The sequence below is a fragment of the Mastigoproctus giganteus genome, chromosome 6, assembly GCF_048544385.1.
Source record: "Mastigoproctus giganteus isolate SK-2022 chromosome 6, ASM4854438v1, whole genome shotgun sequence".
In the NCBI taxonomy this organism is placed as follows: Eukaryota; Metazoa; Arthropoda; class Arachnida; order Uropygi; family Thelyphonidae; genus Mastigoproctus; species Mastigoproctus giganteus.
In genome coordinates, this window is record NC_143580.1 from 60,304,900 (window position 1) to 60,449,078 (window position 144,179).

The 144,179-nt window shown below is 37.4% G+C and overlaps 1 protein-coding gene and 1 long non-coding RNA gene across 2 annotated transcripts; both read right to left on the reverse strand.

Moving 5' to 3' along the window:
* Nucleotides 1-18,158: 18,158 nt before the first annotated feature.
* On the reverse strand, nucleotides 18,159-77,096 carry LOC150084333 (ras-related protein Rap-2c-like). Its single transcript, XM_090375178.1, has 3 exons — nucleotides 76,959-77,096; nucleotides 73,581-74,158; nucleotides 18,159-18,534 (listed from the first exon to the last, which is right to left on the reverse strand). Exon 2 carries the CDS (start codon nucleotides 74,129-74,131, stop codon nucleotides 73,586-73,588), a length of 546 nt encoding a protein of 181 aa, XP_090231304.1. The 5' UTR covers nucleotides 74,132-74,158; nucleotides 76,959-77,096; the 3' UTR covers nucleotides 18,159-18,534; nucleotides 73,581-73,585.
* Nucleotides 77,097-108,193: 31,097 nt separating this feature from the next.
* LOC150084334 (uncharacterized) lies at nucleotides 108,194-118,745 on the reverse strand. Its single transcript, XR_016547059.1, has 3 exons — nucleotides 118,658-118,745; nucleotides 114,325-114,420; nucleotides 108,194-108,252 (listed from the first exon to the last, which is right to left on the reverse strand). It is a non-coding gene; the product is annotated as an uncharacterized LOC150084334 (long non-coding RNA).
* Nucleotides 118,746-144,179: the final 25,434 nt, after the last annotated feature.

The window sequence follows — 144,179 nt, forward strand, 5'->3', positions numbered from 1 at the left end:
TGCAATTTTGGCCATTTGTTATCAAAGATGTATCAGAATGTTCAGCTGTGTTCTATGGCTGTGGCTATTATTTCCACAAATGTAATGTAATTCATCATCATCAGCCATTTTCAATCCACTGCAGGATGACGACCTCTCCAGCAACTTTCCAGTTCCTCCTGTTTTGCGCAATGGCCAACTGTTTACTACCCACAAACTTGTGAATTTCATCTATCCATCTCAGTCTTCCAGATTCTCTTCTAGCTCCTCTTGGGTACAATTCTGTTATTTTCTTAGTCCAACTGTCATCATGTCTTCGAGTTATGTGTCCTGCCAAGATCATTTTAGTTCTTTAGTTTTGATAAGAATGTCCTTTACTTGAGTTTGCTACCTAATCCATGTGTTTCTCTTCTTATCAAAACAGTCTGATTTCCAATATAATTCATTCCATTCTTCACTGTGTTCTCAGCTTCTCTTCCATTCTTTTGATGAGTGCCCAAGTTTCACTTCCATAAGTCATGGTGGGGAGTATACATTAGTTCATTATTTTACATTTCAGACAAATTGGGATATTGCTCCTCAGTATGCGACTATATTTCCTGAATGCTATCCATAAGAAATTTATTCTTCTCTCGACTTCCAGCCATTTATCTTTGTTACAGCTAATGACTTGTTCATCATTACTTTTGTTTTAGCCATATTCATCTTTAGTCCAAAATCCTCACTAACTCTGCATAACTGATTAAGATTTTCCTCTAATTCTTTGGGATCGTGGCTCATGACCACAATGTCATCTGCAAATCGTAAATGGTTTAGGTACTCTCCATTCACATTGACTCCTTTCTGCGACCAGTTTAATCTTTTGAAAGCTTCCTCAAGGGCAGCAGTAAACAACTTCGGAGATATTGTGTCTCCTTGTCGAACTTTTCACAATTTTAAAATTTATTACTGTCTTTGTCTAGTCTAATAAAAGAGGTAGCATTCTCATATATTTTCTTCAAAATATGGGGTGTCTATGCCTTGTCTTTCCAGTGCTCCCGAAACATTGCCTTATGCTGTATGGAGTCAAATGCCTTTTCATAATCCACAAATGCCAGGCATAATGGTGTTTTATATTCATTTGCCTTCTCCATTACCTGTGACATTACGTGAAGGTGATCCATTTCTTTCCTGTCCTAAAGACAGCTTGCTCTTTCAGTTGATTCTCATCAAGTATTCTTTCTAATCTGTTAGTACTGACCCTTGTGAACAACTTGTAGATGTGGGATAACAAGCTAATTGGTCTATAATTTCCAATTTCTGATTTATCTCCTTTCTTATGCAGCAAAACTATGATTGCATTATTCCACTCCTTAGGTACCACACACCTTTTCTAATGTATTTTGTGAAGAGTCTTGCCAGTTTTTGTGTCATGTCTCTTCCTCCCAATTTTAACAACTCTACAGTAATTTCATCTTCCCCTGGAGCTTTCTGATTCTTCATTTTCTTCAACGCGTGTTCTACCTCATCAGGAAGGATATCAGGTACGTTGTATGCATTACTAATTTGCGATGCATCTTCCCCACTGCTGGCATCATTCCCTAGCTTATCGTATAACTCTTTATAGTAGTCTTCTGCTATTTGAATTATGCTTTCTCTACTATTCATAAGTACACCATCGCTGTTCTTCAGTTTCAGTATCATTTGTCTTTCTGTATTACTGCTGATTTAAATCCTTTGTTTTCCCTTAATGCTTGTTCTACTTTTCTTGTGTTCTCTCCGAGTCTCTTTCTAATGACTTTGCATAACTTAGTATACTCCTTGTCAGTGTTTATCTTGCTCTTCATTTGTTGTCTTCGGTTCATCATGACAAGTTTCTTGACTAATTTTTTCTTCTTTGGATTTCTTTTTACCTATAGGTTTCTTGGGCTTTATCACTTTCAGAAAGTTGTAATATTCCTTGTCGATATCTTGGTCCCGAGCAGTCTGCAGAAGCTCAAACTTGTTCTTAAGTTTCAGTACATACTGCTTTTTCTCCTCTTCTGTTATCTCAAAGACCTTCGTATTATTTACTCAAGTCAATTTTTTCCTTTCTTTTCTTACATCTAAATCAAGTGTGCATCTTGCCATTCTGTGATCACTTCCAACATTTACCTTGTTCAGGACAGTAACATCATTCATGATATATCTTCTGTTAGTGAGAATGAAGTCGATTTTTAGTTGTTAATCCATTTGGGCTCTTCCATGTCCACTTTATGTTCACCCTTTCCTTGAAAAAAGTGTTCATTACTGACATTGCTCGAGATTCTGCAAATTCTACAAGTCTTTTACCAATTCCAAAATTTCCTATAGTTTCCCTTTCTGTGCTGTTTTATCCAGCTGTAATATCCTGTCTTTGCCAACGCGCGATCTTATGCTGTAACAGGCCAAGTTCAGTTTCCGTGCATGGCAGCCTGGTCGTACCCAGAGATTCTTAGCATCCTCTGCTTCCACTCTGATCCTCTCACTGCCATAAGAGGGGAGGAGAGAAAGCCGCTGAGGACTGGGGCCATTTGTTTCATCTTGCTGTCATGTGCTGGAGGGTTTGGTCCTTTCCTCTTCATGCTGATCAGGCACCTTGAAGAGAACCACTGTACACGTTCATTGCCACCTAAGTGACATAGCAGGGCTTACCATCGAGAAGGTGTGCACGGGTGGATTTTAGGGAGGCAGGCCAACCAGGCTTCCTCTAAATCTTCTGAAATTGAAAGATATTGGATCCATTAGTGTTTTAGACTGATTGTCTGATAACACACAGAATGCCTGCTCCCCTGTAAGCCCCCTTTGTAATGTAATTAATAACACGTAACTAATAACAATAATGGCAAATTCAAATAATTTTAATCTTATCACAAAAAGCAGATACACACAAATAACTTGCAACATTCCACACTGTTTATAGAAAGAATGGCACAACAAATAATACTTTAAGTGATACATGCAGTTTAGTTTTGAAAGAAACTATAAACTGAAAAGCCATCATATCTGATTTTAATGAGTGGGTTATCAGTTTTAATGTCCCGTGAACTACCACAGTCTTGCTGGTTCGGTGGGAATGACAAATACCTTGCAATACAGAATTTTTTGTAAATACAGACACAAACTGACCATTAAATTGGTGCAGCAAAATCCAGAACAGGCACTGGTGTGGCAGAAGCGTATCACATTATTGGCTGAGCTTACATGAGCTGAACAAAGAACAGAGCGAAATTCATAAGTACAACTTCTTGGTTTATTTGCACATATGTTTGTAAAATCATGTGAAATGCTTTCCAAAAATGATTTATGCAAGTTGGTATTACTGTATGGAGAATGCGGTGAAATGCTGGAGCAACATCATTAATTTTCTGAGTGACATTCTCAGACAGCAAACATATATCATAATTATGTGTGCTGTGAATCACTTTATGCCAATTGGAAGCAAGATGCATAAAAAAAAGATACAAATGTATACAGAATTTAGAACATCTTTTTGAAGATGTTGTTGCCTTCCTGTCATATCCAACTAGCAATGTCCAGAAAACTTCCATATGCGAGATCAAGCATACACAGATTTGGACAATCCTTCAAAGAGAACCCATTTTGTCCCTATTGTTTGTTATTACGACAAGATTTGCATGATACAAAAACACTTGGAGTTTTGTAATTTGTTAACCAAGGTAATCCCAGTTTCCTCATCAATGTCATGTGGGGTGCGATGAGGCTACACTCATTCAAGAGGATTCAAACAGGCACAATTCCTGCTACTGGGCTCCTATTTGTTAAAATCCATACTGTTGTAGAAATACTATCTATCAAGTGAGATGGTCTGTCAATGTGTGCTGCAGAATATATGGTGATGAAGTTGTCAGCCCAGTGTTTCTTGATTGGAGGGAAATATTATGAATTAATTTGCAGTAATTGGAAAAATACTTAAATATGTATTTTCCATACACATTGAAGCCCAACAGCATCTTTGATTCCAGCAAAATGGCAGTCCACTGCAGAAAACTGTAGCAATACCACTGCAAACAGTGGGTATGATGGATATTTAAAGACCACTGGCCACCACATTCTCCTGATTTCACACAGACTTTCTTTTGGGGTTTCAAGTGTTAAAAACATCCACTGACAATTCAATCTCATAAAGAGAGAATACATAATGCATGTGCTGAAATTCAGTGTTATTCTAAAGGATGTTTATGATTTATTACATAGGTTAGAGCTTCTATTGTGGCAAGGCTAGAATCACATTGAGTTTATGAATACCATTTAATGAGCATGTTGGCTCTCTTCTGATATTGCTGCATACAGTTTCTCATATAAATAACATGAGAAATGTAAATTATTTGCATGAGGTGTATCCAATGTATTTGAATCTGCCATTGTTTTTAGTTATTGTCACCTTTCATTTGTGGAAATAATAGCAGCAGCCTTACAATGTTGTTGAATGACAGTGATAACTGATCTGGGTAACAAATGACCAAAACTTCTATTTCTTGAAATTGCTGCTTTCCACACCATATTTTTTTTTAAAATAATAACTTTGAATGTTCTGTCATTATTTGCAAGAGGAGATGGACACAATTGCCCTTGTACAACTAGCTGTTCAACACAGCTAAATATGCTTTTTAAAAAGCAACCATCACATACAACATTGTGATGTTTTGTTTTTTTTTCTTCAAATAAAATTGACTTCCATTATTTCAGAAGCACACCAATGATATTATTAGATTAAACCAGTGTTTCTAAATTTAATTTGGCCATGGAATCCTCTCATAATCTTTAAAAAATTATGGAACCCTGCAATCAACATCCTTCACAGTATAGATTGCCCATTTATGGCATACTGACAAAGGACACGCAATCGGTACAGCATACTATGGCACTGCCAAAGGTCTGTATCTTCTCTTATTTAAACAATATTATGTTTATCATTTCAAATTACAGCCACTCCCCGATTAACGCAACTGTTGCATTCTGCAGAACTCCACGCAAGTCAGAATTTCCCCAATGCTTGTGCAGCACTCGCAACTGTGCTCACTGAATTGATTGAATCAAAAAAGAAATGTTCAATGAACATGTGAATAGAATTATTTATTGTATTTGTTCAATTTTTATCTTATGCGCAGGAAAAATTACAAAAACGTGCAATTTAAAAATTATAAAAAAAGAGAGGAGACAGGCATAATGTCAATAAGTTCTACCTCTCGAGCACTGTTGCTAGAATCGACATCTTCAGCTGATAAGTACGCCAGTACGGAGGGTGGGAGCTGTGGAGATTTAGAAGGGGTCGGCCACTCAACCTTACGAAAGAAGTGGACAGTGGCTTTTTTCTGGATGAGTGGACAGTGGCTTTTTTCTTTTCATCGTAGATTTCTTTGTGGTAAGCAAGCATACCATTCACCACTCTGTTAACTTTTAAGAATCATTCGCTGTCAGGATAAAACTTCTCAACCCTAGCCAATGCTGATGCAATTTCACGAAATGACATTGCCACCTCTCTGGTGATGAAGCGTCTCAGCTCCTCATTTGGTTCATCTTGAGCTTCGTCAACATTTTCTTCTTTCACTACTGCTGCCTATAAATCAATAAGATCTTCATTAGATAATTCCTTCTCTTTTTCCCCTATTAACTTCTCCACATCTTTGGCAACAGTTTCCAACTGAAGTAGCTCTGCAACCTTTACAATCTTTTCTTCATACGATTCTTCTTTTTCAAATCCTTCAAAGTCTTTTATGTGCCTTGGGCATATTTTCTTCCATGCACCATTTCAACAAATTTTAGTAATTTCCACCCAGGCCTTATTAATGTTTAAGATGGCGTGGTAAATACTAAGATTTCCAAAAATCTCTTAACGTAAAATTTTTCTCACCATCTACTGCAAACAATGCCTGAGCAAATGTTGTGCATAAATAGTATGCTTTTAAATTCGAAATAACACCCTGATCCATAAGTTAGATGAGTGAAGTTGTGTTTGACGGTAGAAATATGACTTGTGTTCGAATTGAAATCATCTAGATGCGTAGGATGTCCAGGAGCATTATCTAATAGAAGCAAAATCTTGAAAGGAACGTCGTCATCTTTACAATATTTTCAACCTTGGGAATGAAGCAGCATTTAAACCAATCCTTAGAGAGATACTGTTATCCATGCTCTCTGGTTCGATTGGAAATGCACGAGTAGGGTGGCTTTATTGATACCCTTAAATGCACGAGGATTTCAAGAATGGTACACATGCAGTAGTATTAATCTGTAATTTCCCGCTGCATTAGCCCCAAGCAAGAGCGTGGCCCTATCTTTTGAAACCTGGCATTGTTTTTTTCCTCTTTGGCAATGTATATTCAATCTGGCATATTTTTCAAATACAGAGCAGTCTCGTCAACTTTAAAAATTTGCTGCATTGAATAGCTGCCTTCATCAATAATTTTTTTTCCACACATCACAAAATTTCTCTGCAGCTGCAGAATTGGCACTGGCGACTTCACAGCATACTTGAATGGCCATTGGACTCGGGGAGGGGGGGGGGGGTACTTGCTTCTGAATCTGATTTTCCATCTGTATTATTAATAGCTGTTTCATCTTTGATATAGCACCTGAACACTGTTTTGTGATCACTGTTGATATTAAGTGCGTTGATCCTTTGATATGTTCTTTTATACATGCACTGTCCCTTAAAATAGTATTCACTGTTGAAGCATGAGACCTAATTCCCTTGCAATAGATGACAAACTTTGTCCTGCATCGTACTTTTTAATCATTTTCATCTTCATTTCTAAAATAATTTTGTTTCGTTTCCTGGTACTGCCAACACTTGCACTTTCCATTGGTCCTCTTTCCCTTCATCACTGTATGTAACAAGTAAATAGGAATGAAGAGAAGTTTTCAGTGAAAGGGAACATTTCAGCATAATATTGTAACATAAAAACCTACAGAATTCCAGTTATCGATATTATCACAAATGCAATAAGATAGAGTTTACCAGCCGTTTATAATAGACTGCGGTAAAAGAAAATCCCAATAAACCAGAAAGTGCAAATTGTTTTTATTGTTTTTTGGTCGTGACCTCCAGAAATGTGTTTTAGAAAAATATCACAAAGGCATTCAAAATTAATTCTTATAATGGGAACATATGATAATGACATAAAAATTACCTTTTAGAGAGATGACTAGCTTAGTAATATAGCGAAATTTTCAACTTCCAAGGACTTGGAAAGAATTACAAAAAAAAAAACCACAATATGTTATTGGGTTCACATTACGATATTTTCACAATACCTCTATTTATCCCCACAGATGCAAAATATGTTTCCATATTTTTTTCAGTTTGCGCCGGCCAGCAAAAACATACATAGTTAAATTTGCGTAAGTCGAGTATTACTTAAGTTCGGGAGTTCCTGTACATACATATAATTCATTTAACATATGAAGGCTGTGATTTCTTAAATTAAAATTATTATAAAAAATATTTAATTATTATAATTTTTTTAAGCATTGAATGTTATTCTGATATTCACTCCCCTCACCCAACACCCAATTTTCTGGCAGAACCTGCACTTTCACTTCATGGAACCGCAGGATTCTGTGGAACACTGTTTAAGAACCACTGGCCTAAACCAAGGATGGGGTACAACTTTCCCATTTCCCATAAAATCTAAATGGTAATACTTGGTCCAATTTAAACATCAAATTCAAAAATTTCAGCCCAGGTATCACAAAAAAGGTGCAGCGGACAAAAGCTGAAACTTAAAAATAAGTGAGACAGACCCAAGTGTTTTAATTGAAATATCCTATACCAGTGCTACTCAAAGTGTGGTCCAAGGACTGGTGCCGGCCGCAAACTGTTTGTTACCAGTCCATGACAAGTATAGAAATTGAGAATAATTCGTTTTTATTGTATTTTACAAAAGTATCAGTCCACGACAGGTTGGAAATAAAAGAAGCTGGTCCTTCACTACAGACAGTTTGAGAAACACTGCCCTATACCACAAAGTACTCTTGGCCTATATTCTAAAGTAGGAACTAAACAAATTTCTAAATCTGTACTTCATGGAATTTAAATTAGTAAAAGCAACAAGAATTTGCTGCTGCTTGTTTTTGTTTCCAGTTTCAAAGGGAAGGTAAACCCCTAAACCTTCTTTCATCCTGGTTCTAGAGATAATTTACATTTTATAAAATGAGAATATTAGATTTCAATAAATTCTGCATATTCCCATTGTCCAAATTCAATCTCATTCTTCCTTTTTATATATACAATATGATTAAGTACCTGTTAAAAAAAAAAAAAAGAATTTCTGGAGAATAAAGGGAGGAGGTTTAGCACCTTGCATCTACAACAGTGGACTTGAACTGGTGCATTGCCTTGGTGTAAAAGGACATCACAATGAGCTTCTCTGACTGCTTCAATATTTATGGTTTACACATATTGTGTACAATAATGCCCTCTAACTCCTTACTGAAGATAATCAACAAACACCACTTCCTAAGCAAATCAAGAAAAGACAGGCCATCACCTTGCCTGCTGGCTAAGCAACACAATTTCTTAAGTAGTGGAGATAGGTTTCAGATCATGTTAAGATGACCAAAATCATCCATAGTTATGAACTGGAAAAGAAAGTCTAAATATTTGCAAAAGATGCTTTGCATAATAGGCTTTCTTTTTGGGTTGTTAACATTTATGGAACTCGTCATACAGAAACCTTGCTTCAAGTAATTAATCAATTTGCAATGCACACACTGTCTTAGATATTTCAACAGACTCTGCAATATGTTTAAGACATTCAGTGATCCTTCATCAACATTTATTCTGCTATTTCTGAATTAACATATGATGAACAACTTAAATGCCACTCTTCTTCACACAACCCTTTTGAAAGAGTAAATTTTATATACTAATTGGCTATAGTGGAATACACTGAAGCAGAGTTCCCTAGAATTTATGCCAGCATAAGAATCTCCCTTGCCCTCACAGTCACCAAATCTTGGTCCCATAGAGCATCCATGGAATGTTGTTGGAGTCAACAACATACCTGCCAAACTACAGGACTGAAAAATGCCAGTACAAATTGATACTTTGTGTTATGAGCAATTACAGCAGAAATAGAGTGGCATCTTACAGAGTGTTAGATGGGCTTACCTAATTAAAGCAGTCACTGAGTGTACATGTAAATAGACATTTTCTGTTTAGTGTGGGACCCCTTAGAATCATGGTCCTTTGGGTATGAGTTTGAACATAGCGTTAAATCACCTGTGTACTGTTTTAACAGCTGACCAGAGTTTCTATCAGAAAAGGAATGTTTATGTAGAATTTCATGTAAAGTTGTACTCCTTGGCTGCCTACTTCTCTCAATGAAAGAACCAGTTTCAGAATTACTTTTCAATACCCACACAGCACTTGTACAGCAATCTAATACATGTATAATCTTGATTCTTTAAAATGATTATGGCATTAACTGCTGAGTCAAAAATGAAGACTATCATGATTTATCCTATTCAACAATAGGCTTTGATGAATGAGCATCCTGGTCAGTTAACTATCACTACAGCTCTGATATTTATAATTCATTTATTATTTCTTTATAAATGAATGCAAAACATCTAGGGATAAACTACATTGTAAAATTATATGCATTAAAAAAAAAAAAAAAAGGCACTTTTCCCATCAAAATTAGTTTATTGTTCTTTTTATTTAAAAGGATTTATATTACTTTTTTACACTCTGGAAAGTTATAAAATATTGCAAATCTGCTATAAGGCATTAAAATATCTATCTGTAAACCCTCCAAAGACTTATATTACAGTCTATCCTTATACACATTTAGAATATGGGATATAAAGATTGGCAGTTCTGTGCTGCTCCTTACTGTGCAGCTGTTTGTTCTTTTCAAAATACTGCCATAATTCATATAAATGTCAGCAGTCTATGACCTTGTCTAGATTTAAAATTGCACTATAACTAAAGGCTACACAGGCTTAGTATGAAAAAGTTAAAATATCAAAGTAATGGAACATATGCATATTTTGGGCTTTGCACAAAAATGGGTATTTGTACTAATACAACTATAAAATTGGGAAAGTTAGTTGCAAAAAAGCTTCATTTGGCTAATCAAATGAATTGTAGAAAACTTTAAAACTCGATTAGTATAAAAACTCCATTTTTTTTTTTTTTTCTATTGTGAAAAAGGCTATTTAGCTTATTAAAAGCAAAGTTCATTATATACATATACATTATAGTTGCAGTCCAAATGAATGCCGACAACTGAACATTGGAGAAAAATTCTCTACACAATTTTGGCAACTCTCATACTATAAATTGACCTGATAAATCAGTTTTGAAATTCACATGCTCTTGTATTTTGAAGATTTTTAGGGAAGAAAGTTAAAACATTTTCACTTTAAACAAAACATTCATCAACATTAAACATATTCAATACAGTGTGTATATTATATGAATAATCCATTTATACCTCAAAGAAAAAAAATATATATCAAACTCTTAATCTCTTCAATCCTGATACCATTAACGATAGGACAAAATGACATTTTGAAAGTTATACCAATTTGGTATTTCTAAAAGTTGAAAGTACAGGGCTTTTATACACAGAATTGAGACCTTGAGATTGCATCTTTCTCAATACACAAAATGGATATATTGCAATCTCATGGAAAAATTTTTCAAAATTGCATGTTTTTTTTTTTTTTGTTTTTGTTTTTTTTTTAAATACAGGCTTTGTCCATTCACTACACAATGATTCTCCTGTACAAAACAGAATACAACACCTACACATAAGTACAAATATTGTTAGTAACAAAATTGTGCTGTTTTCAGTTTGATTTTACATTTTGCATTTAGTTTCCAAACCACAAATACATTTCACATTTCTTTTGAACTTTTCAGATATGTAGATAAAATGTAGCGTATTTTAAAACCTGAGAAAAATGCCAAACATCAGATACAAACTACTCTTAATTTTAAATTCGAGATGCATTTATATGATGTTGAAATTTTGCATTTAATGTAAGTAATAGAATGTTTCCACTTCACTTTTAAAATCCTGTTCCATTAAGGAGAAGGTTCCATTGTAAGTCAATTCCTTATAAAATAAATTTAAACTGTAACTTTGGAAGATGTGAAATTCTATAAACTGGCATGGTTATTGTTTCTGAAAATGCATACCCCTCCAGACGTGCACTTCAAAACTGAAATGTTTTATTCTGCAAAAGAGAGTAAGTACATTTATAATTTACCAATTAACTATTTGGCCTCATTCAGATTATTGGAAGTGTGGATATAACTGATGGTTCAAATACTCGAACATTGAGAATTTTACTACTCAATTTTAATACTTAAAAAAAAGTAACAAAAGCATACCATCCTTAAAACAGCCACATTATAAGACTTGTTCATCTTAGTTATAAATGCATACTGCCACTGGAGCTCATGGTATAACTATTTCCTTATATGAAAAAAGATAGAGAAATATAAAACCACTTAAATGTTTTACCGATTTAAAAAGTGAAATGTTTATAGCATTATCCCTTGATTGAATAAATTTCAAAGTAGTTTATTTTTGTTTTTCCGATGGTATTAAAAATTTTTGTTAACAGCAAATTATGGTGTTCATCTCATTAATTCATATTTTAAGGGTTTATGCATGGAAATTAGTGAAGCAAACCACTCAACTAAAGTTGCCGTATGACTTTACATTTCGTAATTATAACTATGGTAACAGCAAAAATAATACTACAAAAATAGTGCCTTTTACCTTTATAGTCTTTTGGTCTTGAATTTAATTTTACACAAAACCAATATTTTAATTTAAAATTGATTTACTTGTAATGGGGTTTTGGAGGGATTATTTTAATGTTTAAAAAAAAAAAAAAAAAAGGCTTGTTAAAAAGTGAGTGAGCAAGGATTTTTTTCATAAATAGACTGCAACAAGCCCCCCTGAGAGAAGAACAAAAAAGTATAAAACTAATGAGACTTGAGTTTCACAGTGCTTAAGAAAATTCAAATACTTTGATATTTGTGACTAGTTAAATATCACATTATAAGTATATAGAATAAGGTCATTTTATAGGGGCATTCTCTGAATACTCAACATTAATCTATTAAATCTATTCACTACATACAAATAAAATATACATATCATTATCAAGTGATCTGTTTGACTTTTTTATTTATTTATTTCTTTAATTAGTATAGATAAATTTAGATTATAGTTCATGCTGGTAGCTGCCAAGACTTAAAATTTAGGCAGAATGCATAATATTTTGTGCAATTGCTAATTCAAACTGTATGGAGCTACTATAAGCTACTTAAAATATTTAAATATGTATGACATATATTACATTATTAACAGAGAAAAATCAGTGGATTCTTAATATATGACAAATGTTTTGCTTAATAGATAGACCTATCTAAATTATATTTAAACTACTGCAGATTAATTTTAGAGGAAAAGTACACAAAAGGAATAAGGAATACTTTGTGCAGTATAATTTAAATACCCCTTTTTTCTAAATGACGTACATTTCATAATTGTTATGCTACATTTCTTAATATTTATAGGAAAAAAAATTTTTTCCCTACAAAAAAAAAAAGTTCTCTGTAAGCAGAGCAGCATTAAAAAAAGTACTCAATGTATGTAGAATGTTTTTATGTTGAATATGATTAAAGCACATGACAACTAAGAAAAGTTATACACCAATGTTACACAAGTAATACCTACCATGCTGCTACAGCTTCCAACCAATGTTAACTGAGGTGGAAGTTATACAGAATGAGATAAATATTTGAAGATTTAAATAAACAGAGTAATCTTGCTATTTATTTTACAAACACTGATTTTCTGAGTTAATGTGATGGAATCTGATGCCTGGTAATAAGCATTGGATAAAACAGAGACAATGCCCATGTATTCTAAGTACAATGTAGTAAGAAGTAAGGTATACATTGGAACAATACTGAAGCAAGATCTAGAAATGATGCACAGGAGGTATGCTTTTTTTTTTAGTTGTCTCAGTCAAACTAATTATTAGTCCCACTTTTAATCTAGGTTGCCACTATATTTTGGGCATATACTCTCCTTATTAATCTATAATAGACTAAAGGAAGAATTTTCTATTGAAACAGGACCCTTAAAAAAGAGCAAGACTAATATCTTATGTGAAAGACCAGTAATGTCCTCTGCAAGAATTCATGCTAATATGCATAATACTTAAAGTTGACTCTCCCCTCCACCTTGCAGTTTTACTGGATTACAACCAGAATCACATTGGAACCATGTGTAATGGGTGTTGAGAAGTCTTAGATAACCCAGCTGATGACGCAGATAAATTGAACAAGTGCTTTGCATTGATATTTACATGTGAAAAACCCTTCACAGTGTGGAGAAACTGTGATTGAAACTAGTGATGGTGAAATTTTCAGATTTATGAGAAAAACTTTCGAGCTTAAAAGCAAGTAAGGCTCCCGGAATGGCACATATCAAATAATTTTAAGGGAGACAACAAGAGAATGGACTGAACTTAGGGTTAATTATGAAGAACTCATTGGAAATCAGGAGAGATTTTCTTGGATCAGAGTAATGTGAATGTATCACCGATACATTCACATTACTCCAATAGATAAAGCTGGTTCTAAGAGTGAAGTAGACTTCTCTCTTAGAACCAGTTTTATGTATCGGTGATACATTCAGTCTGACTTCAATGGTAGGGAAAATCATGGAAGCAATGATTAAGGGTTCAGTCTTTTTTTTTTTTTTTTTCTTGTTAGTTGTTGGCACATCAGCTTCTATGGCCATAATGCACCTCCCAAAGTTTTTGCATTTTACAGTGATCCATGCCAGAGGCAGGATTCGAACCCACGACCTTCGGGTTGCCAGGCAGGCACTTTACCCACCTGGCTAGCCCAGTCGGCTAAGGGTTCAGTAAAAGATCATTTATGTAGAAATGGAAATCTGAATTAAAACATCATAGTTTTGACAGTCACTTGTAAGTTGGATGAAGGAAATAATTTTTAACTTTGTTTATTTTGATTTAAGTTAAGCACTTGACTCAGTCCTGCAGGAGAGGTTGCTGTATGAGATGGAACATATTGGGATAACAGTGAAAATTATTAGGTGGATTGCAGGGTAGGAGGCAGAGATTTGTGATTAACAGTTACTTCTCAGATCGTGCTAATGTAAGAAGTGGGGTTACCAAAGGGACCACTGTTGTGATTGATTTTCTTAAACGACATTGATGAAAGGATAAAGAGCATGATGTTAAGTTTGGTCGAGTAGTTTGTTCAGCGCTAAGCTGAGATTGAGGATAACTCAGATAGAACTTAACTGATGGCCAGAAAAGTGGCAGCTATGTTTTTTCAAGCAGAAAAATGAACGGTTTTAAACATGGAGAACAACAACCTTAAAATAACTTATATATGTGGTAGGGTTGAATTAAAAACGGTACAAGAAGAAGTGGATTTTAGAGACTGTGCCTAAAAAAGACACCAACCTTCTTGAAAGGGTCCAGAGATGAGCAATGCATATAGTAAGATTGGCAAATGGATGCCAATATGAGAAGACTCAAATATGTGGGTACAGAGCTTGGTAACTAGGCACCCTAGAGATCTAATTGAGGAGTTGTATAAGGCTCTGAGAAGAGAAAGTAAAATGAATGATGGTGAAATTTTCACTGTTATGATTCCAGAAGTAGGGATGATAAATTCAAATTGTGGGAGTAAGATTTAGACTAGACTGTAGGAAGTTCTCCTTTAGCAAGTGTGAGGCCGGCAGCTTGGGGAAATTCAGAGATGAACTGGATAGGTACCAATGTGAGAAGTCAAATAGGTATTTTATTCTGCTTATTATTTTTTTTATTAATTAATTAATTTTATTTTGGCTGGTATAGCAAAAGCCTTGGGCTTTCTTGTAACCATATGACTAATACTAAAAACTACAAATAAATTTGATTCATATATGAACGGGTATTGTTTAAGAAGAAGACTGGCATCCTTGCTTGGATTCTTACTGGAAAAGAGATAAGGAAGAACCAAAGAAAAAGCAAGCAATAATTATTATCTGAAAAACATAATAGCCTTCCACCAGTACCTTATAGCCAATCCTAACAATGATAGCCATTGTGATCATTACTGCCAGTAGAGGTAAATACTGAATTGTGGAGTAATCCTGCAATTAGCATTATCCATCAAACAGTTAATTATGAAATTACTTATAAATTATTATATCAAAATATGAAATATATTTTCATAATAATTCATGAAAAATTACTTATGAAAAATTAAGTTTTCAAAATGGATTTTCTAAAGAGACCTGAAGTCAATAAAAATAACAAAATATTCACAAATCTGAAATTTGCACATATCTCTGAATTCCATTTTTTGAATGCAGAATGCATAATTAAATGCTAAAATAAACAATTTATGTTGTAGTTCTTGTAATCCAGTAAAATTTGAAATGTGGAGAGGAGTAGCCCTTAGGCATCATGAAGATTGGTACTAATTCTTGCGAAGGGCGTTTCTGGTTTTTCTCGTATATGAGTCTTGCTCTTTAAGGGTCATGTTCCAATATAAATAGTTTAATAATACTTGCACTGAAATATAACCCTGCATCCTTTACTGTTAATCCAAAAATATGCTGCCGTAGTTTTAATATTTTACTTTTTTTTTTTTTTTTTTAAACACAGTACATAAATATTCATTCAGGATTATGTATATAGAATGTATGCCTCAGAAACTAAATTACATTTATAAAGTTACTCAAGAGTAGTTACAGGAAGTCTACACTGACTATACTATTGCATAGTAAAAAAGTATAGAGCACCAAGATATGAGGATAATTTTCAAAAAAATATATACATTTAGATTTATTATATATAAAAACCACAATACAGATACATACAAGAAATCTGAAGAAATAGCTTGAAATGCAGTAGAAATGCTTTTTTGTTATTATTAAGTTAATATGATTATCAGTATATAGTTCAAATATGCCAATGTACTTTTGACTATAACCTTTGACTATAAAATGCATAAACTTTTGCCACAAGTGATATGTCTGTAAACAAAATATTTAACTAATTAAATTTCAGTATTTCTTGATAAACAAGCACTGTTTATTATATATCAGTGTTAACCATAAGTTGGAAATCATTAAAATATCAGTTAAGATAAATAACAAATGAAAGGCTGTATACGTAGAAGGTTCAATATCAAAAAGTTTACCTCCTCTATCTTTAATTTTAAAACTGAAAATATAATAAAAAAATTGCTAATATTGCTTTAAAATCAAATACAGCTTTTACGTTTTTGTGAAGGAATCTAATTCAAAATGATTAATTAGGTTACAGAAACTTAATGCGTAAATCCAGCCCACGACCAATTTAGAATGGGTCTAGCTTCACACATTTCTTTGGCACTTGAAGAAAAAGCTAAAAATATTGAAATACAGCCTTCATTTGTGAAAGTTGGATAAGACCAATTTAGTATACAAATCATGATGAATTTTTATATCCTACACATGATGCTAATATAGATAAAAATTTATTGCAATCACATCCACCACCATCCCTTTAGCTTCATAGGTTTATGAAACAATTTTTGATATTAAAAGCTTCTTAAATGAAATTGAAACTGACATGGCATAAAATTTATATTCTGTAGACATACACAGTTAAGCAGCATGATTTTGCATACACGTGAATAATAAAATGCATCATTCAAAAATAATTAATCCTATAAAAACATTTAATTCAAATTATAAATTGATATTTTGTCTCCTGATCTCTTAACCTATAAAATGACGACTCTTATTTATCTCAATGCTTGCTAATTTGTTTTCTAAAGTACATGGGAGGGGGACTAACTTAAAAGAATGAAAAGAAGAGAAAAGAAATCTATGAATAATACAAAATTAAAAACAAGGTATTACTAATTTTATATTTGAAATGCCTTTGAAATTTAAAAGTAGTAAGATATACAAATAAAAATTGATTAGTTTTGTGAATGTTACTTCAAATGCCCATTCAAATTTCTATTTAGTGATATAAAATACAGTCCACTCTCAAATTATCAGTGGGTACATCATTTGATTTTCAAATAATTAAAGGTAATAGTTATTCTGAGATTGTTATGGCAAGTATTTGAAGGGTTTATACACTAAACTGTTTATAATTCCTAGATTTCAGTTTTTGGACAAAATAAATAGATGATTTTTAACAATTAATGCATTTCTTAAATTCATAGTGTGAATATTTAGTATAAATTAATATGGATAAATGAAAACTGACTACATGAATATGTATACTAAGTCATACTTGCAAATATTGTAATAAATAAAGATTTAACTATTCTTACTAATGACATTTATGTGCACCTTCACTTCAATTTCCATCCAAATTTTAATTTAAAATTAAAACTAATCTTCTGAGTTTAGAAATTTTACTTCATTGCTTAAAATCAGTCAAGTTCAAATAGGAAATAGCATGAATACTGCGTTCAATAAAATTATTCTCTACAGTCATATAAATCAACTGCATTATTGCTTTATAAACAGGGTTCTTTCAACTTTAATGACTTTCCTTGATTTAACTTTGATCTCTTATGTGCAAGTTTTTAATTCTCTTTATGAATTAAATGAATGATTTCAAAGACTGAATTCATTTAATATATGATTACATCTCTCTAAAAATATATAAAACTATTAATAGATAAAATACCTCTAGAAATTCTAGGCACAGTGACAAAAAGTTGTCTTGTAGCAGTTACCTTTTTTGTCCCTAAAAAATTATCAAGAGCTATACACAGGAAGACGTGACTTTATCAAAAAGTCTCATCACAACACATCACACACTCATTCCAAAGGATGCTCAAACAGACTTCTATATGGCACTATAAGAAATACCCCACCTCAGGAAGTAGGGACATAAATATACTGAATTATACACGTTATAAAACTTTGACTTCGGAGTTTTCTTGAAAATTACATATATTATACAGCTTAGGAAATAGATCTTGAAACCAGTAAGGTGCAAGTAAAGTAAAGTAAATGAAAGGCTAAGGTTGATGAGAAAAACAGAATAGAAACTGCCAAGTGATGGGAAAGAACTAAAGAATATTATTATATAATATCAAAATAAACAAGGTTCCTTAGAAAAAATTAATAGCTATATCACTCTTGACAATTCTTAAAAACAATGTAATGAAGAGGTTATCTGGCAAGTCAATCATTTAGAAAACATGCACCAAACAATTCCATCTTCATAGCAGTGCTTTCGATTTCTTTAACAGTTATCACATGACTGTTCAGAGGAAAGTTTAAGAAAGGATAAAAGGATTTCCGTCCACAAGGTTCACCACTGAAAGAGAGATGACATTACCTTTTCTGCATCAACACAGCTATTGCACATTCACAGCAGAACCATGGTGATGTTGCTCACTAGTGCTGCTACTTGTAGTTCTGTTCAGGATATCAGACAATAAAAGAACCAATCACAGTCCTAAAGTGGTCCTTAATTTTTACCACCTTAGTTTTTCCTTAAGATGCCAGTGAAATGCTGAAAAGGGTAAAGAAAATATACTTGTTATTTCAAATTGGAAAAGGTTTTTATACATAAATACAAAATTAAAGTGCAGTCTGTATGAAGTGTCAATTTGGGTAAGTAATCTATTAAACGTTATGAAAGCTTACAGAACGTTTGTTTACGATTTTATCCTTTACTTTTGCATCTACAAAGAGAAATTTTAGTTTATAATATTAAAACAGAATTAATTTTTAACCCAGCAGTGGGAACTTGATTGACCTAAAGCAACAAAAAAAAAAAAATAAATAAATAAAAAAAAAAAATATATATATATATATATATATATAAATATAAACTAAACACAGGATGGCAAATTCAAATTTGAACAAAGGCAAATTATCCAGAATCAAAGGAAAATTCATGGAAGTAAGAGTTGAGACAGGTTCATTTAGACAGAAATGTACTAAAAATACAGCATGAAGGATAACATTATCACCACTTCTTTTTTTTTAATTTTAAGGACCATTCAATAAAAGAATGCAAGTGGTTAGTGGGAGAGAGATGTAAAAATTGTATCATTATTATGTGAAGATAATATTTTGCTGTTGAATAGTAACTCACAAGATCTTCAAGAATCTCTGAATAAATAAAGGTAGTAAAAAATTTGGCATGATAATTGGTTACATAAAAATAAAAGTTATGAAAGTTGGGAGAGATAAAATTTAGTGATACTAAATAATCAAAAACTGGAACAGGTCAGTAATTTTGAGTACACAGAAACAATTTTAATGAAGATAGAAAATTAGGAATGCAAATAAACAATATAATAAAGCATGAAGCCAGTTAAATTTCTTTGGAGCAAAAGAAATTAGCAATTTTAAGCAATGCTAAAATTGAGAGCTAGCTAAAAATATAAAGAGACTGATCAAAATTAGAATCTTCAAAAATGTAAATTTTGTGAAAAACAAATGGATCTAACACATGGAAGCAATGGTAAGACCTTCTTATAAATAATGTAATAAGAAAAAAATCTTAAGGTAACTAATATCCAATGAACAGCGAGTGAAGAAAACTTATGTTAGTCTGGGCAGATAAAAAGGATGAGGCAAGGGAGATTAGCTAAATGGATATCTGAATAAAAAATGAATGATAAAGCCTAGAGGCAGGTAGTTTTTTTTTTAGGCAACTTTGGCTATATTGCATCATATTTAATGTATGTAAATTGCTTCTATTCTGTGGTTGATTTGTTGCTTGTTGGATGAAAAACCCAAGTTTCCATGAGGGAAAAAAACATAAAACACTTGCCTGAGAAGACTAACCTAGCCACTGCAAAAACAGACCCATAAAAATTCTTCCTGTCACTGATGGTATTGGAACTTTGGTCTTTTCCACTCTGTGTGAGGACTTACTCTAGCTTAGACTAAAAACCACACAGAAACAGGGTAGTGGAGGAGTAGCGAATAGATTGTCAATAGTTCGGGACTGTTTTAACTATCAGAGAGGCAACAAGGGAGAGATATATTCTTGGTCTGATTATTAGCAGTGATTCTTCATGCATTAAGAAACTGCAGATAAAATAACCACTAGGTGGCAGTGATCAGTGTATTGATGTGGGATTTAATTAAAGATGTAACTACCATTAAATCAAGAAAAAGGTTTCTGCTTTCATAAAGGAGACTACAATGGTTTCAGTTTTTATATTCTATACAATTTGAACTAATGATGTCACCAACAAATTCTAAATGGGAAGCATTCAGGGAAATAATCATGGAAGCTACTAGGCTTTTCATACTAACTAAAAAAAACGTTCAAGGAAGCCTATGATAGATATAAACCTACTCTGCAATTAAGTCACAAAGGAGGTTATTATATAAGGCAATGGTCAGGCTGCATCTGGTACCGCATACAGGTCTGGAGGCCTTATTTTAGGAATGACATAGAGATGGCTAGAATGAGTGTAGAGAAAGGCAACAAAGAGTGCTCTTACCAAGAACAGCTTCAGTTTTGCAAATATCAGCATCTAGTGACTAGGCACCTGTGAGGATCTGACTGAGGTGTTTTAAGGCAAGGCTTGAGCAAACTTAGTGCTGATGGGATTTTTCCTCTCGGTCAGACTATATAAATCCAAACTGAGGAAGTGATCGCTGTAAGACAGATGTACGGAGGTTTGCTTCCAGCCAGTGAGCAGTTTGAATAAATTCAAGGAAAAATTACAGAAATTATTGGAGGGATGGATAGAATAAATGGATTTTTGTTTGCTGATGCTGTATAAGCTTGCTTTTTTTGCTTCATGTGTCACTACTTATACTAATAATGGTCTTTTACACCCAGTGGGTATAGCATATTTTGGACGATGACAATCCTTAAACAAGTGTTGCAATATTACACTTATTTATAACAACTAAAATTTTAATTAATGATTCACTCTGCATAAAATTTGTTATTTATTTGTTCCAACAAATCTTATTACATCATATAATGATGTAATAAGATTTATAACCTCCTTATACAATAACCTTTATTCTCTGGTTGCATACATCATATGCAACCAGAGAATAAAGACTTACCCTAGCTCACTGAATAAAGATGAATAAGGATAATAAAAGTTTGAACACTTTTTTGTGACTACTATAAAAACTGAAATAATTACCAATGAGATACTTTAAAATGTTTACATTTTGAAAAGAATTGTTACTAACTTTATAATGGAAGTGAAAGAAATTCATAACCTCAAAAAGGTTTCCTAAAATTTGTTCATAATAGCTTCCAAAATTTAAAAAGTAGGTAATTAAAAAAAAAATTCTTCAAGATAAATTTTTATAACTGACTGAAGTTAGATTATATAATACATTTCAACCTTTATGGTTAAGCAACCTATATGGAAAAAAAAAAAAAAAGTTTTATTAAACGGCAACTGCTCTAAGATTAAGCACCACCTAATTATATTTAATATTAATACATATGTGCATAGAGATAGGAAGTGTTATTACTTCAGATCTGACCTTGACATAACAAGGAAAGACTAGATTGGGACACTTCCTATTGATTAAAACCTTACAGGAACTATTTATTTAGTTTTTCCACTTGCCACGCCCGTAGCCATTAGTCAACCGAGAGTGATAAACTTACCTTTTTAGTATGTTATCAGGATAATAAGCAAAAATTTTTTTTATTAAAACATTCTAAAATCAAAAACTACTTTTTTTCTATTAACAATAATTACTACATTAAACAGTACCACAAAAATTGCACAGAATATTGCTATGCTAATAATGTGCTGTATATGTCTGCCATGACAAAGATGTACACCAAACACTTCAAAATGATCCATATTTATGTTGTTTCTAATTTGCTGGCACTAACTTAAAAAAAAAAAGAAAAGAAAAAAGTTGCTAATTTTGAAGAAAGTACATACTGATATTTCTAATGACTGTTTCCCACTATATAACAATAGCATTAGTGTACTAAACTAAAGGTTCTCTTAATGACTAATCCCATAAAAGTGCTTAATATAAAAACAGTTCCTTCTAAATCATAAGTAAGACTATCACTGCAAAATTATTCGGTATTCTGTATTTATCTGTGCCACTATATATATATATATATATATTTTTTATTTATTTATTTTTTTTGTTCTTAATGGTAATACCAAGCACAAAAGGCTGTTGAACATACAGTAAAAAGTAAAAGAAATGTCACAAAGTAAAAAAGGATAATAAAAAAAAATCTACTAGGTCTATAAAGGTCATATTTCAGAATTTCAATGCATATAATATTAACCAGGTCAGAAAAAATGAAAGAAAAAAAAATATTCACATGCAGTTTTTATAAGCTTTTAACACTGGGATGTATTACACACCCTTAGTGACCTCTAAAGACAAAGATTAGTGCCCGAAAAAGGGTTTAAAATAATAAAATTACAAACCATTCCATGCAATGATTTCTAGTCAAATAAATTTCAAGTAAACAGCAGATTAGATATCTGCAATTCTTGGATAAACAGTTACAGTTTGAAAATAACTAAACTACAATTAGTCACACTGTACACAATCCAAAATTTCAAGAAAAATGTGAGGACGAGTGGGTACTGACGAGTGGCAAGTTTATATAATATAGTTAACTAGGGGGGATACATTTTTGAATAGCTGCCTCAGGCACAGAAGGTGCATTTTTCAAGAGCTGCTTCTGGTGCAGAAATGCCATATCCTGGCTCAGTTCAAGAAAACTGCTTAATCAAATGAAACAGAAATTGAATTAAGCTGTATAATGATAACTGATTTAAAAAAATTATAAAATTAAATGTTAAAGAGATATCATGGTTTATAAATTTGTTTACACAAGAAATATCAGCTGTTCATTTTATTCAGCTAGGGCACAGAATACTGTATATGAAAATAAATTATATCCTAACCTGAACAAGAGAGAATAAAAAAATCTAGTATATCAATTCATAATGTCATCTATTTGAATTGTAACACAACTGCCTATTCACCTAACTGCAGAGCAATTAACTCTTTTAAATTTCTTTTTAATTAAAAAAGATATATTAAAATTATCAGAACATATTACATCATTTTTTTTACTTATAGGAAGCACAAAATTCATATTAAATAATCCCTATAGATAGTAGGGTAATATATAATTCCAGTTCTAATAGACAAAGGAAAATTAACATAATGCCATTTGTCAAGGGATGCATATTTTTTGCTATGAAAGATAAAATTAATATATTTTTCATAAAATAAGAGTGCAAAACTTTTGTCCTTAAAAAATCAGCTAATAACATGATGGTGCAATCAGTTATTTTTTCATCAGACGAGCACAGAAATAATTAATAAATAATAACAATGGAAGAATTTAATGAAGTTATCAAAAATACACTCAAGATATGCATAAATAGTGAATGACAGTCTTCATGTAGTAAAAGTTGCAAAAAATAACATTAACGATTAAAATACAGAATATGCTGGGTAACTAAGCAAGTACACTGAGTTTTCTAAAAAAATGAAATTATAAACTCCTTAACCCATATATTAAAATTTAAAAGAAAATAATTCTTTCTAAATATCATTTATTCATGTTTCATAATTGAAAAACCTTATTGTTAACAGCAATAGCTGGTAGAAACAACAGTTAACACAGGGCAAACAAACTTTATTTATGACCAGAAATAGGAGGAAGGCACTTAAAGATAAGTAAATTTATAATGCTTCTCAACTTGTAGCATCAAAGTTCCTGTACACCACCAGTGTGAAAGATTATCACAAGACAGTGTGACCCTTGAGCAAATTCACAAGGGTCAAATTTCTTACTCTCTCTAAGAATGTCTAGCATGAGTCAGTGACCCACTTTTCAGGTTCATTAACTTGAGACTTCATTCAGTTAAATAATTAAGATAAACTACCAGAGGTTGTATGTCTTTATAACACATTAAGGAACTATCAAGTCTAATTTCACTATAGTTTTGTAAGCACCATAAACAATTTTAAAAGTTGGTTAGAATTATAACAGTAATAAATTTTGGGCATAAAAACTATATTTACTGCAAATATAACACGAGAATGTATACATACAAAGAATAAACAAAATAAATAAATAAAAAATAACGGTGGAAGAAGAAGAATTAATGATATTTAAAACATGCTCCATATGTGTGAAATAAACAGTGAATGATATGTGACAACATGTAGAATATCACACAAAATTACTGGTCAAATAACATTAGGCCTTAAATAAAACATTTAACTGGGAATTGAAGACAATTCAGTTCTCTAACAGAAAAGAATTTATTAAGTTAATAGTTACTGGAAAACATATTTTATGAAAATACCTGTAGATCATACAGGAAGTTCTCTGAGCAGTGCAGATAGCTAATGGGGTTTGTCAATGGTGTACAGAAGTTTTCCAGCAGCATCTCCCCCATCTCCTTCAACCCATCCATGATAACTAAGTAAATAGGTTTTGATACCTTTCGTGTTTGAGGTTTTTATAAAAAAAAAAAAAAAAAATGCACAAGGGAGTGATTATCCTACTATATAAAGGCAATGGTTAGGCCACATCTTGAATACTGCATACAGGTCTGGAAATCTCATTTTAGGAAGGACATTGATTTGCTGGAATAGTTGAAAAGACGGGCAATAACACTAAAAAAGAGAAGTTATATCTCATATTGTGAATCATTTTAAGTTATATCTCATATTGTGAATGCCTTCACAACGAGTTGCCATGATATTGCACTACTTCGAATAAGTAACGCTTCACCTAAGGAGAAGACTAATGTTACTTATTGTCAGGTAGGTACCACCACCCAGACGGCACCGTTTCAGGGCTATCTGGCTCTTTTTCGGTGGGTGGGTAGGTACTCAAGTGATGCAATGATGGCAAAACAGTTATGAAGTATAACTCCTCAAGCAACGAGCAAATTTAGAATATATACACAGTCTAAATTTGCTTGTTGAGGTTTTAGCTCTAAATGCATCTTAGTCTAAACACATCATACACCATCAGGCATCTCTCATATTGTGGAGTTATACTTCATAACTGTTTTGCCATCATTGCATCACTTGGGTTCCCACCCACCCACCCACCCACCCACCGAAGAAGGGCCAAATAGCTCTGAAACGGTGCCATCTGGGTGGTGGTACCTACCTGAGAATAAGTAACATTAGTCTTCTCCTTAGGTGAGGTGTTACTTATTCAAAGTAGTGCAATATCATGGCAACTCGTAAAGGTATTCACAATATGAGATAACTTAAAACAATCATCATCATCATCAGCAGCCATTTTCAATCCACTGCAGGATGAAGGCCTCTCCAGCAACTTTCCAGTTCCTTCTGTTTTGAGCACTGGCCATCCATTTACTGCTCAAAAACTCATGAATTTCATCTATCCATCTCCGCCTTTGTCTTCCAGGTTTTCTTCTAGCTCCTCTTGGGTACCATTCTGTTATTTTCTTAGTCCATCTGTCATCATGTCTTCGAGCTATGTGTCCTGCCCAAGACCATTTTAGTTCTTTAGTTTTGATAAGAACGTCCTTTACTTGAGTTTGCTGCCTAATCCATGTGTTTCTCTTCTTATCTAACATTCTAATTCCCAATATAATTCGTTCCATTCTTCGCTGTGTAGTTCTTAGCTTCTCTTCCATTCTTTTGGTGAGTGCCCAAGTTTCACTTCCATAAGTCATGGTGGGGAGTATACATTGATTCATTATTTTACGTTTCAGACAAACTGGGATATTGCTCTTCAGTATGTGACTATATTTCCTGAATGCTATCCATCCAAAATTTATTCTTCTCTTGACTTCCAGCCATTTATCATTATTACAGCTAATAACTTGTCCCAGATAAGTATATGACTCCACCTTTTCAATTACTGCTCCTTCAATCATTATTTCCCTTTCCGTGGCATACTTGTTCATCATTACTTTTGTTTTAGCCATATTCATCTTTAGTCCAAAATCCTTACTAACTGCACATAACTGATTAAGATTTTCCTCTAATTCTTTGGGATCGTGGCTTATGACCACAATGTCATCTGCAAATCGTAAATGGTTTAGGTACTCTCCGTTCACATTGATTCCTTTCTGCGACCAGTCTTATCTTCTGAAAGCTTCCTCAAGGGCAGCAGTAAACAGCTTCGGAGATATTGTGTCTCCTTGTCGAACTCCTTTCTCGATTTTAAATTTGCTACTGTCTTTGTCTAGTCTAATAAAGGATGTAGCACTCTCATATATTTTCTTCAAAATCATAATATATGGAGTATCTATGCCTTGTCTTTCCAGTGCCCGAAACATTGCCTTATGCTGTATGGAGTCAAATGCCTTTTCATAATCCACAAATGCCAGGCATAATGGTGTTTTATATTCATTTGCTTTCTCCATTAGCTGTGATATTACGTGAAGGTGATCCATAGTTGAGAATCCTGTCCTAAAGCCAGCTTGCTCTTTCGGTTGATTCTCATCAAGTATTCTTTCTAATCTGTTAGTAATGACCCTTGTGAACAACTTGTAGATATGGGATAACAAGCTAATTGGTCTATAATTTCCAATTTCTGATTTATCTCCTTTCTTATGCAGCAAAACTATGATTGCATTATTCCACTGCTTAGGCATCACACCTTTTCTAATGCACTTTGTGAACAGCCTTGCCAGTTTTTGTGTTATGTCTCTTCCTCCCAATTTTAACAACTCTACAGTAACTTCATCTTCCCCCGGGGCTTTCCGATTCTTCATTTTCTTCAATGCATGTTCTACCTCATCAGGAAGAATATCGGGTATGTCGTATGTGTTGCTACTTTGCAATCCATCTTCCCCACTGCTGATATCATTCCCTCGCTCCTTGTATAATTCTCTATAGTAGTCTTCTGCTATTTGAATTACGCCTTCTCTGCTGTTTATAAGTACACCATTGCTATTCTTCAGTTTCAGTATCATTTGTCTTTCTGTATTATCATGGCTGCTGATTTAAATCCTTTGTTTTCCCTTAATGCTTGTTCTACTTTTCTTGTGTTAAATCTTCTTATGTCCTCTCTGAGTCTCTTTCTAATGGCTTTGCATAACTCAGTATACTCAATTTTCTCCCTGTTAGTGTTTTTCTTGCTCTTCATTTGTCGTCTTTGGTTCATCATGACAAGTGTTTCTTGACTAATTTTTTCTTCTTTGGATTTCTGTTTCCCTATAGGTTTCTTGGGCTTTATCACTTTCAGAAAGTTGTAATATTCCTCGTCGATATCTTGGTCCTGAGCAGTCTGCAGAAGCTCAAACTTGTTCTTAAGTTCCAGTACATACTGCTTTTTCTCCTCCTCTGTTATTTCAAAGACTTTTGTATTATTTACTCGAGTCAGTTTTTTCCTTTCCTTTCCTATGTCTATATCAAGTGTACATCTTACCATTCTGTGATCACTTCCAACATTTACCTTATTCAGGACGGTAACATCATTCACAATATATCTTCTGTTAGTGAGGATGAAGTCGATTTCATTAGTTGTTAATCCATTTGGACTCTTCCATGTCCACTTTCTGTTCACCCTTTTCTTGAAAAAAGTGTTCATTACTGACATTCCTTGAGATTCTGCAAATTCCACAAGTCTTTCACCTCTTTTATTTCTTTCACCAATTCCAAAATTTCCTATAGTTCCTCTTTCTGCACTGTTTTGCCTTTTTCCAACCTTAGCATTGAAGTCCCCCATAATAATAGTGTAGTGGGTTTTCTGCTCATCTAGAAGACTCTCAATTTCAGTGTACATGTCTTCAACCTCTTCATCATCATGGCTCGATGTTGGTGCATAAATCATTACAATCTTTAGCTTGTACCTCTTAGAAATCTTGAGTATTAGTCTTGACACCCTTGGTGATGTACTTTTGAATTCCAAAATGTTGTTTTTAAAATCTTTATGGACCAGAAACCCAACTCCACCTTCACTCTTTTCACTGTTTCCATTGGTGTACAGCAGATTTCCACTTGATAAACTTATAAGTGATTCATTTCTTCTTCTTGTTTCAGCCAAACCGATGATATTCCAATTCACATTTTCTAATTCCTTTTCCAGCTCTAATATCCTGTCTTCCCCGATGAGTGATCGTACGTTATAACAGGCCAAGTTCAATTTCCGTGCATGGCAGCCTGGTCGTACCCAGAGATTCTTAGCACCCTCTGCTTCCACTCTGATCCTCTCGCTGCCGTAAGAGGGAGAGTGAAAGCTGCTGGGGACTGAGGGCCATTTGTATTGTTGTGCTCTCATTGCTGGAGGGATTGGTCTTTTCCTCTTCACGCTGACCAGGCGTCTTGAAGAGAACCACTCTGCATGTTCGTTGCCACCTAAGTGACGTAACAGGGCTCACCATAGAGAAGGTGTGCATGAGTGGATTTTAGGGAGGCAGGCCAACCGGACTTCTCCTAAATCTTCTGTAATAGAGAGATATTGGATCCATCAGTGTTTTAGGCTGAGTGTCTGATAACACACAGGATACCTGTTCCCCTCTAAGCCCCCTTAAAACAATGCCGCCTTATAAATATTCTGTTTATTCAGAAATGGCTGTGTATTAATGATGTGTATTGCATTTAATATATACATAGTTTAAGGTTCCTACCCACAGAAGGAACTGAAGTAGTTTCTGATTATATATTTTACAAATTCTAAATTAATAAACTGTGTTCACTTTTTGTAGAACTGTGGCAATTATTTCATAATTCAATTTCATTATCACATAAATTCAAGTTACGCGGGGAAATGTTTAGATTGGACTGCAGGAAGTTTTATTTTAGCCAGCGAGTTATAAATTACTGGAATAAGTTGCCTTCATGGGTGGTAGAGGCCGACAGTTTGGGGAAATTCAAAGGTCATCTGGATAGTACCTTCGGGTAAGGGAAGCGCATAGGATGATAGGATTAATTTCCTTTTTATTTAATTTTTAATTTCATTTTATTATTTTTATTTATTTATTAATTATTATTATTTATTTATTTAATTTTTGTTTTTATCATTGTTTTGTTCGGATTTTTTTTTTTTTTTTTTTGGCTGGTGCAGCATAAGCCATAGGCTTTCTTGCACCATACGGCCGTTACTAATACTAAATACTAATACTAATTAGTGGTATCTTTCACAATAAAAGGTTTGTGGTGGCAGCTCATCTGTAGAACCTTCTTGATACAACACTGCATACAATATGTGCACTGGCAATTGTTACTGTAAATCTTGATCATTTTAAATGATTATTACAAGCTTCATTTTGTAAAATGCCCTTTTAACCATTATACTAAAATTAACTATCACAGTGTTTTCATTACTTGGTTTTTAATTCATTGCAATGTCTTCTCACAAAAACCAGGGACACAAAAGTAGAAATCACAGGGAATAAAAAATAGACTATACCACATTAAATTTACCTTTGGGCAGCATGCTGTAGATAATTGGAATAAACTGCCTCCCAAGATGGCTAAGGTGGAGAGTTTACAATATTCATGGGAGAAGATTGGGTGGGCACTTTCTGGCATTGGGAATTATATAAATGATTGAGGAATTTGTATTTTTATTTTATTCTGGCTGATGCAGAATAACTTCCCTTCTTTGCATCATTTGGCCATTGTAATACCAATACTAAAATACATGATTGGCTGGTAGTAATTTAAAAACTTTTCATGCAGACTAAAGAGGAGCAAAGGCTGCCCACCCCTGGTATGGATAAGTGAAGGAAGGGCGAATTAAAATATCAAAAGATTGTTTACTGGTGTTCATTGTTTGCAGGAGGAAATTGAATAAACATGATTGATAAAAATTTTAATTCATACACCACTGGCTACAATTTGTGTGTGGGGAGGTGGGTATTTTATGAAATGCTCATATATTATAATGCATGTTAACAGGAGAGACTGCTCCTACAGAGATGATATACACTTAAATAGAAAAGGTGCAAGAATATTTGCTGATGCTATACAGGGAGTGTTAGGTGGGTCAGAAAACTGCTAGCTTGGGAGGGTTGTTATGTTGTTTGTTATTTTGGTTTTTCTAGGAGCATTAGCAACTAAGGCCATATTGCTCTGGGGATATGCGGTGGTCATTTCCTGACCTTTCTGCATCCTCCGTATTTGGTGGTCACGGGCTCGAACCCCGGTCTAATCAAGAAGCATGTGCTACACACTGCTGCTCCTGCCCACCTGGCTACGAAGGCACCCTTTGGGGGGGTGGGGGAGGAGAGTGTACAAGGACTAATAGATTAACAGTAGCCACTGGCAGAGGTGAAAGTGATACTTGCACTTAGCATTAGCAGAGGCATATGATGCAAGAAAGCAAGCTTATTCAGCATCAGCCAAAAAAAAAAAAAAAAAACCACTCCCATTTCACCCCTCCGTTCGTTCGAAATACCTGTCCAGTTGAGCTTTAAATTTGTTTAGGCTATCAACTTCAACAACAAGTGATGGAAGTCGGTTCCACCAACCAACCACCCGCTGGCCAAAGGCAAATTTCCGCACATCTATCCGACATCCGTCCTTCCTCAATTTGAATTTATGCCCTCTGAGGTGATTATTCTGAGAAAGATGAAGAATCCCATTGGCATTGAGCATGCTCAAACCATTCAAAGCCTTATACACCTCTATCAGATCACCTCGCCGGTGCCTAGTCTCCAGACTCTGTAATTTGCAAAACTTAAGCCTTTCTTCGTAAGAGCAACCCTCTGTTCCATTTACTAATCTTGTTGGCCTTCTCTGTACCCGTTCCAGCAGCTCTACATCCTTCTTGAAATGAGGCCTCCAGACCTGTATACAGTACTCAAGATGTGGCCTTAACATTGCCTTATACAAGGGAATAATCACCTCCTTATCCCTGCTAGAAATATTCCTGTATATCATTAACAAGACACCATGAGCTACTCTTGCGCTCGTCTGCACTGCTCAGAGAACTTCATATCTGCCTGCACAATTAACCCCAGGTCCTTTTCATTCTCCACCACTGTCAGTGTAATACCGCAGAGTTGATACGTTGCTCTGGTGTTACTGTTTCCCATATGCAGCACTTTACATTTGTCGATGTTAAAGCTCATTTGCCACCTCTCAGCCCATCTGCTCAACCTTTCCAGATCCTGTTGCAGCAGCATAGCGTCAGTATTGTCCTTAACGACCCTGCCAACCTTTGTATCATCTGCAAACTTGGACATTAAACTTGATATCCCATCATCAATATCATTCATAAACACCGAAAACAACAACGGACCCAACACTGAACCTTGAGGAACTCCACTAATAACATTAGTCCACGTTGAGCAGTGTCCATTGATTACCACTCTGTCTTCTGCCACTCAACCATCCCCTTATCCATAGCAGCAATTTGCCTCCAATGCCACACTGCTCCAATTTGTGCAGCAGTCTTCCATGTGCAACAGTATCAAAAGCCTTTCTAAGATCCAAATATATAATATCAAAGTTATTCCCTGCATCCAGTTCTTTTGTGACTACATCATAGTATCCAATCAAATTGGTCAGGCAAGACCTGCCCTTAACAAAACCATGCTGCGTCTGAGCTATAACTGAATTCTTGTCTAGATGATCCTGCAGTGCTTCTTTAACCAGTGCCTCCATTAATTTACCTGGAACAGAAGTTAAACTAACAGGTCTATAATTACTTGTGTCAGCCTTTGATCCTCCTTTGTGAATTGGGGTTACATTTGCACATCTCCAGTCTATGGGTACCTCCCCTGAGTCCAAAGAAGCTCTCATAATTATGGCTAGGGGTTTGCATACTTCCTTTGCTGCCTCCTTTAATATAACTGGATAGATCCCATCCACCCCAGGTGCCTTTTTTATGTTTATCCTCAACAATCTCTCCTCCACTTTCCTCTCAGTTATTACAAAATCATCCAGCTCACTGCCAATGTTTACTTTACCTACATCATTCTCCTTCCTGAATAACTCCTCATGCGTGAATGTAGATGCAAAATACTCGTTTAGATTGTTAGCCACCTGAGCAGGATCCTCAACTGTTGAACCATCAATATCCAGTGGACCAATCTGATTCATCCCTTTCCTTTTCGAGTTCAAGTATGTAAAGAACTCTTTTCTGTTTTTCTTTGCATCCTTTGCCAAGGATTTTTCATAGTCTGCCTTTGCCTGCCTAATCTCCTTTGTGACTTGGTTACAGACCAACTTATATCTATCATAGGCTTCCATGTCACCCATTAATTTGTATGTATCCCATGCATTTTTCTTCTCTGCCACATGTCTCATTAGTTCATCTGACAACCATTTAGGCCTAAACCTTGAACAATATTTCTTAGTTGGTATGTAAAGCCTGGTAGCCTCCAAGATTAGTTCCTTGAATGCTTCCCATTTTGAGTTTGCTGTTGGTAACATCATCAGTTGGTCCCACTGTATAGAATTTAAATACTGTCTCAGACCATCATAGTCGCCTTTACGAAAACAAAAACCCTTCCCTTTACCTCTGATGGTAGTTACCTCCTTGAGTAAATCCCACTTCAACACACTGTGATCACTGCCACCTAGTGGTTCATTTATCTGCAGGTTCTTAATGCATGAAGAATCACTACTGATAATCAGATCAAGAGTATTGCTCCCTCTTGTTGCCTCACGAACATGCTGATGTAGAAAACAATCATCCAATAAATCCACAAAAGCCTTGCTAGTGTGCGAGTGACCAACCCACAAATTCCAGTCAATATCTGGGAAATTAAAGTCCCCCATTATAAGACTCTCTGATTTACTGGCCCACTCTATTTCCCTGTACAATATCTTATTATACTCATCAGAGTCATTAGGCCTATAGCACACTCCTACTCTCAATTTTGATTTCCCTATGCTTATGTCACACCAAACTGACTCGACGCTGCCCTGTCCATCGATGTCGACTGGCTTCACTTCCTTGGACTTTATGTGTTTCTTAATTAATAGCATAACCCCTCCTCCCCTCCTGTCCTGTCTATCCTTTCTATACACATTGTATTCCCCAAATTCCAGTTCCGCATTACTTATATCTGTGTGACACCACGTCTCTGATATCCCAACAATATCTGCCTTTGATGTTTTGAGCAATACCTCAAATTCATCAAATTTATTTACCAAACTCCTAGCATTGGTGTACACGCAGGTATACATGCACCTGTTTCTATTCTTAGCTACCCTAACACAACCCATGTGTTTACTTGTACCGCAATGACTACCAGCAGTCTCTGAAATATCCTGCATCTTGTTTTTCAGACTTCTGCTCATTTCAATAGAAGCAGTGCAAGAATCACTTCCACCTCTGCCACTGGCTACTGTTAATCTATTAGTCCTTGTATCCCCCCCCAACTAGCAGTTTTCCGACCCACCTAACACTGCCTCGACAGCATCAGCAAAAATTCTTGCACCCTTTCTATTTAAGTGTATCCCATCCCTGTAGAAGCAATCTCTCCTGTTAACAAGTACAGTCCAGGCTGAAAAAAATTCTACCCCTTGGGCCTTACACAATCCCTCCAGGGCCGAATTGATCGACAAGGCTCTCATCATATACTCCCTCCTATCGTGTCTGGGCAGAATTGCAGACACTTTCAAGTTCAACCCTAATTCACAGCTTTTTTTCAACAGTGACCTGTACTTGCTAAGTAATTCCGCCGGTCTCCTACTCTTAATATCATTAGTGCCAACGTGTACAACTATATCACCTTTTGTGCCCTTAAAAGATGATATCCGCTCTACAACGTCATCAACCTTTGCCCCTGGCAGACATACCCTGGTCCTATTCCACCTATCTTTTTACAAAGGATGTTCCCCGTTTCCCTGACAATAGAGTCACCAACAACTACTAGTTCCATTGGAATTAGTGGAATGAGCAGCAGCCTGGAAAACAAGATGCAGGGTATTTCAAATACTGCTGGGAGTCATTGCAGTACAAGGAAACACATGGGTTGTGTTAGGGTAGCTAAGAACAGGAATAAATAAATTTGATGAATTTTAGGTATTTCTCAAAACGTCAAAGGCAGATATTGTTGGGCTATCAGAGACATGGACTCACACAGATATAAGGAATGCAGAAATGGAATTTGGGGAGTACAATTTGTACAGGAAGGGAGGAGGGGTTATGCTGTTAGTTAAGAAACACATAAAATCCAAGGAAGTGAAGCCAGGCGACATCGCTGGCGAGTCAGTTTGGTGTGACATAAGCATAGGGAGATCAAAATTGAGAGTAGGAGTGTGTTATAGGCCTAATGACTCTGATGAGTATAATAAGTAACTGTACAGGGGAATAGAGTGGGCCAGTAAATCAGAGAGTCTTATAATGGGAGATTTTAATTTCTCAGATATTGACTGGAATTTGTGGGTTGGTCACTCACACACTAGCAAGGCTTTTGTGGATTTATTGGATGATTGTTTTCTACATCAGCATGTTCGGGAGGCAACTAGAGGGAGTAATGTTCTTGATCTGATTATCAGTAGCGATTCTTCATGCATTAAGAATCTGCAGATAAAAGGAACCACTAGGTGGCAGTGATCACAGTGTGCTGAAGTAGGATTTACTCGAAATAGTAACTACCATGAGGGGTAAAAGGAAGGATTTTTGCTTTTGTAAAGGCGACTATGGTGGTCTGAGACAGTATTTTAATTCTATATGGTGGGGACCAACTGATGATGTTACCAACAGCAAATTCAAAAAATGGGAAGCATTCAAAGAATTAACCTTGGAAGCTACTAGGCTTTACATACCAAGAAATATTATTCAAGGTTTAGGCATAAATGGAGGTCAGATGAACTAATGAAGCATATGGCAAAGAAGAAAAATGGATGGGATACATATAAATTAATGGGTGACATGGAAGCTTAGATATAAGCTGGTCTGTAACCAAGTCACAAAGGAGATTAGGCAGGCAAAGGCAGATGAGAAATCTTTGGAAAAGGATGCAAAGAAAAACAACAAAGAGTTCTTTACCTATGTAAACTCTACAAGGAAAGGGATGAATCAGATTGGTCCACTGGATATTGATGGTTCAACTGTTGATGATCCTGCTCAAGTGGCTAACAAACTAAATGAATATTTTTCATCTACATTCACACATGAGGAGTTATTTAGGGAGGGGAATGCCAGAGGTGAAATTGCTGAAGATAAACATAAAAATGGCACCTGGGGTGGATGGGATCTATCCAGTTATATTAAAGGAGGCAGCAAAGGAAGTAAGCAAACCCTCAGCCATAATTATGAGAGCTTCCTTGGACTCAGGGGAGGTACCCATGGACTAGAGATGTGCAAATGTGACCCCAATTCACAAAGGAGGATCAAAGGGCGACACAAGTAATTATAGACTTGTTAGTTTAACTTCTGTTCCAGAAAATTAATGGAGGCACTAGTAAAAGAAGCACTGCAGGATCATCTAGACAAGACTTCAGTTATAGCTCCGACACAGCATGGTTTTCTTAAGGGAAAGTTATGCCTGACCAATTTGATTGGATACTATGATGTGGTCACAAAGGAACTGGATGCAGGGAATAACTTTGATATCATATATTTGGATCTTAGAAAGGCTTTTGATACTGTTGCACATGGAAGACTGCTGAACAAATTGGAGTGGTGTGGCATTGGAGGCAAATTGCTGCTATGGATAAAGGGATGGTTGAGTGGGAGAAGACAGAGTGGTAATCAATGGTCACTGCTCATTGTGGAGTAATATTATTAATGGAGTCCCTCAGGGTTCAGTGTTGGGTCCATTCTTGTTTTCTGTATTTATAAATGATATTGATCATGGTATATCAAGCTTAATGTCCAAGTTTGCAGACGATATTATTATTATTAGCTATATGGTGCAAGGAAGCCTGAGACTTATGCTGCACCAGCCAAAAAAAAATTTCCCAAGTTACCCTAAGAGAGAGAGAGAGAGAGAGAGAGAGAGAGAGAGAGAGAGAGAGAGAGAGAGAGAGAGAGAGAGAGAGAGTCAGAAGTAGAAGGGAATCACCAAGAAAGAGAAGAATGGCAGGGTTGTTAAGGACACTAATGACAGTACGCTGTTGCAACGGGATCTAGAAAAGTTCAGCAGATGGGCTGAGAGGTGGCAAATGAAGTTTAACATTGACAAATGTAAAGTACTACATATGGGAAGCAGTAACCCCAGAGTAACGTATCAACTCTGTGGTACTATACTGACAGTGGTAGAGAATGAAAGGGACCTGGGGGTGGTTGTGCAGGCTTTGATTGATTTGATTTTGTGTTTATTGGCGCAAAAACAGCTAAGGTTATACTGCGCCATGAAACGATTAAAATATCAATAAAGAAATTCTGGTAACCTTTAAAAAGGTTACCTCGTCAAATGGTTATTTATAAATGTGGGTATATATTAGTAGCTTTTAAAAATTTAAAAACTGGCGACACGTGGTCGTTGTCTGATAAAATCTGACTGAGTGTATAAGGCTCAGTCGAATGAGTAAAAGCGGTAAAATATATATTGCGAACATGGGTAAAATGAACGCAATCTATTAAAATATGCTTTATAGTTAAAACGGTGTCGCAAGACTCGCACATAGGAGGGTCATCCGCCCTCAGCAGAAAAGAATGTGTCAAATGACTGTGTCCTATGCGGAGTCGGGCAAGAACAACTTCCTCGCTCCGATTCCTGCGCAGACTAGACTGCCATATTTCTATTACAGGCTTTATTTGGTATAATTTATTTGTTCTCTGTCTGTGCCACAGTTCTTGCCAATGGGAATATATCTTGTTACGTATTATTTGCCTGTAGTCTGTATAGGGGACTGACAGGCAACAATTATGAGTGGGTGTTGCTGATTTGGCTGCAGCGTCAGCCAAATCATTTCCCTTTATCCCAATGTGGCTAGGAATCCAGCAGAAGCGGATATTAAACTTGTATTCATGAAGAGAATGTATCTTCTGCTGAACCCGACAAAGAACTGGATGAGAATTGTGTCTCAGAGATAATAAAGCCTGTAGTACACTGGAAGAGTCAGAATATATTATTGACCTTTGGAATTGACAAGTTCGAATGTGATCCAAGGCTAGCTCTATAGCATACAGCTCTGCAGTGTATATGCTGGATTCAGGAGGAATCTGCTGAGATATTATAGTGTCCGGAAAGACAGCAGCAGATCCTACGCACGATTCAGACTTCGAGCCGTCTGTGTAAACGGACAGGAAGTCTGAGTGCTCAGCTTGGTGTGCAGAGTAGAGCTTCTGGTAGACAGATGATGAGGTCTCAGACTTTACCCATTTCTTAAGGGAAAAGTCGCATGGTGGGGGATGAGCATGCCAGGGTGGAAGAGTTTCTTTTGGTGTTTCTGCCACCTTGTCTACCATGATGTTAAACTCTCTGATTAGCTCTTGGACACGAATACCAAAAGGTCGGTTGGCAGTCTGACGGGTATTATACAAGTTTTCCCAACGTGGCTCGAAAACGGATGCCCACGTAGGATGGTCTGGCAGGGATTTCAACTTTAAAGCATAGTTTAAAGACAACTGCTTACGTCGAAGGGATAATGATGGTTCGTTTGCTTCGACGTATAAGCTCTGGACAGGAGATGTTCGAAAAGCTCCAGTAGCGATACGGAGAGCCTGATGGTGGACAGGGTCCAGCCATCGGAGGACACTATCTCTAGCTGAGGAGTATACCTGGGACCCGTAGTCTAATTTGGGGCGTACAAGTGCACGGTAAAGCCGTAGTAGGGTGCATCGATCTGCTCCCCAACGCGTTGAGGAGAGAGAGCGGAGAATATTGAGACCCCTCGTGCATTTTGTACGAAGTTGACGAATATGTTCGAGAAAGGTCAACTTTTTATCAAACACAAGTCCCAAGAATTTTGTGTCTGACACTACTGGAATAACATTTTGCCCGAGCCTTAATTCAGGTTCAGGATGAAGATTACGCTTGCGACAAAAGTGTACGCAAACGGTCTTCTCCGGCGAGAACCTGAAGCCATTGGCAAGTGCCCAGACATTCAGATTATCAATGGCTTTCTGCAGTTGTCTTTCAATAACCCTCATGTTGCACGACTGACAAAAAATGCTAAAGTCATCAACAAAGAGGGCACTATTTACAGTTGGAGGAAGTTGTTCTATGATGGAATTGACTTTGATGGCAAAAGCGTGACACTTAAGACTGATCCTTGTGGTACTCCCTCCTCTTGGCGAAAGGAGCGAGAGAGTGAGGATCCCATACGAACTTGGAAAGATCGATTGGCTAAAAAATTTTGAATAAAAAAGGGCAGATGCCCTCTTAGGCCTAGGCTATGTAAATCTTTTAAAATGCCAAATCTCCAAGTTGTGTCATACGCTTTCTCCATGTCAAAGAACACCAACACCAAATGTTCGCGTTTTAGGAAAGCATCCCGGATGGATGCTTCCAATCTAATAAGATGGTCCAAAGTGGACCGGTTCCTTCGGAAGCGACACTGGATTCTGGAGAGAAGGTCGTTTGATTCTAAGTACCATATTAAACGGGAATTAACCATTCTCTCCAGGATTTTGCACAGACAGCTAGTCAGAGCAATAGGACGATAATTGGTGGTGACCTTTGGATCCTTTCCTGGCTCAGGAAAGGCAAGAACGATTGCCTTTCGCCAGGAGTCCGGAAACTGCCCTTCAGTAAAGATTCTGTTATACAGAAGGAGCAGACAATCCATAGATTTTGGTGAAAGATGCTTAATCATTTCATAATGGATGCCATCTGGTCCAACGGCACTTGCTTTGGAAAGAGCGAGGGCTCTTTTCAATTCCAGAATAGTGAAATCCCCGTTGTAGGGATAAATGCCCTTAGTTTTAAAGTTAAGTGCCTGTTTTTCGATTTTATATTTCAGGACCAGGAACTCTGGGGAATACGAAGATGTTGCAGAGATGTTAGAGAATGTTTCCCCAAGAGCATTGGCTATTGCAGTTGGATCTACAATAGCGCATCCATTATAATCTAGGATTGCAGAAGGTTGGGAGGTATATTTTCCCTTCATTTTCCGGATTTTATCCCAGACTACCTTAGAGTTGGTAGACTGGTTAACAGATGATGTAAAACGGATCCATGATTCCTTTTGACTCTGACGACGGATGTAGCGTGCTTTGGCTCGTGCACGTTTGAAGGCTATAAGGTTGTTCGTGGTAGGATATCGGCGAAATATCCCCCACGCTTTGTTTTGAGCCTTTTTTGCTGTTGTGCATTGTGAATTCCACCAAGGTTTGGGAAATGGTGGAAACCGGCCAGATGTTTTTGGGACAGCGTTAGCAGCTGCTTGGATGATGATTTCTGTGATGTACCTTACTGCGTCATTGATCGGCTCTTGACTGACTGTGCTAAGATCGAAATTTGCCTGTTGTTGGAAGGCAGTCCAGTCAGCCTGATCAAACTTCCACCGTGGTAACCTAAAAGGAAGACATGGTCTCCCACTGTATAACAAGGTTATCACAGGGAAGTGATCGCTTCCGTATGGATTCTCCTCCACTTCCCAAGTGAGTGAAGGGAGTAGAGAAGGGGAGCAGATAGAGAGATCAATGGCAGAAAAGGTACGGGTAGGCATGTGGAAGAAGGTGTTTGTTCCAGTATTTAGAAGGGAAAGGTCATTGTCATTGAGCATACGCTCTATGACTCGTCCCCTTCCGTTGATGTTGGCACTACCCCACAGGGTGTTATGTCCATTCATATCCCCGAGAAGTAAGAAAGGGGGAGGCAACTGCGTTAGAAGATCTTCAAGGTCTGCCTGGGAGATATCGGTCCCAGGTGGCAAATAGATAGAGCACACAGTTAATAAAAATCCCACCGTAAGGCGAATTGCAACAGCCTCTATGCTAGTTGTAATTAGTAAGGGCTGCACTGGGGTCTGGTTACCCACAAGGATAGCCACTCCCCCATGTACAGAGCCATCCGCAATTCTGTCCTTACGATAAATTGTGGTGTTATGCATCGTGGGATCATCATTTGCCTTTAGATATGTCTCCTGCAAGCAAAAGCAAACTGGCTCGTGCTTTTGCAGGAGGGCCTTGATGTCATCAATATTTCGCCGGAATCCACGACAATTCCATTGTAGGAATTTACCCATTATTTTGGCTTGGTGGGTCCATCAGGCGGCTTCCGAGGTGCTGAGGGCTTACTTTTATCAGTCTTGGATTTATCTTTTTTGGGGAAGAATGGACGCTGTCCCGTGTCCATTTCCTCCTCCGCAAAGAGTTCCAAGACTGAATCTTCGGGTACCTCCTTCTGCTCGACATCCATCTTTTCTTGGGTACTAGGAGGGACTTCCCCTTTCTTATTCTTTTCTTTCATAATTACCTTTGGAACTTGTGGAGCATTAGGAGGTACCGATATAGGAGTGGCAGCTGATTGGTCCTTTTGTGCAGGTTTTTGAGAGCTTAAGAGATACTGCGCGATGGGAGTGAAAGACTCCTTTGGAGGAATGGTCATGTCCGTCTGAGTTCCGACGGAACATCTCCCTGCTACCTTCTGGGCGTAGGTAGGTTTGTTGATATTCAGGGGTTTGACCGATTTCCTTGCCTCCTGGTATGATATATTTAGCTCTGCCTTCAGCCGTTGAATTTCTTTTTCTTCTTTCCACCTCTGGCATGCTCGTGAATAGGCCGGGTGTTCGCCTTCACAGTTAATACAGGTGGGTTTTGCGGCTGAACATGCTGTTGTTTCGTGGTCCTTTGCACCACATCGAGCGCATGCAAGGACTCCACGGCAGGCCATTTGAGAATGTCCATACTTCTGGCATTTGAAACACCGTAAAGGGTTCGGAATGTATGGACGCACTGAACAGTTGATGTATCCAGCTTTAATCTCATCAGGAGGTTTAGGAGTGTTAAAAGTCAGGATAACGCTCCTGGTTTTAACAATTTTTCCATCCCTTCGCGCAGTGAATCTCTTGACGGCAATGACTCCCTGTGGTTTTAATTCGGAGCAGATTTCCTCCTCGTATACGTCGAGAAGGTCCCACTCCGAAATGACACCTCTAGATGAATTGAGTGTTCTGTGTGGTGTCACTGTTATAGGGATTCCTCCGATTGATGTTGTTCGGAGTAGGTGTTCTGATTGCCTGTCATTTTTAGTTTCAATTAAGAGGTCTCCAGAACGGAGCCTCTTAACTGACTTGGGTGAACCTGCTAACCCATCCAACCCTTTTTGGATAAAGAAGGGTGACATTTTTCCAATCGGTTTTTCACTTGTTGAGTGCATGATTAAGAACCTTGGGACTGGCCCTGATGGTAGTTCGGTTCGCTGCCTCTTATTAGCAATAATGCTATCTGGATCTTTCTCAATAGTTTCAGATAGGGACCGGGTTGGGGCCCCTGAAGAAGTTAGTTTATCAGGATTCATGTAGTTTATTAAATTGTTCAGTGCCCGGGCTCCCCACCCACCACGGAGCCCAAAGGGACGCCCACTACCCGGCATGCAATAAATGCGCTCGGGAGTGGGACGCCAGGGCTACCCAGACACTATACCCGCACCGCCGCCAGCCTGAATCCTGTCCCTCGGACCATGAGGGTAGGGGCGTGGCATTGACACGGTTGACCCTCGCAGGCGAGCCTACTAGCCGATTGATCCTAGCCGGGCCTTCCAGGACCACCCGTCTTGTCGAAGCAGGGGCCAAAGTGGTGTATTGAAGCTGGGCCCCTCAACCACCAGGATCCCCCTTTCCGAATTTCCACGGGTCGCAGCGCACGGCAAACACGCCGGATTCCATTGATGTAAGCCCGGAACCTAGGCTGTGGGCGTTGGATCCCAGTGATGCTAGTCTGGAAGTCCAGCAGCGTCACTGGGAGGTCCCCTCACCACGTACAGGTGCCCACGTCGAGGGGGTTGTGCAGGCAGATATGAAGTTCTCTGAGCAGTGCAGACGGTCTGCATGAGTAGCTCATGATGTCTTGTCAATGATATACAGGAATTTTTCTAGCAGGGTTAAGGAGGTGATTATCCCCTTGTATAAGGCAATGATCGGGCCACACCTTGAGTACTGTATACAGGTCTGGAGGCCTCATTTTAAGGATGTAGAGCTGTTGGAATGAGTACACAGAAGGGCAACAAGATTGATGAATTGAACAAAGAGTTGCTCTTACGAAGAAAGGCTTAACTTTGCAAATTACAGTGTCTGGAGACCAGACACCTGCTAGGTGATCTGATTGAGGTGTATAAAGCCTTGAATGGTTTGAGCATGCTCAGTGCTGATGGGATTCTTCCTCTTCTCAGAATAATCACCTGAGAGGGCATAAATTCAAATTGAAGAAAGACAGATGTAGGATAGATGTGCGGAAGCTTGAATTTAGCCAGCGGGTAGTTGGTTGGTGGAACAGACTTCCATCCTTTGTTGTGGAAGTTGATAGCCTAAATAAATTTAAGGCTGGGCTGGACAGGTATTTAGAACAAACGGAGGGGTGAAATGGAAGCTTTTTTTTTTTTTTTTTGGCTGATGCTGTATAAGCTTGCTTTCTTGCATCATGTGCTTCTACTAATGCTAATGCATCATCAGTGACAGATTATTATTATTATGAACCATATGGTGGAAGAAAACCCGAGGCTTTTGCTGAACCAGCCAAAAAAACCCTGAGTGAGAGAAAACAAGAATGAGAAGTAGAAGGGAATCACCAAGAAAGAGAAGAATGATGATATCCAGCTCAGGATCCTGGTGTGTGCCAAAGGCCATACTCACCAGATGTGAGCTCCTGGGATATTTTGTATATCAGTGGTAGTACTATATACCTCCACATGCAGAACAGTGGTTATTAGGTTATACTTAAAATGAACTAACCTTACCAGTCTGTTCATGACATTCTGTCTTATATAGTGTCCTTCAAAAAATGTATGCACAATTTGACTTTTTCTTTTACTTAACACAGGTACGGGAAAGCATGATGCAACACACCGGTAGTTAATCCGTATTCTCAGATGAAGGTTACTATTTTCAAGGATGGTGTGGCACCACATTAACCTATCTGAGAAATTTCCTCAATGCTTGTTTCCCTGGAAGACTGGTCAGACAGAGGGAACATGTAGATTACTCTAAAGAAAACTGTGCATTCTAGGAAACTTAAGAATGCTGCAATACATGAAATGAGAAACTGAAGTTGCCTATGCTACCCATGCCAGGGCTTTGCAGCCAATTATGTCTATTTTCATTAATAAAATTACAGGCAAGTGCAATCCATCATTTTAATACAACTTCATAATTTTTTTTTAAATTCTAGAAATATCTAATGCTATTTGACATTACGCTGCAGAAAGGAATCTACAACACAACTTTCCTGGTCTTGAACAAACTTGAAATAAATTTTTTAATTAACATAATAATAATTATTAATATTACGGATGCAAGGTGATCACCCAGACTGAGTACACTCATAGACACGACCAGGTAGCCAGGATAATACATCATAAGCTAGCAAGGAAATACCAGTTAATTGAAGAAAGTGTCCCATACTACAAGTACGAACCCCAGGCAGTACTAGAGACTAGGGCTTACAATAACTGAGATTCCAGTAATTTTTTTCCAGTATTCAAATCCCGGTTATTGATACAAAAATACCGGTTTTTCGGTACTAATTTAAAAACCAACTGTTTATGATTTATTCACATAAAGGTTATAAAATCTACAACAATAAATCATTAATACTGCTGAATTTGCAAATGAGGGATTGTTATACACAATACAAATGTAACAGAAACCTGAAAACGTCATGAACCTGTAAGACATAAAATCTTACATTTATATTTAGTAAGTATAGCGTGTGTGGAAGTAAAGCACTTAAGAAATAAAGAAAACATCATTATGGAAATATTTCCATTAGTGGCAGTAGGCCTGGTAGGGCAATTAAGTAATATGGTGAACAATGGTATGGCAGGTGTGGAAGGGTTAAAATTAAAAGCTTCTGAACAATAGTTTAATCCCTCTATTACACCGCTGCTTGAAGATGCAGCACTTAGTGTATTTTGGGAAAGGGTGTCAGTATGGAGCAGTTCAAAGTTATTGTGAACAGGTGTTCTTGAGGTAAAAGGTGAAAGTGTTTTGTTGTGTGGGGAAAAATATTGTTTTTTCCCAGGAAAGGAAGAAGAGTGAGCTTAAAGAATAACACTGTGATTGGATCAGGTTTAAATTAGTTAGGGGGAGATAGGTAAATGAGTGCAAACCCTGCTGGGGTTTGCACATAAGCTTGCATATAAAAAAAGTAATACAAGGGGCGATTGTAACTTGCAACCAATTCAATAAATAAATAAATGAGAAGGAAATAAGGTATTTAAAGGATTCCTATGTTCCCATAATGCATTTCGAGACGTGTGGGAACTTCACGTGCGTAAGGTATATTGCACCACAAAAACTTCCAATACGCGTGCTTATTACCATCATAATAGCTTCAGAACTAATCAAGCCGGCACTGAACGTACACAACACGTGCACTGTCACAACCACAATCCTCTAATCGATTCAGCCATCGCAATTATTAAATTAGGATCTAGTTAGAAAATCTTCCAACACAAGGCACTTATAGAACGGTGTCGCCATAACACTAAATTTAATGTTCTAAACACGAAACTTCCAACCAACCTTTCACCGGTCTGGAACGTTACGCACGCAAAGTTCCCACATGTCTCGAAATGCATTATGAGAACATAGGAATCCTTTAAATATATAATTCCTTTTCTCCTATCGTTGCCAACCGAAGACATTTTTCACGAAAGTCGCTCGTTATGACTATTGGCTTCACCTTGTTCTCATATTAATATTTTAGGTTTAGGTTTAAAATTTTTATGGCACATTAGCAGCAGTGGCTATTATGCGCCAAGAAAAAAGGTAAAAATAGATTCTGGGTCAATATTTTATAAATGACAACCAGGGACGAGGTAGTGCACGTCTTCCTTGAGCAAATTTAAATTACAGGTTTTTAACAATTCCGTCTTTATTTATTTTAACTTATTTTAAACTTCATTTCCACTTCAATACCATGTAACTAAGCAGATCAGTTGAGGTGAGTACTGTCAGTTAAGTTCTTATTGCTATTATTATTATTATTATTAAGTCGATTACATAGCGGTACATTAAGCTCCTCTACAAATCAGCTAAGTATTTTGTTGTTTAATTGGTTAAAACTTGTTGCTAAAAACAATTAGTCAAGTATTTTGTCTTCTCAACCTTTAACCAAAACATGGTTAACAGTCTTCCAAACTTTCTGATCACACCTCATATGTTACTGAAATAACAAGTAAGATAAGTCAGGGTATACTTTGTTTAATGATATTTCATTTTTATCACACTTGAAAATTATCTCCGGTATTTGGTCTGTAACATCTGTTGCTTTGTTATATTTAAAAATAATTTCCAGAAATATTACCCACACACTTATAGCAGTGTACTAAGCTCAGTAAAAATAAATCATTGTTGTAATGTTTTCTGTAAATCAAAGCATCATTTAATAAGTAAAGCTACCGAACTTGCTATTGACGTTAAAAACATTTTTACTGGAATTATTCCAAAAATTTCGTAAAGAAAAACCGTTGTGCAAAAAGCATTACAGAAGTGACACCATCTTCAGCTTCCGCCCGAAGCAAATTATTGTAACTTGTATTGTTGCAATCATACTTGTATGATGGCAACAATAATTTATCTTCTACTGGACCAAACTTAATGAAATTTTGCATGGAGCTTCATCTTAGCTTTATACTACAGGAAAATTTTCAAACCTCTGAAAATTGCAGTAGTTTTTCCAAAATAGTGGAAAATATGAGCATACGATCAAGAAAATTTTCTCATGTAATAAATGGGATAATATGGTAATATGGACGTATAGAATATCATGGGAAAGCTAAGGAATTTAGAAACAGAAGTATTAAGGTTTTAAGATATAAAAAAAAAAAACTTTCGAAAACTGGGAAATGCGTTAATTTGAAAATGTATCAAGTCACCTGGTGTTTTGAGATTGAATGCAATTTTTTTCTTTACAATTAAACTCTGAGGCTGGAAAAGAGTTCTGAACATTTATGAAAACATTCTTCAATTTGGACATGTCATCAGATCTTTTGATAAATGAATAGAACAACTATAGATGGCGTATTTAGTCATGAACTAAAATTTCTTCAAATGTAAAAATTATATTATCCTACTTTAGCCATCACAGACCAATACGTAATTATTATTAATAATTTCATATTAATAATAAAACCAAATAAAAACATTGATATATTATTATCCATGAAATTTATTAATATCTGAAAATTAAAATGTTTTTAAACTCCTGCTGATGACTTAAATATAAAACATGTTAAATATGCTAGCAGCAGGACATTATGTACCTGGTAGAGAATTTTTTCTTTCTTTTCTGTTCATATAATTTATTTATTAATTTCACTGTAATGGTCCTTTTAAAGTGAGCCAAAAATGCTTATGAATGGAAGCAGAAGGAAGTTGATATCTCAAATACAAATGAAGCTCGGAGAAAACTATGGCATGAATCCAAAGTTACAAGTGGGGGGGAATCTTGTTCATGACATACAAAGAAACATAGCGGAGACTGCAAAAGCAGCTAATGTTGATAATATCGAGGCATCTCAAGTGATTCATTTACTCAAATCACATGGTGAAGATCTGAATACCAACAAATGCAAAACAAGGTTGAAGAAATGATAAAGCTGCAGCCCCTGAAAATTAAGAGCAACCAAGGATGTATCAACGTATCCACTTAGAAGCAGCAGCAGAATTAAGAGGGATATTTAAAAAAAAAAAAACATACAAATGCAACCAGCTATTGTACAAAGAAAAGAGCATGTAGGTGTCAACAACCTGCACCTACAACAGAAGAAGGTACACTGCTACTGGCTAAGATTAATAAAAATAACGAAAATGTTTGCTACTTTTGTCATCCTATAATTTTCCTTTCTTTCATGATGATAGACCTAATGGAAATAGTCCTATATTAAATAAACCAATGACCCACAAACTTTCGATCTCCTCATTTAAGGCGCCTCCGTAGCCAGGTGGGAAGGAGCAGCAGTGCGTAGCACACGCTTCTTGATTAGACCGGGGTTCGAGCCCGTCACCACCAAATACGGAGGATGCGGAAAGGTCAGGGAATGACCACCGCATATCCCGGAGCAATATGGCCTTAGTTGCTAATGCTCCTAAAAACCAAATAACAACAACAACAACAACTCCTCATTTATTTGTTACACTATTAACTAAATTAACTAATTAATAGCATGTCGGGCCACCTTTCACCATGGTAACAACTTGCAACCAGTATGGCATCAACTTCATGAGACTGCAGGTGCCCTCAGGTACCTGAACAACCAGCTGGACAGAAGAACATCTTGGAGTTTGGCAATGGAGCAAGGCACTGGCAAATGTTGCATTCCAATGCATCCCAAAAATGTTCAGTGGGATTGATGTCAAACCACGAAATGCTTGGACATGATCTTTGAACCATTCCTGCGCAATGTGGGTATTGTGACACAGGCGCTGCCATGTTGAAAGAGTCCAGTGTCATGATACTTGGTCTCCACACAGGGAAAATTTGGCCTCAAACAATACTGAGGTAGGATCTGGTGGTAAGAATGTGTTCAATGGGATGAGTTTCCTAATGATGTCCAAGAAACATCCCTGAAACTATAATGCCACCACTGCCAGCCTGTTTTCGTCCAAACATGCAGTCTGGTCACAGCTGTTCACCTGCTAATTATCAAATACGCACCCATCCATTGGTATGACAGAGGAACCTTGATTCATCACACTAGGTAATTTTTTTCCAGTTGTCCAACATCCAGGAACAGTGGTCCTGTGCCCACTGCAAGTGAAGATGTTGATGACAATCAATCAACACTGGTACTTGAAAAAGTTGACTGCTCTATAGGCCTACCTGCAAGATCGTCTGCTCAAATCATGTTATGCTGTTTGGTTTTTAGGAGCATTAGCAACTAAGGCCATATTGTTCCGGGATATGCGGTGGTCATTCCCTGACCTTTCTGCATCCTCCGTATTTGGTGGTGACCAGCTCAAACTATGGTCTAATCAAGAAGCGTGTGCTACGCACTGCTGCTCCTTCCCACCTGGCTACGGAGACGCCACCACGCTCAATCATGTGCTCAGAAATGTTTCTCTGTATGTCCTGGCTGTAGTCTGCCATTAATTGAGGGATTGTGAACCTTCTGTTATCTTGGACAGCAAGTGCCAACCCACCATTTACCAACTAACCAGCGATGGTCTTCCTGTCCCAGTACATTGGAGATTTTTTTTTTTTTTAACTCTCTTTGGACCATTTCCCCCCACACCTTCAACTATGACAGCCCTCTAACAGCTAACAATGTCTGCGGCTGCTGGCCCCACATTAGTGCTGCACATCATTCCCTCTCCAAACTCCATGAGATCCTTCTCATTCCCCATTTCACAGGTTTGTGATGACGAACTGACAGCATTACCTGTGTCATCAATATGTATGCTGCACCAGTTGATGGCATCACTCCTATGTGCTGTGGAATGCATCTACTTGTGGAGACAGGGATGATCATAATGTTTTGGCTCACAAGTGTAGTCATTCAGTCATCTGTCATTTTATTTGAAGAACATTTCATTTTATGGTCTATCAGCCACATCTAGTAAGTAAAAATATAATGTAATTGTGCGCAGAGTTATGCAGCAGTAAAGCTCTCCTTAAAAACTTTCAAATATTGTTACCTTTTTATAATATCAATAAGAACTTATTAATTTTAGCCAGTTTTTATTTTCCTATGGCACAAAAAAAATTCAATTAAAATAAATGACTCATTTTCGAGAAACTTAACCCTGTCACCAAGCAAAGTATACCTGTGGCTGGAAGCTTAAATGCAGAAGTGCAATTATCAGAAAAGTTAGATCAATATGATATCAGAATATTAGGCATCACAGAAATCTAAGCGGATGAATAAAAAGTCATTGCAGTTTAACAATAATTATATAAACTAATTTTCTGTGTAAGTAATGCATAATCAAACAAAGGTATAGCAACGGCTTTCAGAAACAGTTTGGAAGTGGCTGGTGACATTATTCAGTAGTTATGGGGACAAAATTCTTGATAGAAAGTTTAGTTATGAAATTTGGCTCTGCATATGTAAAAAAAAAAAAAAAAAAAAAAAAACAGAAGACTAAGGAGTGAAAAAAAAAAAATTAGAATAATAATAAGGCAGTCAGATTCAAAGAGTTATACAGCAAGATAGGAAAGTGACAATTACACCTGTAGAGATATTTTAAAACAACATTCAGAGAGACAAATTAGTAATAATGGTAAAAGGCTACTAGAATTTTGTTAATTCTGGTAAAAATTAATTTAATAAAATTAAATTTTTACTAGAATACATGTATACACAAAAGACACGAATTACTGTACCAGCACAGAAAGCAACCAAATAATGTTGAATAAAAAAATAAATAAAGCTGAGGGGAGCTTGTGAAAGCAATGATGAACCGCTAAATAGGTAGTAGATGACTTTCATCAACCGGTGAAATACCACCACTTTGCTTATTGGAGGCTTGAAGTGGTGAAACCCATGTTTAGTCTCTAGAGCAAAGTTTCCGGCATCTCCCTCCCCCCATACTTCTCCTTCAACCCATGCATGGTACTAAGTACTATAGGTTTTGATACCTTTCGTGTTTGGGGTTTTCATAAAAAAAAAAAAAAAAAACAACATTGAGTTGTAAAGAGGTTCAAGTTAAACATGAAATAAATATATTTCATATGTAGCAGGAATGATTTCTGTGATGTAAACAATTCCTAGAAATTAGCTTCTGTTAGCCTTTTTCCAAAGCCAAAAATCAAAACAAGGGTTACATCCAGAGTATTCCTTCTTCGGACCTTAAACAACGCAATGCAAGTAGTGCTGTGGATTGACTGAGCCTTTGTCGGGTTTCAGAAAGCTATTGCAAAAGCATGGTGCCATTTCATTAGGAAAACATTTTCAGCAAAAATTTGGGTTAAATAGTATGAGTAGTATTTGAAGTGCCTGGACCACACTGTTTCAATGTGATGTAATGAACTCCACTATACTTAGAGCACTAGATTTAGCATTGACCAAAGCAAAGCACAATTCAAAAAAGGTAAAAGGGCAATTCTAGGAATCCTGTTGAATAGAATAAAAAACTTGGCATTTGTTTTCAGTACAGGACTTCCATGGAAGTCTGGGCAAAAGACTCACCCAAAATACTTGCAAAAAAAAAAAAAAAAAAACAAACAAACTTGATTTCAGCCAGAAAGTTATTTATTCTTGGAAACACTTCCATCTGGTATTATGAAAGTGAGGAATTTGAATAAATTTAAGGAAGGTTAAGATCAGCGTTTCCCAAACATTTTAGCCACAGAGCACTTTTCATCTCGCAATATATTTATGGAACACTTACGAAACACAAGTTTAGCAGGAGCCAAAGAATCGTTTGCTAATATTTTATTACATACGACGCATACTGTGCATCAGGAGTATCTTTATTTCCAACACTATGTAAAGCCAAAATTCAAATAAATGTCATCACATTTTCGTTTTGACCTTTTATTAGTTGGTTCCTGTTTTTTCACTTTGGATTTTTGGAGAACAAAAGGCTGCAATTGTTCATCCTCTTTGAAGAGTGACAATATTGTGTTCATTTTCATTGACCACAGTTGCAATACTAGAAGTACTTGCGTCTCATTTTAAAGTTCCTTTTTTTCAACAAAAAATCCATGGTCATTTATTTTAATAATAATATTTCAAAATACTGATAATTATCAAAAACAATTCATACAAGGAAGTGAGTTTAGTTATGATATCGGTTCACTTCACCCCCTCCTTCAACCCGTGTACTCCAGGCTAAATCATATACGAATGGCATATTAGATCACTATATTGATACTTTTTCGTAGATGTCATTACCTCTACTCATACATCTCTATGCAAAAGCCCACTAAAATAAAGTGTTCTGCAGTCTATTTGATTATTAGTCTATGCCAATATATTAATAATCAAAAAAATAAAATAATAATGTTAAAAATTATAATGATACAAAAGTGGTGCACGCTACAAATATGCAAAATTTATTTATTTTATTTTATTTTATTATGATTTTTCACATCTCATTGAACACTAGTGTTGCACAGAACACAGGGAAATGCTGAATTAGGTAAACCATTAGAGGGGGATGTACAGGATGTGGTAGGCGCCTCCGTAGCCAGGTGGGAAGGAGCAGCAGTGCGTAGCATACACTTCTTGATTAGACCGGGGTTCGAGCCCGTCACCACCAAATACGGAGGATGCGGAAAGGTCAGGGAATGACCACCGTATATCCCCGGAGCAATATGGCCTTAGTTGCTAATGCTCCTAAAAACCAAATAACAACAAACAAACAGGATGTGGTCATTTATGTATTTTTTTGGCTGATGCTGCATAAACTTGCTTCCTTGCATCATTTTTCCACTGAAAATACTATTTAGTAAACTCAACCAAAAACTAGCTTCCCAAAAGGCAATGAGTTTTGCATGAACTGAGAACATTTCATTTCTGCCCATCCATTCCTGTAATGAGTGCATGGCAACAAACTAGTATATGGATGGCTTTTGTGATATGTATGAAAAAAAAATAAATAAATAAAAATAAAAATAATTAGTGAATTTCAATGGAAATTAAGCAACTAAGAGTTGAACTGTTATGTGATGAAAGATAGGCAAATGGATGGATATGATGAAGACAACAGGCACTTTATGCATATGTGAACATGCCTAAAAAACATAGTGGCATACATGGGCAATATTATTGTATGACTTAAGCTTTCTTAATATACATCATTTATTACACCTGAATATTTTATTTCTGCATTGTTTTTTTCTAGAGCATTATACAAATTACAGTAACAGAAGATAATTTGACAGCATTTGGGAATACAGTGTCATGATGACAAAAAATTTTTGATGTCCCTGTAGTGCCAAAAATTATTTTTATATAGCAATTGTTTTTAAATACATGTTGATCAACTAGAGAATAAAGTTACAGTACAATACAGAACTATGAACATGCTGGCAGCTGCCAAGTTCTTATTTCACACATATCTTTCAATTCTTTTTGTATTTTATTAATAAATTTCACAATCTAAGTTCTTATTTCAGATCTTCTGTTGAACTTTTTTTTGTTGAGTTACAACTGAAGTAAGTAATGTGTCAATAAAACAATTTTATATACCTTATTTATTGTTAAAATGTGCAAAACAAAGGATATACTTTTCTTTTTTTATTAAAAAATATTCTTTTCATTTAGAAATTAAACTTAACATAAATAATGGGCACATTAGGTGCAAACTGAATATTCTTTTTCATGGAATTAGATATAAATGGAATAATAATTAAAATCTTAAAATAACAATTCAAGAAGATAACACTTCTGGGCAGGCAAAAGAAGCCAGATCTGATGGATTCTCAGACACAATCCATTCCAATTCTTTCTTTTCCGCAGGGTTAAGTCCAGTTCACAATGTTATTTTGTGTGGCAAAAGATGATAGAGATGTCAGCATTCCTTACATGGATAAAGCTGACAGCTTACACTTTAGGACAACAACACAATAACCACATCATCAGATATTCATCAACACAATTGTGTTGATGAATAGTGATAATTGTGTTCATAATTCATTACGAACAGGATTAGGAATATCAATGCGACAGATGTTGAAAATAGTGTGTTCAACATGGCTGAACACACTATTGCCAACTAATATTGTTATATGAAGGAAAACTTTCACTATTTAAATGCAAGAGATACAGAAAGTGAAACAGTAACAGAAGTTTTATGGACTTAGAAAGCTGAAATAACAGAAATTTCTGTATGAACAGTTTGGCATATAATTGCATGAGTAGAAGTAATGGCAAGTATGTCTCTTACTAAATCAAAATACTTTACCAGTAGTTTAAAAAAAATCATTTTAATTACTTATTTCAGTAATACATATGGACTAAAGTGCACATATATTAACAGACTAAACTATTTTAAATATTTAATGATCTAGCAGGCACCCTGGTGTTTGATATACAATAAAAAAAATTATGAATTTATATAACTATTAGATCACAAGTGTAAATTTTAATGTGTTCCACTAATACAGTGGTTTTCAACTGGGGTGCAGCAGCAACATTCCATGGGTGCCACATAATTTGGGTTTAAGTTGCTTAAACTTAAACCCAAACATTGTTTAAGTTACTTAAACTTTTTATAATGAAATATGTTTATTTCATTATAAAAAGGTGTATGGTATCCATTTACGGTATTGTTTTAATTTTGTGGTGAGCAATAATTTATGTTTATTTAGCACCTCTATATAAAGAATAAAATTATTATATAAGTATTATGAATTGTAATTTTGTTTATAATTATACAGAGAGAGAGAGAGAATCAGATCTAACAGGCAGAATACTGAGTAGGGGTGCAGCAAAATAAAATAAATTACTTAAGGTTTTCGACCATTATTAAAAAAAATGGTCAAAAACCACTGTTCTAGTATGATATTGACTTTTGATGCCTATCATTACTTTAACTGTATAAAAAAAAAAAAAAAAAAAACACCTTTACGGCACTGTGCAAATGAAATTTAACATGTATTGGTTTTCTTTCTTTTTCTGGTTGCTTGTGGTCTTGTTTGGCTCCATGGTTGGCTGGGATTTTTTTTTGTTGTTGTTAACTTGACCGTTTTTGTTTCTAATGATGTTTTTTTTTTTTTGATCTTACATAATATAGTGTTGGGATTAAGAATAAATTCATAAAATTCCTCATTTTAAACACTTCCTGCATTTATTCCCACAATAATAATAATAGGCGAAGTAAAGGCACCATGTGCCTGCTGTTATTTTTTGCACATCTGCTACATAGCTAAGCTGATTTACATATATAAATTTATCGTCGATTTATAAATCATGACTTCACCGAATGAAAACAAACATGTCATGAGTGAACTAATCAATCCAGAATGACCTGATCCTCCTTATAGCCATTACTGCTAACATATGTCATATTCATTTCATCTTTAACCAAATTTACTATAGTGATTGGTCCACTTCCAGGCAGTCATTTCCTCTAGGTCCATGAACAGCCACAGCTCGGCACCTGCGCAGTGATCTGATTTAGGTGTATAAGGCCTTGAATGGGTTGAGCATGCTGAATTCTGATGGGATCCTTCCACTTGTTCAGATTACGAACCTAAGGGGCATAAATTCAAATTAAGAAAAGACAGATGTAGAATAGATGTGCGGAAATTTGCCTTTAAGCAGCGGGTGGTTAATTGCTGGAACAAACTTCCATCTGTCGTTGTGGAAGTTGATAGGGTGAATAAATTTAAGGAGGAACTGGACAGGCATTTGGAGGGAATGGTGTGATTTTTTTTTTTTTTTTTTTTTTTGGCTGATGCTGCATAAGCTCATACACATGCTTTCTTGCATCACATGCCACTACTACTACTACATTATCTTACAAAATGCCAGAAGCATCCAGAACAAGATTACAACTCTCTTGGATCTATTAGCTAATCACAATTATAATTTTATTCAACTGCTGAGATGTGGCTTGTACCTGAAAATGACCTAGGTACTGTTGCTGATTTTAACCTTCATTTACATACACATTTTGCAAGATTCATTGGGGTGATTGCATTTACCTGTTCTGTCCTTAGGCTTATCCTATCTCCTTTATTAGTATCAGGCTCCTCATCTCAAAGCAACAGATGCCTACATCTGCATTCGTGTCATACCTGTTCTCATCATTATGGCTTAGTTTGCTTTTCCAATCAAATGGTCAACAAGACAATTTCAGTTCATCATTAATCTCCATTGTAAAAAAAATCTTGCATCCCTATTTGTGCTAGAAATTTTTACCTTATCAACTAATTTCCACAATATTACCATTCACCTGTAATTCTCAACTATGTGAAAGCATTTCCCAATCTACTAGAAGTGCTGCCGAGAATTTCCTTCTTAAAACACAAGTTTTTTTCACAGAAAACATACCAGCCTTCTTTGACTCAGATCATCTCCCCCCACAAACTATATTCAGTGTCTTATCATACTATCTCACAGTTTTACCACTATTTTTTTCTAAATTAGGATTTTACCATGTTCCTGTTACCTTTTATCCCCATGGTCAGTGTGCCTTCAGATTCCTCTCTACATGCTAAGTTTTGACTAGCTTACTTTTATTTGACATGCAAGAATGTCTAGGTGGTGCCAATTCCCCTTGCAAAACAAACCACATATCCACCTTTTTCAAGGATAACTAAAACATTTCATAATTAATTTCAGAATTACTGACACTCGCTCACAGGACACATGCTGACTTCTGAGCTTGTCACTATTTCATACTGCCAAGTACAAGGTCAGTCCTAACTCAGTTCATTAATGTTTTATCTTTCATGAAGGGATCTTTTCACAAAAACCTCACTCACCTCCTTGGTTGATTGTGTTACCAGATCTATTCTCATTTCATTCACTGATAATAATGATCATGTTTGAGAATTTTCACACATTGACCTTTATTCTGATGATCTATATCAGTGGCCAACCTACGGCCCACAGGCCTGATCCAGCCCGCAATTAATTTTTATAAGGCCCACGTGGAAAGTGAACTAAAACAGCATCGATCTCCACTGCATGTACAGGCATGCAAGCGTCCAGCTTGACTGTGTCAAACATGTACATGTGGTTCAGTTCAGTCATATGTATGCTAAATACAGTTATGTATTTTGATATAGCTTGATCATTGCATTAAATTAATTATTAATTTGTATTGAATTAAAAAAAATAATTCTTAAAAATGTTCCAAAAGGGAAAAATCGATTTGGAGTGTCGTGTTTTTGATCCAAGGTGGACTGAAGACTATTTCTTCATTGATTACCACGAAAAGCAGTGTGTTTGGTGTGTCAGGAGACTGCGTGAGTTTTAAAAGAATATAATTTAAAGCGACACTGATTCCAACCATAAATTTTATGATCAACATAAAGGAGTGCTGCAAAAAGAAAAGTGTTCAAAGTTACAAAACAAATTAAGAAAACAACAAAACATACTGAAAACGTATCAGTCAAGAAATTTATTTGCTGTACGTGCCAGTTATCAAGTTGCGCATTTGATTGCTTTTGAAAGTAAACCGTTCAATGATGATGAATTTGTTAAGTGTTGTTTATTAAAAGTTGTGGAAGAAATTTGTACGGTGAAACGAACAATAATACAAGACATTAGTTTGTCTCGACAAACAATTATTTGAAGAGTAGAAGATATTGGAAAGAATTTGTTCGAACAACTTTTGGAAAACACATAACAAATGAAATATATTAGTGTGGCACTGGATGACAATACTGATGTAAATGACACAGCCCAACTCCTCATCTTCATACGTGGAATTAATGATAATTTTGTACCAGTTGAAGATTTAGCTGATCTACAGAGTATGCACAGATCAACTACAGTGAAAATCTTTACCAATCTATCGAAAAGTTAGGATTAAATATTAAAAACCTGGTAGGAGTCACAACTGGCGGTGCAAAAAATATGATTGGTAAAAACATTAGGCTTATGGGTAGAATAACCAAGAAAATTATAGATATCAGAGCTATAGATATCAATTATAGATATCCAACCTCTGATTGGAATTCATTACATTGTGCATCAAGAAGCTCTTTATGGGAAAGTATTGGATCTCCAACACGTTATGAATGTGGTTATTTCAACTGTAAATTTTACAAGGTCACATGGCTTTAATGTGGCTGTTGAAACATCACTGAATGTTTCAACACAGAAAAAGGGAAACCAATAAACAACTATCAAATATGGAGTGACTGTTTGATCTTGCAAATCATACATACATTTCTAGTCATTTAAATGCCCTTAATTTAAAATTACAAGGGAAAGGAAAATTGATCTGATTTGTTTGGTGACATCAAATCATTTCATAATAAGTTATTATTTAAATCCCAGTTGAGCAAGACAATTTTAGTTCACTTTGAATGTTGTACGGAGCTAAAGCAGAAACACATTTCCAAAGTATTGTTGCCTTTCATTATTACAATTACTTTTTTGACAAGTCGATTTTCTGATATAAAATCCCATGAAAAAACACAAGCTTTGCCGACTGGGCTAGCCAGGTGGGTAAAGTGCCTGCCTGGCAACACAAAGGTTGTGGGTTTGAATCCCGCCTCGGGCTTGGATCACAGTAAAATGCAAAAACTTTGGGAGGTGCATTATGGCCACAGAAGCCGATGCACCAACAAACATGAGAGGTATTAGATTTACGATTTATACACAGTGAACAGCTGGCTGGAAGAAAAGTAAAGCTGAGAGCAAAAGAGAAAACCAAGTTTTTTAGATGAAGAGGAATCTTGCTTAGAAATCAGCATAAGACCAGAAGAATCTTTTTGCAAGATATAAGACAGGACTGAGTTTTAGAAGGATTGAAATCAACTAAGTTGTCTTTGCCCCACTGGAGAATTACCTGGAGATCAGCATTTAAGGAACTGGTAGCGGATATTCGAGAAGTTGAAGCTGATTGAGCAGGGCAAGGTTTCTCAAACTGGAAAGTGGAATGCAATGTGCTATCATCGGCAAAACTACGGATAGGATTTCCAGTCAATGAAAGGTCATTGATATACAAGAGGAAAAGAACTGAACCCTGGGGGACACCAGCATTAGTAATGAAGTTAGAAGACAGAGCCATCCACCATCACCCTCTGTGAGCAGTCAGAGAGAAAACTGGATAACCAATTACAAAGAATAGTTGGCAAACCATAAGATGGGAGCTTGTTTAGAAGATCTTTATGCCAAAAATGATCAAAAGCCTTTGAGATGTCAAAAGCAACTGCTTGTGTTTCACCGAACTTTTCCATTGAATTTGTCCATAAATTGGTAACATAGGCCAGAATATCACTTGTGGATCAACACTGACAATCGTTGATCAGAAGGAAGGTTTCTAGATAGTTTAAAAGTTGACGGTTAAGTGATACTTTAGAAAGAGTAGAATTGGATGGGAGGGATGGATTTGTCACCCTTTTTAGGAACTGGCTAGATATGAGCAAATTTCCAAGCAGAAGGAAAAACACCTTTGGAATAAGAAAGTGAATAAAGGTGGCATAGAACAGGAGTAAGTTCAGAAGTGCAGGTTTTGAGAACAAGTGGAGAAATACCATCAGGACATAATCTTCATTATGTATTGAGATTGGCATCAAAAATTTGCAACAATTATTTATAAATATTCAACCTCAATCATCTCATTAAATGTTAAGTTTTGTCCAGTAAAGGTTATTTTGTATTATACTTAATAAAATTTTCGAATATTTCAATTTTAGGTTGTCATTATATTTATTTATTCATCTTAATATTCAAAAGCAGTGATCTTTTCAGGTTGTAAATTTTCTAAAATGAGCATTTAAAAACAAAAGTAAAGTATTTAAAAAAAAAAACAAACAAAAGTCAGTCATTTTTATAATTTTAATAAAATCTAAAAAATAAATCACTGACATAGATTTGTTGCACATAAAATTGCTGGGAATTTGCATTTTTTTATATATCGCTTGAAAAGAAAAAACAGTAACACGAAAAAAGAAACTTCCTTTTACAAGTAACAAGATATAAAAAAAGGTGAGACAATTTTTTCTCAAATCACTCTGTGCGGCCCATGAAATAACTTTGAATATGGACCCCCGTATGGGAAAAGGTTGGACACCACTAATCTATATCAACCTTATTACCAACCAACAGAATTGGCACCTGTTTCTTCATATTTTTGATACTCTCAAAAGGATGATGACTGGTAATACTATACACTACTATAAGTCCCTGATCATTTTTGATGTAAAGGTCACGCATTCCATGGCTAATCTACCCCCAATATATACTTTTAAAAAGACTTCTCTGCAACAGGACCAGATGGTATCCCCAACTGCTGCCTCAAAAATAGCAACTTTTTATCCTAGATACCCTAGCAAACTTCCACAACCAAACCGTCATATGTAAAAAAACCTTATCCCTCCCAATAAGACCATTTCCACTCTTTAGAGGGGGTGGTGGAAAATAAGCTCCTAGTTTCCTTAATTATGCAAGCATCACCACAGCTTGAGTTTGACACCAGCCGCCCCCAGCTTTTACTAAAACTTAAATAAAAAAAAAATAAAAAAACTTCAAATTACCTTTCAGGCAAATTTTTGAAATCTTAAAACATTCAACTAGAATGTGCCTTCAGCTCATTTTCTTCATTTATGAAAGGGAGAATCTTTACTACTTCCCTTGATATTCCTATTTCTTTAATTCGGCTGCTGTTGATCCGCTGACATTTATACTCCAGAAATATTACTGTATCTCAGAATCTTTGTCAAATGAAGCTCAATAGTTACTTTATACTCTAATCTTCTCCGAAAAATTCATAACTTACATTCAAAACACAAGCATGGATCTGCCACAGGGAGGTGCCCTCTCAGGCTTGCTGTTCTTGGCCATATTCTTCCCTTTTCTATCAAGTAATACCAACTTTAGCTTTTAAACTGATGTAATTTTTCTCGGTTTCTTGCCACCTCCCTTAAAATTAAAAGGTAAAAAGGTAAAGTGCAGCCATTATCAACCCACTGCAGGATGGAAGCCTCCTCAACAATTCATGTTGAGGGAAATGGACCATAATCTGCCACGCTGGTCCAGTGCAGGTTGGCAGATCGACCATATTCAGCAGTCAGGGGCTTGAACCCCGGTCTACTCAAAGAGCGTGTGCTACTGCACTCCCGCTCCTGATCACTCAGCTACATGCCATCAACCCCAGGAGCCTTACTACCCTGTAGGCTTGAAAGTTTTTTCATTAAATAAACATGTATAATTTCCCATCATTAATTACATTTTTTTTTCAACTTCACTTCGAGAATTTCTCATTGACATAATGGGTTTTTCTTCTGTAAGTATAGATGCAAAGTAACTGTTGAGTTCATCTGCAATGTCTAATATTATCCCACATCCATTATATAAGGGTCCGATATGGTTTGTCCTTCTCTTCTTTGCATTTATATATGTGAAGAATTCTTTATCCCCTCTTCTTTACTAGCAATTTCTCATAATCTGCCTTTTCCAGTCTAACCTGTTCAGTAGCATTATTACAGATCAATTTGTAGCTGTTATAGGCTTCAGTACTTTTTATTGCTCTAACTTTTTTAGCATTAGTAGAGACATATGATGCAAGAAAGCAAGCTTATACAGCATCAGCCAAAAAAAAAAACACTTCCATTTCATCCCTCCGTTCGTTCAAAATACCTGTCCAGCTGAGCCTTAAATTTATTTAGGCTATCAACTTCCACAACAAGGGATGGAAGTCTGTTCCACCAACCAACTACCTGGTGGCTAAAGGCAAATTTCCGCACATCTCTCTTTCCTCAATCTGAATTTATGCCCTCTCAGGTGATTATTCTGAGCAAGAGGAAGAATCCCATCGGCATTGAGCATGATCAAACCATTCAAGGCTTTATACACCTCTATCAGATCACCTCGCAGGTGTCTAGTCTCCAGACACTGTAATTTGCAAAACTTAAGCCTTTTTTCGTAAGAGCAACCCTTTGTTCCATTCACTAATCTTGTTGCCCTTCTCTATACTCGTTCCAGCAGCTCTACATCCTTCTTGAAATGAGGCCTCCAGACCTGTATACAGTACTCAAGGTGTGGCCTGACCATTGCCTTATACAAGAGAATATTCACCTCCTTATCCCTGCTAGAAAAATTCCTGTATATCTTTTAAAATTCACCATGAACTACTCTTGCAGCCCATCTGCACTGCTCAGAGAATTTCATATCTGCCTGCAAAATTACCCCCAGGTCCTTTTCATTCTCTGCCACTGTCAGTGTAGTACCACAGAGTTGATAAGTTGCTCTGGGATGGCTGTTTCCCATATGTAGTACTTTACATTTGTGAATGTTAAACTTCATTTGCCTCCTCTCAGCCATTTTCTGCTGAACTTTTCTGGATCCCGTTGCAACAGCATACTGTCATTAGTGTCCTTAACAACCCTGCCAGCCTTCATGTCGTCTGCAAACTTGGACATTAAGCTTGAGACACCATCATCAGTATCATTTATAAATACAGAAAACAACAATGGACCCAACACTGAACCCTGAGGGCCTCCACTAATAACATTAGTTCACGATGAGCAGTGTCCATTGATTACCACTCTCTGCGTTCTCCCCCTCAACCATCCCTTTATCCACAGCAGCAATTTGCCTCCAATGCCACACTGCTCCAATTTGTGCAGCAGTCTTCAATGTGCAACATTATTAAAAGCCTTTCTAAGATCGAAATATATAATATCAAAGTTATTCCCTGCATCCAGTTCTTTTGTGACTGCATCATAATACCCAATCAAATTGGCTAGCAAGACTTTTCCTCAACAAAACCATGCTGTGTCCGAGCTATAACTGAAGTCTTGTCTAGATTGTCCTGCAGTGCTTCTTTAATCAGTGCCTCCATTAATTTTCCTGGAACAGAAGTTAAACTCACAGGTCTATAATTACTTGTGCCAGCCTTTGATCTTCCTTTGTGAATTGGGGTCACATTTGCACATCTCCAGTCTATGGGTACCTCCCCTGAGTCCAAGGAAGCTCTCATAATTACGGCTAGGGGTTTGCTTACTTCCTTTAATATAACTGGATAGATCCCATCCACTCCAGGTGCCTTTCTTGTGTTTATCTTCAACAATTTCTCCTCCACTTTACTCTCAGTTATTACAAGATTATCTATCTTACTGCCAGAGTTGAATACACATCTGGCATTCCCCTCGCTGAATAACTCCTCATGTGTGAATCTTCTTCTTCTTTATCTTCGCCTTCTTCCCACGTTTATATGGGGTCAGCATTTTCATCCTTAATTCTTTTCCTCCATTCCTCCCTATCCTGGGCTTCCTCTCTCCTCCATCCTCTCTTTTAAATCCTCTGCCACCTTGTCCTTCCATCTCAGCTTAGGTCTCCCCCTCTTCCCTATCACCTCCAACTTTTCGCACCTCTACATTCCCCACTTCTTCGTTCCACATGTCCATGCCACCTCAACCTAGATTCCTGCATTTTTTTACTCAGAGGCCCACCTTAACTGTACCTCTGATGTAGTTGTTTCTTATCCTGTCCTTCCTCGTCACACTACACATCCATCTTAGCATCCTCATCTACGCCACTTCCATCCTTTTCTCCTAGGCCCTTGTAATCGCCCATGTCTCAACACCGTACATCAAACTGTGGTCTAACCACAGTTTTATACACTCTTCCCTTCATTGTACAATTTACTTTCTTATCACACAGCACCCCACTCATCTTTCTCCAGTACAACCATCCACATTGCACTCTATGCTGTATTTCTGCACTCAGTCCTCCATCCCTCTCAACGTTCGATCCCAGATACTTAAATTTCGAAACTGATGGTAGCTTTTCCTCCTGCAGTTTTATAGAGCTCTCGTCTTCTCCATTTAATACCATATATTCTGTCTTTGTTCTACTTATCCTCATGCCTCTCTCTCTTCCAACGCTTTCCTCCATTCCTCCAATTTCTTCTCTACTTTTCCTTGAGATGGTTCGTACAGTACGATATCATCCGCGAACAGCATACTCCATTGTGCTCTACTCTTCACTTCTCTCACCAACACATCCATTACCAGATCAAACAGATATGGGCTGAGATCTGATCCCTGGTGCAGTCCAACTTCTACAGAGAACCCCTCAGTCATACCTACACTACTCTTAACCTGAGCTACCGCTCCCTCATACATTTCCTTCACAAGCCTTATGTACTTTTCTGATGCACCCTTCCCCCTCATGCATCTCCATACCTCTTGTCCGGGCACTCTATCATATGCTTTTTCCAGGTCTATGAACACCATGTGCATCTCTACTTGCATCTCTCTGTATCTTTCCATCACCTGTCTTAAAGCAAAGACCGCATCTGTTGTTCCTCTTCCCGGCATGAAACCAAACTGTTCCTCTCCTATTTCCGTCTCTTGCCTTATCCTTCCTTCCACAATTCTTTCCCAGATCTTCATCAAGTGAGACATTAACTTTATTCTCCTGTGGTTCCCACATTCCTGCACATCCCACTTTCCTTTATAGATTGGCACAAGTATACTTTCCCTCCACTCATCGGGTATCCTCTCCTGTGAATGTCGATGCAAAATATTCATTTAGTTTGCTAGCTACCTAAGCAGGGTCATCAACAGTTAAACCATCGATATCAAGTGGACCAATCTGATTCATCCACTTCCTTCTAGAGTTAACATAAGTAAAGAACTCTTTGCTGTTTTTCTTTGCATCCTTTGCCAAAGATTTCTCATAATCTGCCTTCGCCTGCTTAACCTCCTTTGTAACATGGTTACAGACCAGCTTATATCTATCATAGGCTTCTGTGTCACATGTTAATTTATATGTATCCCATGCATTTTTCTTCTCTGCAATCTTTTCTTCTTTTCCATGCTGTCTTTTTCTGCTCAAGTAATCTGGCAACTTCATTATTCATCCAACTTGGAATCCTCGTGGAGTATTTTTTTTAATAGTATATAAGCATTTAAGGCTTCTGTGATTAATGTTTTAAATGTATACCATAATTCAAATGTATTTGCTCTCTGTGAGATATCTACCCAGTTAATAGAGGCCATGCAGCACCTTAAGGCACTGTAATTTCCTTTCCTGAAATTATAACCCATTCCTTTGCCTTTAGCTACTGCTACCCCTCTCTCTCTCTCTCTCTCTCTCTTCATCGTCCACCAAAGAAATCCATGATCACTTCCTACTACTGGTTCCTGTACTGTCAGCCCTATTATGTCATCTAGTTCGTGGGGGTGGTGATGATGATGAGATCTAGAATATTCTTTTCCCTAGTAATTTCCCTGACATGTTGATACAAATAGCAATCATTTAGTTGATTTAAAAATTTTGTACCCCATGTGGAGTTTCCTTCCCATTTGCTCCAATCAATTAGAGGCAAATTGAAATAACCCATAATAATACATTCACGATTACTTGTCCATTCCATTTGCATGTAGAGAATCTCATAATCTTCACAATCACCTGGCCTGTACATTACTCCCACTCTCATTATACCTTTGCTTCCAGCTATCTCACACCATTATGGCTTACAGAGAGAGAATTTGATTAGAATGGATTTTGACTTATAGGAAAGAGGATTGTAGATTCAGCAAATGTATTAGTAATGTCAGCTTTCTCGATACATTTTGTATAGCAGAACAACTTACTGATGGCTCCCTTGTTTTTATACTGAAACTTTTTAGTTAGCATTAGCAAAGGTACATGATGCAAGAAAGCAAGCTTATACAGCATCAGCCAAAAAAAAAAAAAAAAAACACCCCCTATTTCACCCATCCACTCGCTCCAAATGTTTGTCAAGTTCTGCCTTGAATCTATTTAAGCTATCAACTTCTACGACAGATGCAAGTTTGTTCCACCAATCAACCACCTGCTCACTAAAGGCAAACTTCTGCACATCTATCCTACAACCATCTTTCCTCAATTTGAATTTATGCCCTCTCAGCAAGAGGAAGAATCCCATCTGCATTGAGCATGCTCAAACCATTTAAGGTTTTATACACCTCAATCAGATCACTTCGCAGGTGCCTAGTCTCCAGACACTGTAATTTACAAAACTTAAGCCTTTCTTCATAAGAGCAACCCTTTATTCCATTCACTAATCTTGTTGCCCTTCTCTGTACTCGTTCCAACAGCTCTACATCCTTCTTAAAATCAGGCCTCCAGACCTGTATATAGTACTCAAGGTGTGGCCTGACCATTGCCTTATACATGGAGATAATCACCTACTTATCCCTACTAGACAAATTCCATTATATCATTGACAAGACACCATGAACTACTCTTGCAGACCATCTGCACTGCTAAGAAAACTTAATATCTGCCTGCACAATTACTCCTAGGTCCATTTCATTCTCTGCCACTGTCAGTGTGATACCAGAGTTGATATATTACTCTGGGATTACTGCTTCCCATATGTAGTACTTTACATTTCTCAATGTTAAACTTCATTTGCCACCTCTCAGCCCATTTCCTCAACTTTTCTAGATACTGTTGCAGCAGTGAACTGTCATTAGTGTCATTAACAGCCCTGCCAACCTTCGCATCGTCTGCAAACTTGGACATTAAGCCTGATATGCCATCATCAATATCATTTATAAATACAGAAAACAACAATGGACCCAACGCTAAACCCTAGGGGCCTCCACTAATAACATTAGTTCACAAACAGCAGTGTCCATTGATTATCAATCTCTGTCTTCTCCCACTCAACCATTCCTTAATCTATAGCAGCAATTTGCCTCCAATGCCACACTGCTCCAATTTGTGCAGCAGTCTTCCATGTGCAACAGTATCAGAGGCTTTTCTAAGATCCAAATATATATCAATGTTATTCTTTGCATCCAGTTCCTTTGTGACTACATCATAGAATCCAATCAAATTGGTCCGACAAGACTTCCCCTTAACAAACCCATGTTGTGTCCAAGCTATAACTGAAGTCTTGTCTAGATGATCCTGCAAGCTTCTTTAACCAGTGCCTCCATTAATTTCGCTGGAACAGAAGTTAAAGTAACAGGTCTGTAATTACCTGGTGTCTCCCTTTGGTACTCCTTTATGGATTGGGGTAACATTTGCACATCTCCAATCCATAGATACCGCCCTTGAGTTCAGGGATAGACTCAAGGAAGGTAATTATGGCTAAGGGTTTGCTTACTTCCTTTACTGGCTCCTTTAATATAACTGGATAGATTCCATCCACCACAGGTGCCTTCCCTGTGTTTATCTTCAATAATTTCTCCTCCACTTTACTCTCAGTTATTAGAAGATTATCTAGCTTACTGCCAGAGTTGAATACACCTGTGGAATTCCCCTCCCTGAATAACTCCTCATGTGTGAATGTCGATCCAAAATATTCATTTAGTTTGTTAGCTACCTGAGCAGGATCATCAATAGTTGAACTAATCTGATTCATCCCCTTCCTTCTAGAGTTTACATAAGTAAAGAACTCTTTACTGTTTTTGTTTGCATCCTTTGCCAAAGATTTCTCGTTATCTGCCTTCGCCTGCCTAACCTCCTTTGTAACTTGGTTACAGACCAGCTTATATCTATCATAGGCTACTGTGTCACATGTTAATTTATATATATCCCATGCATTTTTCTTCTCTGTCACATGTCTAATTAGTTCATCTGACATCCATTTAGGCCTAAATCTTGAACAATATTTCTTTGTTGGTATAAACAGCCTAGTAGCTTCCAAGATTAATTCTTTGAATGCTTCCCATTTTGAATTTGCTATTGGTAACATCATCAGTTCGTTCCACCGTACAGAATTTAAATACTGTCTCAGAACACCATAGTCGCCTTTACAAAAGCAAAAACCCTTACCTTTACTCTTGATGGTAGTTACCTCTTTGAGTAAATCCCACTTCAGCACACTGTGATCACTTCAACCTAGTGGTTCCTTTATCTGAAGATTCTTGATGCATGAAGAATCACTACTGATAATCAGATCAAGAATATTACTCCCTCTAGCTGCCTCCTGAACATGCTGCTGTAGAAAATAATCATCCAATAAATCCACAAATGCCTTGCTAGTGCACACACTAGTGACCAACCCACAAATTCAAGTCAATATCTGTGAAATTAAAATCCCCCATTATAAGACACTATAATTTATTGGCCCAATCTATTTTTCTGCACAATTTCTCATTATACTCATCAGATTCATTAGGCCTATAACATACACCTACTCTCATTTTTCCTTTCACAGTATTTATGTCACACCAAACAGACTCAACATTGCATTGTCCACCCACATCAATTGGATGCACTTCCTTAGATTTTATGTGTTTCTTAACTAAAAGCATAACCCCTCCACCCTTCCTGTCCTGTCTATCCTTTCTGTACACATTGTACTCCCCAAATTCCAGTTGTGCACTGTTTATGTCTGCGTGACACCATGTCTCTGATATTCCAACAATATCTGCCTTTGATGTCTTGACTAGCACTTCAAGCTCATCGAATTTACTAACTATACTCCTACCACTGGTGTACGTGCCAGTATACATGCACCTGTTTCTACTCTTTGTTACCCTAACACAGACCATGTATTTACTTGTCCACTATGACTCCCAGCAGTCCTGGAAATTCCTATTGCCTTGCTTTACAGGTTACTGCTCAATTGCATTTCAATAGAAGTAGTGCAAGAATCACTTTTACCTCTGCCAGCAGCTACTGTTAATCATTAGTCCATGTATCCCCCCAAGCTAGCAGTTTTCTGACCAACCTAACTCTGCCTCGATAGCGTCAGCAAATATTCTTGCACCCTTTCTATTTCAGTGTATGTCATCCCTGTAGAAGCAGTCTCTCCTGTTAACGAGCACAGACGAGGCTGAGAAAAATTCTACCCTTGAGCCTTGCATAATCTCTCCAGGGAAGAACTGATTGACAAGGCTCTCATCATATACTCCTTCCTATCATGTCTGGGCAGAATTGCAGACACTTTCAAATTCAACCCTAACTCATGGCTTTTTTTCAGCATTGTCTTGTGCTTGTTAAGTAATTCTGCCGGTCTCCTAATCTTAATATCATTAGTGCCAACATGTACAACAATATCACCCTTTATGCCCTTAAAAGATGATATCAGCCCTACAACATCATCAACCTTTGCCCCAGGCAGACATACCCTGGTCCTGTTCCATCTATCCTTTTTGCACAATATGTTCCCCGTTTCCCTGACAACAGAGTTACCTACAACAACTAGTTCCTTTGGGACCAGTGCATTCTGCCTTGGGGGTTGCCGCTGTGTTGCGTGAAGTTCAAGTGCAAGCTCTGGCATTGATGGGGACAGCTGAGAGCCTGATGGGCCCCTTCAATTTAAATCCTTCAAGGGCATCCACCCTGTCCTTCAAGCTCTCATATAAGTCCACAACAATGCCGAGTTGGCGCCTGATTTCCTCGCACTCCATACATCGTGCACACACAAAAACATTCCACTTGGCAATATCATGTCCTGTTCGCTCCACAAACATCAAACAAGCAGTGCATTTCAATAGACAGTGATTCAGAGAAAAACCGACCCACTCAGTTCTCCCCTGAGCCACAGCACTTCCACTAGTTTGAGCCTTTTGCTTTGCTGCTCTGGTCTGAGTCATGATTTCTGTTCAAGTTCAATAAAATTCCAATACAAAATATAACCCTAAACCTATATCCCAATACAGTTATAACACTATATATATGTATTTCGGTATTGAATATTATCTCCGAGTTAAGTTATATGACTTTCTTATCCCCTGTCAACTTATATGTATTAATTTATGATGTGACGTTTGTAATAATTAGGTCGCTATATTTATTTAGTTAAAAAAGTACAATTCAATTGACAATGAAATTTAATAAGATTAATAAATTTTAATGTTTAATTGATACTGCTATACTCGCTATCTAGTTTTCTGTTAAACCTTATGCTGGCACACATTGTATTGTATAACAATGGCAGCAGGTTACGAACGGTTAATCTAAGGACACGAAGTATTATTATTTACTTTCCAAATCGCGGTATCTAAATTCAAAATAAACGACGGAGCTCGGCTAGATCTATAAGCTACTTATAGAAAATAATTTAATCTAACAATTAAGTCAATAAAGCAGCTAAGTATAATTAAAAACTTTTCATTTCCGGGAGCTGCAAAATCTGTCCCACGTGGATTTGATACCCTTACCGATACTAAGTAATAACCTACAAAATCTCTATCTAAATTCAATTTAAACTAAAGTATTGTTACTAGGAATATAAAGCAACTCTAAAAACTAAATTAATATGCCAATTTAGGTCAATAAAAAAGCAAAAACTTCTCTATTTGCTGGAGCCGTAAAAACTTCGCCTGTTCACATGTACTCTCGCACCCACAAGATCATGTAGTTTTACATGTCAACAATGCCTTTAAAGACCTAATATTTACATTTGTTCTATCTATAATCCTCTCTTTCCTACAAGTCAAAATCCATTCTAATCAAATTCCCTCTGTAAGCCATAATAAATTTTTAGGCACACACCTGGATTCTAAACTCTTCTCGGTCCATTGCATACTCATTCATAATCTGAACGCTATTCAGAAATAATATACTATCTACAGGGTGTCTCAAAAATATTGGTACAAATGTTTAGGGGAGGTAGGTAACATCTAAAGGAATGTGAATCGCATAGGAACCCATAACCGGAAATGTCACGGGAAAGTAGCAGCAGAGGCATAAGAAGCAGAAATGACACAAGACAGTAATTAGTGGCAAACGTTTATTTGACATAATATTAACAATGGAGTACGAGATAGATGCATTTCATGATGTTACAACAGATGCTCAAAGGTTCCACCATGAGACGCGATGCATGCGTGACACCGACGCAGCATGGATTGGCAGACACGGTCAAACACACCTGGGGTTTCTTTGACAGTAGCAGCAGTGCAGACGAGTCTCGCCATGAGATCCATTTCCGTCTCCACAGGCGATTCATACATGATAGATTTGAGTACCCCCCCCACAGAAAGAAATCAAGGCTCGATAAATCAGGTGAGCGTGGGGCCAGGCAACAGGTCCACCACGGCCAATCCATCGACGCTCAAAACGCCTGTTCAAATGGTCACGAACACCCCTTCCATAATGGGCAGGCGCCCCGTCATGTTGAAACCAAATGTTGCGTCTCACATTTGCTGGAACATCGTCAAGTAACCCTAGTAGGACTTGTTTAAGAAAGATCCGATATTTAGCAGAGTTCATGCAGGAAGGTGTGGGCCGACCATACCTGTCCACACAGTTATTGCGAAGCGATGTTGTGCCGCACGGGGGCGCACACTGTGTGGGCCCTCTGCTAATCCATACACTAGGTGCATGTCTGCCAGCTCACAGTTCATATATCGATGCATGCTCTTCGTGCGGTGACTACTGCTTGAATGAGTAAACCAGAAATTTTCCCCCTTGCGAACTGATGAAAAGCGCCATGTACCGACTTATGGTGACGTTTCCGGTTATGGGTTCCTATGCGATTCACATTCCTTTAAATGTTACCTACCTACCCTAAACGTTTGTACCAATATTTTTGAGACACCCTATATATTATACCTTACTTCTTCTATACCTTGGAAATGTGCTCTTTCATCTCAAATCAAACCTTCAGCCTATATCAGCTGATTATTTTTCTCGTAAAGTAGAAATGCCAAGCTTTGACACTGTACTGTCATCCCAACTCAAACGTTACCAACAAATTATGTCTGTTACTGTATCCTAACAATACAGTACTATCTAATATCGTGTCACTGATTCCTGGCCGAAAAACTGACCTCTCAACACCTGGGACCTTCACCAATAGATAATTCCACTCAGGACTACTAAGTCCTTCCAGCTTAAACTCTCCACAATTAGCAGATACGATTCTTCATTTATGAACACCTCAGTCAAGTCAGACATTTATTTTTATCTTCAGCCTGATGTCTGGCATCATTACAAGCTGTACAGAAACAAGAATTTTAGATGCACTAATTTTAAATTTGCAGCTTTAGTAGATCTGTTGTTTTCAGTTTTTTTTTTAAATTTCTTTTCTTAGTGCCACATATGCCAGTTTTATAAGTTGTTGTTGCTGGTTTCTATACTTCAGAATAAGCCATACATACCCTAATGTCTTCGGTGGACCTGTTGTCTTCAGTTTCAACAAAATTTTCGGCTTAATTTTTTTATTATATTTCTTGTTTTAAAGCCTCATGTGTCTTTATACATTGTTACTGATTTTTATAATTCACACTCCCCAGTTTGCTTGAACTGGGGCATTGACCTTATCTTACGCAGCTGGCAATAAGTTGTTCTATATATAAATTAAATTTATAATTCCATTTATATATAAAATTAAGTTAAGTTGCAATTAAGAAAATTGCATTTTATAATACAAGTCAGAAGGTCGCTTTACTCCCTGCTGCCCTGTGTCACACGAAGCTCAATTATGTTTTTATATTTTAATTTTTTTTAGTGGGGGGAAACCCCCACATCTCATTCTTCAGCATTTTTGATTTGTTTTCCATTAATACAAAGAGATTTTTAGCTACCTTCGAGTAAAACATGGTGATGTTAAGTCAACACCAACCTTAGATAATATTTGACCTTGACTTTTGTTTATTGTCATACTAAAAGCCAATTTCACAGGAAACTGTATTCATTGAAAAATGAAATTATATTCCCCTTCATTTAAATACATATGAATCCATGGAATATATGCTTTTGATCCAGCTCTGTCACCTCTGACGTGTTCACAAACCAAACTACTCAAGATGTTTTCTTTTCTTCTTAGCCTTTCTGATACAATCTTTCTCTTTTCTATTATTGCCATTATTAACAACATTGCTAATAGCTGAAATCGTTGCCTTGAGACATGTAGAATTCTAAAAATTAAAAGCACTAAACTAAAAATTAAAAGCACTATAAATTTAAAGACTGTAAAAAATTAAGAGTTCGTAAAAGCATCTTTGAGACACACCTGTTAATCACTTTGTTGTAGTATGATGCAATAGCAGTTAGGCCCACCTTGCAGAAAGCAAAAAATGTACATGTGAAAATGCAAAATATTCTTTTATGTATAGATAATTTTACATACAGAATTACATAATAGAGCAGCGTTTTACAAACTGTGTTCCACAAAAATTCATAATTAATAATTAAAAATAATAATAATAAATTTTGTATATTTGTAGTGTACACCACTTTTGTATCATTATAATTTTTAACATTATTTTTTTTCGGTTATTAATATAGTGGCATAGACTAATAATCAAATAGACCATGAAACACTTTATTTTAGCTGGCTTTGCATAGAAAAGTATGTGTAGAGGTAATGACATCATGAAAAAGTAGCAATGTAGTGGTCTAATACACCATTTGTATGCGATTTAGAGAACACGGGTTGAAGGAGAGGTGGAAGCGAACTGATATCACAACTAAACTCTTTCTTGTATGAATTTTTTTTGATAATTATCAGTATTTCAAAATATTATTATTAAAATAAATGACCATGGATTTGTTGTTGAGAAAAGGAACTTTAAAACGAGTAGTAGTGCAACTATGGTCCATGAAAAGGAACACAATATTGTCCCACTTCAAACTGAGAATAAACAATCACAGCCTTTTGTTTACCAAAAACCCAAAGTAAAAACACAGGAACCAACTAATAAAAGACCAAAACGAAAGTATGATGACAGTTATTTGAATTTTGGCTTTACAAGTGTTGGAAATAAAGATGCTCCTGATGCACAGTGTGTCCTATGTAATAAAATATTAGCAAACAGTTCTTTGGCTTCTGCTAAACTTGTGTTTCGGAAGTATTTCGTAAATATATTGTGAGATAAAGTGTTCCATGACTAAAAAAGTTTGGGAAATGCTGTAATAGAGAACACATTATTTAATAAATGAAGGATAAAGACACAGTCAACTAAATTAAATATTTCACAAAATATCATCATGTTAAAGCAAGAACTAAGATACCTTAACTTGAGAAGTAGCATAGTGATAATGCATATACCCCACCAAATGCATTGCCGGGTAAGATTTAAAGTGTACTAACTTCTAACCTTTACCTGCATACATCCTCATCTTTAAATAAAATAAAATTTTTAAAAATATTTTATTACCAAATTAAAGATATGAGCAATTATTGTTAAATCAATAAAGGAAATTAAATTTATTTTAAAAATAAAATGAATAATACCTTTATGCATAGTGCTCGAATTTTAGTTTAGTTATAAACTACACCTTTCATTAGAATGCATTACTTCATAAAACCTCTTGATAGGCAATATTTTCTGTACAAATTTTCTTTAATGGAGGTCTGAGTCTGCCTTGTCTTTGTTATTTGTGATGCAAGTGGTTGCAGAATGATGCGAATGTTGGTAAAGGTCAAAAATAACATTCCAATTTAGTGTTAAGTGGTTAGCTTATTTAATCAGCAAATTCCTTTCCCAGTGACATTTTTTTTATTCCTATCTTTCATTTATATCACTTCAATTTTTCTGTCAAAATAATCAAGGAATAGCTATGGAGGGGAAAAACCCCACCTACATCAGGATTTGACCACTTATACACCAAAATAATAAAAACACACATGAAAATCTTTACCTATTACACTACTGGTTCAGCCGTTATCAGTGTTTATAATATCCTGATTTGCAATGTCAATTGCTTAATTTCTTATTTAAAAAAGTAACTCATTGAATTTCAGTTAATATCATAAATTTGAATCTTGGTTGAGACTTTCTGAATGATATATATTATTTACCTCTGCAGATGCAAAACTTGAAGCCAATAACATGAACCAGCATATATTAAAGAACAGTTTTGATAATGTATAATAGACTATATAACTGGATATATTTTTAAGAATAACTGTATTTCCTATTTATAAATTATATAAATAGCAATAGATATAAATTATAATCATTCCTATTGACTTAAAATTCTCGAAAGAATACTTTAAACGTATACATTTTCCAGTAATAAAATGATAAATGAAGTAGAGGTCACACATCTGCATGCTTTACATACAGATACAGTAAAAAAATTGTAAAACTAATAAAAATATATAAAATAATTTTTAACCGTTACTTACTTATGTCACTGTAGAACACAGCAGCAATAATTCTGATTATTCTTAGAGGGGGTATAATTCATTTCGTGGACTATTTCAGCAAATATTTCATCTACATTAGTTTTGTTTTTAGCAGAAGCCTCAACAAAAGGACAACCCCATGTGTGAGCTAAATCTAGTCCCTCAGCAGTTGTAACTTCCCTCTGATGATCTATATCAACCTTATTACCAACTAACAGAATTGGCACCCGTTCTGTGTTCTTGACTCTAACAATCTGTTCTTTCATGTTTCTGATATCCTCAAAAGTTTGATGACTGGTAATACTATACACTACTATAAATCCCTGACCATTTTTGATATAAAGGTCACGCATTGATGCAAATTGTTCTGTACCTGCTGTGTCCAAAATTTCCAGAACACAAGGTGCTGAATCAACTTCTATCTCCTTCCTGTAAAAATCTTCGATGGTAGGATCATATTTTTCAATAAATGTTCCTGATACAAACTGCACAGTCAGGGCACTCTTACCAACACCTCCACTTCCTAGAATCACAACTTTAAACTCCCTCATTGTGAATGCTTCAAGTTGATGAACCAACTATAAAGAAAAATATATAATTATAATTCATATTGTGAAAAATAAACATTTATTGAGGGTTTTGATTTTTTTTCTTAAATGAGAAATTTCATATGTGGTTAACTACCTATGCTTAGAATCAACATAACAGTCACTATTTTGTATACAAATAAATTTAATGCATTTATGTTTCAAGAATTAAATTATAAATTCTCATCATGAGAATGATTGCTATAAAGTTATTCTAACAATGAATTTGCAATTTAATTTTTAAAGCTTAAATAAATGAAATTTATTTTGTCTATTGTGCTAATTATGAGCACATTTGCTAGTTACTACTTCATAAATACATGAAGTCTTTCTTATATTCACAACAAGATTAGTTAGGGTTACAATTAGATTTTATTAGTATAAAAAAAAAAAAAAAAAAAAAAAGACTTGAGTTTTGTAAATTGGAGTAACTGGGAACTAGGCATCACTTCAATTATGGAAGCATAATTAAGACAGAATGGCAAATGAAGTAGCTAATGCTGTATAAGATTTCCTTGAATCATTTACCGATACTAATGCTAAAATTAATTTATATCAATTCTTTGTTATTTTTCTCCGGGATAGCTACATACAGTCATAATGAGTTTTTCAAAGTGTACGAGCAATGAAGCTCAGTTTTTCCTACTTTAAGTACTCTTGTTTAAATATAAGATTGATATCATACAATAAAGGTGTGATATCAATCTTATATTTAAACAAGGTCATAACAAGTTTACAAAATAGATTACAAGAATAGTACTGTATTTCAGTACTATCTTTGTAATACTTAACTGTGTTACTGCTTCCATGTACACAAGATTTTAATTTAACATTTTGATGCCCATAGAGGCACTAAATATGTTTGGCCTTAAAACGTAATAAATTAACATTTTTTTTAGAATCATACTGTGTATAATGATTTATCACCTGGTAAAAATGTAATATGCACACCTGTAGGAAGACAAAATTATGAAAGGGGCACATTCCAATTCCAACATGTGCTGCACAGCTGCTACTCTCAGCTTATCAATGAAAACTCAAATTTCCTATTAATTCTTCAAAATTCAGTATTACAAGCAGCTGTTGTGCATAAACCCAGGGCTGCATATATATGTACATATCCTCCCATAATTGAAATGAATTCTTTGTCAGATTTTTTTTTTCTTTTAATATTAATCTAAATGTAGCTACATACTTTTTAAGATCAAATTTCAAATCTGGAATCCTAATTAAAAATATAACTTTCATATGTTATCATACTATTCAAACCGTTTGTGCATGCGTGTGTGTTTCACAAACAACACACTGATGAAAATGAGTGGTCAGGCATGCAGGTGCACAAGTAAATGTGCTTTGAATTACCATGGTTCAAGTCCACATTGACTACAAAATATGGCGCTGTTTCTTGTATTCTCTCTGTTTTGTGAACTCCTCTGACTGTGTGATCATCCTGGAGTATAAACAGAATGTTTATTTATTTATTATACTTATTGTGTGTAAAAATAATTAATAGATATTGTAATATCTATTAATTATTTGTGATCTGCACTAATCACAGAGGGAGGATTAGCTCCAAATTACAAAGCTTACTCTTTTGAAAAGTTATGGTGGTTTTGAATTAGTTGATCTAAATGAAAGCTATTATTTCATTTTGATCAACTAATTCTGAATAAATACCAAGTTTTATTTTATTATTATTATTTTTTTTAACCTTAACACAAATTCCTCAAGTAAAATGATTCCAAATGAACAAGCCAACTCTCACCTTGGGCTTTATACACATGGTACATAACCCTGACAATTCCACAACAACAAAAAGAAAACACTGGAATATGCTGGTCTCCAAATGTAAATGTTTTTGACTGTTAACTGCATTAATAAACAAGGAATCACAAAAATGTTCATACTCACTACCAGGTCACATTTCACAACTAGTTTTCAAATATAATGAAGTTTCTATAACAGTAAGTAATGTTATTTGTACGAAAGACAAAAACAAAAAAAAAAAGTTTTATTAAAAGTGACTGGATAATAATTTAACGCAGTTAATAAAATCAAAATTAAATTTCAGAGTAGTTTTTTTTTTTTCTCCTTTTCTTCGTAATATAGAAAAAATTCAATGCGTTCGCTAACTTACGATAACCGCTAATATCCTAGTAAGAATATGAAAATTACTTAAGCACTAATTACAAATTGGAATACCAGAAACAAGTGTCTGAATGCGTCATGAATTGTATTTTATACAATTATTAAAATACAAAAAATGCAAAATTACAAGAAAGAATACTTGGATTATGTACAAATTAAATGGATCGGGACAAATAAGGAAGTCCAGAGTTGCTGGATAAATAAAATAACGTCCCCGTCCAAATTGAAATGAGATTCACAGAAGTTTTAACCAAAGGCTAAATAATTCAGGCACGAGATGCCATTAATTATGTGGGAATAAAGGAAAGTTATATTTCAACAGCGAAGTCAATCTCAGACATGTTGACAGGCAAACACTGATTTAGAAAAACACACATATAAATTAAGGCAATATATGGTCTTATATGAGATAAAAGCTTTGTAAACATACTAATTATATTGTTATGTTCACGTTAGTTAGAGCGAAATATAAAAAATAGCTATTTCCTGTCGAACTGCTGTGTAATTAACGATTCAAGTGGTTGCCACTCGGCCATCAAAACATACTTTATATTTGTATGAAGTGCGTAATGAAATAGAAATGCAAAATAAATAGAACAGAATAAATATAGACATAAAAGCCACACAATATGTATATGCTTACAAAGAAAAAAATAACGTCTTCCTCTTTCCTGCACGAAATGTCGATTTGCTATGCTCTTGGCTGATTCATGGCTCTCTACGTGAAAAGCAATGCTTTAGTCACTAATACCTCATGTCACTTCCGGCAGTCCTATGACCTAGCACCATAGCCCAGTAAACACTACACTAGTGACCCTATTCAACAATAGAGAGTAACCAATATTTACGCATTTATCATTGAAAAATCCAACACAAAACAATAGTAATTAAATTTATTTTCATCATATGTTTATTGGAATAATAATAATCCTTTTAATATGCTGATCATGAGTTCGTATCACATGTGTTGTAGGCTAATAAAAAGTACAGCGTTTTATTTGCACATAAAAACATTTTATTTGCATATATAAATATTGACCAAGTAACTAAAATATTAGTGGTCAGATTATAAAATATTTTTAAATTTAATATTTTCTTTAATTTTATTGCTGTGTAAGGTCCAGTCCAGGGTGAATAACTCAACAGCTCAAGGCAAGCTTAACCAAATAAAAATAAACAACGATTTCAAATAAAATAAAAAGAATCAGCATTCAGTTCTTTGAGCAAGTAGATATGTAAAATATGTAAACCCTCCGTCATCACTATGATTATAATTGAGACAGTCTCGCTGCGTTGAAATTTATCTAAATGTAATTATAATAGCTGCAGACGTTTCAGTTTTTATTGAGTAGCCTTCATCGATGCTTCTCATGTTATTAGCTGGAAGTAAGTAACAAGAATAAAACATATTAACAGATATGGATAGTTACATTAGCAAAAGTTAAAACTAAGAATCAGTCTCCTTTTTTAAGGAGGTGTAATCAGGCATAACGTCCTGGTATTCCCTGAAAGCTTTTTCAGGATGCAGTTTTCTCCTGATTTTCGTAGCTTTCTACGAAAATCCATTTTTGAAATCTGTCAAATTAAAGTTGAATAGCTCAATAACTCTAGGCAAACTCATATAAATAATTCATTAATTAAAAAATCATTCTGACAATAAAGGTTTATATTACAATTCTTGAAACATCAAGACCCTTGAATCAGTCTTGTTCTAGTCAGTCATTCTGACCAGGGCCATTTGAGAGAAAAGCCATCAGTGCCTTGAGGCCTGGGGGATTCAAGCTCAAAGAAAACTAAATTTTGTTCAGTCTGATATTTTCTTTCTTTTTTGGTTCATTCTAGTCGAGGACCAGGCATTATGGAGATACAGCAACTGCAATGCACTAGGATCTCAATTGAAAAGGTCCCAAGTCCAAACAAAGAGGTCCTCAGTTGGGACAAAAAAAATTGGTAAAGTCAACATTAATTAACCCAAACCTCCCTGAATTCCGTCAATGACGCACAAGAATTTTTACGGGTTTTTTTTCGCAAGGTGACTAAGTTAGTCTGTCTCCGTCGAACGTAACGTGGTCTTTCCTCCCGGCACTCCGGTTTATCGTCCAACAAACGGTAAATCGACGACAGCACACGCACAATTTAGAGACATATTATATACTGCACAAAGTCGCCTAAGTTAGAGTTATGTATAAAACCATACACCAATCATAACAATGACTGAAGTGCAGGAAAAGCACTCTTCTGCTAGGTCATTCTGACCAAAGCCAATCAGATATGGGGAAAGACATGAAAACCTCGAAGCCTGGGCCTCAAGCTTAAGAAGTACCTCAAACTGTTTTCATTGTTGACCCAGTTTTCACTGGTTTTGATCAGAGGTGAAACTTGAATTTCATTTTTCAGTTTGCTCGAGGTAGATGTAACCAACTTATATTTTTAACAAATACAAACTAAATGGGAAGCTTTTAACAAATAAAAAAGTTTTAAAAAAGCAAAAACACCAAGTAACTCATCCACAGAGTAAAAAAACTTCATTAAAGTTCCTCACCTCTTCGACGGGATTCGAACACGGGCATTTTCCACCCAGAGTGTGGAGAATAGTAACTATATCACTGTGCTACCATGCAGACAATTGCTCATTTTTCGTGTGGAGAATAGTAACTATATCACTGTGCTACCATGCAGACAATTGCTCAGGCAAAAACAAGGCTAGAACTTATTAAATATTTAATATCAGGTAAGAAATGTTGAGCCCTCATGGGTAGCAAATTTGGTAGGTTCGCCGTCCTCCCCATACCAGCTGGAAAACCTGACCATAACGGTTGTGACATAAGCACTGGAAAAGGGAAAATGAGAGTAGGTGTGTGTTATAGGCCTAATGAATCTGATGAGTATAATGAGCAATTGTACAGAGAAATAGTGGGCCAGTAAATCAGAAACCTCTTATAATGGAGGAATTTAACTTTCCAGATATTGACTGGAACTTGTGGGTTAACACACCTTTCAAAAGCCGAGAACATCGTGAACAGTCGACTTACTCACATTCACTATTTGTGCAATTTCACTCGCCTGTTTTAAAGAAATGCACGAAATGTTGTCTTCTGTCTTGCACAATGAAAGGCCTGCCTGCCCGATGTCAATCTTCAATGTCAACACAGCCTGCTTTAAATTCATTGCACAAAAAACACACCTGCAGTAAATCAGAATATCTTATAATGGGGGAATTTAAATTTCCAGATATTGACTGGAACTTGTGGGTTAGTCACTCGCACATTAGCAAGACTTTCATGGATTTATTGGATGACTGTTTTTTACAGCAACACGTTAGAAAAGCAACCAGAGGGTGTAATACTCTTGATCTGATTATACAGCAGTCATTATTCATGCATTAAAAATTTGTAGATAAAAGAACCACTGGGTGACAGTAATCATAATGTACTAATGTGGGAATTACTTAAAGATGTAACGACCATCAAGGCTAAAGGGAAGAGCTTTTGCTTTCATTAAGGTGACTCAGACAGGGGTCTCAGACAGTTTTTAAATTCTGTACAGTGCGATCAACTGATGATGTTACCAGCTTTGAATTCTAAATAGGAAGCCTACACGGACTTAATTTTGGAGGCTACTAGGCTTTTCATTCCAACTAAGAAATTCTGTCCAAGGTTTAGGCCTAAATGGATGTAAGATGAACTAATGAGGCTCGTGGCAGAGAAGAAACATGTATGGGATGCATATAAAGTATCAGGTGTCACAGAAGCCTACGGCAGATATAAGCTTGTCTGTAATCTAGTCACAAAGGAGGTTAGACAAGCAAAGGAGGATTACAAGAAATTTTTGGCAAAGGATGCAAAGAAAAATACCAAAGAGTTCTTTACTTAAGTAAATTGTAGAAGGAAAGGGAGGAATCAGATTGGACCACTTAATATAGATGGGTTGACTATTGATTATCATGCTCAGGTAGCTTGTAAACTGAATGCGTATTTTGCATCTACGTTCACACATACAGAGTTATTCAATGAGGGGAGGGCCAGAAGTTAATCAAACGCTAACAGGGAGCTAGGTGATTTTTTAATAAATGAGAACAAAGTGGAGAAGAAATTGTTGAAGTTAAACATTAAAAAAGGCATCTGGGGTGGACGGGATCTATCCAGTCATATTAAAGGAGGCAGCAAAGGAAGTAAGCAAACCATTAGCCATAATTATGAGCGCTTCCTTGGACCCAGGGAGGTCCCCATAGACTGAAGGTGTGCAAATGTATCACCAATTCACAAAGGGGGTTCAAAAGGTGACACAGGTAACTATTGACCTGTTATTTTAACTTGTGTTCGGGGGAAAATAATGGAATCACTGGTTAAAGAAGCGTTGTAGGATCATGTAGACAAGACTGCAGTAATAGTTAAGACACAGCATGGGTTTGTTAAAGAGAGGTCTTATCTGAGCTATTTGATTGGGTACTATGATGTGGTTACAAAGGTATTAATTGTCAAAAATAATTTCGATATCATATACTTGGATTTCAGAAAAGCTTTTGATACTGTTGCTCATGGAAAACTGCTGTACAAATTGGAGAGGTATGACATTAAGGGTAAGTTGCTACAATGGATAAAGGGATGGTTGAGTGGAAGAAAAATAGCAAGGATTTCTTTACTTATATAAACTCTAAAAGGAAGGGGATGAATCTGATCGGTCCACTTGATATCGATAGTTCGACTGTTGAAGATCCTGCTCAGATAGCAAACAAACTGAATAAGTATTTTGCCTCTACATTCACACATGAGCAGTTATTAAGGTTTTAAAATACCAGAATTTTATCAAATTGTAGCAGGGTGCTTAATGATTTTGTAATAACTGAGAGCAAAGTAGAGGAGAAATTATTGAATTTAAACACAAAGGGTGAATGAGATCCAGCCAGTTATATTAAAGGAGGCAGCAAAGGAAATAAGCAAACCCTTAGCCATAATTATGAGAGCATCCTTGGACTCAGGGGAGGTCCCCACGGACTGGAGGTGTGCAAATGTATCCCCAATTCACAAAGGGGGCTCGAAGCGTGACACTAGTAATTACAGACCAGTTAGTTTAACTTCTGTTCCGGGTAAAATAATGGAATCACTGATTAAAGATGCATAGCAGGATCATCTAGACAAGACTTTAGCAGTAATTCAGACACACCATGGGTCTGTAAAGAGAAAGTCTTTTCTACGCCAAAATTGCTTGCCCAACCCTTTTCGGCCAAAAATAAAACTCATCCGGCGTACAGTTCTTTCTCGCTTGACCAAACAAAACCATCAAGAGCGATTAAAGTAATTTTTTTTATAGGTCCTAGCGACTGAAATCTGAGGAAAGTATGTGGCATGACCTGCCAGAGTACTGATTCTTACTGGTTACACCTGGTTAGCCTCCATGTGGCGCAGTATGGGGAACGCCGGGTCCCATTAGGGGACCGATGGCCAATAAGCCAGATGAACAATAGGCACAACAGATTACACTATACACGATCCACACACTTTAAATCTCTGGCTTGACAAGGTACTGTCACTCGATACAGTGAACACCGCGGAGATGGGAGAAATCCGAGGAGCCAGTAGACCCTCAACATGTGAAATACCAAATGTACAAGGCAATGGTCAGGCCACACCTAGAGTACTGTGTTCAGTTCTGGAGGCCTCATTTTAGGAAGGATGTAGAGTTGCTAGAACGAGTACAAAGAAGGGCAACAAGATTGGTGATGGGAACAAAGGTGACAGAGGTAACTATACAGGTAAGAATAGATGTGCGGAAATTTGCCTTTAGCCAGCGAGTAGTTGATTGGGGGAACAGGCTTCCAACTTTTGTTGTGTAAGCTAATAGCCTAAATAAATTTAAGGCTGAACTGGATAGGCATTCCGAACGAATCGAGGGGGGGGGTGAAATTGGAGGGTTTTTTTTTTTTTTTTTTTGGCTGATGCTGCATAAGCTTGCTTTCTTGCATCGTATGCCTTTACTAATGATAATGTTATTTCACTACTTGCTTCTTACTATTACTCTAATAAATAATATTTAGTATATCGCGAATAACTTTTGGGATTAGTGGATGTCGCTTTCATGAAAATTGCTTTTATATGCGCCTACACTAAACAATGAAATGCCGTAATTGAAGTTAAACTAATAGGTCGCACCTTTGTGTGCACAATGCTTTATTTTCTTTGGATTAAATAATAATAAAAAAAACTTATTTTCACGATTTAAGATTTAACAATAAATTCTCTTTCAGCTTTGCCGATTGTGCTCTTATATCATGAATTATTGAAGACCCAGGACGATGTTCCATTAGAATTTTCACCTTTTTCTAGTCTCAAAGAGTTATATTATTAAATTTTTACTAATTCATACTATTTGTGTTTTAGAATTAACACAACACCCTTATTTTTTAAATTATTATTCTTATTTTTTAACCAACTCAGACATTTTTAGTTGGTATAATGGATGGAAGGATTATAAATAAATAAATCTTTATTGTGAAGTAAAGTTACAGCACAATGTCCCATCACGGCGATGAGCGCCAGGGGTTCACATATAGCAGTTAGAGTACAGCATAATAAATACAGCGTACAAATATAAAAGGCTACAAAATACAGCAAACATATTCAAAAGGTTACAAAATGCAGATTACAAATGCAAAAAGAAATACAAATACAACATAAAAACACAGAGCTGAACAGAATTACAGAAAAACAAATACAACTTGGCAATGAGTCAGAGCTTTGATAAAGTTGTGTCTGTCCTTCTTGTTACTTATTATCCTGTTGATGTCGGCATCCACACGGTTCAGGCCAGCGAGCATCTGGTTGGTGAGAAATCTCTCAGTGAGTACAAGCCTGATGTGGTGAACCACAAGTGTTGATACTGACCTTAGGCTTGGCTGTGGGATCCTCCAAGGCCAAGCGTTCCAAATATTTGGAGATGATATCTGGCCTGTGGTGAATTTGGCTGTGAAGACCAGCCTCTTTTCCACGATCAGGAACCTCATCCTCGGGATATCGAGTGCTTGAGCCATCATGGTGGTTGTGGTAGTGGGAGGTAGATGAAGCTTGTTATTGGCCCATTTCAGTAACCAGAATTCAGCGGTTACACTGGCTTGAGGTTTGTAGGTGCAGCATTTCTGTACCCATTCAGAGGCCCATATTTCTGCGCCATAGAGAATGGCGGGGTAGATCGTGGAGGTGATGAACTTTTTAACAGTGAGAGGATGTCGGACGTGTAGCAGCTGCTGCTTTGAGATCCACCGTAGACGAGAAAATTTGGTACTGATTTTGTCGATGTGGTTGACAAAGTACTTCTTTTGGTCAAACAGAACGCCAAGGCCTCTGTGCGAGGGTGCGTTTGATATTCGTACCCCTGCGAGTGACACGTTGAGTAGTGTTGGCATGGATTTAAGGGAGACTTCAGTGAGAATGCGAGTGACACGTTGAGTAGTGTTGGCATGGATTTAAGGGAGACTTCAGCAGACTTCAGTGAGTTGATTTTTAGATTGAAGTTTGCCAGGTGCAATTCAAGATCCTTAAGTTGGGAATTGATCCTGTTGCTGAGCTGAACGGGGTTGTCGCCAGGGTTAATTTGAATCAGCAGTTTGAGGTCATCGGCATAGCATAAGAGACCATTCATGGAGGCAATAATGGGCACGATGATAGCCGTGAACAGGACACCAGATAGAACACCTCCCTGTGGTACTCCAGCAGTAATGTCGCAGGATAGGGTGTGTTGTTGCCGTTGGAGAATAAGTATTCTGTGACAGAGAAGAGATTTCAAAAAGAACAGCATATCACCTCGAAAGTGAAATTTCTCCTTCAGTAGAAGGAGCAAGGCCGGGATCGACACGGCATCAAACGCTGTGCTTATGTCGAGATATGTGGTTGCCAGCTCAGCTCTTTGTTCGAATGCTGAGAGGATGCGTTCTATGGTGGCTGCCAAGTTAGTGATTGATGATTTTCCTGCGATGGCATAGTGGATTTCAGGTGGTTTCGTCTGGAGGGTTTGGTGAGTAATTGTGGGTAGCAAAGCCTCTTCGAGAGTTTTTAACAGACAAGAGGCAACTCATATGGGTCTGAATTGGCTGACGTTTGTGGAAAATTGGTTTTTAGGGATGGGGTACACTCTGTACTTGTTCCATTGGGGTGGGAAATAATGTTCAGTGAGGCATCTATTGTAGATCGAGAGAAGAGGGTATAATTATGAATGTGCTCAAGCATTTGATCATAAATTGCGGAATTTCATCCTCCCCAACAGTAGCTGTCATGGGAAGGGAATTGATGGCACGTATGACCTCCTGTTTCGTGGTCTGGACAGTCCCTAAGACATCTGAAGGGTTTTCATAGTAAGGCTGGACAGCTGTAGATGGGACCGAGGTTGTATTTGAAAACCTGGCGATGTATTTGACCCATTCTTGAGGATCAAGCATTTGATTGAATCCACCATGTGGGACAGCATAGAATGGTTTTCCTTTCCTCAGAGTGCGGTCAAGATTTGCTTGGATTGCAGCAGCTTTCTTCCGGTTAAAGTGGGCCCTGGTGCGGGAAAAGGCGATTCTGTCTTGACTGCCATTCGTAAGCTTCCATTTCTTATGTAAGACATTTCTTTTTGAAGCTGTTGTTGAGGTTAGCAGTCCACCACGATCTGGAACAGGGAGTCACTGTTACTCGTTTGGTGGCAGCATAGTCGGTGATGGATTTAATCCAGTTGGACAATAGTGTCACTGAGAGGCTGAGGTCGCAGTCAATGAGGACATCCCAGGGAATGCAGAATACTGCTTGTACACAGGGTTGAAGATTAAGGTATTTAAGTGCCGAAACGTATTGGACTATTTTGTTGTCAGGGACGTTGAAGTTTGGTACCTGCAATGACCATGTCAAAACTATAGACTGGTGATCGGACAGGAAAAATGCGATGAGATCATCCTCAGCTGTGCATGGTGTTGAAGCAAAAGCAAGATCCCGTAGATTCTCATTGACCCATGTCATTTCGATGGATTTGAAGAACTCGCAGAGCCTGATAAAGAGGTTGGTTGGTTGGTTATTTGGATTTTAGGAGCATTAGCAACTAAGGCCATATTGCTCCGGGGATATGCGGTGGTCATTCCCTGACCTTTCCGCATCCTCCGTATTTGGTGGTCACGGGCTCGAACCCCGGTCTAATCAAGAAGCGTGTGCTACGCACTGCTGCTCCTGCCCACCTGGCTACGGAGGCGCCTGATAAAGAGGTGATGGCGGTTTGGAGCCAGGTTAAAATCAGCGCAAACAAGGTGTTGTTCAGACGGACGAAGATAGTTTAAGAGCCAGTTCCCCAGATCTTCAATAATTTCAATTGTAGGCCCTGGAGGAATATATACGGATGCGATATCAGTGTGGCTGGAGTAGAAACGTAGCGAGACTATAATCGCTTCGAAAGCTTGAGTTGTAGTTGAGGTTGAATTCTCATATGAGAATAGGGAGATGTTATACAGTGTGGCTACTCCACCACCTCTAGATTGCTCCCTGGAGACAGACAGCATGTGGTAACCAGCAATAGCTGAGCAGAAGAGTGTGTCTTGATTAGGTGGAAGCCACGATTCTGCGAGGCAGACCACGTCAGCGACCTGAGAGAGGAAGATCTGTTCTTCTGAATCTAGTTTGTTCTTAATGGGCCTGATATTTTGGAAGTACACCCTGATTACAGGTGTTCAATGAACTTCCGTCCTGATTGGAGGTGTCCTGAGTTAGCACGTTCGCGAGCGAATGGCACGACTTCCTAACGAAAGATGGACCAGTATTTTATGAGGACTATTACCTAGGGACTCAGGATACTCTTATTATGGCGGGGTGGTGCTTTAACTGTGTGGCTTGGCAGAGCAGTGGTATGAAAGGAGGACTGCTGAGATCGTTGGAAGTTGTCCAGGAATGAGTCGAGTCAGCTGTGGGTGGTGGTGTTGCAGACTTGGTTTTGGTGCAGAGGTAGAGGTTGGAGAAGGTGACTGGTTTCCCTATTATAGATGGGTCTAATATTGGTGCCAATAGGACAGAAAGATTCAGTTCCAATTAAATTGAACAGGTCTTGTGCGCATTCAACCCTGAACGATGTGCAGTGGGGGTTTCTGGTGTGAAGTTGCTGCACCTTTAGTCGGAGGTTTAGTTGATCACGTAGAATCAAAGCCACATGATTTGGCGTGGTATCTGGGGCTAAACGAGATATGAAAAGCCCACTAGGAGGTCTGTACTTCTGCCTTCTGGGAGGTGTGTGGGACGGCTGCAGTTTGGAGTTGGTCGATGTGCCAATCCGAAGCCATTCACGTGAAGCTGCACTTGTTCGTTGGCTCCCTCTCAAGGTCATACGTGTACTTTCCTCTGGTTGCATGCGATAGGATGAATTTGCAGTGTGATGAACTGGGAGTGGAAATTGTAGTCTGGAAGAATCCGCTGGTTCGAATATTGAATTCGCTCCGACACTGAGTCCCAGGCCTTGTGAAGATGAGAAGTGCGAGTGAGGTATGACAGGACAGGCATTGCGAGGTATGTGAGAAGTTGGGTGTGAAGGTAGAAATGATGACTTTTGCGTCATTGGCATAGAGGTAGAGAATTCATTATTGCAAATGAGAGAATTTCTACATGCGGTGCCATTGACCGTTGGTGGAGTCTGCTTCTCTAATTGTGGAAACCTCTCTTTCATTGAGTGGTGATTAACATCAGTTGCCCTTTTGAGGTTCTTCTTGAGCGTGCGCGAATGATGGGCTTTTCCGGGTGGTTTTTGCACTTTCCTATCTGGTTTTAGAAGCTGGCTGGAGCGAGGAGATGGCGCTCGACGATGTCCAGTGTTTGGTCGGTTTTCAGGTTCGTTCCTACCTGGAGCTTCTGATAGAGGACTGTGGCTTGGTTTTTTGCTACATTCGGGGCACACTGTTACTGTAATGGCCTTTGGGTAATTTTTATATAATTTACACAGATCGTTTGAGTTCAGAAGGTTAGTGAGTTTACTCGGATCTGCCTACCTTACTCAGTTCAATCTTATTGTAGATATGAAGGAGTGTAAATTTCAACTCCTTGTTATCTTTGTGCAGCACTGTTATCTTTTGGACATCTGGACATCAACCGCTCGGTACTCTCAACAACTGCGTCCGAGGTTCCTGAACTTGTCACAGGGCGTCCTGAAGTTTAATAATTCCTTTTCAAGCTGATTATTTCTGGACTTCAACCCCTCGGTACTGTCAACAATTGCGTCCGTGGTTCCTGAACTTGTCACACCAAATTCAGGTATCCTCTGTTCGGGAAGTTCATCAGGTTTCGCACCTGTGATGTTGGTTCTCTGTTGTCCCGAGTTCTTTAACCTTGTAAACTCAGCAGAAAGCTGTGAGATTGTGGTCTGAATTTCGTTAACAGAATCTCTTAGCTGAATAAAATTATGGCATGATACACACTCCGGGCCAGTTTGTGAATTAGGTGAAGTGTCATCGACATTCCTCGAGTCATTTTCTGCTTGTTTGCAAAGCTAACATTTCCAAGAATTTTTAATTTTCTTTGCAAGTCTTTTCAACTCAGCGTATGGGCTACATGGCCCACAGAGGCGAACGGCTTTGCAAGAAGTTTACACGAGGACATAGTCAACTTGAAAACAACACCCTGTGCAAGTAGTAGGTTCGCTCATGGCTGCAGAAACCGTAGGTATTTGCGATTTAAAGGATTATCAGCGTCCTTGATGGCAGCGAAAAACTCAACGGCGAATATAGAAAATGTAAAGTCGCTGAAGGCATCGTGAGTGAGGAATGGGTAAATGAGCCCCGAGGCATAAATTACAGAAAGGTTACAGACAAGCTTAGTGTCGGCAGCTCGTGCAGGCAGGGAGTTCCAAATGTCGTCATACAGTACAGAAAAGCAACGGACAAATTGCCTTTATCCCTGGGAACGAAGTAATATTCAAAAAAATTCAAAATTAACCTCAATCGAATTAAGAGTTGCTTGTAGTTATAGGTATAAGCGCACTTTACTGTCACAGAAAGTTAGCGCTCTCTTTCATCCCCGGTTTAGCACTGATTATCTATAACGATAATAATTTGCTCAAGTAATTGATATTTTGATGGCGACACCCCAGCGAAAATGGATATATTTCAATTCCTCTAGTGGTCAATTTTGATGTAAAGGGCCTTGTGTACTGGGGTCAATAGTTAAGAAAAGAAATACAGTATAGCCCAGTGAATGTATTTCTTTTCTTAAGTGCATAAAGTATTTGTGTTTTCTAACTTTCTAAAGATGTTTTTCAATTAATTTTTTTATATAATTTGTTGTTTTGTTAAATAGTGACGTTTCTATTTTACCATTATTATAATATTTAATTATATAATAAATAGTCCGCTGCTGGGTAGATAGGTGGTGCAACTGTCATTCGTTTTGATATACAGTACTGTAATTATTTTTGAAATGAGCCGGTTAAAGAACCCTTATTGATGGAAGGATGCACTTTGGATATTTGAGAATTTATTGTTTACGAAAAAAAAATTCATATACAGTATGACCTTTCTATATTAGTTATCTTACTAATAATTACCACTTTATTAAAAATTACTTGAATTAGCCGCAAGTATGGTCCCGCCATCTGTTGTGCATAACTGCAAATAATGCCTTCAAACGAGATAAATTTTGAACTAGTTCATCTTGGTTTAGTTTTAGGCTTAGTTTTTTTACTGTTTTAGTGCTTTCCACGCATTATTTTTGCCAGTACTGCAGGACAACTATGTGCTCTGTGATCAATATGAAAAGTCACTGGTTGCAGTTCTATCTGTAAGTTAAATCCGCATAATTATTGTCTTATATTGCACTGAAATTATTTATACCTATCACTGCTGAAAACACATACGCACAAACAGGCGGAAATATGTAGCGGCCCTTTTCTTGCTAGTTTCGGTAAGCTATGACCGATACGAAATGAAAGATAAACAACACAGAATTTACAAAATTAGATATATAAAGATAAGATATAATATTACACCTAGATATGTTTGATTAATTATGTTAGACATATTAATGATTTAACATTAATACTAACATTAATATGTTAGACATATTAATGAGTGGCATGAATTTACGAAGATTTGTGAATAAAGATATATAGTTCTCCCTTTGCCCCCAGACACTAAATATAATAATAATAAAATATTTTTTGGCTGTAAAGACTTATGCAGAAGGCTTAGGCATTGGGTGCACATGCCCTCCCCACGCAGAAATTAACAAATAGATAATTTTCTTTATCTTGCAAATTGGAATGATCGTGTTTTTAATCAATACTGAATTAACTTTCCCCCCTCCACTGAACTTGGAAATTTATTATTATTGTTATTATTATTATTATTATTATTATTATTATATATATATATATATATATATATTTTTTTTTTTTTTTTTTTTTCAGTTATTTCCTCCATGCCCTCGAATCAAGTTTAGGCATATTTTCCTGCTTGGGAGAATAAATAATAAGGCCCTAATAATTTAAATAGGGAAAGTTACGCGAAAATGTAGTGCCGAAATTTTTTCTAAGAAGGAAAGATATTATAAAAGCCAATAGCTGTTTTGTTCAGCATCCTAGTAAGAGGCATGAAATGTAAAAAGTAATGCCGTCTATAACTGGTAAGGCTGGCCTGTTTCTCCCTTTACGATATATGCCTAACAAAGCCAAAACTAATTTGCATCGTTCGAATTATGTTTTATGTTAAGGCTATCGGGAAATTATATGCAAAAATAAAGCAATCTGGCTGCTGTTGCTGGATTTCTTAGGCTGTACTGTGCCACTCTGTTATGTGTGAATAAATTTATGTTTACGAGACAATTTGCATTTTAACCTGGCCGGAAAAAAAATAAATAAATAAAAGAGAACTCATATCCCCCTCGAGATTGCCTAACTGAAGTCCTTAGTGAAGAGGCTTATTAAGAATTCAGTCGCAGACAGCCTCAAATAAGTAATAAATAGCTTAACGAAATGGCTCATTCTGTTACGTAGTACTAAACCAATCACGAGTTGACGAAAGTTGATAATGAGATTTAAATTGTTCACAGAATTTCTCATGCTGATCAGAAATGTCTAATTTGTTTATGAAAAACAATAACGATTTCTAACTTATATGTAAAGATTTACAATATTTTATATTAATGTCTTTTCTTTAGTTTTTTCAATACGACATTGATTGAAATCTGAAAGTTCTTCTTTTACTGATGAAGTGGAAGATTAGTTATTCTTTAGTTTAATCTCTTTTAAGAGCTAGAATTAATAATGAAGATTGGAAGTGTAACTTGCTTGCAGCAACTGCTTATCAAAAACAAACTCGATATTCTTGGTCGACTTGCACAACTCTATGAATTAAGCAAGTTTCATTATATTATATTATATTATATTTATTTATTGTTTGTCTTAACTTGACTAGGTTCCTTCTGAAGATAAGACACAGGGGAAAATCTGAGTCATTCTACTAGCAACAAAGTGACTATCAAAATTGTAAGTTTGTGGTTTGTTCCATAAATATGTGAAAGATCTGACAGATATGAACCTGATTTTACCTGGAGAATTTCATAATTGAAGTTCTCGATAATTCCTACAGATTACAAATATTTTTATTTTGCAATAAAGGAAACGGACGGTTTTTAAAAAAAAGGGGGGGATATTACAGGAAGGAACTATCAACGTAGTCACTAACCTAAGCTGCGTAGCTCCAGATTCCCTGCATGTATTAAAAAAAAAAGAGAAAAGGTTTGTTGTTTGAATATTCCAAACAACACATTCATTTGGACGACCAATCTAGACCACTCTAGATTGGTCGTCCAATCTAGAGTGGTCTAGATTGGTCACTGGTTTCACTAGATTGGTCGTCCAATCTAGAGTGGTCTAGAAACGAATTCAGTTTCAAATGAATTCTAAACGAATTTAGTGGATTCAGTTCAGTTGGAACACTAAGCTACAGTTACTAGATGTCTCCGGAATTGACCGCCTGTACTCTGAAATTATTTGTCCCGGAAGGTCTCCAGTTTTTAGAATGTGTCCTCCGGAAAGGTGACTCACAAAAACTGCAAATCATCACGTACTTAAAACTATTGTTTCTACGTCAGTATTCTGCGCATTACATGTTAAGCTCTCTTGAAATGGTCAACGATGACATATTCCCTTATTGCTATTGCAGATGCATTAATGGGAATGAGTGGCAGAAAATGTGGCCTTCGTACATAGAAAAAGCTTCACTTTCACAACGAGTTGCCTGGTATTGCACTGCTTTGAAACATTTGTTTGAAACTAGTGGATGGTGCAAATGGCATTTTTTAAATAAATTGATCACTTAACCTTTCAAAATAAACTGACATCACAAAAAGGATGTCATTTGTTTGAAAGTAGTGCAATACCCGTACATTTTTTCATAAAGGCAAAGTTTGTTCTTTTGTCGGCATTACGACCATTGCATTAAGTAGTTTAAATCCAGCTGGTTGCCAAAATAAAAAAAAAAATAAATAAATAAAATAAAAATAAGGCGATGGTCCTAACTTTGTATAATTTATTAAACTTTTATTTATTCATTTTAATTTTATAATATAATCTAAATTATTAATTTATGTTATAACTGTAATTCAGTTCGTTTAATTATTAATTAAATAAATTCATAATTTCATTTATTTAGAACTGGTTATGTAATTGGCTCCCCAGAAAAACAGAATGGTGAATGCTTATTTTCCATATTCTTGAAGCTATTTTTTTGAAGCTTCTTCTGGATTAGAAAATATATCAACCCTAACCCAAACGGTTATTTTGAGGCCCTGATGGGGTGAAAAAGGCCTCCGTAGCCGAGTGGGCAGGAGCGGGAGTGCAGTAGCACACGCTCTTTGAGTAGACTGGGGTTCAAACCCCCTGACTGCGAAAATTTTTGTATTTTTGTTACACAGAGAAACGAATGTTACACAGAGCCTTCATGAAGGCTGCCACCCAGCCGAAAGCTAATTTATTTATTGTATTTTTTATTAATGCTCTGTGTAACAAAAATAAAAAATTTTCGCATTATGAATCCAGAGCACGTAGGCCTCTTTAATTAATTACCCCCTGACTGCTGAATACGGTTGATCTGCCAACCCGCACTAGACCAGCGTTGGCAGATTATGCCATTTCCCTCAGCATGAATTGTTGAGCATGAACTGCTTTCATCCTGCAGTGTGTTGATAATGGCTGCACTTTACTTTTTTTTTACTGTTATGGGGTGAAAATACCAGATTTTTATCGTATTTTCGCCCATTACAAATGAAGAGGACATCATCTTCCAACTAAGATGTGTAGGTGAACTTGCCCTTGTGAATATTTTGTCCCATCAGTATTCCACTTCTTTTGATACTCTATCTCATAGTTTTATCGTGTACAGTATTAGATTTGCATATTGTTCGGTAAGAAAAACCCTGAATAACTTGCTGAGGAGGCTATTATCTCTGCCTGAGATCTGCGAATTACAGCATCGCTGAAGAGGCTTTTAAGAATTCTTCCTGTATCGCACGATATTCGAACACAATACTACCCAAAAGAGTGACAAGTGGAAGTGAGCGGAGCCATCTTATGCTGCTCACCATTTATTGTCAGACCTTATATGTAACTGTGTTATTGGGCCTGATATTTATCTGTTTATTTATTATTTATCTTATTGTTGCTTTTATTTATTTGTTTATTTATTATTTATCTTACTATTGCTTTTATTTATTTGTTTATTAATTATTTATCTTACTGTTGTTTTCATCATCATCATCATGAACTTGGTCCGGCTTAGGTCTTTTTAGACCTGTTCCGTTGTAGCTATTGGAGTCTTGATCTCGTCATCGTTGTCTTGGTCGACCAACATCTCTCTTGCCTGTAGGTTTGTAGTTAAAGGCTGATTTTGGGATCCGGTCTGGGTTCATTCTTTCTACGTGGCTGATCCATTTTTCCTGATACCGTTTTATGTCATTTACTATGTTATCTACTTTTAATTTCTCGCGGATATCTATATTTCTTTGGTGGTCTAGTCTTGTAAAGCCTAATAATGGTCTTAAAAATTTCATTTGTGCTGCTTCTAGTTTGTGTGCATCTTTCTTATTTATGACCCAAGTCTCACAGCTGTAGAAGAGGGCTGGTTTTGAAGTGATGTTGTGCAGTCGTAATTTTGTTTCAGTTGTCATTTGTTTTCCGAAGTGGCGTTTAATCGTTCCATTCATTTTATTATATTTTTGTAGTTTCATGTGGATGTCTTTTCCCTTCATTTGATATTAAATTTCCGAAATAGGTGAAGTCAGATATTTGTTCTATTATTTTATCATCAATAACAATTTTGACTCTTTGTATGTTTTTTCCACATAATCCCATTGATTTTGTTTTTGAGGTAGAGATTTTCATCTCGTACTTTTTATCTATTTTATTAAGTTCATTTGCTGCTGTCTGTAGTTCATCTTTGGATTTTGCCATTATAACTTGATCATCAGCATATAATATATTTTGGATTTTATTCCTGTTGTTCAACTGTATTCCGTTGTTATTTGTTTGTTTCCATTCTTCAAGAATTTTATTGATGTAGATATTAAATAAATTTGGTGATAGTCCACATCCTTGTTTCACTCCTTTATTGGTGTTAATTGGGTCTGATAGTTGGCCATTAGAATATTTTATACAGACTTTTGAGTTTTTATATAGGCTTTGGATCGCTTTCCGGAGTTGGGTTGGAATATTTTCTTCACGTAGAATCTGCCAAAATTTTTCCTGGTTTACATTGTCATATGCTTTTTCATAATCAATAAAGAGCAGAAATGTTGGTAGATTGAATTCTTTTCTTTTCTCCAAAATTTGCTGTAGTGAGAAAATGGCATCTATTGTGCTTCTCCCTTTCTGAACCCCACATTGTTCTTCTTCTAAGAATTGTTCACTGTATTTATTAAGTTTATTCTTTAGTATATTAGAGTATAGCTTTGCAGCAGTTGACATCAGTGTTATCCCTCTGTAGTTGTTAGGTTTATTTCTGGAGCCTTTTTTTTGTAAATTGATTACTATTCCTGTTTCCCAATCTCTGGATGTCTGTTGCTTATGCCATATGATGTTAAATAATTTTAGTAGTGCGTTTTTAGTAAGGGCCCCCATATTTAAATAGTTCTACATCCAGATGATCTATGCCTGGGCTTTTTCGGTTTTTTGATTTTTGTAATATTAACTCTGGTTCTTCCATTGTTATATTTTCGTCATCTTTGGTTATCACAGATTCATCTTCCAATTCCCTAGTGCCTGGGTTATACCATAGATTGGAATAGTGTTGCTTCCATTCTGCTTGGGAGATGGGGTTGATTTTTATTTGATCATTTGTGTCTAGTTGTAATTTCTTAAAAAAAATTAAAACCTCTTCTCTGTGGGCACGTGATATCACGTTCTAAAGATTTAACAAATTTATCCCAGTCATCTCGTCGGATTCTTCTGGTTAGTTTTCTGACTTCTGCTCGAAGCTTTTTATATTTTATGTGTAGATGTAGGTCTTTAGTTTGTAGGAACAGTTTATAGGTTTTTTTTTTTTCTCATTGATTGTTTGTTTCAATTCTTCATTCCAAGTTCTTAGCCAGTTTTTATTTTTTATAGGTTTATATCCAAGACTTTCTTCAGCAGCTCCCAGAATTGATTTTTTTTCATGTTTGACCAGATTTCCTCAACATTATCACTTTCATCTGATTTGAGTTTATCTTTCAATCGACTTTCATACAGGAATTTAGTGCTTTCGTCTTCCAAAAAATGTATTTTTAATTTCTTAGTAGTTTTTGTTGGTATTTTCTTCTTTTTTATTAAGATAATTTCTTTTTATTTTGAAAGTGCTTTCTACTAGGTAGTGATCACTGTCAATTTCACTGCCTCTAGTGTCTCTAATTTTGTCATTTAAATTTTCATTAATGATAATATAATCTATTATAGACCTTGTGTTTCTTGCTTCCCATGTGAATTTATGGATATTCTTGTGTCTGAAAAAAGTATTTGTAATTTTAAGTTTATTAAAATGCAGAAGTCTATCAGGCATCTTCCATTATTGTTGACCACGGGTTCGCCTTCTGATCCTATACATTTGTCTACTGATTGAGCACCAACCATTGCATTAAAATCTCCTGATAGTATGAGATACTCGTTTTTGTTAGTTTGGTCTATGATCTGTTGTAATTCGTCATACAGTTCTGTGGTTTCATCAATGTTGCCTTCTACTGGTGCGTAGATGCCAATGATTGTTATTGTATAAGATAGAATTTTTAGTCTTAATTTCAATATTCTGGGTGATAACCAAGAGTAGTCTAGTATAGACTGTTGCTTTTATTGTACTTATTATTTATCCCTTATTTGAATTAAATAACTCCGAAGTTTGGATTCTTTTTTAAACTTTATTTCATGTTAATCTCATATTGGAACTGTTCTATAAACTCCTGGCTTTGTAGCCGTTATGGTAAATTGCTCTATACAAGAATTTACTTCTTTGCTAACGAAACCAGTACAGCAATGATCACTTAACTTTTTTTTTTTTAGGCGGCAATTTGTGCCTGTAGCTACGTACGTCAGGGTCGCAGCTAATCCATTCTCCAGCAGTCTGTATCGCAAAAATTATTTTAACTATTCACATTTTTCTTATTTCAGCTTATCATTTTTTTCTTTTTTCTTTTTTCCTACGACGGGGGTTGCGAGTTTCCCTTTCAAATTGAAAGACATTTTGTCGTAACAACACTTGAACCTTATCTCCATACATTACAATTCAATGTGAACGAATGAGAATCACCATTAGTAGAAATGGTTAAGTGGGAAACACCGATTTGAACCACTCCCCATATCAAGTTATAAAATTTATGCTATTTAAAAATTATTTTCATAGCAACACCCTTGCATATACGTGAATTTTTGTTTATGATTTTTCAGTTTAGATTACTGAAATTACTGTCACTCTATCATATAATTATTCTAGTTCTTGTTATTGTTATTTTGTCTCTAGATATTGCACTAAAGATGTGCATTGTGAACTTTTGTAGGGGTCAAGGCAGTTCCTCCCCCTCTTTTTTCCATATAATAAGAGTCTATAGAAGACTATGCTTTTTGGATGTGTCGAGAGTACCGAAAAAGAAATATGGAGGCAGTATTAATTATTTAAAAAAAGTATTTTTTATCAATTCGTTTCAACAAACAGTTATCTTATTAAACACCAGATGGAGCCACATGTACTTTTTGATAAGAGAAAAAAAAAAGGTGTACTGTATTTCAAACTCATGAGTCATGAACAACAACTCATAAACAAATATTGATAATATAATGAGTTAATTCAAAAGAATATCTTAATTATAATTTGTGTATGCAGGATCATCATCATGGTGGAGAAACAATACACCGAGTGGGCAACACGAAGGTATAGAAGTACGTACTTAATAGTAAAATTTCACACTTGCAAAAAAGTTGTACTTTCCAATTTTTATTATTTTTTCTTTCTTTTTATTATTATTCTTTTTTAACAGTGAACACGGGTATCAATAAAAATATATGTTTATATGATAAAATATTTTATGTGAAATTCTTTATATTACTGCACCTCCCATATGTATGTGATACATCGTAATAGTTTATCAGCCCCTTCGTGTGATGTAATTTTTGGTATAATTCTACGCATTGGTAAAAGTGTTTCGTGGGTGGTACGCAAAAATTCAACCATAGGGGCTCACATCTGATAAATATGGTCTTTGCACACCCAGGGTCCGCGGGTTATCATCGTTTTTCTCTTTCTTGGCGATTCCCTTCTACTTCCGACTCTCTCTCTCTCTCTCTCTCCTCATTAAATATTTTAAAATGACCTAACAGTTACAGAAGCTATGCAGTTACATGTAATATCAACAAAATGTTTCTGTTCACTGCTGTATAGCTAGGCTTTCAACATTTTTCTGATTTTAGGGAGGTATACACAGTGGTTGAGAGTTTGAGGCGCATATTTTAGTGCTCTAAACATTTATAATGACTGTTATCCTTTTATCTGTTTTTGAGGCAGATTTAAACTACATGAATAATGCAATGATCTGAATTCTTACAACAGAACAAATTTGCGTTTGTAACGAGCTGCACTGCATTCAACAGGTAGCTTTAGCTATATTACAACCTTGAAAACTGATTTCGTATATCGCATGGCAGCTCCCGTTGAGCACATCTGTTTTTTTTTACAAATTGTTTTGTCTGCGTGTTATCACTAGAGGTTACTTGCTGTGTGATGTGGGACCGATTAGTCCTGAAAGGCAGGCTGTCGTAGCATCTCATCATTGAAACAAATAACCATGCAAATTTGGACAGACCATTTGTTTGAAAGTAATGCAATATCAGGACAAATTATTGCAAAGGAAAATTGTAATTACAGTGTAACCTCGATATAACAACCTCGATGTTACTGGTACATGTACTAGTAACAATAATTCTCATCATAGCGAGATGGCCAGGAGTTTTACATTATACTGTGTATGTGATTAAATAAGAAAAAATTACAGTTACATGGGACATTATGAGTTACACAAAATTGAACATGTAAAAATGAAATTATAATAATAGGAAAATATAAAGAGGAGCTGAACGTCGTAACCCAGTTTGGAGGAATTTAACCCAGTTCCACAGATGTAATCCACTCGAGGAGCATGTGACGGTATTTGTAGTCGGTAGCCATTTTCTGTAGGTTGACTCCAAGATGTGCCTTAATTTTGGGGAGTGCCTGGGCAGGTAGGAACCGACTACACAGTTTAAACCGGTTGTATTTGAGGATTAGTGTGGGGTCTGACCTCAAGGATGGCAGAGGATTGTGCCACTGACAGAAATTCCAGATGTTTGTGGCGTTTATCACTCCTGTGTACATTTTTACTGTAGTCATTAAACGCCTGGTGTCAATTAACCTCGGGAGCCTGGGTACATTTAGCTGCTCAGCCATGTCAGTGGTTCTCAATTGAGGGGATCGGCGATGCTTATTTGTGGCCCATTTCAGGGTTCAGTATTCACACGAGAACACCGATTTTTGAAGTGAGGGCAACGCAGATGCCCAAATTTCAGCAGCATATAATATAACCGGATAAACAGAGGCTTGAAGATACCTGGTAGTGGTTGCGGCATCGTTGGAATGAAGTAAGTGTTGCTTCGCTCTCCAGCGTAGGGTGTTAAATCGCTTCCGGAGGTATTCTGTGTGAACATTAAATTTCAGCTTCGGATCAAAATAGACACCGAGATCCTTATGGCAGGTAACCACTGGGATGAGAGTACCCAAAATTGATGGTTGAATTACTGTTGGTTGCTGTTTCAATGAATAAATCATTATTGCAGATTTTGAAGGGTTAAGGTTTAATCCAAACATCTTCAAGTAAGTTGAAAGAGCGATCAAGTTCTCTGTGATTGAACACATAATTGCCATTGGGTTTGCATACGGTGGGATTAAGGTAAGAAACTTTATATCTTCGGCATATATTAGAGCATCATCACGGGGACTCATGAAAGGAATTAGAATGGCTGAGAAAAGAAGGCCAGACAGGGCGCCACCTTGTGGGACTCCTGCATTGATTTTTCTTGTAAAGTGGGTCTTCTTCATTGTGAGGTGGACACTTCTATTCTTTAATAAGGCGGTGAAGAAAGCTAGTAGGTCTCCATTAATCCTGAAGAAGAATTGCAGAAGACTGAGAAGGGCTCTGACGTCTAGGCTGTCAAAAGTAACTTCAATATCGGCGTACACAATAGCTAATTCGGATTTAGTTTCGAAGGCTTGAAGAATTGATGTCTGTGCGGCCATGAGGTTTGTTATGGTGGATCTATTTGCGACTGCCAAATGGAACTGTTTCAGCTTCTGTGGCATCAGCCGTTTAATGCTGGAAGGAGTACCTTTTCAAGAAGTTTGAGGAGGGTGGAAGAAGTTGAGATCGGTCTGAAATCTTTTAGGCTTATTGGTGCTTTAACCTTAGGCAGTGGACTCACAGAGTATTCATTCCATTGAGCAGGGAAAACTCGTGTGGAAAGAACAGAGTTGTAGATTGAAAGCAATGCATCTAGGACGTAGGGGCTAAACACTTAATTATGAAATGAGGTATCTTATCTCGGCCTGCGGTATTAGATGGACGCAGGGATTTAATAACATATATCAGTTGCTGTCTTGTGATGGAAATTATGGAAAGGTCATCAGTAGGAGCAAGTTGAGAGTTTTGGAGAGGAATTTCAGCAGAGGCGGAATTGGCTTTGAATCTTGAAATATAGTCCATCCAGTTATCTAGATCAAGATTTGAATTAATGAGACTGTGTCTGGATGAGTATGGCGCTTTTCCTTTAGACAAGGTAGCAACGGTGTATCTCTTTATTGCTGATGCCTTGAGTCTGTTGAAAATAGCTCTTGCTCTGGAGTATAGGATTCGATCTTGGGTTGTGCCAGAGCTTTTCCACTGCCTGTGAAGGTACTTCTTGTTGCGGAAACTGCGCGCTAGATCTTTGGTCCACCAAGCTCTAGTCCTTGGAGAAATGTGTACGGTTTTGGCTGACGCATAGAGGGTGACTGTATTTATCCATCTTGTGATTAGATCAACTGCGAGGATTGGGTGACATCCATCAAGCACATGCCATGGAATAGACTGCGCTGCCTCGAAGCACTTTTTGGGATCCAGAAAAGTCGGAGAAAATATGATTTTCTTTTCTACAGTATTATTGCAATTGAAGCTGGGCATAGGCAGAACAAGAAGTAATGCAATTGGGTCGTGATCTGATTTGAAGGACTTTTCTGGTGGAATGTCGACTCTGCAAATTCCAGAACATAGAATCAAGTCGAGACGATTGGTGCCCCTCGTTGGCTCCTCATTGATAATCTTAAACTTTAATGGACAGAAATTGTTCATTAGTCGCTGAAGGAGAGGGCTGAGATGGGGTGGAAGATTAAAATCGCCGCAGAAAATGTTAGTAGCAGAAGGGTGTAACTTACTCATTATCCAGCCGGTAGCATCGTCAATTGTTGCAATATCTGGAGCTGGGGGTATGTAGATTGCCGCTAAATCGATTAAACAGGCATTAAACGTCACAGTCACGAGTATTTCTTCATAAGATAAGGAGTTGCTAGATGTGACGTGCACAAATTTCAGGTTGGAATGCTTCACAATGGCAACACCGCCGCCTCTAGATTGAGATCTTGATGTGAAGAACGATGAAAATCCAGCGGCCGGAGCACAGGCTATTGACTCCTGGTCAGGTTCAAGCCATGTTTCAGATAGACAAATTATATCCATGCTGTTGGACAACAAGAGTTGTTCTAGAGTTTCAAGCTTATTTCGGAGGCTCCGGACATTTTGATAGAAAACTCTAAGGGTGAGTTGAAAGGGAATTTTTATAAGTGCTGATCTATTTGTTGATGCTTTTGAACACCTCAGCAGATTAGGCCTAGTGGAAATTATACTGTTAATTGAAAGTGATTGAAGAGCAGGGTTATGTGGTGTCACATCAGTATGTTTATAAGCAGTAGCTGGGGCAAGAAAGTGCTTGGAGCTGGACATGTGGTGCAGTGGTTTTCGACAGCCGAGAGACACTAGTGCAGTTTCGCAATTAGTTAGTCATGCAGGGGGGGAAGCCTTGTCATCCTTCTGTCTTGCTTACAAGATGAAGGTGAAGTGGATGGTTTTGGGTCTTTCGATTCATAAAAAGGCCTGATTAGAGTGCCAACTGGCCACACAGATGTGGATGCAACAGATCTGAATGCCCGATCTTCGCAAACTACTCTAAAGGACGAGTAATTTGGCGATTTCTTGAGTAATTTTGCGGATACCTTGATATTCAGTTCATTCATTGCCGCCTCAATATCCTCAGCAGTTGTCAGTGGCCCCAGTCGGGAAATAAAAAGGCTTCTGTGCTGGTAGGTGGGAGGCCTGCTCATTGATCTCAGAATAGAGGACGTGGAGGTACCAATCCTAATCTGACACTTTTCCTTGATATTGGCAGGGTGACTCTTAATTTGAAAGGGTGACCTGGAGAAATGAGGGTTCTGATTAGCTGTCAATCGAGGAGATGAAACAGAACGAGTAGCAGCGATTTTAGTCCAAGATTGTTTGCTCATGACAGGTGAGCAATGGCTGCTTGGATTTTTGTCCGTGAAGGTAGAGGTGTTGCTGCTTTCAGCCAGCAGCACAGATGGTAAAACTGAGGTCAATTTTGGAGGTGGGATGCTAATTTGGTGGGCCATCACTTGTGGATCGCACCTCTGTTCAGCTGCATGACATGAACTCATGACCGGGACTTCGCTGCTTGCTACGTTAGGGAATTGAGGTTCATCTGAAAGGTGATTGGCTCCCTTAGTATTTGAGCAATATTCAAATTCAGCGGGACTGTGTGTGGTTAAAATATCTAACTCTGCTGATTGGGCGGTGAATTGAATATTGATTCTGTTAACTGATTCATTTTGTTTGGAAAACTTATGAGTTTTGAAGCATCCGGTTTTGATTTGCATATTAGTATATAGATCATTAAGAGCAGACATCAGTTTATCTATTAACACAGGTAAGAGTGTTAATAGATAACACTCTTCAAAGACCCAACACTTTCATATTGGATGCTGAAAAAGTGAATACGTACTGTATACAGTATATTCATATCTACTGTACATTGTACTACCGTTTTTCAAAGAGTGAAATACGGTAGTACAATGGGAAATTGCTAAAATTTCTAAAAACTGGTTGTATATTCGCGTTGATATATTCAACTGGAGAGTAATTTTTGTAAAAAACAGGACTCGTCAGAGACTAATTACTGTAGACGCCCAGTTTCTCCCCTCAGCTAGATATGCAGTAAGAGTATATCAGTGGAATTATAATTACAAACAGCTACCTCTCGAGAGGAATCGGCTACCATTCTTCAAGTGCCTTTCATCAGTTAACAAAGCAAATTTTTGTGAATACTACATGACATCCTTTCTTCGACTAGAAGTTACACTTAAGATAGCAAATCAAGCAATAGCAAAGCAAATTAAGTGACACTTAAGATAGAGGTATATTAGAACTTGCTAAGGGTAAACTAGACAATAATATACATGAACTGACAAGTGATTTATGGAGAAATCACTTGGCTTCACTTCAGCACTATTATAGGCTGAACAGTTTCGTTTTCATTTAGTTTTCTCAAAACATGGTAAATTCAGGGCATCAGAAATAAATACACGACAAAATTAGTAAACCAGTAGGAGTGAAGTAATGGCCACCAAAATAAAAAACATATACAGTTGAAGAAAAGTTAAAAATCATGGGGAGTTAAGAGTGGCCAATGAAAATGCAGTATATTTGGCGAGTGTTGAGTTCCAGAAGGAACGATCATCGGTCGGATTAAAGAGGAAGAAAAATTGCCTTCATTCGTAGACTCCGTAGAAGATGAAGTTGGAATGTTGGAGTGACTTCAATATCTACCTCGAGGGTGGAGAGGTGGTTATTGAGGTTTATTAGAATAGCAGAATACTAGATTAATAAGAAATGTGAAATCTCGACTTCATTTCTTTCTTTCAATGCACAGATATGATTTTGGGTACTCTGGCTGTCAACGTATGTCGTGAGCGGTTTCAACCTGTAGTAGTAGTTTCACGTGAACTCTTCGGCTGGTTGATTTATACTGTATCACGAACAATCCTTTTTTTTGGTTAGGAAACTCGTTACCAATTTTCCGGTCTTTGTAATAGTCTTTATTTTTCTTGTACACTTCGTTTTATTGATGTTGACTGCATCTTAATTCCTTAATCGTGTGCCTACTGTTTTCAGAACGAATCGTAACACAGTTATAACTTTGCCAGATGATTAATATTCAAACCGTATCATATTCCTTGATAATTCATATTAAGTATACCGCATATTAAATTCTTCTTATCTTAAACTAATTATTTATAACTTACCTGAAACTAATTATTTGTGACTTTTGCTACAACAAAACTACACTGAGTGGACAGAAATCATGGGATACCTACCTAGTAACAGGTAGGCACACCTTTCGCCCCGAAAGGGCAGTCACACTGCGAGTCATTGAATCCACTAGTTCACGAAAGCGTTCCACAGATATTTCCATCCATGCTTGCTGCACCGCTGTCCATAATTTCGTTGCATTCCTGGTTGGAGGATCCAACCAGGAATGCAACGAAACTTTCCACAGCATCCCAAAGATGCTCCACAGGGTTCATGTTCTGTGAACGGGGAGGCCATGCCAGGGTGGTAAAATCTGCGGAATGCTCTTCGAGCCATATTCTAGTCACCACGGCTCTGTGGGGAGGCGCATTCTCCTGCTGGAAGAGTCTATTTTCCTGAGGGCACCCACAGGGAAATCTCTGGTGCGTCTAGACGTACCAGACGTTCCAACGGGTGCCAGTTGAACACGCCCCAGGCCATTACCGGCCGTCCACTGCCTGAACAGTTCCTTGTTGACATGACAGGTGCATAGCTTCGTGCGGTTTCTGCCAGATACGCACCCTCCCGTCCGCTCTAAATAACTGGAAACTGGACTCATCGGACCAGGAGACCCGTCTCCAATCATCCAAGGTCCAGTGCTGATGTTCTTTCGCCCAGTTCAGGTGTAGAGTCCTGGGTCGTGGTGTTAGCAATGGGTCTTTGGTGGATCGGCAGCTGCCATAACCGATTGCGGCTAATGATCGCCTTATGGTCTTGGTGGAGCCTTTTTTGGAATCACCGCCGACTTCAACGAGGGTGGTACCAGAAACGGTGGTGGATGAACACGGCGGCCGACGTCTGTCTCGCACTGTCGCTCTCAGGTTGGCTGAAACAATGCGAGACAGACGTCGGCGGCCGTGTTCATGTAACACCTTTCTCCGCCCACAGCGCTGTTCACGATGAGATGTAAGAAATGACGTGTTCCCGATACATTCTTGTACTGTGAACGGGGATGGTGCAATTTCTGTACCACCTCTGCGGGGAATGACCACCGCATATCCCCGGAGCAATATGGCCTTAGTTGCTAATGCTCCTGAAAACCAAATAACAAACAAATAACCACCTCTGCGACAGAATGCTCATGCGTCGGGCACCCAGTATCATCCCTCTTTCAAAGTCGGTTAACTCAATGTTTTTCCATACTGACATCGAATTACCATCTACATGAGGAAGTGATGCAGTGTACCTATATACCTACCAAGCGGTGGGTTCGTCCACTAACGACAGGGATGACAGCGTCGTGTTGCCCAGGAACCAGTATCCCATGAATTCTGTCCTTTCAGTGTATATTACTAGACGATTAAGTGACGATAACCACCTTCGACTATTTTTAACTGACAATTTTTTTACCAGCTTTTAATATATTTATAAATTTCACTACTTAAAAACTGACATTGAGATCCTTCCCCCCTCTCTCCATTGCTAATTTATTTTCACTTGCTTGTTGCTCGCCTGCACCCTGTAACTAGGAGAAACTTCAAATTTCCCAGTTCGAGAGTTTACACTATGAAGTGCCTATGGTAATGATTAAACCTGTGTGAAACAAGATTTTTTTTTTTTTTTTTTTTACTCTTTTAAGTTTATGCTTCAAATTGTGGATTATTCAATCTAAAGTATTCTTTTTTTTTTTTTTTTTTTCACAGTAGCAATTAAAAAAAGTATTGGTTAAACTCAGAATGAGACTCTTACCAATGGATCTTTGCGGTACGGAGCTTAGTGGTGAAAGGGGAAAAATCGTTTCCTGCTTTTAAATCAGCACTAAATGGGAGGCACTCCTTTCCCAATAAACGGTTTAGGTGTTCCCCTTTACCACTGGTTTTAAATCGGGGAAAAAATTACGCAAATTAATAATACAGTAAACCCCCGCTATTCGCGGGGGTTACGTTCCTGAGAAATGCCGCGAATACCGAAAACGCGAATACTGAGTTATTGCTCCCATAGTAATAAACGGGTTCCGTTCCAAAGTATGAAATATATAAGAAAAACTAGTCTAAAATTTTGTCTATGTATGTATTATATGTACCTTCATAATATGACTATGTACATAGTGAATTGCAAGCATATGGCATCCAAATGAAAATAAGAAACAATTTAATATTAAATGTAATATTTATTAGAAATTTCAAACAAATCTTTCAAACCAGCGCCTTTGCTAGCAAAAAAAACTTATCCCGCCAGTGCTATCACCAGTTTCGCTAAAGTGTTGATAGAGGAGTTTTGCCTTTTCACCAATGATGAGCGAACTTAACGGAATTTTATTTTGAGTTCGGTCTTCTATCCACAGATTTAAAGCCTTTTCCGTTTTTTTTTAAATTTAACATCACGAGTTACAGAGCAAATTTTTGAAGCAATTATCGCGTTTTCACAGACATTACGGCCGATTTTTTCTTCCGATTTTTTGATTGATCGTACCGTTGACTCATTGATTTTATAATGTTTTGCCACTTAGGAGACACTTTCATCATTAGAAATTTTATCTAATAACTCAATTTTATTCGCTAATGTCATCACCTTCTTTGATATTTTCACATTTCCCTTGTTATTCTAGCCATATTTTTGTACGAGTTACAAAGAACTTGTCCACAATAAAGTCACTTTCTTCCGTTAACACACTCGAAAAAGTCTGTTTTACACTGCAAAACGGTACTTTTGTATGCATATAAATTTATAAATTGATAAATTTTTATTCAATTTATAAGCATATAAATTAAAAGCAAACGACGAAACCTTCCATGAAAAGCGCATAACACATACTGAACAAGGATTAGCGAGAAACATCCACGCTCGCGATTTTGTCACCCCTCTCCCCCCACCCACTGAGCGCTGTTTTGACCGGGAAAGATAATTTTAGCCACGCCCATGTTTTTTTATGGCGAAAAATTTCATGGCGCTTTAAAATTCACATTTTTTTAGATTTCATTTTATATTAAATCGGCGACCGCGAATACAGATACCGCGAATAGCGGGGGTTTACTGTACAATCACTGCCAAGCAGTAGGAAGTGCTAAGCTTATCCATTGTTCCGTGTCGCAAAGATCTATGGGTACGAGTCTTATTCCGAAGATTTACCAAAGTTTTAATACCAACTTTTTACATATAAATATAGCGTCTAAGTCTACTTTAAAGATTGTTTTAAAATAGAACAAATACTGAACCAGGTATTTTCTGATGGAGGTCATTATAAAGTTTGAATTAGGAGGTAGGGCAATTCTTTATTCACTTCTACGTGCGTTCGTTAGTCAAGAGATTGGGCAATTTCCAAACTTCTGTAGAAACATTTTTAAACTTTCCTAAAGTTTCCAACCTGACTAATCTGCCCGTTGTTTTCTAAAGCAACTAAAATGGAAATAACGTTAATAGACTCTCGTGAAGAGTTTTCCAATTTAAAAGAATTAAAAAAAAAAAACAATTTAAAAGATTTTTATTTTAAATTGGTTTCAAACTATTTTCGGTTTGCGTTACGAATTTTCCTTTTGGTCAAAAGATAAATGTCAATATTGTACTATGATTGGTTTAGCTATAGAAAAATTATTTTTTTGAAGTTGGTTACCGACTTAGAGTTCATTAGGCCAGGTAATAGTATTGTAAAAAATGGAAAGTAAATTAAACGTATACTCATTGAATATTGCACTCTGTAAAAGTTAATTCCATGTTTTCCCCAGATATATTCTGTTCTGGTTATTTTATTTATAAATGTCTTTACTTTTTATTTATTTATTTATTATTATTATTTTTAATTTTTTAGAGTATACAGAGGATTTTGTTAGAAAAGTTTCAAAATTTGCGTTGTTTCAGAACCCTTTTTCGGCAGATTATAAGAAAGTTTCGGTTGTTTACGACAAAAAAGAAATTTTACGTAGAAAAATTTCTACGTAAAATTTCTTTCCTTTCCAAATTTTATTGATTTAAATTTAGAATTGTGGCGCAGCTGGTTGCATTGACTGTTCGTATGCAGGCACATTGTGATTATTTTCATAATTACCTAATACTGATTACAAGACAAGAAAAACAAGACTGTTCGTATGCAGGCACATTGTGATTATTTTCATAATTACCTAATACTGATTATTTTTAGGTGCGTTAGCATACGTGCTTAATAGGTCTATCATCTTAACCATGTCCACTCGCCTGCATATAATACCTCGCCTCTTAGAGGATGCATTTCTGTGAAATTTTATATTTGGAATTTTTTAGAAAAAAAAATTCAGCTTTATTAAAACGATTTGTCGACCTAACCCAAATTTCATTAAAAACGGACTTATAGAAATGCGACATTTCTTTGTACGTCTGTCATCATGTAATAAGTCGACTACCAGTGGATGGGCTTTCATGAAATTTTCTATTTTACGTGTTAGGAATGTTTTATTCTAGTTTGTCTAGGTTTGCAACTACATATTATTTTTATTATGTTATAGTTATCACATGCTGCCCTTGTTCAACCCTTGCTGCTTGTTTTTCAGCTTCTTGGAAACTAAATACTGATCCTGATATTGGTAGTGATTTTACGAAATTTATATTGCGGTCTTGGAATCAAATTATTACTAAAACTTTTTTTTTTTCTTGTAAGATTTGAGAAAAGGCAGATTTCACTTTTTTTTTTATGAATGCTATGCTATTATTTTTGCTAATAAAATCAACTTCATTATGCAATGAAAAACAAAATTTAATTGAATAAATGGTCAATTTAGAGAAGTATATTTTTTGCACATAACTAGTAAATACCAACATATTGTCATTAATAAGTCTGAGAGTGTTCTCCTCAAATTATAGAACTCTGCAGGGTTCGATCATTTCAAGACATTTATAGAAGTCGCTATTAAACTGAGTTCGATTAGTCTTCTCATTCTTCTGGTGGTGGTGTGGTTTTTGGTCCATGTTCTTGTCCTTCGCCTTCACAATCATTATGATTAATAAAGAGTATATCATCGTTGGTAACGTTCAGAGTTCCTATCACTTCCTCTTGACTTTTCTCATCCAGGCTAGGTTCATGCGATATTATTATGGCTTGATCTGGAAAGGATCAAGTTGGCATTAATGACATGATGAATTCCCCAACTCCCCAAATAACAATCAATAATGCTAAAATCCCCTTAGAATATTAAATAATAATTAACGAGTTAGTTAATATACGCCGTTACATTTCAACCGCATTGGAATCGTTTAATTCAATGAGTTATTTCCCCCGCCCCCATTTACTGTGATTAATAGAAGTGAAAAGTTAATATAGTTATCTCTATATAAAATAATTACTAAGATTATAACTTTACAGAACACTTAGAAAAAGTCTATAGCTTTGCATTCTCTAAGCTTAGCAGCTCAGTTTCATTACAACTGTATACTGTTTATTATTCCTCCCTTTTTTTTTTTTTTTTTTTTTAGAGTCATGTATTATTTCATAAGCGACACCATGTTCATGAGACTTATATAATTATACACGAGAAGCGTGCACGGACTCTTTAAACCTAAAAAACTGCAAACGACATTTAATCTTTAAATTTCTTTTTACCATACAAATTGTATGGAAAAAAAAGAATTAATTGCTGGATTTCTGTTGACCTAATTTTAAGGAAATTTGGAATGGATTGACAAATATTTTTAAAAGACGGAAATATAAAATTCCATGAAAATCTGTTTACTGGGAGGTGAGTTGTTACACGCGGACGGACGGTTATGGTGAAGACAATAGGCTCATATGTACATACTTCTGTGTGTGTGAATGCGCCTAAAAATCAACCTGGGCAACAAGCAAGTTACCCAGTGGGCCACTTTGAAAAACAAAATTTTTGAGACTTTTATGACAATATGGAAAAAAATCTTTAATTTAACGATAAATTGTTGTCTTTGTGTCGATTCAAAATTATAATATATTCATCTGTAAAAGTCGTTTAAATTATTTCCAATGTTTCAAGTTTTATGGCAAAAGAATCAGAAATACAATATAGCAAAAGCTGTATGGCCAATTTTGTATTCGGTATGTAAAAGCTGCTCGACCATTCTGTACAGTGTGTGAAAAAAGCCAATAGATTTTAAATTGAGTGAATATTGCAATGATCCTAGTACTCACAATAGAGCAAGCTTTTACATCACGAAAATCAGTCAATGCCTTATAAAATAGTGCCGGAAGCGATTTATAGTTGGAAGAGAGTTTGAAATAAAGGATAAAAATGAATTTCAATCAAAAGATGGCGCCTGTGTAATTGTATCTGTAAAGTGCATATGTTCTAAAGTTGGTTTGTCTCTCTGTAGCGGCGCCTCCGTAGTCAGGTGGGCAGGAGCAGCAGTGCATAGCGCACGCTTCTTGATTAGACCGCGGTTCGAGCCCGTCACCACCAAATACGGAAGGGGCGGAAAGGTCAGGGAATGACCACCGCATATCCTTGGAGCAATATGGCCTTAGTTGCTAATGCTCCTAAAAACCAAATAACAACAAACAGTCTCTCTGTGGAATGTAGAACCTTGTTTTGCGAGAACGTAAGCGATGGATGGAAATGTATTATTTTAATTATATACTGAAAAGAATTTTATTTGTCATAAAATGTCTCTCACATTTTCCAATTATTTTTAAAATAAAAACATTTCCAGTATCAATGCAAAGGAACAGTGGGGGGGGGGTGATCCTTCCTTAGTATGCCACTTGTAGGGATTCGGGGGAATATAAAAAAAATAAAAAACTGTTGTTTTGTGTTGGCACCTGGCCTAATTTAATGATATAGGTTAGCATATCCTTACAGTACTACCCCTATAAATATAATTTCTTTACTGATTCCTTTATACTATTACTTTCTTTTTATTACCCCTGTACCACCCTTACATTATTTCGTAATCATTAACATTCATAACAAATTATCTCAACCTTAGTAACTAACTTGCCTATTCCAAATTTAATTTTCTTTAAAAAGAACTATCAATCAATTTCTTACAGAGGCCAGATTATGAGTCCATGAGTTCTGGTTCAATGAAAAACAGGAACAGACTTACGTTCCGAAATAGCCATTACTTCCAATTCCCTTGCTCTCAGGCTTTCTTCCATTTCTTGGACACTCTGCTTTCCTTAGTGGCAGACAGAATTTCTTCCATTTCTTGGGCACACTGCCTTCCGACGCCGGACCAGGCTTTCTTTCTCTCACGTTTTTTCTTCTTCATCTTGCTACCACGAGATGTGAACTCCGACCACCAAAAAATCTACTCCCACTTCAACCCTCAAACTCACGACTTTCTCCCTTACACCACACAGAAGTCAGATACAGAGTGGACACGTTCAATTACTCCCCCGAACTTTTCCTTTTCCCCAAGTTTGGTACGCCTCCCCCAAGGACTCGTACCGTTTAATTTTTTCATTCCTTCCTATTTGCTAAAACAACTCACCCCAGCTGTCTCCCTAGCACACAAACCAACCCTTCTCTAGAATTATTATTTTTTTTTTTTTTTTCACACGGCAGTATGACCTTTTCATGTTTGCGGGTCACCTCCAAAACACTCATTTTCGTGCTCACACTTTCTCCGCTAAATATGGGCAACTTGCCAAAATATCAGCCACCCTGACGCCGTTTTATTTTGATGCAAACACTGGACGTCCACTAATTTCCTGTTTACTTCCTAACGGTGGCTTAGATCAAAAGAGACACTTCGTAATCCCATTTCACGGTCCTATTGTTCTTGCCCTCAGCAACCCTTTCACGCCTGTTTGCAAAATGGCAACCCTTCTCTAGTCATTGCACTGTCCCTGTTAGCTCTCTTATATTATTCGAAATTACTTGTTTCCATTTAGCTGCTATTTAAACACATATGTCTATAACTTTCCCATCCCCAAATCCAGTGTTTCTTCAAACTTTAACCTTATTTACATTAAAAGTAAATATCCAATCGTAGTACTTACTATCTTTAACTTAATACACTGACATTAATGCAAATTCTCACTTTCCATTGCCCTTTCTGGATTTATTTTAGCAAAACAAGTATTTCTGTTTTATTTGTAAGATCTATTTCTTACACACTGATTAGATTTGAAAGTAATCTCTATTAAGTGAGTTAAGATTTGGTTAAACTGTGTAAAATTATTTTAATTAATACAAAGTTCAGAAGAAAAATTTTAAATAAACTCAAACCGATCCTAACCTACTACGTTTGTATAAAATTTATTCAATACTAATTTTCCATTGCTTCAGTTTGAATGTAAAACCCTAGTGTGTGCCATGAAGAGGATTTTGTGCAGATTTAAGTAAAGAAAAAAAATAATAAAATAAAAATTATTTATTATTTTACCCGAGATGGCGTCACGCTGAAGCAAGAATTTAACTTGTAAGTAGTTACTCGCCTTGTCGTTCGATATGGTCACCCAACTTCCGTTTATAAACGGAAGTTGGATGGCCACAAATCCAAAATCTCACTGAGCTTTAAAACTTTGTTAAGTATTTGATATTGATGAGGTAAAGAAATATTATTTCATCAGTGACAAATACTTTAAGAAAATTTAGAGGATTTTAAATAAAGGCTTATAATATACAATTATAATACAGACAAACTGAAAGCACCACAAATGGAGGTTAATTATTGGGCAAGGTCAATTAGTAGGTTCCCTTACGTCTGGTAGCAAGAGAAAGATCTTATAAGTTTTGTTATTCTGTTTGAGGGAAAACTAGTAAATGATCTTGAGCCACCGAGTTCCGATTACATTTTAAAAAAAATTACGTGCTTGTGTGTACATATATGGCTATATTAAAGTAGGATTATATTACACACACCCATGTTTAGTCTCTAGAGCAAAGTTTCCGGCATCCCCTCTCCCCATACTTCTCCTTCAACCCATGCATGGTACTAAGTACTATAGGTTTTGATACCTTTCGTGTTTGGGGTTCTCATAAAAAAAAAAAAAAAAAAACACATAGGGTAATTTTTTATTGCCATATCCCGCAATAATAATTACCACATACCTTAATTTTTATTGCAGACATACCAATTTCACGCAAACCATAGCTCGTTCATGTGAACTAGCCAAAATGTTTCCTTTATTCTTGATATGGCTGAGGCCAGAAGAGTAAAGTCAGATATTTACTGTGACTTGAAATACAAGGGCAGCCAAGTTTTCGCCGTTACAATTCACAATGGGCTGATCATTTTCCGTGGCAGCGTATGGTCTTGAACGTAGAATCTTCTTACTTGCTGTTACGCACGATAACCACTGTGCCAGTCTTAGCTATAATCACCGTTGCTCCCTACACCTGCTGGAAAAGGCCCGTGTTCTAATGCTCTCAATCACGCAAGGAACTTTTATGCGATTTTTCACTTCATGCTGAGTTAGTTGGTCTCAGGTGAAGACAGCAAGGTGTTTTCCTCCAAAAACTCCGGCCATTTAATCCAGTGGGCCTGTGCCTGTTCATGGTTAGCATTGTAGTTTTTGCCTGAGTTCCTCGTGGGTGTCGTGTGTTGTAATGATTATCCCAGTGAAGTGGAGAGCAGTAGGATTATAACCGCTGCCCAGGTGGAGCTAAATCTGAAGTCACTTAGCTTTCTTCATTATGAGAAAAGCTACTTGACTTTTTTTTCCTTCTTCCTCATGATGAAGAAAATTTTCTGTTTCTGGCAGCTATGCTGGTGGAGTTAACAGTGCTGGTTCTGCGAGAAGAAACTGTTGATTTTATTGCTCTGGTTCTGGAGAACGATGCTTCGGGTGCTGGGGGTGAGGGGTTCTCTGCCAAGATTGTTAAATCAAGTCTGTCATGTCTATCACCGAATTAACATGTTGTCATGTTAATTCGGTGCTATATAATTCATTTTACGACAACTGGGGCATGACAGTTTGGTGTACCTAACAAGTGGGTATATGACTATTTGGAGGGTATGACAATTCAGTGTATTGTATAAAGAGCAGAAATAAATGAATCAAATGAAGGAGGTTGCACATTTTTATTGTTGAAATGCTGATGAAACTGTACTAGTTTAGTGGAATGGATGGGTTGAGGGTTGGAAAGTTGTTGAAAAAAAATATAGAAGATTACTGAAATAGAGGATTTATAATAGCAAAGATTTGGCAGTTGCGAAACCAGATCAGTTTCTTTCCACAGAAATAAGAAATTAAACTAGATGAAAAATACGTTTGAGAGACCAGAAGAAATATTGGTCACATGGACAATAGAAATAGTAAGAGAACATAAGCTCGCTTTTTTTTCCTATCCGTTTATTTTTGTGTAAAACTAAAAAAAAAAACTTTCAAAATGCTTTTTAGAAAACTTTCAGAAAAATTTTAAAAACTACCGTACTATTAGCGATACAGCTTTCAATAAAAATTATAATGCAGTTTAAAAATGAATGTAAGAACATGTGCTTTAAATAGTCACCAAATCATTAATGATTTATCTCCAAGTTCACTAACCTAAAGTTTTTTTATTTCTTATTTATTCTCTCCATTTCTCGTTCTTGGAACAACTTAGCTGATACTTATTTTCTGAAAATTGCAGTCTGTAAAAGTGAAAGTAAAATGTGAAGTAGTTTCTTCTTCTTTACCAATGTTTAATCTGTCCATTGTACTTTTCATAGAATCACCATAAGAAAAGTAGAGTGTATATTAAAAATGTGTCGAAAATTGCTTAGGTAGATGCACATGATTTAAAAAAAAAATGTGTATGCGGAACAGAATCAATGTAAGCTGTTCAAATGGATTTACGAATAGAAAAATTGATGTGCGACTCGTTGAGGCTGGTCCTACAGTTCAGAGAACTCGGGAAAGAATTACCAGTAATAGTGGAGTAATGGACAGGGTGGAGCTCTCCTTGTGTGGACTGAGGGGAGGGAAGGGGAGGACTCCTTGGTAAATACATTCATGACATTTGTCCTTCATGTGTGCATTGTCCCAGACGGACACGCTTACATTACTGTGTAATTGGCCAGTAATATTAATTAATAACACGTAGTAGGATGTACCATTTTACATCTTTTAAGAGAACATTTATTTTATATAAATGTTCTCTTAAATATAAATATTTATATAAACAAATAATTAAATAAATATATATAATTATAGCCTGCCATTTATGTGCACCAATAATATCAGCAAATTTTAATAATTAAAATAACAAACATACTTACTCCATGTGCCATGTCTAGTCGCCATGCACACCGACAGAATTGCATAATTTTCTTTTAACTCCGTCACAGCAAAGAAAAGATCATCATCCGGTAGCACTGCAAGAAACAAATGTTTGCGACATTGCTAGAAATGAAAGATGAAAATACAAAGCTGATTTACAATTTTGAATACATCTGTGTTAGTATTGAAACAACAATGTTTGCAGATAACGTGAGAAATCACCGAATTAACATGAGGTAGTTATTCTGTTTTTTTTTGCCGAAGGAACTAACACGATGAGACAGACGTCAGCGTGCATCTGTAATTTGTTTGTATGTATTTTATAGTCGGTTTTCCTGGATGAAAAACAAGCCTAGTCGCAGGTGGAAAAACACGAGCAAAATAACCTTTTCGCGCTGTTCAGACTAGTGGTTAATCACAAAAGGTGTTCATTCAAAAAACTTTTGATGGTTGATAGTTCTTAGGCAGGGTGAAGAGAAACAGATGGGCGTATGCTTAATTGAGCCAACACTTCAGCATGCTACTTCATAACAAGACCCGCTTCATTTCATTTGCTCTTTATTAGGATACGAACACGTCATAAACTGGTTGACTAGAGTCAGTAGTCTGCTTCAGGAACAGGTCTACGACATGTAAACCTGTTCCATGAAAAATCGGAACTTATTACCCCAAGTTACGATTCTTCACACAAAATGGCTTTTTTTTTGCCACTTGAAACAGAACTGGTGAATAACCTATCGATTCTAATCGACAAAAATTTGTTGAATATCAACTCTTTGGTGAATTTAAAGAGACATGAAAGGCGATTTTTTTAATATATATGAAAAAGGAAACGAGAAACGTTTAACGTGGACCAACTGGCATAACATCGATATCCATATTGTTATATATACACTGCCTTAGCATTAATATCTGGACACCCCTCCGTTGATAGCTGGTCTCCTACTCAACTACCCCTTGTCAGACAACTAAAAAACTGGAGTTAATAGACTTCCATCGCAGAATAATGATAGGGTGTCACATAAACATTCGGCCTATACGTGATATTTTAATGGAACTGAAGATCCGTAGGTCGACGACTAGTGATTTGATCTGAAAATAGAAGCGGACTGGCGCTGACACCGTGACGGAACCACCCAGAAAATCATCGAAGCTGAACGGAGACAGGAGCGTGACAGGAGAGCCCTGTATGGAATCGTCCACTGGGAATGCAAGTCGACTTTATTGCAGTACACAGACCCTCAGTGAGACGATTGAGGCACGTCTTAGCACCAGGACAGTGCGCAGGACGCTTCACGATATGAATTACCACAGTCATGCAGCCATTCACAAGCTACTAATCACCATGGCTAATGCCAGACGCAGTCTACTTGGAGTAAGATCCGACGTTCTTCGGCCGTAGACCAAGACCAATGTAAAACTGTGCTTTGGAGTGACAACACAGGGTTCATGTCTACCAGTCTGACAGTCGTGTCTATGTGTCGCAGATTCCGGAAAAAAAACTATCTACTGGACTGCGACATCCCGACGATGAAGTTTTACGGAGGTTGCATGATGGTCTGGGGCTGTGTTTCGGACAATTGGTTTTTTTGGACAAAACCATGACTACTGGGATCTTGGCGTCCTGGAGAATACACTGAAACGACAGAATTCATGGAAATTCTGTCCTTTCGGTGTATTGTCCAGGACGTCTAGTTTCCTGGTTCTTGGGCAACGCGATGCTGTCACCCCTCTCGCTAGTGGACGAACCCAACGCTTTTCAGGTATATAGGTACACTGCATTCACGTAGACGGTAATTCGATGTCGGTATGGACATCGAATTAACGGACTTTGAAAGAGGGATGATAGTGGGTACCCGACACATGGCTATCGCGGAGGTAGTACAGAAATTGCACTATCCCCGCTGAAACCATGTCGAAACCACCTGAAAATCAACAAAGCTGATCGGAGACAGGAACGTTACAGGAGAGCTCTATATGGAATCGTCCACTGGGAACGCAGGTCAACTTTATTGCAGTACACAGAGGCCCTCAATGAGACACTTCTCAGCACCAGAACAGTGCGCAGTACGCTTCATGATATGAATTACCATAGTCCTGCAGCCATTCACATGCTACTAATCACCCTGGCTAATGCCAGATGCTGTCTAGCTTAGTGTAAAATCCAACGTTCTTGAACCATAGACCAAGACCAATGCTGTGCTTTGGAGTGACAAGACGAGGTACATGTCTACCAGTCTGACAGTCGTGTCTGTGTGTAGCAGATTCCGGAAAAAAACCACCTACTGGACTGTGTCGTCCGACGATGAAGTTTTGTGAGGAGGTTGAATGATGGTCTGGGGCTATTTTTCGGACACTTGGTTGTTTTGATCGAAACCATGACTGCTGGGATCTATCTAGACGTCCTAGACAATACACTGAAAGGACAAAATTCATTGGATACCTGGTTTCTGGGCAACTCGATGCTGTCACCCCTCTTGCTAGTGGACGAACCCACCGCTTGGCAGGTTTGTAGGTACACTGCATCACTACAATCACATAGACAGTAATTCGATGTCAGTATGGTTAAACGTTGTGAGTTCAACGACTTTCAAAGAGGGGGTGATAGTGGGTGACTGAGACATGGGTCATTCTATCGCGCAGGTGGTATAGAAATTGCACTATCCCTGTTTGATAGTATCAAGAGAGTATCGGGAATACAGCATTTCCGGAATAACATATCATCGTGGACAGCGCTGTGGGTGGAGAAAGGTGGTGGATGAACGTTGCCCTCGCATTGTTTCAACCAACCGGAAGCGACAGTAGCACAAATCAGCCGACTTCAACAAGGAAGGTATCTGGCAGAGACCGCACGAAGCTATGCACCCATCATGTCAATAAGGAACTGTTCAGGCATATGGATGGTCGGTAATTGTCTGGGGCGTGTTCAACTGCCACATATTGGGACCTGGTACGTATTGACGTATCTCTGAACTGTCCAGGTTACCTGTCAATCCTTGCAGACCATCTGCATCCCTTCATGTTCATCGTGCACCCCAGGGCAATGGCTTCTTATAGCAAGAATGTCATCCCAACAGAGCCGTTTGACTAGAACATGATTCGAAGACTATTCCGCAGATTATACCACCATAGAATTTCTTCTCCGTTCCCCAGACATGAACCCTGTGGAGCGTCTTTGGGATGCTGTGGAAAGGTCCGTTCGAGCTTTGATCCTCCACCCAGGAATGCGACGGAATTATGGACAGCGTGCAGCAAGCATGGATGGAAATACCTGTGGAACGATTTCGCGAACTAGTGGATTTAATGCCTCGCCGTATGACTGCTCTTGTCCCGGCGAAAGGTGGGCCTACCCGTTTCTAGATAGGTATTGCATGATTTCTCTCCACTCAGTATATATAGATTAACTTAACTATGTACAGTATATATATATTCATGAAATCTCAGGAAACTAGGTGGCAGGGCCTGCCAGAGTAAAATTTCATTCTGTGTACCTGGTCTGCCTCCACGAGGCCAAGTGTGGCCTCGTGGAGTCCAGGGGTCCAGCTTGGGCCTCAGTAGGGGTCCAGCTGCTAAACGGCCAGATGAACAACAATACACAACACTACACATATACAAAATCCACACACATTTAAATCTCTGGCCTTCCCAGTGAACTGATACACCTACAATGAAAGCAACGCGGAGATGGGGGAAACCCCTGGTGCCGTTAGAAATCAATACACTATATATATATTCAAGTGGTTTGTTCTTATTTTTTGTTCCTCACATTGCTTTCATGTGCGTGTTGTTTCCTGGAAATTTGGAGATGCGAGAAACAATATAATAAATTGCACATGCCAGGTAACCTAATCCGAACAACAAACAAATGTTAGGTCTCTTTTGTATCTGTAAGTCCTGTGGGAAAATAAGTTTTTCTTGGCCGCACACATCTGCATTTTCCAGCTTGCACAAACTGATTGAGAGAGTATACCCGAACCGGTCACTGACTGATATAAGTAGATGAACACTTGGTGCGTGCAGACATTGATGAACATACGTAGTGTATAGTATTTGTTGTCTAGCGGCACCGGGGTTCCCACTAAATAGTTTTCTTCAACCACCAATTTTTAAGGGGAGTACAATATTTCTTATCCTAGTGGGGTAGAAGTTAACAGGAAGGAGGGCCCTATAAGAGCTTCATAATTAAAGGCAACACAAAAGCCCTTCAGGGAAAGCATTGAAGGATTTTGTGTATTTGTTTCACATCAGATTCCTTCTTCAATATCTATAAAAAGAAAATTTTTCACTGTCTAAGTATTAGACGAATATTATTAGTCTCCTCTTTATACTTACTATGGGGACAGCATATGGTAAATATTGGACTGTTAGAGTCTGATTGAAATGCTTTTCCTGAATACACTCGGGGCTTCGGTTTCTTATTTTTCTCACCTTTGTCTTGTTTCTTGTTGAAATGTCTATAAAATTGACAAAAAGAAATAAAGTATACCAATTATTTTATTTATTTTTCAATTGACTGTAAGATACAATCGCCCCTTGTACGGCGTGCAAGCCAGAGGGGCATGTTTACAATGCAGAGGATAAATTTACAAAAATATTTACAGTTTACTAATAAAGGAAATGTGTATTAATATAAAAATTTTGTTCTTCATTTCTGGATGTTCTAAGAGGAGCATTCGCAACACTAAAATTTATTAACTTCGTACTCGAATATCGTGATGAAAGCATAACTCAGAGTAACTAAAAGACTGTGGGTTCCAGCTAGAAGTGTTGCATCTCAGTTGTTTGTTGGCAGATAGTCTTTCTGTAGGCCTTTTTGGATCACAGTTTTTCACAGTTAACCTGAAACTGGTTTAAGGTTTCTATGGTATTTAGTGGGAACATCCTGTTTAAACTTTTCAAGGAATTAGATTAGAGTGAAGTGGCTTAATTTGCAGGCTGCATGATTGCCTCTGACTTCGTGGGTACGAGATGATGCCTGTAAGTACTGGCGCATCATATCTTCCTGTCAGCAGCATGGCTAGTATATGAATATTTGTCCAAATGACAATAAACATCCACGATGACCGCTCCATATTTGCATACAGTTACGGATCGACGCCTTCCCAGTCTCAACACTGCAGTAGTCAATCCCAATCTTAATCACAACTCTACCAATTTAATCACTCCTGGAGCAAAACTTCGCATAATGCAAATTAGTGGACAAAGGTCACGAGCTGTTCCTGGTGAGATCGTCTTTCAGCAGAAGAACACTCCATGGATATTGTTGCCGTCCAGGAGCCCTCTTTTGCAGAGGTGCAAGTTGGTTCTTCAACTAAAATAATGGGGTATGCTGTTACTGCTAGGGTGATATAACCAGTTCCCGAAGATCCCAAAACCTGCATTGTACTTAATCGGGAACTTGATATACTGGTGGTACACGGGCTCTGCAACAAGTTTGCAACTTGCATCCAAGTCATAGCCTCTACATTATCATTTTATTTGATTTCACTCTATTGCCCACCCTCAGCCGATTTCAATGATTCACTGAACTATCTGGAGTTCGCTCTCAACTTTCTGCACAGGAAATCTGTTCTCATTGTCTCCGATGTAAATGCCAAGTCATCATTCTGGCACAGCCCCATCTCTGATGCTTGAGGCCACTTGTTGGAGGACTTCATTGTCTCCCACAACCTTATAGTTCATAATCTACAATATTTCACGTATAGTAGCTCTATAGGAGAGTCCAACATCGATATCACAGTAACGACCAATGACCTCAGTACCTGGATCCCTGACTGGACGCTCAGTGACCATAGAGTGATTACCTTCTACATGGCACCACACTGAGCCGCTCCCCCCAGGGTCCCTAGACAGCTCGCCCTTGTGAGGTTATCAATCAAGGATGTCGATTGGAAGACGTTTGATGACTCGATTACCAGAGATTTTCCTTCATGCAATCCTAACCACTTTAACTCATCTACTGCTAATGAATTGGTCGATATACTTCAGCAAGCACTAATGAAGGCCTCGTATAAGTCGGCAAGGAAAAAGTCCGTCCGTCCCACTGTTTGCTTATGGTGGTGTAATGAGCCTCTTTACGCATCGTTGCTAGCTCATTACACCACCATGAGCAAACAGTAGGATGGATGGGATTTTTCCTTCCAGAGAGCGTGACGGTTTTATCAGCACCGTCGCAACTGGTCCCCCTCTGAAATGGCAAGATTACACAGTAGCTACATTGCCAAAAAGAATGAATACTCAAAAGCCATTGCCGCCAAGTAGAGAGCAACTTGGACTACATTTGTTAATGACTCGGGGAATTCCAATCCATGGGGCCTTCTTTATAAGATAGCGAGGGAGAAAACATACATGCTTGATATCTTTGGCACAGTTACGACCGAAACTGCAGAGACCTCGAACTGGACTGACACAATTAATCAAATACTAGACAAATTGTTTCCAGAGGATGATTCCGCAGGGGATCTACCAGAGCATTCAGCTATACGAATGGCCAACAAAACCTATGACAATAAGGCAACTACCAACCCCTTTACCATTGATGAACTGTCGGCAGTGATTAATAGGATCAATCCCAAAATATTCCCCGGGATGGACCTAATAGAATATGCTTTTATTCTGTGCTTTTTCAAGCTTAGACCGCTATACCTACAATTACTGTACAATAAATGCCTGCAAGACGGAGTATTTCCCAAAATTTGGAAAGTAGCTCTCCTTCGGCTCATCAGGAAACCTAGTAAAACTCCCGACGACCCCTGCTCCCACAGAACTATTGTCCTCCTGGAAAATCTCTGGAAAATACTGGAAAGACTCATGGCACTAAGAATCATGCAGTTGCTCTATGAACAAAACCTCTTCTCCCCAGCACAGTATGGCTTTATGCCAGGGCGCTCTTCTGATGAAGCGCCGTTTGACCTGGTCCTCCACATAGAAAATTCTACATCCAAATATGAACTGGCTATCTTTGTTGATTTCGAGGGCGCCGTTGGCACTGTCTGGTGGGACAGTGCATTGTACCGCCTCCGCCTGGCGGAGTGCTCCCCCCAGCTATATCAGCTCATTCGAAATTATTTCACAGAGCGTGAGATGGTAGTTAAATCCATCTACCTGCAGGTAACCAAACCGACCTCTCGAGGGTGCCCACAAGGTTCTGTCCTGGGCTCCTTGTCTGGAATATAATCCTCCACAGCTGGCTCACAAAATCCCTTGGATGAATGTAAAATAGTGGCTTTCGCAGATGATCTCACTGTCGTTGTTCCTGGAAAATCCCGCTTTGACCTAGAGTGTAAAGCAAATCCTGTCCGATCTCAACTCCTTGACGGTGCTAAACAAACTACGAATCAATCCGGATAAAATAAAAATGATGTCCTTCAAATCCAAGCTAAATCTCAGACGCCCACCACAAATTAAGATCTCTGGAAAGCAACTCCCGATCCAAACATAGACGAAAGTCCTGGGGGTTATTACTGATCACAAGCTGAGCTTCCACCAACATCTTATGTACTGAGGGACCAAGGCTAAAAGATTCTCAGCGGCCATCATTAGATTTTCCAGATGTGACTGGACACTCAAATAAAACTCTGTCCTTATACTACAGAGCGGTCGTTTTGCCTATTGTGGCATATGCAGTCTGCGTGGGTAGCACAGTGGTATCATTGAAATGAAAAAATTATAATTCCTCAGAGCAGTTTAATACTAGAACATACATACAAAGAACGGTTAATATACAAAAGAGCTTTCGGCTGAGTAGACAGCCTTCTTCAGTTGAATAGAAAATATATTAAATGACAGTTAGAATGGAGATGTGCACTGCCAAGTCGGTGCGTGAGGCGCGTGACAGTGGTATCGTCACCGTCCTCCCAACACCAGGTGGAAAAGGCCCGGGTTCGAATCCCGTCGATGACGCGAAGAACTTTAGTGGGCTTTTTTCACTCCGTGGCTGAGTTAGTCGGTCTCAGGCGTAGATAGCAAGATTTTTTCCCTCAGAAACTGGGGTTTTTTCGTCCAGCAAAACAGGCAGATCGACCAGAGAACACACGCAATTTACAGACACGAATACGGGTTAATGTAATCATTTTACGGGTAACCCTAAAAGAGTATTTTATTTTATTTTTTTTTTTTTTTTGTGGCATATGCAACTGGAGCGTGGTTTCATAGAGTGAAGCTAGTCAGAATGAGAGACATTATTTATTTTATTATTTATTATTTTAGGGTTTCCCGTAATTAAATACATTAACCCGTATTCGTGTCTGTAAATTGCGTGTGTTCTCTGGCCGATTTGCCTGTTTTGCTGGACGAAAAAACCCCAGTTTCTGAGGGGAAAAAAACCTTGCTATCTACGCCTGAGACCGACTAACTCAGCCACGGAGTGAAAAAAGCCCACTAAAGTTCCTCCCGTCATCGACGGGATTCGAACCCGGGCCTTTTCCACCCGGTGTGGGGAGGACGGTGACGGAACCACTGTGCTACCCACGCAGAGAATGAGAGACAAACTTAACTCCATCCAGCGAAGCATGCTTTTGTCTACTCATAGAATTTGCCGGACAGTGTCCACAACTGCCATTCAAGTGATCGCCGGAACATTACCACTGGATTTGTACGTCATCTATCGAGGTTTAAACTTCAGGATCAAAAAGAAAATTCCAACTAAAATCCTTGAAATTGAACTGGATCTAAACAGCAACCCCAAAGCCGAAAGGCTCAGGTGCTACAATAGACTAATAAACATTTGGCAGACTAGATGGGATACCTCTTTAACAGGTGCCGTCACTAGAAAATTTTTTCCAGAGGTCTCATTTACTGCAACGAAAACTGTTAAGTTCTGGCTGTCGCTGACCATGGAATCCTCCTTCTTGGTCACTGGACATGGCTCCCTCAACGAGAAGCTTTTTCAGGTACGACTGTCTACAACAGATAGCTGTTTCTGCGGAGAAGAGGAGAACTGGAAGCATCTCCTACTTGAATGTCCACTGTATGAAGACATAAGAAGAACTCTTACACAGGCAGTACCAAACGTCACTGAGCATCAACCGAATCTCCTACTCCGAACACCAGAAAATCTCTCAGCGCTGCAGACTTATGCTCCACAAATCTTCGAGCGTAGAAGGCGAACGCATGCTGAAGCAAGACGCATTAGAAATATTCATGCAGCTCATCGTGTTAAGACTAAACATGAAACAGAATCACTAGTCTTAGAATGATTTGAACATGTTTTGCCGTCGACATATTGTTAGTAACGACAGAAGTGAATGGCAGTTGTAACTGCTGGCTTCGGTACCATGATTTCGGAAGTTGGCACGATAATCCTGATGCTGATGCAGGCTGGATTACTTCGGCCTCGTCCTGTCTCCAGATGTATATATGGCTGTTGATGGATCCAAAACGAAAAAGGTGATTGGCCACTAAATTTGTCACTACCATTCTTTTACACAAGCAGCTGTCTCTCTGCACTAGGAACACTGATGGCGATGGGAAGACGTCAAAGGCCAAAGAGGCAATGGACATCGAGAATACAGCCCCAGTGTCACAGTTGTCTGATAATTGTGTTATTCAACACAGATATGGAGATACAACGTTGGAATCTGGTGGATTGTGACTTCCATCGATTTTTCCGTTCTGATGTTTTTCTGATACCACCAGAACCACGGCAACGTTTTCGAGCACCTTCCTTCCTTTATCCATTATTTTCATCAACATCGAACCTTTCGGACATCACTCTCCCCGATTTGCACGAATGGTGATTTGACTTTCTGACCATCCACCTTCTGGCAGCCCAACAGCCTTACCCTTTCAAAGTCCGACAGCTGTGAATAGCGACGATTTTTACATGTCAAAAGTATTGCACACTCTTAGTCTTTCGCTCATCGTTTTGTTCGCTTGTCGTAGGAAAATAATGGTGCTGGTAGCACCATCACCATTAGATTCCTACCGCGGTAATAGACACATTATTAGACATTCTACTGCGCATTCAGTTTGACCTGCTAAATTTTACCTTTATATACATGTAGATTTAAGTTTATCCGTTTCTAGATGGGGTAATTTCAATTATGAGCAGTGTAAAACAATCGAGACCTTTCGAGTAATTCTTGTATTTAAGATCTTTTATAAAAAAAATCAACAAAAATATCAGCCAACTGATATTTCTTAGGAAAACTAATACAGGATACAAACAAAAAGTTCCCAGAAATAATTATCCTGGCGAGAGGGACTGCACAACATCACGTCGCCATCAATGCTTATCTCTAAGTGAAGGCATGCAAGTTCTGACATCCTCTTTCAGATGACGAATTGCATTCCAAATTTTCTGATTTTCTCCACTGGACTCAAGAGGGACTGGAATTTGTTTAATGACAGTATATCATCCATTTTCAATTTGGTTAATCAGCGCGTCAGTAAGCATAAAATAACAGCGTTATATTATTTTATAATTCATACAGCGTAATTCTACATCCACCACAGGAATGAAGAATTAGAGAAAGTGCGTTGTCTCAAAGATGTTAAGAAAGAGAAGGATGCTAGTGGAATGCTTTCAGGAATTTTTTTTCAAGAAATTCGCAACCCCGGCAAGAACGTATTGTTGTGCAGGAAATGTTTATTTAAAGCACATTTTCGGAAGAAAAAAAAAAAAAAAAAAAAACCATTTTGGGAATATTTTGAATATACCACACATCACTGGTAAAGGTATGAAAGTATTACATAACATTTAATTTTTAATGTTTACAATGTTGCTTACCTCTGTGTCTTTATACAGAGATATGTGCACTTTGGTTTTATTTTTATATCATAACACAGATCGTCATCTGTTATGGTGTAGTTTAATGATTTGACTGCTCCGACCACATGCCATTTTCCTGTCAGCTGTAAAGTAATAAAATATGCATTTTAATTCCATCTAATATGCACAAGGTAAACATGAACAATAAAACATGAAAAAAATGAAACGAATAATTTCACTTCATTTCGCACTATTACTGATCTTATACACTAAATCCTATCATTAACGGTTCGCATTGGTCAAAGTCCGCTTGATAATCACATTTACCAATTTTTTCCCCATTATGTTTGAAATACTGTACATTAGGGGCTTCGAATATAATGAATATGTCATCCAGAAACCTGGAGGGGATAGAAGACATATCTCCCCTGTGCCCTTGTTTACAAATTGGAAAAGTGAATAAAGCAGGAAATTATCATTGTTTCCCTTTTCGCACTCTCCGATTATCTCTGTGCCAATTTTTAAACAGGACATTGAGAATTTTGTTCTTCATTCACTTTCCCTATTTTCAACAAGGGTATGTTTGTTGTCCTGCAGAGTTTCCTCTGCAATATACACTGAGTGATCACGGAATTACGACCACCTACCTAATACTTCGTACTCCTCCTTTTTCCCTCAGTACAGCAGCTATCCGACGTGCCGTTGATTCAACAAGATGTCGGAAGCGTTCGGGAGGTATGGCCAACCAAGCTGTGTGTAATGCGGTCAGCAATGCAGGTATGGAGGTGATTGGTGTATCCAGACGCCTGATATGCCTTTCCATAGTGTCCCACAAGTGCTCTATGGGATTGATATCGGGGAGTTAGGAGGCGAATCGATATGCTGGAAGTCAGAATTGTGTTCCTCAAACCATTCCTGCACAACAAGTGCCCGATGGCTCGGCGCATTGTCATCTTGGAAGACACCATCGCCATTCGGGAAAAAGTGTAACATAGCAGGGTGTATACAGTCAGCAAACAGTTGCGATAGTGGAGACCAACTAGTACTCCTTTTGTTTTGGCTGACCACTATCTATAGTGTTTTTTTTTTTTTTTTTCTTTTAGGTCCTTGCCACTGAAATCTCTGGAAATTAGGTGGCAGGACCTGCCAGACTAAATAACTATGATACTGGTGTACCTGGTCTGCCTCCACGGGGCGGAGTGGAGCAACGTTGGGTCCCATTAGGGGACCCAGCGGCTAAATGACCAGAGGAAGAACGGTACACGACACTACACGTGTACAAAATCCATTCACTTTAAACCTCTGGCGTTGACAGTGTTCTGTTTCACACCCACAATGTGTAGCACGCGGAGATGGGGAAACCCCTGGTGCCGTTTGACACTAAACACACTCTACTCTAGTGGAGACCACTGATACGTTGTTCCACATGCACCAGGGGTCCAAGTTCCTGCCAGTGAAACATGCTCCACACCATACAACCGCCTCCACCGGCCTGCATTTTTGATATCATGCATGATGGATCAAGAGCATCATGTTGTTGACGCCAAATCCGTACATAACCATCCACGGTGTGGAGTTAATAACGTGACTCATCTGATCAACACACCTTCTTCCAGTCTTCTAACGTCCAACTTGCATTCTCTTTGCACCAGGCAAATCTTTTACGCCGATGAACCTTGGTTAGGAGAGAATGCCGTAGGGGTTGTCTGCTGGTATAGCCCATACGTGCGACGCATGGTCATTCCAGATATTGTTCCGAGTTAGCCCATGTTGTATTGGGTAGTCAACTCTTCCACAGTGCTTCGCCTGTGCAAGTCGTCGGACCCGGCGCTCACCTCTAACATCAACCTTTCGCTGACCTTTGCAGTTTTGCCGTCGGGTCGTTGTTTGATCATTTTGACGCGTCCTGGTACACTTTAACTACAGCGGCTCTCGAACACTCCACCAGTTCTGACGTTTAGGAAATCGAGGCAAGAGTTCGTCGATCACCCACAATCTGCCCTTTATCAAAGTCCGATAAATCCTTTTTACCCATCACGCTCAGAATTTTACTGCCTACTGAACCACTGACACCTTATCTATGCTACGTAGGTCGACTAACTCCGCACTCTCGTACCTCCCGTGGTCAACTGGCCGCATTCAGTTTTCATAGGTGGTCATAATTCAGTGATCACTCAGTGTATTCACTTTATTAATAGTGAATAAAATATTATATCTGATTACAGTTTCAGTTTCCACACTAGAATTTTTAAAGAAAACTTTCCTAAAAAAATAAACAACGTAATTTGAATTATTTATTTATAAAAATCACCTTCGTCATAATTTTACCAAAACGAAATTGAAAAATGTAAGAATTTACCGGATAAAAGTCGGAAATAAAGTGAAAAATGTTGATATAGTTTATATCTCTTTACAAGCGAAACCATGTTTACGAGTACACGCGAAGTGTGCATAGACAGCCTAAAGCTAACCATGACTTATTAAAACAATTATTGTATTGAAAAAAATAATGATTTGCCGGATTTCCGCGTGCCGGTTTTAATAGAATTTGGGATGGTTCTACAAATATTTCTAAAAGAACTAGATATAAAAGTTCCTGAATATGTATCTACTGGGAGCCGAAGAGTAGTTACATGCGGACGGACAGACAGACGAAAAGATATGGAAAGACACTAAGCGTTTATATATATATATATAGATATTCTATTGGAAAATCTGTCCTTTATACATGTTATCAGCAATGAAATATTCTAGGTCAAGATGCTACTAACATTAAATACAGATATATACAGAACTATTCATTTAACCGAACCCACTGCCAACGGTGTATACCGAGGTAAACAAGAAAGAGTGCATGATGTGAGGTGTGGCGTGAGATTTCTTTAGACAGTTGGCAAAAAGCTGTTTCATTTTGATAGCAGTGGTATTTGAGAATCATTAGGGAATTTACTTGTATTGAGCGTAGTATGGGTTTTTCAGGACATATTTATTTTGGAACATTACCGTACATTCAATTATAAATATCCACATATGCCTGTACCAAATAAGATGACCATTCGGCGCATTCACGCCATTGATGAACGTATCCTTGGCAGAGTGGCATGATTACACTAAAAGTTTACACAGGCAAGATGGTTACTTACAGCGTATTCTCTAACAATCTTGACTGAATTCTGTATTTATTTCTAACAAAAATCAGTGTTGCAAACTGGGCTGCATTTTACATGTATAACTTTATATCTGGTATATACACTACCCTACAAAAATATTTGAGTACGTACGTAATAGCACGTAGGTACACCACTTTCGGTGTTTACGACAGCGACAATCTTACGTGGAATGAATTCGACTAGCCGTGGTTTGGTGTCTTTAATTCAGCCAAATCTGTTGGATGCTGAGACTTATCTTGGATGTGTCGTCCCAAGCAATTCGACAGGTTCTCGATGGGACCTTGCCGACGATGGTGCTGGCCATCTCATATGCGCGTATGGTTGTTTTGTATACCAGTCCTGCATAATTCGTGACTCTGGCCAGTAGCAGTGGTCTTAGAAAAGTCAAGGTCGATAGTCACAACATTATGAGATGAACCTGGTTCCAAACGTGCTCAGATACACCAGTCATATCACAGAACCCTCCAGAATACTATTGTACCACAAAAACAAACCTCATGCAAGAACATCACCACCGCTTTGCACAGAGGGCCAGATGAATTTGGGACGCCCATTGCTTCCTAAGACTTGATCCAACCTCGATACCTCTGCCTACATTACCACACATGCTTATAGAGTTCGATATTGCTATTGTGGTGATTCTTATACCACTGTAAAAATATTAGAAACAAGTTAGTTAATGTGCTCAGTGCCTTACATTTCAGGAGCGGTAGCAAATAGCAGTAATTCATGATTTAAAACAAAAAAAAAAGGAGCAAACACCAAGGACTTTAATGCACAAACCAGAAAATTTCGTGTTTGCGTATCCGCCACGTTTTCCTGTTCATTCTTCCAACGAGCGTCTGGCTACATACATAACAAACGTAATATCCAGTGTTTGAGCTACAATATTAGATATATGAATACTTATGTAATATTTATGAAAAAAGAAATAATTTCCGGATTTCTATTATTTTCATTTTAATGAAAACTGGGAAGGCTGGACAAATTATTCTATTAGCGAAATATAAAATAACGTGAAACTGTATTTTGTGGGAGGCGAGTTATTACATGCGGACGGGCGGACAAAGAAATAATAGCTGGATTTCTGTTGGGTCTGATTTTAATGAAATTTGGAATGCTCAACAAATCTTTTTAAAAGGTTCAAATATAAAATTTCATGAGAGTCCATCCACCAGGAGTGGAGTTACTTGCGGTAGGACGAACGGACATGGCGAAGCCGATAGGCGCATTTGGGCTTTTTCTTCTTTTTTTTTGAGAACGTGATATAAAGATTTAACGCAACGACCGAATTAAATTCAAAATTTAAAAAAATATGATAGTTACATGAAGGTAAGGTAAACTGCAGCCATTAGCAATCCACTGCAAGATGGAAACAATTCACGTTGAAGGAAATGGACCATAATCTGCCACCCCGCTCTTGTGCTGGTTGGCAGATCGACCGCATTGCTCTCAGGGATTTTAACTCTGATCTACTCAAAGAGCATGTGCTACTGTACTCTCGCCCCTGACCACTCGGCTACGGAGGCCTAAGTTACATAAACATGAATCAAACACTGCATAGAATAAAAGCAAAGTAAATATAAAGCTATTAAGATCGAGGAATACATGGGCTAGAATAAAATCAGTTTTCAAGGCGAAATACCTGTTTAAAAAAGACATTCAGCTTTGACAGTGTTATTTTGTGAAAAAGATTTAAATTAGGACACTTTTTCCACATGAAATATTAGTTAGTTTATTGGTATGCAAAGGACATTCACATAATTAGACCAGTTTAATTCCAACAATGAAATAAATTGGCTACGTTTCGGATTTCAGTATCGAAATTCGTCTTCAGGCCTTGTCTTATTCTTTTTTTACTTTTTACTCCACTTATTGTCTCTCTTGAGTTTAATTGTTATTTTTATTTTAGTGTTTTTATTCATCGACCTTATTAGTTTTATTTTTATTTTACTTTCATTCTATTTAGAGCTGATTCTGTTTAGTGTTTTGTATAATAGTTACAAGTATATGTAAACTATTATATGTTATTAAAATTTTGATTTTAAATGTCGCTTGGTAAAGTACACGTGATGCTAATCTGGTCCACTATTTGCGCTCGTATAAACACCCTCTAATTGTGTTTTTCCATTAATTGCAAAATCAACCTTTGCACTAGTGATCGATTCGGATTTTCATCGAATTGGAAACAGCTAGCTATCCCATAATGCAATTAAAATTTTTTTGGCCAGAAAGTTTAATAATAGAGTGTAGATTTCATTTGGCCCAATTTCGGTAGTGAAAAAAATTGAGAGTTGTAGACTTAAAAAAAAAAAAAAATCAAAAATCAGGATTCGGAAATCGTAAAATTGCTTCGTATTATTTTTGAATGTTTGTCGATTATTTAACAAAATATAGATTTCCTCTCGAGTTCAAGTTTATATTTTATAAAAGTGCTTATAGCTATTTTTGTGAGTGAGAAATTTCATCATCCGTTGAAATTTGTCATCAGTGCTTTTATTGGCTCACCAATTGGCATTTTTTGTCTTCTACACTAAAACAACAATTTCTGTTCCAGCTTTTGATAATAAATAAATAATTTCGCGCAAACGGTAACTGGGAATGAAGACAGTCCAAAAACTAACCGTCACTACCAATGTTAACAATTTATATCCATAAATTAACATGTTAATACATACGATATATATGGTTTACATATTAACACATAACGATCTAAATATAATTCACCTTACTTAATGAGTCACTCGAATAAAAACAATCCTAGCAGTCTATTCTTCAAAAATAAAATATTACTAAACTTATTTCATAACATGAAACTGAAAATGAAACACCAAATCATGATGATCTCAATTAGAAATATCTTCCTTGCTATTACCTCTGTTTTGTCGAATTTCTGTCCGTGAAGATCTTTAAAGGAACATTTTTCAATCCCCTCTCCTTGGCCTCCATCGTCCGAGTGATCTGCGTTCACGGAATTCAGTAGTAAAAGAGAAGCAATGACTAATAGCGAAAGCATTTTTAGACTACAAGTTTTAATGTTGCAAAGAAAGCTCTGTATTCGAAGCTGACTTCCAGACGAGTAGATGGATACCTACTTGGAAGAGAGCTCTTATAGCAAATTATGAATACGTCAAATATAAGGACGCGACGCAGAACAGTTGGAGCATCACGCTATAGGGAGGTATAACAGGTGCAAAGACATCTGGCAAGTGTAATGGACGGAAGTTAAACCCCTTCTGCTCCACATCCTCTCTTTCTCTAAAGATGTTGTAAAATCTCATGTTAACATTAGATTTACATCCTGTTCGGCCATCAAGTGACAAATATCGAAGCCTATTTAGAAGTAGTAAAGTGTACATGCACGCAAAGATCTGCAGTTATTTGCCTCTTTGATTTTGTGGTACAATTAAATGCATGAAGTTTTTGTCATTGAGTGTGTGAATTATGTGCTGTCCTGAAAACAAAGATTCCATTGTGCAATCAAAGTATTGATTTAAGGTTGCATGAAATGTATAATCTTGTTTAGGTTCTTAACCAGATTGTTGTAAAGTTAATTTTTAGTATATACCACATAAATAAAATGTGCACAAATAGTAGGAAGCAGGAAAATGAAAAGCAATTGCGACTGATTAATTTCTTTGCTTGCTTGTACGCTGGACAAGAAAATGGGGAAAAAGAGATTTAATTTTGTCAGTGTTTTTCTGATGCATTTTATTTGCATACATAAAATAAAGTTAACTGTGTTCTACCGATTAAATAATACCCAAGATTATTGGCATACGAAATTGGAACCCAGAAAGAGGGCTCCTAGTCATTAGAGATTTTGTAATGCGGAAACGTCCAGGATCTAGAAGCATAACCAAATATTGGTGTAACAAGTTCTAAATACGGAGTCTGTCTGACTCGCATTGTTTCAGCCAACCAGAAAACGACAGTGGCACAAATCACTGCCGACTTCAACGAGGCTAGAAACGCCTGCACGAAGACCATCAGGCGATCATTAGCCGCAACCGGTTATGGGAGTCACCGACCCACCAGAATTCCATTGCTGACATCACGACACAGGACTCTACTCCTCAACTGGGCGAAAGAACATCGGCACTGGACCTTGGATAATTGGAGCCGGGTCTTCTGGTTCGATGAGTCACATTTCCAGTTATTTCGAGTGGACGGGAGGGTGCGTGTCTGGCAGAAACCGCATGAAGCTATGTACCCGTCATGTCAACAAGGAACTGTTCAGGCAGGTGCACGATTGGTAATGGTCTGGGGCGTATGCAACTGGCACACGTTGGGATCACTGGTACGTCTAGACGTATCTGTGAACGGTCCGTCCAGGTTACGTGTCCATCATTGCAGACGATTTGCATCCCTTCATGGTCATCGTGCACCCACAGGGCAATTGACTCTTCTAGCAAGACAGTGCGCCTCCCCAGAGAGCCCTGGTGACTAGAACATGGTTCGAAGAGCGTTCTGCACATTTTACCACAATGGAATGGCCTCCCCGTTCATCGGAGACATGAACCCCCGTGGATCTTCTTTGGGATGCTGTTAAAGGGTTCGTTCGAGCTTTGGATCCTCCACCCAGTAATGCGACGGAATTATGGAAAGCAGTGCAGCAAGCATAGATGGAAATACCTGTGGAACGCTTTCGTGAACTAGTGGACTCAGTGCTTCACCATATGACTGCCCTTATCAGGGCGAAATGTGGTCCTACCTGTTAATAGTTAGGTATCCCATGATTTCTACCCTCTCAGTATACTTACTGCAGCTGAAATCAGAGCTAAGTTCAATAGGAACAGGGAGACTCCCTTGTCCACATTCACTGTAAAATTTTGTCTTAAACAAGCGGACAACCGGTCAGAAAACCCTTACTAAAACCGGAAAATCGAAAAAAAAAAAAAAAAACCCCAGTTGTCGAGTGCTAAGAACTATCAACATTGGATAACTGAAGAATGGAAAAAAGTACTAGGGATGGACTAATCAAAATTTGAAATGTTTGGATCGAAGCATAGAGTTTATGTAAGACGATCTTTAGTTTGGTGGCAAATTGTTTATCGCCTACATTGACGCACGGTTGTAGTTCCATCATGACCTGAGGTTGCTTATGTTTTTCTGGGGTTGGTGATATCGTCAGAATTGAAGGAATTTTAAGAAAATGAGGCTATAAACACATTTTCAAACATAATGCAATATCCTCTTGACTTCGACTTTGTGGCAGAAATTTTACATTACTTAAGACAATGAGTCAAAGTACAGTTCTCAGGGGTGCAAAGACTTTCTAGCAACTAAACGAATTGGAATTTTTCTATTGTTTTGATGCTATAAATAGGAATTGATATTGCAAATTATGGTGCGGCCACCCCCGCCTGGCTTAAACCCAATAGAGCTTTTATGTGATCATCTAGACTCAAGTTAAGATGGGCAGGCCGTGAAGTCTACTCATCATCACAAATTTTATAAGAAACCTTGCAGATAATGTTAGTGGCAAGACACTATTATAAAATTAATCGTTGGAAAGAAATAGTCTCGTGGAGGCATTTTGACGAAAAATCAGTGTAGTTGTTAATATTATTCATTCAATATTTTTTGCTGTAAGTTTTTCAATGCTTAATAAAAAATCTGAAAATACTTTGTAGTCTGTTTTTTTTTTTTTTTTTGTTTTCAAACCTTTCATTGTCAATGCTAATTTTAAAAAAATAATAAATAAATAACCAATCTGTTGTTATATGCTGTGAGTCCAAACTTTTAGATGGAAGGTACTTGAGACCCTACAGCACGTTCCTAAAGTCTAGGCCGGCATGTTGGTGGTGCAACCACGGCCTAGGGCCCGTACTTTGAGGGAACCCATAAATGCTTTGGACAGCCAAAATCGGCGATATCCAGTAGCGAAACGACGGCCATGAGTGCTCGTGTTCCTTATAAAATTTACTTTCAAATTGTAATGTTGCTTCTAGTCAAAATGTGTGTGCTGCCAATGTGTTCAGATTTCTATATATAATTTCCTTAGAAATACAATATATGTAGATTTATTTGCTTTACATTTTCATATTGATTGTGTAATCCAGTTTTCCCTAGGCCCCTATGCCGTATATTTTTACTATTAAAGGAGGACGTAGCGTCTCTTGAAAATATTTTTCTTAGCGACCAAAACTCCAGTGATAGGCCCTGTTCGTCGAGTTGCTTTTTTGTGATGAAAATTCCTGCAACATTCTTTCCAGACTGACTTAGCATTGACAATATAGCATTAGTACAGGCATATGATGCAAGGAAGCAAGTTTATACAGCATCAGCAAAAAAAAACACAACACTTTCCATTTCGCCCATCCATTCCCTCAAAACGTTTGTCCAGTTCGTTCTTGAATTTATTTAAGCTGTCAACTTCCACAACAACAGATGGACTTTGTTCCAGCAATCAACTACTCGCTAGCTAAAGGCAAACTTTCGCACATGTATTCTACAATTGCCTTTCCTCAGTTTGAATTTATGCTCCCTCAGGTTCGCAATCTGGGCAAGAGGAAGAGTCCCATCAGCATTGAGCCTGCTCAAACCATTCAAGGCCTTATACACCTCAATCAGATCACTCAGTCAGCCTTTCTTGGAAAGGTGGGACCCGGGTATTGTCCGATACAAGGGGATAATCACCACCTTATCACTGCTAGAAAAATTTTTTATATATCATTGACAAGAACCCATGACCTGTGGCCACCCTGTTGGTACGCTAACCCCGGGGGAGGAGGAGACGTGTCTCTGTCTCCTCCCCTCCCTGCCTCCCCCCATACCTCGCCTGGTGGGGGGGCTCGTTACCACTGACCTCTTTGGGGATGCCTACGCTATCGTCCCAATCCTCCTACCTGTTTCCCTCCAGTCTCTCCCCCACTCTAACTAAACCGACCGAGTACGCACCTAACAATGTCGCCAAATTCTAATCAGCTTCTAAAAATTCAACCGCTTTCTCGTAAACCTCTTTCGGCCTTTCCAAATTCTAGTGTTCACCGCCCCCCTTTATATATATATATACGTCTTGCCACTGAAATAATCGGAAAATAGGTGGCAGGGTCTGCCAGAGAACTTAAATAATCTACTGGGTGCCTGACCTGTCTCCTAGTGGCAAAATGTGGGCAACGGTGTGTATTCAATAGGGGCCCAACGGCTAAATGGTCAGAGAAACAACAGAACATAACACTACATAACAAACTTTTTAAATCTCTGGCCTCCACAGAGTTCTATGTCACTTACAAAGAATACAACGCGGAGATGGGGGAAACCCCCGGTGCCTTCAGACAACTACTGTAATACACTTTACACTGTGGCAACCCTGGTGCCGTCAGACAAATAACACACTGTGGCAACCTGTCTGCACTGCTGGTTTTCATTAGCAACACAGCTCTCTCAGAATGTATAATAGCACGCAATCATACTTGCTTATGGTGTTCAGCTTCCCACTGAATATTCCCAACATAATTCACATATTGTATTTTGTGTGATATTTTCTCCTCAACACAAAGCGGTTATCGAATTTTAGTTTCAGTGATAATGGACTTTTTCACACCATCATCCAATAAATCTGTCATCCAGTTAGCAATAACCGCATAGAAGAGTACCAATTGTGTGGTACTTTTTATCTGACGGCACAATTACTCCCAGTTCTTTTTCATTCTACACTACCCGAGTGTAGTACCACACAATTGGCGCACTTTTTTCTGGGATTACTGCTAATTGGATGGCAGACTTATTGGATGATAGTGTGAAAAAGTCCATTAGCACTGAAACTGAAATTCAGTAACCGCTTTGTGTTGCAGAGAGTTTTTAAAAATTCTTTAAAATATTAAAAGTTGCATTCTATATTAAGACATCACACAAAATACAATATGTGAATGCTGAACACCATAAGCAAGTATGATTGTGTGCTATTATAGCGTTTAAGAAGCATAGATTCTGATAGAGCTGTGCTGCTAATGAAAAACAACAGTTCTCACAAAACTTGGATAGTTGACTACACTGATAATAGATTATAAAGAGACATGTGCAGCGTTCCTTAATTCTGCCAGATTACCTGTTGTTTGTTGATCCTCATTGTAGATTGTATTAATTTCATCAAAGGAAGAAGGGATGGTTCATCTTATGCAGTTTGCACAATGTATGGTTCAGCACTTACACAGTAACCATTCTGGCTGTTATTATTGGAATGTATGTATAAGAATTATTCAAATAAAATCTGAAAAATCGAACAGGGGAGCAAAAGGTTTAGAACACACAGATGGATGGTTATACACTGTCGCGGCATTAATATCTGGACACCTGCCTTTAGACCCAAAGAGAGCTTTTATTGTGCCATTTAATATTTTGTGCTGAAACCTTTTACTTTTAAGACGGCATTCAATCTTCGCGGCATACTCTCAACCAGCTTTTAAAAATGTCAGGTGATATATTCCTGCACTCGGCCTTGAACACAGCTACCAGTTCAGCCTTGCCGATTAACATGGCGTAAAGAGCGTAAATCCTAAACTGTAGAGTAGTGGAAAACGGTCCTCTGGACAGACGAGTCGAGGTTCGCATTCTACCAGTCTGATGGCCATTTCTGGGTGTGGCGAATGCCAGGGGAACAGTTCCATCCTGATTGCATACTCCCAACAATGAAGTTTGGTGGAGGCAATGTCATGGTATGGGGCTCCTCTCATGGTTTGACTTGGGCCCATTAGTCGTTATTGACAAAACCATGAATGCTATGCAATACCAGGACAATCTGGACAATTATGCACTTCCAACATTGTGGCAATACTTCGGAGAAGGCCCATACCTGTATCAGCAAGACAACGCGCCATGCCATACTGCTCGGATCGTAACAGAGTGGTTTGAGGAAATGGGTATAGAAAAGTTGACTTGGCTAGTCCAGTGCAGATCCGAACCCTATCGAGCATCGTTTTGGATTGTCGGGTACGTGCACGTCGAGATCGCCCAAAGAACAAGGCCGAACTGGTGGCTGCGTTAAAAGCCGAGTGGAGGAACATATCACCCGACATTTATAAAAATCTTGTTGAGAGTATGCCGCGAAGATTTAAGGACGTCATAAAAGTAAAAGGTTTCAGCACAAAATATTAAATGACACAATAAAAGCTCTTTTTTGTCTATTCAGGTGTCCGGATATTAATGGCAGGGCAGTGTATGTGCACAATGTTCCAACAGAATCAATAAACCCTTCAAATGAACAATAACAATTTGTATGTCTAAACTAGAGCTGCCTATATGGGTAGAGCATAGTTGGTGTGATATGCGTTAAGCGCCAAAGCAACTGAGGCTGTGAGGCTCAGTATTTTGTTTCCATAATAGCGTGTATTCTTAGGTGCGTTGCCTGTTTGCTGGATGAAAATAAACCGGAAATTCCGAGAGTTTCATGCAACCTTCTCCCATGAGCGATTAATTCAGCCACGTTCTGAATAGCGCAGACAGAAGTTCGTCACATCGAGACGTGAATCTAACCCAAGCTTTTGTACACTTAGCTGAAGGATAGTGGTTGAAACACCCTGCTATAATGGTGAGGACAGCATAGCTTGTAGAGCAGAATATATGATCTATGAATAATCGAAGAGTAGTACAGACTCGTGAGGTGCGCATTATCGTTCTTTTAAATCAGCACGAAGGGTTATGATGAGCATTGCACTTCTGCGTACTGCATCCAAATGAAATTCGGCTGTTCCAGTTGTCTATAGTGAACATTTTCTCTGGTAAGTAACATTTTAAAATTTTGAAATAGTACCAAGATGGTCATTATTCCTCTGTGCATCTTCCGATCTAGTAGCTCTTTCTTTCGTACTGTGTGAAAGTAGCTTGGGTTCGATTCTCATCACAGACGGAAGATAAGCAATACTGGTATGGAAAAATGAAGAAACCTTTTTTAACCTCTGAAAAATCGTATTTTGCGTAAAGGAGCAAACCGGTTATGAAAAGTGAAGCGTTAGAACATCAGATCACGTGAAGTACAAAAATATATTTTGAGAATACAGTGGTGTGCGATTCAGTGTATGCGTTAAGCGCCAAAGTAATCAAGGTTATGAGGCACCAGTGTACTGTGCCTGCATATTGCACGTGGCTGTGCGATCAATTTACTCGACGAAAAATCTGCATTGTTGACAGAGAAAAAAATCAGATAATACAATGGACCTATTGTTATTATTATTATTAAAATCCGTTTATTAAAAAATAGCAAGTGTTTGCTTTCACCCCTTATACACAGCCGACCGGCTAGAAGGGTGTACAAAATGCAAGAATTGCAATTATATACAGTATTTACAATATAAGAAGGGTGTACAAAAATGCGCGAATACAATTATTTACAATATTTACACAAGTGCGTATATTTACAATATTGTTTACAAATTCACTCATTGTCAAGATTATAGTTGAAGTAAGCAGTGCGCTTCTGAGATGCTCTTCACTCTGTACTGCTTGCTTTCGGAGTATTTCACAGGGTCTATTGTCAATGAGTTGAAAAGGTTCACTGCGTTGTTTGGGAAGAAATTCTTCAGACAGCACAGGTTGGATAGTTTAGAATGCAAAGGTAAGTAGGGACTGTCATTACTGCGTCCAGCACGTGGAGTAGAGATAAGTCCTCGAAGACTGGGGGCGTCAATCACACCGGTAAGCATCTGAGAAAGAAGAAGAATATTCCTGGATGCAATGTGAACTCTCCAGGGAGTGATATTTAAGTTGGTATATAACACAGCCCTGGAGATGGTGAAAGCATTGCCCGTGACCCTGTTCATCCATCGCATTACCCAGTACTCGACTGCGAGGAATCTATTTATATACGACGTCGGGGCAGAAGACCAGATTGGTGATGCATACAGTGCGATAGGTTGTAGGCACCGCTGGACGTATCCTCCGACTATATCTACGTTCAGTAACCCCGTCAGCTCTTGTCGAATCGCCCACATCGCCGAGAAGGTCTTAGTTTTCATGGTCGAGAAGTGGGTCTGGAAAGTGAGGCCCTCGTCCCAAGTCAAGCCGAGGTCGGTGTGAGACTTCACTTTCCTTATCTGCACTCCGTTGTGATAGGCTGTGATGTCATTTTTATTCTCTTTTTTGTAAAGGTAAGTTGAGCTGACTTTGATGCATTTATTTCCAGACCTATCTGCAGTAGATATGCTACAAGGCTGTCGATCAGGACGGAGACTCGCTGATTAGTCAGGTGAGTTTGTTCAGCTTCTTTAGACGTTATATATAATTTGAGATCGTCTGCATACGATGAGAAATCAGTATACCTTGCGAGGAAGGGTTCAAGGGCAGCGGCGAACAGTACACAGGATAGGACACCTCCCTGTGGTACTCCTCTCGTTATACTGCACTCCTGTTGGAAGGATTTATAGCTGATGATGAGTTGTCTTGGTGTAAGGATGCGGTTGATGGTTTTTAGCAGGCTTCCAATAATGCCAAAGTACTTTTCCAGAATGTAGATGAGAGCGGGAATTGAGAGCTTATCATAAGCAGATGAAATATCCAGGAAGATGACGTCTAGCTGGGATTTACTGTTGAGAGTAGTTTGAATTTTAAATAGGGTATCCAGTAGGTTTGTATATGTAGATCTTTTGGGGATCACGGTGTGCAGATGTTTCGGTCTATGAGAGAAGCATTGGGCGATCAGTGCTGATAAGATAGCTTTCTCAAACACTTTTAATAGAGAGCAACCCACTGAGATCGGTCTCAAGTCCTTAGGTTCCTTTGGGTTTCTTCTTTTGGGTATGGGTTGTACCCTGTAGTGATTCCAAATTGTCGGGATTGATCCGGACTTCAATATGCGGTTAAAGATTACAAGAAGGGGCTCCACAATGAAGGCACTACACACTTTAACCATGAAGAGAGGGAAGCCGTCAGGACCAATTGTAGATTTATTAGGAAGTCTATTGATGGTATTTATAAGTTGTTGTGTTAGCGTTATAGTTGAAAGGGGCTGTCTGGAGTGCATGATGAAATCACTTAGGTTTGGGGTTTTTGGGTCTAATGGTAACTCGTTGAAAGTCGAAGATACCCATTCCTGAAATACCTTCTCATCGATATGGAAATCTTTGTTGCATTTGGATGTAATACGTTTCGAGCGGTTTATTCTGTTGAGTGCCAGCTGCCGGATTGCATTTCGTTTACATTTGAGGAAGGTTGCCCGCTCTTTCTTGTACATCTGGTAGTCAGCTGAGTTATGGTATTTTTTCCATATTCTGAATGCTTTTTGTTTCCTCTTGAATGCTACTTGGACTTCGGCATTGAACCATGTATTGGATCTATCAGAGAGTTTTAATTGTTTGGAAGCTCCTTGGGAGGCAATTTCAAGCAGCTGGTTAGCCAGGTTAGATATAGCAGTGTCTATTGATTCCTGCTGTAGATCCTTCCAGTTTATTTCTATGAGACGTGCAAGGATTATCTCTGGGTTTAAATATTTGATGGAGAATACTGTTTTGGTAATCTTCTGGTTTCTGAGAGTTTCATCAGTGTTTGAGTTTACAGTGACGTTAAATTCAAACGTGATGGGAGAGTGATCGGAGGGGAAGCTGTAGTGTTCAGTGGTCAGACCTAGGTGTGTAAGATTGTGGAATAATAGATCCAGCATCTGGTTTCCCCTGGTAGGAGGTGTGGTTTGGTGAAGTAAGCCAAACGTGCCAATGGCTGATATGAGATCCTCAGTGGCCTCATCATGTCTAGGCGTAGGCATGTTGAAATCGCCTATAATGAAGGTGGGGATGTTGGGGACTAAGTTGGCTGCTATCCATGCTATCAGTTCATTTCGTGAATCTTCTGTGTGGTCAGGGGCGAGATATACAAGACAAATTTGTAGTTGTATGGCATCCTTTCTTAATGTGGCACATGGGGCTTCGAATTTATCTGATTTGGTCACCTGAAATCTGGACTGCTTGAAACTGGATGAGTACAGTAACGCAACACCTCCACCGCGTCTGCTATCCCTGGAATTATGGAGGCTGAGGTAATCAAGAGGCTGACCTATGACATCCAGTTGCCTTCCGTGAGATAACCAGGTTTCTGTCAAGCAGATGAACTGATATTCAGCTAGTAACATGATGGTTTGTAGGGGGTGTAGTTTATTGCTGATACTGCGTACATTTTGGTAGAAGCATTTAAGGGGTGTTATTGAGACAGGTTGGCATGAGGCTGACATTGGTTGCTATCCCTGTATTATTGTAGATCTTGTGCGGTAGGATGCGGAAGATGTTCGTTCTTTGTACATTTTTATTAGAGTTCCTGGCGGCCAGGTGTTGGTATCTAGCACTTTTAGTTCATCCTGTTTTTCACAAGTAATTGTGAATGAAGAATAGGAGGGATATCTTGTTTTCACAGGTCTCACAGCCACCTTGATCCCTATTTGTTCCTCAAAGAATTTAGATATATTTGCATCGGTTGTGGACGGTCCAAGTCTCGAAATGAAGATTTTCGATTTTGTTTGGACGGATGTTATATTGTACATTTTCTCCAATACGTTGGATTGGTTGACTGGTGTGGTTTTGTTGGGGTATGCTGGTGATGTTTCTTGAGTGGGACCGGTCCCCTGGGCTACCAATCTATTTACAGAACTATCTTGGTGAGAAGTTGGATTATTGATCGTTAATGACACTTCCGAAGGGGAATTAGGTCGCGATCGTTTGACGGATGACTGCTGGGAGACAATATGTGCATAAGTGGGTTTTTTTTTTTTGCGCATATTGCTTGCGTAAGTGTATACGGTGTGGATTTTTTATGAGTTATGTATCGTTCTATCCAGGCAGTCATTCGCTATGGACTTGTCATAACTTGTTTGTTTTTGCGCAAATGAATTAAAGCAATGAGTCATTTGCGTACTGTGTAAATTGTGTATATCAATTTACGCGCCATTTATTACATTTACAAACAATTTTCTTTTTTACAACTGCACAACTGGATATCCATCCTATCAGGTACTCAGAATTAACCAACATAATTCTTACATCATTAAGTGCATAATATACTTTGAGTCACTCTCCGGTTTTTCTCTCAAAAAACGCGGTTTTTCATTTAGCGAAACAGTAAAATCTATCACAGAAAATTTACAGATATAGTACAATAATGCCTTGTTGCCTTAGTTTCTTTTGTGTAAATAAAAATTCTTTTTGTGCAAAAAAAATTTTTTTTCTCTGTAAAACCCGAAAAAAAATTTTCATCTTGATTTATAGAATTCTAATTGAAGCATTTTTAGCAAAATGTTCAAAAACAGCGATCACAACCGAAGTTTTATGTATTTTGGTAGGGTAGTCCTGATTTCAAATCCTCCTGGACAGCACAGTTGGTAAGATCGCCGTCCTCCCCATTCTGGGTGGAAAATACCCGAGTTTGAGTCTTGTCGATGATGAGAGGGGTTTTTTTATGCATGTTTTTTTCAATAACATTAGATTTTACATCCTGTTCGGCCATGAAGTCGATGGTCAAGTCAGCAGCGTTGCACTAGCCATCAGCGGTCCACATAGGTTGGGAAAATTGAGATGCACCTTTTCAAGATTTTTGAGGGTAGACAGGAGGATACTCCATATTTAGAAATTGTTATACCAATATTTTGTTATGCTTCTAGATGTGGGACGTTGCCTTTGTGTGATGACGAAAACTCTAACGACTAGGAGCCTTGTTTCTAGTTTCCTAATTCGTATGCCAGTATTCTTGGGTGTTATTTAATTGGTAGTATACAGTTACTTTTTTTTTAATTTCTGCAAATAAAATGCATCAAAAAAAGCACTGACAAAATTAAATCTCATTCTCCCCATTTTCTTGTCGACTGTACGAACAAGGAAAGAAATTAATCAGTCGCAATTGTTTTTCACTTTCCTGCTTTCCTACTGTTAGCGCACATTTTATTTTTGTGGTATGTAGTAAAAATTATAACTATTACAACAATCTGTGTAAGAACTTAAACAAGTTTATACATTTCATAGAACTTTAGATCAATACTTTGGTTGCACATTGGAATCGTTGATTTCAGGCCAGCCATAATTCATACACTCAATGACAAAAACTTAATTTGCATTTAATTCTACCACAAAACCTAAGAGGCAAATAACTGCAGATTTGTGCGTGCATGTACACTTTACTACTTCTAAATAGGCTTCGATATTTGTCACTTGATGGCCGAACAGGATGTAAAATCTAATGTTAACTTGAGATTTACAACCTGTGTAAAGAGAGGGTTTGGAGCAGTAGAGGTTTAACTTCCGTCCATTACACCTTCCTGGATGTCTTTACACCTGTTATACCTCCCTCTAGCGTGATGCTCTAACTGTTCTGCGTCGCATCCTTATATCTGACATATTTTTAATTTGCTATAAGACTTCAAGGTATCCATCTAATCTCCTAGAAGTCTGCTTTGAAAACAGGGCTATCTTTGCACCATTACCTTGCAGTCTAAAAATGCTTTCGCTATTAGTAATTGCTTCTCTTTTACTACTAAATTCCTTGAACGCAGATCACGGAGAGGTGATAAAAAAACGTTCCTTTAAAGATCTTGAAAAACACCAGTTGAACAAAACAGAAGTAATAGCAAGAAGATATTTCTAATTGATGTCATCGTGATTTTGTGTTTCATTTTCAGTTTCATGTTATGAAATAAGTTCATCAATAATTTATTTTGATGCGTAGACTGCTAGGACTGTTTTATTAAGTTGACTCTTAAATAAGGCGAATTATATTTAGATCTTTATGTCTTAGTATGTAAACAATATATCCTATGTATTGACATGTTAATTTATGCGATATAAATTGTTAATATTGGTAGTGACGACCACTTTTTTCGAAAGACTTTGTAAGATGTAAAATCTTACAAATTAAAATAAAAATATGTGTTTTGCTAGAAGTAAGGTTAAAGTTTGAAGAACGCTAGATTTAGTAATAGATAGTTTAAGCGTGAGAATTAAGAATAGTAGCAAAGGGGTAAACAAGTAATTCAAATAATATGAGAGAGCAAACAGGGACAGCA

What these genes read in the sequence shown, in the direction of transcription:
- LOC150084333 (XM_090375178.1), bottom strand. Translation starts at nt 74,131, where the DNA reads ATGAGGGAGTTTAAAGTTGTGATTCTAGGAAGTGGAGGTGTTGGTAAG.